At 37.3% G+C, this 144,179-nt stretch overlaps 5 protein-coding genes across 6 annotated transcripts; 2 read left to right on the forward strand and 3 right to left on the reverse strand.

Annotated features, from left to right (window-relative positions):
* Positions 1–6,768: 6,768 nt before the first annotated feature.
* Positions 6,769–35,112, reverse strand: tent4a (terminal nucleotidyltransferase 4A). 2 transcript variants are annotated; one of them, XM_034058439.3, is made up of 13 exons: positions 34,099–35,112; positions 19,579–19,702; positions 18,379–18,425; positions 17,171–17,291; positions 15,649–15,756; positions 14,531–14,659; positions 14,168–14,381; positions 13,799–13,925; positions 13,304–13,407; positions 12,903–13,087; positions 12,082–12,228; positions 9,909–10,070; positions 6,769–8,878 (listed from the first exon to the last, which is right to left on the reverse strand). In XM_034058439.3, exons 1-13 carry the CDS (start codon positions 34,827–34,829, stop codon positions 8,699–8,701), a joined length of 2,379 nt encoding a protein of 792 aa, XP_033914330.3. In that variant the 5' UTR covers positions 34,830–35,112; the 3' UTR covers positions 6,769–8,698. The 2 variants fall into 2 exon arrangements, with proteins under 2 accessions (XP_033914330.3, XP_033914331.3); XM_034058440.3 differs by lacking the exon at positions 12,082–12,228.
* Positions 35,113–40,650: 5,538 nt separating this feature from the next.
* On the reverse strand, positions 40,651–55,103 carry srd5a1 (steroid-5-alpha-reductase, alpha polypeptide 1 (3-oxo-5 alpha-steroid delta 4-dehydrogenase alpha 1)). Its single transcript, XM_059012812.1, has 5 exons — positions 54,163–55,103; positions 53,871–54,037; positions 49,070–49,171; positions 48,126–48,276; positions 40,651–40,747 (listed from the first exon to the last, which is right to left on the reverse strand). The coding sequence occupies exons 1-5, from the start codon at positions 54,471–54,473 to the stop codon at positions 40,681–40,683; spliced, it is 798 nt and encodes a 265-aa protein (XP_058868795.1). The 5' UTR covers positions 54,474–55,103; the 3' UTR covers positions 40,651–40,680.
* Positions 55,104–55,126: 23 nt separating this feature from the next.
* On the forward strand, positions 55,127–81,753 carry nsun2 (NOP2/Sun RNA methyltransferase 2). The gene is made up of 19 exons (XM_033993052.3): positions 55,127–55,495; positions 56,446–56,600; positions 57,257–57,361; positions 57,445–57,550; positions 57,844–57,915; positions 59,948–60,032; positions 60,920–61,112; positions 61,821–61,895; positions 62,244–62,374; positions 62,898–62,971; positions 63,183–63,313; positions 69,321–69,417; positions 72,353–72,501; positions 76,503–76,595; positions 76,944–77,079; positions 77,324–77,404; positions 77,713–77,851; positions 79,975–80,014; positions 81,062–81,753. The coding sequence occupies exons 1-19, from the start codon at positions 55,421–55,423 to the stop codon at positions 81,324–81,326; spliced, it is 2,202 nt and encodes a 733-aa protein (XP_033848943.3). The 5' UTR covers positions 55,127–55,420; the 3' UTR covers positions 81,327–81,753.
* A 14,961-nt stretch (positions 81,754–96,714) lies between these two features.
* LOC117435547 (ubiquitin-conjugating enzyme E2Q-like protein 1) lies at positions 96,715–110,202 on the reverse strand. Its single transcript, XM_034058824.3, has 3 exons — positions 109,797–110,202; positions 108,529–109,361; positions 96,715–100,125 (listed from the first exon to the last, which is right to left on the reverse strand). The coding sequence occupies exons 2-3, from the start codon at positions 109,225–109,227 to the stop codon at positions 99,994–99,996; spliced, it is 831 nt and encodes a 276-aa protein (XP_033914715.1). The 5' UTR covers positions 109,228–109,361; positions 109,797–110,202; the 3' UTR covers positions 96,715–99,993.
* A 5,174-nt stretch (positions 110,203–115,376) lies between these two features.
* med10 (mediator complex subunit 10) lies at positions 115,377–120,012 on the forward strand. The gene is made up of 4 exons (XM_034058937.3): positions 115,377–115,680; positions 116,083–116,166; positions 116,864–116,966; positions 119,596–120,012. Exons 1-4 carry the CDS (start codon positions 115,559–115,561, stop codon positions 119,689–119,691), a joined length of 405 nt encoding a protein of 134 aa, XP_033914828.1. The 5' UTR covers positions 115,377–115,558; the 3' UTR covers positions 119,692–120,012.
* Positions 120,013–144,179: the final 24,167 nt, after the last annotated feature.

Raw genomic sequence — 144,179 nt, forward strand, 5'->3', positions numbered from 1 at the left:
CCATTGGGGCTGGTAAGGGTTAGCTACCCTTGTCGGCAGTATCCAGCTCTGTGTTTACAGGATGCTGGAGACACCCGCCCAAGGCTTCTAAGAAATTAAAGAGAAAAATACCCCTAGAGTCTGCGAGAGCGGGGGCGGAAGATGACTCAACGTTGGACAACACGGTTAACGACTTAGGAACGGAAACGGATATGAGTATGGAGAGTACTTCACAAAAGACTAGTTCAAGATCTGCAGTTAACAAAGACATGGAACTCCAGGTTTGTGTCTGCGGCTGGAGCAAGGCGACAACGGTCAGGGGTTTGAAGATTCATCAAGGGAGAATGAAATGCTTGAGGGAGAAGGGACAAGGGCCTCGCATTGATCAGTACTTCTTACGAAGTCAGTCAAGTCAGTCGAATGAAATCCAGCGACAGGAAGCAAACCACAGTTCGCAGGATATCAGCACCCCTGTCATAGATGTGAGGAGGACTTGCATGGACACAGTTAGTGATGAACCTAATGATCCTTGTGAACCCGGTCAGACAAACCAGCATAAGAGAGAAAAGAACCTCAACGGGCACAAGCCTGGAGTTAAATGGCCAAGAGCTTGTGAGAAAACTGCATGGGACACAGTAAACACAGATCTCTGCGTTGCATTGGAAAGATTAAGTGGAACAGTTGAAAAGAAGCTGGATAAATTTGGGGACATCATCTACGCATATGGAAGTGAGAGGTTTGGAGTTGAAAAAAGGAAGGAAAAAGTACAAACTATTCCTGGAAAGTCTAGACGGCAGCAGGAGATTGAACGCTTAGTTAGAGAAAGGAGACAGCTGAGGAACCAATGGAGAAGAGCAGAACAAAGTCAGAAGGAGGGACTCAATCTCTTACAAAGGGTCATAAAAGATAAGCTTGCAACATTGCGCAGAGCTGAGCGCCTACGGAAACGCTACAAAAAGAAGGAGCGTGCGAGAGCTAACTTTTATAAAGACCCATTCAAATTTGTAAAGAAGTTATTCACCAGTGAGAAGAATGGCACACTAAAAGCATCTAAGGTTGTAGGGTTGGGTTCCGGGTTACAGTGGGATCCTTTAGCAGTGGTTATAGTAAATGAAGTTTAGTGCCACTGCTTAAAAAACAGACCTCGACATATATACTTCAGTGTGTTTCGTTACTGTGAATTTATCTCTTGGAATATTTTTCAGCCAAATTGTTCTTGTCTCTTCATGCACAGGAAATGAAGGAAAACGTACTATTGAATAGTACTGTGCTGAAGCTGAGCATAACGGCACACAGCAGTGATCACTGCAGTTTGCTTCTCATCGTTGATATTTAAATGCTTTCGCAGTTGTGCCTGAACTACAACTCATCCTTTTCCTCGGAGTAATTAAACAAACAAGTAAAAAAATATATTTTAAAATCCATTCAATACAGCAAATTAAAATATGTAAACAGGATTTCAAATAAACCGCTCGTTCCCTGGAAATTGAGATATCGGTATCCTGAAATGTGACATCACTTGGTGCAAGTAGCATATACAATGGTTAAATAATACTTTAGTGTGTGGTGTTTGCCTACGAGATGGACCATGACTGTTTTTGTAGAGTAGTTCAAAGTAACATTGCAGTTAAAATGTAAGGCTGTAGTTAATGCATACCCCATAAGTTAGCATTAAAGTACAATATTTATTGAAAGTACTCATGGCTTTAAGGTAATGTTGCATTTTACTCACATATCATTTATAAGCTAAGTATACTGCTGTGTATTACAGCCTAAATCATATACCAAAGGTCCCAAAAAGCGATGTTTGAGCAATACATTACAGTTTATAATCTACAAGTTTGAGGCATTGTGGTCCAAAAGGTTGAGAATGTATTCTCTTATAGTATGTGGTGCAAACTACGTAGCAGAAGTGTGAATTGTGTGGTTGTCAGATAAACCAAAATCAGAGTTTAGAAAACTGTGAAAGAAACACCAGAAAGTAGTTAACTCGTTAGCGACCACACTCTGGATCAATGCCTAATGTGAAAAAGACACACACATACAAGCAAAACTATAGACCAGGGTTGTGCAATTTTTGAAAACTTGTTGTCCAAGGGACAAAATGTTAGAAAAATCTACTTGCTTTAACAGTGAACACAATCAATCAATTAGTGATTAACAGGGGCGGATCTAGCCTTGTAGCTACACGGGTTCACTAAATACTTCAAGAAACACAAAAGGTTCCCTGTGACCCCACCTCATCTCAACAAATGTTCCTTTCAGTGCAGTTTCGAACACATTTGCTAGTAAATTTAAGTAACATAATGTGGCAGTGTGCCCCGCCCCTGTGCGTATGTTGTGTTATGTGTTGCGTGTGGTGTTAATGTTGGTGTATATATATATATATATATATATATATATATATATATATATATATATATATATATATATATTGGTGCATGTGATATAATGGGGCTGTGGCGCACAAGTAATTTAAAATATATATTTAAAATGTGTATTAATATGTGAGCACGGGGAGTGCACAGATTAGTTCACGTCAGATGTACCGAGATTCCAATTGCATGATTGATTAGCAATCGAGTCTGTAAGCTGCATAAAAGGTGCAGTGTTTCACTTACTCTGGGTTGTGTGTTTGTGAGTGGAGAACGGGTGTAGAGAGGAGGTAAAATAATAAATAACATAATAGTTGCTACTGGTGCTAAACCACCTCGGCACGGTACTTGTTTGTTTAGTGTTCGTCCACTGGGTTTGTCTATTTGTTTTGGCCACCGCGCCGTTTTGTTTGTTCTGTGTTTTGTTCAAACTTTTTATTTTGATTTCTTAAAAGTTGAGCGCTGTAGTGTCTCAGTTTCAACCCCAGTACTTCCTGTTGTGTGTTTCTGTTCCGGGTCTGATGTCACCGCTCAAGCCATCCTAGTCACACATACTAAGAGTATATCTGTCATACTTGGGAGTTATTCAAATATAAAAATAGCTTCTGTCTGTTTTTTCCACTCTCTCCATAAGCTGAATCCAACTCCTGATGTACAGGTGTTTTAGTTTGTTGCATCACAGATACGAAATCGTTGCTATTACTGCTGCTTTGTGGAATTCAGATTTTTCTTGACATTCTTTCAGTTTTGTAACTGCTGAACTCCAGATTTTTAAAGGACTTGTGTATAATCTGTCAAGTTTCTCTGCATTTTGTACTGTTTTTCTACAAAAATGAATGATATATTTACAGTAGGCTCCATCAAACAAAATCTGTTTTTCTTTTGTTTATTTCTATTATATACTTATTTTATTTTAGAATAATCTCGTATATAAGCATTTAATTTATATCATTCTAAACATATTTGTCAGTCTTCATGTTTTAATAGTTTCACAAATCAATGGATTGTGCATGTCCAATAAATAACTAATATTGCTTCTGTTCAAATCTAGTAAAAACATTTTTTTTTAATATAGTGTTTAAATCTAACAAAAAATATGTAAATATGGCAAATAGCAAACTAAGTTAGCAACACTAAAATCGAAAGAAAACAAAATCATTACATTTTTTGCCAGGGAAAGTTTGCCTTAAAATGCTTCTAAACAGTAAACTTCACGTTTTAAACATCCCAACAATGACACGCTTGACCACAAAGTTGACTCAGAAATAATTTTATAAATTACACAAAATGTTTTTTTCTAATCTGCTAATACCTTAGCGACTACAGTGTTTTTTTGTTGTTGTAACTTTCTGCATTTAAATGTCAGGTTCATGCATTAAGAAAGCAACATCACTTATTTGCTAATTTACAAAAAACATAAATAATACCTTAAATTTAAAAGATTAGTCTGTGCATTGCCAGAGGCTCTCTGGTAGCCATTTCTGGGTTTGTTTGTAACCAATAGAAGATCAGCTTTTCCCACAGCTAGCCAATCAGAAGTGACAGGGGTGAGACGTAAACACTTTTTAAAATGCTTGTGTGTAGGTGCTAGACTTCTGCAATTTAGTTTTCTGAAATTTGCGTGGCTCTCTAAAAATATACCTGGAGTGTCTTTCTAGCAACAGAACGAACATAAAAATAAATAAATAAAAACTACTTGTCCGACAGGAAAAGTATAACAGTAAAACTTGTTGTCCCTCACACAAATCTTGTTGTCCCGATGCGAATTGCACACCCCTGATAGACACACTTTAAACAAGAAATGAATTGTTATTTCTCAGTGTATTTTACTAGTGAAATGTACTGGTATAAAAAAAAACACTTTTCTGCATTTTCACGTCTGACTATTCACTATCCTTCATCAATGGCAGGTTTCAGTGGCTTAAAGCTCTGCTGATAATGACATCTGCGCTACTGGTGTTGCACTATCTGAGTCTCCTTCCTCAGAGGGTAACTCTTGATCAGCCATGTCGTCTGAGGCAACTATAGACAACAGATCTTCCTGCTGCCGCTCTGCTGCAATTTCTATAACAGTAAATGTATAGTACTAGTAACTAAGGAAGGCTTGAACAGCACAAGCAGCAATGCGGCTATGCAACCACTGTAATCTAGAATGGTACTTAGCCTTTGTTACTTTTAAGTATCTGCATCGTGCCTAGGCACTAGTACAGTACTGTGCATAAGAAACTTACACGGTATAGCCTTACAGTATACACTAGACAGTGCTTCCACTGTGTACAGTGCAAGCACTGTATAGTGTAAAGTGTACTGTGCACACTGTACAGTATGGTGCACAATGCATGGTATTGATGGTACGGTGTAATGGTACAGTATGGTCTACAATGCACGGTACATGTGGTACAGTGCAAACGGTACGGCAAGAACAGTACACCACCGTTGCGGTAACCTCGCTCACCAATAACGGTGGTAAGTCAGTGACCCACAGTTACCGAAGAAGCAATACACAGGGATGCCCACCTGTATAGCTTCTGGCTTAACACAACACAGCCCTAAGACTGGAGGAAGCCTGCTGTCACCGACAGCCTTCGCAGTGGTATTGCAAGCAGGGACCAAAGCGGCAGCAAGGCACTGCAGGAGAGACTGCAAACAATCAGACCCGAAGCAGAGCTGAGCCCAGCAATTGCTAGTGACTCAGAAAGAAGGTAACCTTGTTCGTTATACAAAAGTACATGCGGGAACGGGAGCAGGTCATGGACCTACAGTTACCCCAAAAGAAATTATAGGGATGCCCACCTATATAATGCTCTTGGCAAACCAGCAGCTCGAAAATTGGGGAAAGCCTCCTGCTAGAGCCCTAACAGTCTTCACACTAATCCCGCCATCAGAGCTTAATGTGGCAACGAGACACTGACGGAAAAACTGCAAGCAGCTTGACCTGAGCGTGTCTCGGTCTTTTGTATTTCTGTTGAAAAAAAACAAAAAAACAGAAACTACATAGAGAGAAAAAAAAATTCTCAAACTATAGAAAAGAAACAGTTGTCATTATTTTAATATAATTTTTATACCAAAAAACAAAATATTTATTTTAAAGCTTCACCAAGCTTAGCAGCTTAAGCGAGAATACAATAGCCAACTAAGGTGTTCGATCCCGGGGAAGGGGCGGCAAAGCCACCGGCTTCGTGTAGGTCCAAAGGCCGCTAGGGGACGGATGAAAAATCACGTCCGAGTGCACAAACGTGTAACTAGATATTATTAAACACGTAATTTAGTCGCATTAAATGTAAAACACAAGCAAAGTCAGATAAATCGGATACAATCAGATATAAGTGATACTTATCTGTGCCTAGATTTCTCTCAGGTTGGTGAAATGAAAAATGAGGATGATATTGTGCCAGCAGTCCTTTTTATTATTATTATGTGTTTATTTAGCAGACGCCTTTATCCAAGGCAACTTACAGAGACTAGGGTGTGTGAACTATGCATCAGCTGCAGAGTCACTTACAACTACGTCTCACCCGAAAGACGGAGCACAAGGAGGTTAAGTGACTTGCTCAGGGTCACACAATGAGTCAGTGGCTGAGGCGGGATTTGAACAGGGGACCTCCTGGTTACAAGCCCTTTTCTTTAACCACTGGACCACACAGCCTCCTACTGCCCTAGGAGGCAGGTGTAACTGCATCACAGGCAAATATTTAAAGATCTCTAAATCATTTTAAGATATCTAAAATCTATTTAGAGATATCTTCAAATAACTTCCTATTCATTTAGAGATATCTCTAAATCATTTGAAGATATCTTCAAATGAGCAGGAAGCTATTTAGAGATATCTGGAAATAATTGAGATATCTCTAAATGAACAGGACATTATTTTAAGATATCTTTAAATGATTTACAGATATCTTTAAATAAACAGGAAGTTATTTAGACATAACTTAAACCCTCATTTTAAGATCTCTAAATGACAGGTTGGCGTGCCATGCTAGCACAATCTATATGGTTTCCATAGTATTTAAAGATATCTGTAAATCAATTTGAGATATCTATTTCATTTTTAGATATCTCAAATTGATTTACAGATATCTTTAAAAATTAATTTTAGATATCTTCAAAACTCCACAATTAAAGATATCTGGAATTCAATTTGAGATATCTGGAAATGTTTTACAGATATCTAAATATTTCACGATATCTTAAAATGCAATTTGATATCTCTAATTGATAATTTTGCTTGCCATAATTTCCTACCTGAAGAGCACAGACAGCTTGACAATATTGTTTTTCAACAAGCCACTGCATGATCAAGCTCAGGATACCATATTCTTGAGGTGCTTAATATACAAGCCATACACTTAGCTCTTTTCCTTGTTGGCATTTTTTTTTCTTCTCGCATTAAAAATGACCTACACAAAAGTAATTGTTTTAAGAAGTTTATTAAAAATAATCAAAGAATAGAAAAACTTTACATAAAAATGTAGTCTTCAAAAAACAAAAACAAAACAAACTTTTAAACATGATACTTCCTTCTGTGTCGTGACCAGTTAAGATATAACCACAGTGGCAGCCAGGCAAGAAATGTTTGGTTCATCATTCATGACGAATGGCGCATGATGTGAGAAATCTAGCACAAAAATGTCTGCCAGATTTAAAAGGTAGTAACAGCAAAAGCCAATTTGAGTATTGTCTGCATAAATACAAAAGCACTGTTTTGTACAGTACTTCTACATGTTTACATAAACCTGGATAAATCCATATACTGTAGAATGGAACATGATGGTATTTCCTGTAATGCACTTGGTCTAATTATTAGTCTTTTTTTCAGATTTAAATGACTGTCGACAACTGTAAATTGCTAATCTACACTGGAATCTAGTAACAAAAGTGAAAACTACTATCGAAATAATTGCATGTAACGGGCAAAACGGCAGTTGGCTTTCTTGCTGCTAAAGATATGCCAATCTAATTTGTTATGCCTTTAAAACAGCAGCATATGAAACTCTGCTTAAGTCTTTCAAAACCAACATTCTGGAAGTTATGGAAAAGCCCCTTAAAGTACATTTTCAGCCACTGTTGGAAGATATATTGCCTAGTAGTGCTCATTGGAGATAGGTAACTGCAATTTAAAAACAAATAGCTCCTCTAAACTTACACAAAATAGGTATCATGGAAGATTGTGACTTATCCATTGGTACCACCATGGTGCTTTTAAAACTCATGGCTAGGCAGTCTAATCCTTAGTTCAAAATGGTAACAAGTGGTCACCATGAAAATTTAATTAAATTGGGGGGGGGGGAGGGGGGGGGGCGACGACGACTTGCATAGTATACCTGTATGCATCAGTAACTTCTACGTGCCAGCAATACAGTGTGTGCACTACATACTTGCTGCACCACGTTGCAATACTGTAAAAAATATAATACGTCTGGCAACGCATACAGGTACTGAAGTACTTGGTAAGGTTTGATTAGATTGTGTTGCTCTTAACAGAACAAATGCATACTGCTCTTCAGATTCCCCGAACGGAATCAAAATAATTCCTTTCTCCACATTCGGTTTACTGGGCACCACTTAAGCAAATGCTTTTATGGGTCCCTTGCATAAAAACAGGTTACATACATTAACACCGAATCTGTTCCTAATTTACTGTGCTTTCATTTGACTCCTCTCCCCCTCCCCCACACCCACCACCCTCTGTTCATTTAAAATGTTAAACCTGAAAAGAATGCAACCTGGGAAAGGTTTGTAAACTCAAAGCAATAATAAAAAAATAAAAATAAACATTTCAACATTAATATAACTTAAACATATGACATCCATAAAAATTAAATACAACTTTTTTTTCTTCTAAAAACAGTTATTGCACAAATGATAAACAATTTGTTCCATATGTACATAGTAAAAAAAGTCTGCAATGAGTATGAAAAAAAGAAAAGGGCAGCTTTGCCAGGATGATCTGGGACAGGTCATCTTCGAAAGACAAAAGGGCAGAAGTCATTAACTTTCCATTTATTTGACAGTAGTGCTTAAAACAGAAGCGCTGTTGCTTCCTCATGCTCCTGTAGGTCATCAACATGAGCTGTGTCCATCACTGAATGGAAAAAACATGGTTTAAAAAAATAAATATGAACATCCAAAAACAAGTCTTCACAGATACTCAGCACTGAATAATACCATCTGCAAGATGGTTTCTTGACCACCATACAGGAAACATGCAAAGAATCAGCCGCGGATATACAGGCATACCCACTGGCCGAATTAGAGAATGCTGGTCTTGTTCCTCGGTCTGGCGTTTATAAAAATGATTATAGGTCAGTGAACTCCAGCTTCAAGACATGGAAGCAATCTTCTCATCTGCTAAGGCTGATAGGTAAGCTTTCTCTCGTGTGCTTCCTCCTTCGCCAGGTGTTACGGTTGTATTGGTTCTGCCCCCGGGTATTAACAGGCTGCTTCATGGCCCCCATCATGGGGTTGTGGGCAGTCCCTGGGATACTGACTTCTTTTATGGAATATTTTGGCCCGTTGTGCATCTGCAGAAAGGTGGGTGTGGGGGGTGGAATGGGACAAAAAACTCAATTTAATTTGGCCATGATGACGTCTCTAAATCACAGCACAGTGTAATATAACCTGATCAGTAGAAATATCTCAAATTGTGTAACCAATATAAAATTTATAAGAATGTTATATATACACACTCTGATTTGTCTGTAAAAATGTAAATACCAGCTTTGATGATGCTTTACAAATTTGAGACAAACATCTTAATCTTATGTGAACCTCTGTGAAACTTAAAAGATAACATTTATGGATTAGAAACTAAAACAGACAAACAATGACCATTTAGATAGAAACCATAAAATCACCACAACACAGTAATTCAACCATTAGATTTAAAATGACATGAAGTTCAGCAATCCAGAAAATCCTGAACTAAAAGCATTCTGGGACTTAACATGGATGCCGAAGTTCACTATCTATCAAATCAACCAATCTTTTTTTATTTATATTGCGCCTTTCACTATTAAATTGCCACAAAGCGCTTTATTTAGATAAAAAACATTGATAAATATTTTAAAAAGTAGCAATAAGCAATTGAACAATAACATAATAAAAGTAGCAACAAGAAAAAAAGTGAATAAAATAAATAAAAACAGAGAAAACAAGAAATACAATTAAAATGTACAAGCCAGATGGGACAAATATGTTTAATTTTAAAAGCAAGAAACAGTTGGTTCTTGCCTTACAGATCCTGGCAGTTCATTCCATAGTTTATGGGCTTTATAGTTGAATGCTCTACCATCTGTGTTCTATAAATCAATGCTAGTCTACGCACTGATTATTAATTAACACAGGCGAAAATTGCAAACTCAGAAGTTAACAAACAGCATCTTAAAAGATGAAGTGCCACATTTAGATGCACAGTTGTCAAATGTGTCCCCATATAGTGTACTGTACATATATCTATGGTAAGTGCAAGAATGAACAGGACTGTGGGGCAAAGCCGAAAACATGACAAAAGTTGAAAACAGAAGTAGCTTTTTTTTTTTAAAAGAGACCTACCTTGTGATGCAGGTGGGGACTTGGCAGAGGGCTGGGTGGGGCAGGAGGAGCAGCCGGAGGGGGCATATGAAAGACCACATTCAAAGGAGGTGCCCCTTCTATACAAACATGTCTGCCAGGCAGTGACTTAACAGCAAGGGCACCTGGCATGGACAGTCTAGCCTGAAAAGGGCAAATGCATCACTCATTTATATTTACAACAAACAATGCACACTAACCTGCAAACTAGTACAAGATTCTGAAAGCACATGGTGTTTATATTAAGAAATAATAAATACAACTGCATTTCTCTTCTACTAGAACATTTTAAAATGTAATTGCACCACAAGCAGCTTCACAGGCAGTTTTTATATTCAAGCATCACATCCAGTCAAAAGTAAAACACAAGAATTATGAGACAGACTATAGCTGGTGCCTACTGTTTTGGTGTTAACAGGGTGCATAAAGACATTTTTATTTTATTGTGTTTCATGTTCCCATGTGTTGCTACAACTTTTTAAGTAAGGTGTGTGTGTGTTTTTTTTTTTTTTTTTTTTTTTTTTACATTTTGATCACTTTTTTAAAACTTTTATATTGCATTCCCTGCATCTAGATGGCTTCCCATGTACCCGCATGGACCTCTCAGAACTACATTTGCCATCACCCTGCTGCTCACTGGCAAATCCATTTAGGTTACATATGTGAGCAGTAGGATGATGGGAAATGTAGTTCTGAGGTCCATGCAGGTACATGGGGAGCCATCTTGGAGGCAGGGAATGCAATTTAAAAAGTTTAAAAAAATGGTCAAATATAAAAAAATATATATCAACACACACACACCTTATGTAAACAGTTGGAGCAACACATGGGAACACGTAACACAATAAAATAAAAAGGTCCTTGTGTGTCTGTTTTTGACTTTCTAAATATATGAATTAAATATCCTGATGGCATTTGATAGCCAGAATAGCAAAAATGATAGTTATAAACAGTTCTACCTAGAACCGCCACGTGGGTCACTGTGACCCATGCATTACAATACATGTCTTTTTTTTTTAATATATAACGTAAGATATTCTATTATTTTTGTAGATGCAGCAAACACGCCTCCTCCTCCTAGCACACTTTTTTATTTTTATTTCAAGCCTTTCCTTTGTTTGTAGACCGACTACAAGACAGAGATTACTACGATTGTGGATTTGTCAAGATGACAACTCAGTGAAAGCCTAGTTGCTTATTTTTCAATGTACCTGGGAGACGACAATCCTTCGTTTTGTTCCACAAATGCAACTGGGAATATATCAGAAGGAAATATTTAATCTTGAAAGTATTCACTTTGTTTGGAATACGGCAAGCTGCACTCAGATGCATACAGCAAACTGAAATGACAGGTAGGATTACAACTTGTGCCTAATATGAAATGTATGTTATAAATTCTTTTTTTATATTACTTTTAGAAAAAAAAAAACATTTTGGTTTTACAGGTTTGTATGTACCAGTTTACACAATAGTGTTCAATGGAACTGCATCTGTGTTTACAACACAGCTCCTGGATGCAGGCAGTCAGCTGGCAGATGCGTACACTCCTCCATAGAGTACAATGCAGCCGTCATACCGGAAGTATTGTTATATTTTCTTTTTATGTAGTATTAGAAGCAATGATTTCAGTTTTATAGTTGTGTGTACATATACCCGTTTACCCCTGTACACGGGTATATGTATATATATATATATATATATATATATATATATATATATATATATATATATATATATATATATATATATATATATATATATATATATATATATATATATATATATATATATATATACACACATACACGTTTCTATTGAAATGTGTATTTTATTATATTTTTTCACTGTTTGTAGTCGTGCTATATATGCACTCATTTTAAAAATAAAGCCTTCTGTTTAATTTTCCATTTAAATATGGTATTTCTCTGATGCAAACGTTAGATATGTTCGACAGTATGTCTTTCATTTTCAAAACGAAGCAGTTTTAAAAAATGTATGGGTCAAAGTGACCCACGTGGCGGTTCGAAAAACCAGCGGTTCTAGTGTTAATAAAATGGACTGAGGAAGACGGTAAAAATGGTAAAGGGCTAAAGTGTGACGGGCAAATTGTTTTCTTACTAAACATCAGTTCTGCTTTTAGAGGAGTAGCATTTACCTGGGAGCTGGAAGACATTATCAATGCCCCAGGCAGATTTGGCTTTCCAATTGGCATTTGCAGTGCAGGCGCTAGCGAGGCCAACGGTAGTGCTTGGATTGGAAATGGGTGAATGTTCGTGGCTGGACAAGGAGTTGAATCACAGTCCTTTTAAAAAGATACAATTATGTTTAATTTTTGCACTGTGACTTGTGCCACATCCTAAATAAGGGAATTTAAGTTAATATTTAGGTATATATTTCAGCCCAATACAATTCACCAAGCAGGTCAGCAAAATAATTTTCAAATGAACACCATTATAAACCCACCTTTGTTGTTTAATATTTCTCAGGGTTACTCTGAAATATTTTAAAATTTCACTTTACTTGCAAAACACTCTGCTTGTCAGTTTTACTTTTGTTGACGTGATGGATTTTCAGCGCTAATGTAAGAGAACATGATATTCATGTGTAACAAAGTCACTTGACTACTTTGTATTGCTGTTGTGGACATTTAACCCTAACAAGAGTTGGTAGGTGGAGGCAGCAAATGATGGGCTATTTCTAGATTAACCATAGGCCAACACCTATACATGTTATTGCATTACCTGCTTAAATCTTTCAGCACCAAGTATCTACATAAAGATTACCCTAGGATATTTAGCTGAATAGTTCCAGTGTCTTGCACTAAACAAAACAAAACAAAAAATACAAAGCATCCCCAGAGTCTAAATTTCAGAAGATGTCATTGCAGTTTTTTTTTTTTTTTTTTTTAAACCAATTTGTAAGATGCTCAACAGAAAAGGTTATTAAGCTATTTTTACATCCATGCATTTTACTTACAATGTCACTTCCAGAGAGCGACGAGACAGAGGACGCCGATGAGCCAGAGGAGTGCTGCTGGGGGCTGGACATGGACATCGGGGAATCCATGCTGCGTGGCGACACAGAATCACGGTTCTGGAGTTGCTCACTCACAAGATTCAGGCTGCTGTGCTCCATCTGCTCAGATGTCTTTATACCTGGATCTGTGCATACATTTGTAGTACGATAAGCCATGTTAGTATATACATTCCTGGCAGAGGTCAATATACAGCAAGTACTACAGAACATAAAAAAAAACAAGGTTTCAAAATCACACAACCTTTAGTCCAGCTAATGTAGCTAAGCTCACAATTGAGGAGGAATAATATGGAAATTAAAAGTGCATACTTTTCCAGAATACTAGAACTGTTTTTGCTTACCACAAGTATCCAACCGTGGGCTGCTTCTCCCTCCCCACTTCTTTATGATCCATTCCCTGTAATCTATAACCTCTTGGGTCACTTTAATTATTCGACCTAAAGTGCTGCAAGAAAACAGAAACTTTTAAAATATCCAAAACTAAATAAATAAATAAAATAATAATCACTGATATGTTTATGGAAACGAAGTTTTAGACATGGAGCAACAAGCATGTAACATATGGAAACATGAGCTTTTTTTGATCCCTAAACTTACTTCTAATGCAGTTTAATTCCAACTGAATTGTAAGGAACATTTCTCTATAAATTTTAGTTGTCCAGGCAAGTGTCACTGCTAAGAAGTTTTGCCTTAGAAGCCCTTCAAATGGTATTTAGGCATTGAAATAAATAAATAAATAAATAAATAAATAAATAAAAATAAAATAGAAGGCACTAATATTAAAATACAAACTTTACTACTGCATGGGGAACATTCAGGGAAAAGCTATAGTTTACCTCTCAGAGTCTTTGTTGGGGTAAGACCTTGCAAGTGGCGATACAGCATGACCAAGCACAATGTAAGCATAGTCAAACACCTGTTTCACTTGCATGGCACCATAGGAACTCCTGCCCACATCATTTCCTGAAAGATAAAAATCAAATCAGCAGATACAAAAATAGGATTTTGCTGATGCTAGCCAAGGACTGTAAACACCACACGTGGCAATAAAACAATATTGACCCCACCAAAGATTTAATAAAATTGGCTTCCAATATATTTTGATCAACTATAATTAAAACAGCACAATTCTAAGTGCTCTTTATTGGGCAAAACGTGACCACATCAGATTGTGGCATATTAAATGGACACTCAATGGTTTTTACCTGGCAAGAAAGGGTCTTCAATGCACAACATTGACGGTCTGTAACCGTTTACCATGACTTTCATGATTTCTTCTTTGGCAACATAAGCACCTCCATTTTTAATCCGAATACCGGTTTTCAAATAGTTGAAATGCCTTCCATAAAGCTCAAAGAATTCAATCAGAAGTATGCCAAGATTGACATTGGGTCCTCTGGCATCAATTCTTGGGTGCAACTGTCAAAATACAAGGAAACAATTGTTGGGAACCAACAAACATGCCGATTAAAATGTTGAATGGGGATCCCGTAGAGGGACAGAATAAGTCATCTACTAAAACCTGGAAAATCTTGGAAGACAGTGAAACCAATTTGACAGAACCTTACCTGCAGGAAGCTGATGACCATTAAAATGAGGCTGTAAGAGCTAATCCCGCCCGTAAAAACCTCGTTCAAATCCCTCTGAAGGAGGAACTGCTTTAATACAAATATCAAGTAAGGCAGGATGGTATATTTCTGAGAAGATAAAAAACAAAAAGAAACAGTCAGGCAAACATTGAACTACACACATATTGTATGTCAGTGACCAGCATAATATTAAGAAAATGTTTTATTGACTACTAAACTGCACAAATAACCAGTTTAATAACTCATGAAACAATTTATTAATGTAAAAATTCCAAGTGGCATAGAGTAAGGAGAATGGCACTTTACAGAATATAGTTTAACATCATGAATTTTTTTTTGTTTTAAGTTGTGGTTATAAAGAGGATACATATACAGTATGAAGAACTGCGATAAGTTTCTGTAATGCAACGCAACTGAAATTGAGAGAATTGTAGAATAAAACTGTACCAAATATGAAGATAATATCAGAAAGGGTGCAATCTCAAGCATGAGTACTTAAGAGTAATAGGAACCATAACATTTTGCCCTAGTAGTTTCCACATCAAAAACATGTTGGTATTTCAAATGATTTGTGGAGGTACAGTATGGGCTGCTGAAGAATCCCCTTAGAAATTCACTCCAAGGGCCAGCCCTTGACAGGCTGCTATAATGCATCTGCCAGGCGTCAATTGTATTTCTTTCAGGGAAGTTCCCGGCATTTTAAAAAACACAGGAATCAGCGCCATTATATATTTCTTTCAGATGTGGCCAATAGTTAAGTTAGGCAGACTTTAACCATGTCTGAAAAGCTAGACAAGGACATCCAGCGATTAGTCATGCAGGGTTTCCAACTCAAAGTTAATAAAATATGTAGACAAATACTGCTAACAAGAGTAGTTAAAATCTTGTAAGTAAACATTGAGTACTTTGTGAACCAATTTTAATTTATACGTATAACACAATCTAAAATTCTCAGATTAGCAGAAGAGTTGCAAGTTCTTGCATTAGAACCAATAGAAAACCAATTAAAAACAATACTAACCAATACCACAGAGGTATTCACACCACTGTATAAAATACTGTGTGCAGTCTAGCTCAAAAACATTTCAGTACATTACCTGAATGTAGCCCTTGATAAACTGAGCTGCCTTCACGCCAGTTTCTACGTTGAAACTGATGTCTACTTTCACTTCAGTCTCTTGGTCAGTGAGTTTGATTATTGGTACCTGGGAAGTGAGGCAAATAAAGTTAGGTATGCTGGAGGATATGTTCATTGTCGAATTAGGCAGTTATTTAAATTTAAGGCCAAGGATGTTCTGGTAGAGTGTTCAGCAATTGGAAAATGTTCAACAATCTTTCAGTCCAATTGAAACATTTAGGCAAATGGTGCTTTGAGGGAGAAACAATCAAATCAATGACAAATATTCATCGATGACAAACCCTGATTAAATCAAAACCACTGCAAAACAACGCGACATTTGTTTGCTTTACATAATTAAACGCAAACAAAAACAAAGCATCCTGAGTAGCATTATCGAAGATGTGTGTCGTATTAGATCAAATGGTTTGTAAAGCTGAAGTAAAATGTAAATGTGAAAAAGATTGTATCTTGGATTTACAGAGGTTAAAAACAAATGTAGCACAGAAACATTTAATGTTCACAGGACACCAAATGTAATAGAACTTTAAGAATCATACAATACAACTATGGTCTGAATTATTGTGAATTCAGTGAAAGGGTTCATTTTTACTGGACAACAGTGGCAAAGCAAATAAAAAGAATGCAGCCGAGTACCAAACATTACGACACCCACGAGTGTGCAAGCCCTAAAAAAATCACAGAACACCTGTGTACCGAGTATGAGGCCTGGTACCAAAAGGTCACATGATATGGTGAGCTTAGGTCAAAGTGAAAGAGGTCAATACAGTTTAAATGGTTTCTAAGACAAGCTTCCCTAAAGGGGATGCTTAAATAGAGTCATGCAGAATATCCTTATATTTCCTTTTCCCATCACATGACTATTTTTTGTCTTTCACCACCCAATAATGGAAAAAAGTGGAGGGCCTGTAGTAGCCTAGTTCATGGAGGCTGTGTGGTCCAGTGGTTAAAGAAAATGGCTTGTAACCAGGAGGTCCCAGGTTCAAATCCCACCTCAGCCACTGACTCATTGTGTGACCCTGAGCAAGTCACTTAACCTCCTTGTGCTCAGTCTTTCGGGTGAGATGTAATTGTAAGTGACTCTGCAGCTGATGCATTGTTCACACACCCTAGTCTCTGTAAGTCGCCTTAGATAAAGATGTCTGCTAAAAAAACAAATAATAATAATAATAATAATAATAATAATAATAATAATAATGCTATGTTTTGGCAACAGATCTCGGGCACAATATTTTGTTTAATTTGCTGAAACTTTCAAATATTCAATTATGCCCCAAGATTCACCAAATGCCTCCTGTGATCCACATACAGTCCACTACTGACCTGGAGGATTTTGACCCAAAATGAGTTTAACCATCTTGTATCTTTAGGTAACTTTAAACACAGCACGCAAGATCGCTAAACTTCATGGAAGTTTAGTTCTATTTAGATTTCCAGTAAAATTCCCTTTCCAGATTTTCACACATCTTTTTTTGGCTTACCGTAGCTTTGTCAAGGACTTTAATTGAGTAAGGCTCAGCCACATTGTGTTTCCGTAGTGCTTGTTCCAATAGCTGCAAAGGGGGTCGCTCCCATTTCCCAAAGACAACCAAATCAATATCACTGCAAGACAAACCACAAGTTAATACACTTCTAATGCTTATCCATTTATGTATATCAATATTTTTATTATCCAACACATTATTTTGTTACTTTAGACTGTTTGAAGATGCTGACTTACTGAATTTCAATTTTTGTTTAACCAAATGGGCCTATTAACCCTGAGTGGCCTTGGAGGTAAACATTCAGTCTAACATTGAAAAAGGTTCTAAATGGGGGCTCCCAAGTGGCGCATCTGGTAAAAGGCACTCCGAGTAGAGTGCAGGATGCGCCCTATAGCCTGGAGGTCGCCGGTTCGAGACCAGGCTATTCTATTGCCAACCCTAGACGGGAGCTCCCAGTGGGCGGCACACAATTGGCAGAACACCGCCCAGTGGGGGTTCTTAGGTCAGCCAGGGTGTCCTTGGCTTACCGCGCACCAGCAACCCCTGTACTCTGGCCGGGCGCCTGCGAGCTTGCCTGTAAGCTGCCCAGAGCTGTGTTGTCCTCCGACGCTGTAGCTCTGAGGTGGCTGCACGGTGAGTCTGCAGCGTGAAAAAAAAAAAAAGCGCTCGGCTGATGGCACACGCTCCTGAGTCAGCACGGGGATGGTAGCGGTGAGCTGAGCCTAAAAATAATTGGATATGCCAAACTGGGAGAAACTAATAATTGGTGATTACAAAATTTTAAAAAAAGAAAAAAAAAAAAAAAAAAAGAAAAAAGGTTCCAAATTGAAGAGTTCCCATTTACTACGTTTTGCTTCTTCAAACAGAACATGAAGGAAAACAAGAATAAAAGCGAAGACGCTTATTTCTCCTAATCTACAGTACATCACAGTAGAGCTGCATGTTGTAGGTGGAATTAGTGTCTATCTATACAGAAATACATGTTGAAAAGTATTGCACTGCCCATGACTATTAACAAGAGTAACTTCCAAAACTTTGAACTGAATGGTACAGTACATTGTAGATAAGTGTGCAATAAACACTACAGCGTAGTTTCTACCAACTCCCACTCTAATACATAACTACAGTAGATACATTTTACCATGCATCACTAATATAATCAAAACCAACATAAAAAGAAAATGTACTTTTAATGTGGAACTCACCTTGTTGGGAGATAAAGTCCTGTACTAAAGCTGCCAAAAATCTGAACCTGAAAAATAAGGTTTGATGTATTAAATGTTATTAAATTGAATGATTGACATTATTATTATTATTATTTATTTCTTAGCAGACGCCCTTATCCAGGGCGACTTACAATATATCACATTATACATTATTTCACATTATACAGATATCACATTATTTTACATACAATTACCCATTTATACAGTTGGGTTTTTACTGGAGCAATCTAGGTAAAGTACCTTGCTCAAGGGTACAACAGCAGTGTCCCCCACTGGGGATTGAACCCACAACCCTCCGGTCCAGAGTCCAGAGCCCTAACCACTACTCCACACTGCTGCCCCTTATTACCTTATTACATAAATTCATTAAAGAAAAAAAAAAGCTCAAAATCACAATTTTATTTTTTATATTTCTCATAACATCTTTTACAAATAAAATGTTCACAAATATTTAACCCTAGAATTGCCATGCATTGGATACCTGTATTATTTTCTACATCTTGTACTTGATAACAAAAAGCCAACCCGCACATTGTGCTACTGCAGAAGGATATGAGCATTTGTGTGTCTTTCTATATTGAGAGGTTGCTGTCCCAATTTAACAAAGTCGACCACATTGGTTTGGTCATTTTAGAACATGACAAAGTACAAAGGAGTGGGATTGTTCTGAAAGGATAAACCAGAGCTGTGGAAAACCACTTCAGTAGTTTAAAGCTCATTTAAAATGTTAAATGGTTAAAACACAACACTAAAATATGCTATTGCATTTTAAACAAAGTAAACCTATTCGTAGCGATGAATATTGCTTATTAAACACAGTAGACAGTAGTACTGTGCAACACGCTATTTTATCACTGTTAATTAGTGCAAGTCAAAGAGGAACAGTTATTAAAAAAAAATGCACACAAAAAAATTCAAAAAGTGCATATAGAAAGTATATTTAAGTAACTACATTATTTTCCTGTTCTATAAACTTCCAACTGTGTCATCCTAGAAACACCAGACACAAAATACAAGCTGTATATTTGGGTTTATTGTATAACCTGTTCTCTTAAGTGATGTTCATGGAGATTATAAAGCAGATTAGTACTCAAAATGCAGATTCCCAGTTATTGCTGTGATGTATTGTTTCAGACTACTGAACCAGTGCTGTGTCTGTGTGCAGGGTTTAGTACTTACATCGGCTGTAGGCCACAGGTCTTTTATAACCGTTTCTATCCTCCTCACCACATCTTCACGCATAGCTGCTTCTTGAGGGCGTGGAGACATGAAGTCATAGAAGTCAATGATCTCTTCATGGAGGCTGGAATAACATGAAACACTGTTAATGCCCTGAAAACTTTCAAATAAAACCAAAATGATAAAGTCAAATTTTTTTCCTGAAATGACATACAGGATTTTTCACCAACATTGATAACGTTTTCCCTGATAATAATCCAAATCGATTAATTTAACTATAAAGCTTGGTCCTTTCTGTTGACACTTAGCAAGCGTTCCTTGGAGCCATGATTTTGAGACAGCCAGTTCCGTTGATTCAATTTGCTCCTATCCCCGAGGACATGAGTCGTCTTGTTTTAATAGTAGCGATTAAGTCTAATGTTTGATATTGCAAGTTCAAGGCTTGATGAAATTTCCTTGCATTAGACCCATCACAATTTTTCTTTCATGATTTGTCTTCAATAGATTTGTTTTAATTTGATCATTAATCTTACGCACAGGTAGCAGTATAGTAGTGCCACAAGTAAACATTCTTCTCATTCAAATCATACTACAGTATGCAGTCAGACTACAGCACTTCTTTGAATTACACAGAATTTTCTATTCATCTTTTGAAATACATCAGCTTATTTTGAAGGCTTGGTACTGTACCTCTGGGTTGTCAGTATTGCATGACTACGATCTGACCTTTGAAGAATACTAACTTCCATCTACAGTCACTTTAGCAAATTACAGTAAGACTTGCTCTCACTTTGTTATGCCTCACTTTTTTCCTAGTTAATTGGCCAAGTTTATATAGCATAAAAAAGGCTAAAAATATTTTTGTTATTCAAATCTTCCTTGCCTACAAGACATAGGATTTAAAACATGTGCAAACAATAGTGTGTAACTGTAGGAACATACAGTACAGTAATCTTGTCCTAATGTATTTGTTTTCTTGTAACAGTTTTTAGAAAGCCACTAGAATAGTCAGAAATATCTGAATTAAACAAGCGCTGTGTTCAGGTCTAACAGCACGTTACTTTTAAACAAAAAGGATGGGATTTGCCCCGTGAAGGAAGATGTATTTTCTTACTAACTTTACTGTAATTATTTGTTTAATTCTAGTAGGGTTGTATTCGAAGGTTTGTTCACTAGCCAGGAATTCAAAAGGTAGTTTTAAACCTTTTCGCTGTTAACAGAAACTGTTTGACAATGTCTGAATACTATAAGTCACACATTAAACATGCAAAAATTGATCTTTTGATTTGTCTAATGCATATTGCGTAAACAAAAGTTGTTGTATTAAAATCCAACCAAATCGTTACATGTCACAACTCTATATGATGCCGCTGCCATGTATGGAGCAGGATATAGTATCCAAATAAATGGAGGGGGGGGGGGGGGGGGGAGGGTTACATATAGCGGTTGTACTGCTTCACTAAAATAGGTACAAAATACCTAGTGTACAAGACAGTGTAAGAGAAGTGCTATGGTAGAATACGTTTGAAACATAATTTGTATTGTAACACTTAATGTATTTGCTTACGATTGTAAGTCGCCCTGGATAAGAGCGTCTGCTAAGAAATAAATAATAATAATAACAATAACAACAACAACAACAACAAGAAGACAGTGTAAGAGAAGTGCTATGGTAGAATACGTTTGAAACATACAAAATATACGTCAACACTAAATTGTGTGTGTGTGTGTGTGTGTATATATATATATATATACACACACACACACACACACACACACACACAGTGCTTGCCTCCGTCTCCTCGTTACTTCTCCCGACCCCGTAAAAGCGCATCCTATCCTGTCACACCGATTCCCAGACCTGCTCTCTTATTTGTACACTGAGGTTATGGGGCGGGCCGGTGAGGTAAGTAACTGATCTTGAAACAGTGGTGGTCAGCTAGCGAGAGGTCCCTACATAATCACGTCACGTAGCCTGAAACGTGTCGTGAGAAAGGAAAGCCCAATCAAAAATGAGGGGGAAACTGCTCCTGGTGGTGATGCCTTAGCTAGCAGCGCTGTCTGCGCTGCTAATTCCGCCAGTTCAACATCACCACCGGCACGTCCTCCACTTAGCTAGTAGCCCTACTAGTGAGTCAGACTCGGCGGGACAGGGGGACGGGGTCTGGGAGGAGTAGTGATGGGCAGTTTGATTATTTTTAGTGACTCGATTCATTTGATTCAAAAGAACGAGTCGTTCACGAACTGCACATCACAAAAGCTAGGGAGAATCTATATTTGGTTGTCTGGGTTCATAAACATTAAATTAAATATAGTGTGACAAAAAAATAATAATATGTATTTAGAATACTGGAGATAACATAACAGTTTGAACCATTAGCATTGTTTAGCCATCAGTATCAATCTAATTTAAATTTAATCTTTTTAAAAAAAAAAATAGTCAATTGCATTTCTTAGGTGTTTTTTTCTCTACATTTGGAGTCACTCATTGTTTTTTACAACAACAAAAAAAGAGAGGCTCGAACGAGTGGTATTTGTGGAACTAATCCGTGGTATTTATTCAGCACATAGCAAAATGCTGTTTGCCCAATTCCTCTTCCTTCCAGTAAACCTTTGGGATTAGTCATGTAATCAATCACACGTTGAAGCACACCCAGTGGCGACGCGTAGGGGGGGCACGCCTGGTCACGTGCCCCCCGAGATTTCCAGACTTCTGCCAGGTTTTATTATTAATATATATATACATATATAATATTTTTTTGTTTTGTTTTAATGTTTTTCGTAAGTGGGTAGAGAATGTGTGAGTGCGCAGTAGTTTATTTCAGACTTTCAAACCTTATTAACATAACCACACCGTTATATTTGTTCTCGCGAGAACGAGTGTCTGACCGTTCACCGTTATACTTGTTCTCGTGAGAGACACTTTTTCAGTCAGCGCGGCATTCGAAAATATGTTAAAATAGCAAAAAGACAGCTAAGTTTGGAGTTTTTTTACAACAAAAAATCTAAACCACCAACGCCAGAGAAATCAACAGAAACTGAACCTGACTCTTCTGTAGTTCAGAATGTTAGCAGCAACGAGAGTGACGATACAATTTCAAACGCTCTGGTTAGTGCGGGTGCAGCAACTGTCGAGTCTGTCGATAAAAGAGACCCTTGCCTTGGACCGGATGCAGCTTTGGAATATATCGAAGAAGGCCCGTATCAGCCAGTAATTGATTTTCCAGCCAGTGCCTGTGGGATCAAAACCAGAAAATTCAGGCAAGTGTGGTACAATGAGTATAAATGGCTTGAATACAGTGTACGTGATGACAGAGCTTTCTGCTTTTGCTGTCGAGCATTTGGCAATGGGCCAAACGGTGACCTGGCATTTCGAGTTACTGGTTTTAAAACATGGAAGAAAGCAAATGAAAGATTTCGGGAACATTCAAAGTGTGAAGCTCATCTAGAGGCCGTTGCTAAATGGAAGGGTAGGCTGCAGTCCTGTAAAACAGGGAGTGTTGTGTCCCAGCTTGATAGTCAAAAGAAAAAAAGAGTGGCGGACAACAGAGCATATTTAGAAACTGTAATAGAGAGTACTTTATTTTGCGCTCGCCAGGGTATACCTTTGAGGGGACACGAAGAGGGAATGGATTCCACAAATCAAGGCAATTTGCGGGAATTGATGAAACTGCGTAGTACAGACAACGAACTGATTCAACGATTTATGGTTAACCGAGAGAAATACTGCACAGACCTTCACAGCTCGTGTCACAATGAAATAATCGAAATCATGGCTTCACAAGTAACAGATTCAATCGTAAATGAAGTAAAAAAAGCTGAAGTGTTTTCCATCATTGCAGACGAAACAATGGACCTGTCAAGACACGAGCAAGTTGCTCTCATAGTGCGCTACGTAAACCAGTCATTTGAAATACAGGAGCGGTTTATTGGCTTCTACAGGACGCTGCAGACGGACGGGGCTTCACTTGCCACACTGATCAAGAGTACATTATCAGCCTTGGGACTTGATATTTCAGCTCTAAGAGGTCAATGTTATGATGGAGCCGCCAACATGAGAGGACCCTACAAAGGTGTGGCCACACGGATACTTAGCGAAAATCCTCTAGCTTACTATGTTCACTGTTATGCTCATATATTAAATCTGTGCGTAGTGGACATGGTTTCCTGCATTCCAGTTGTCCGAAATGCTTTCGGAATTCTCCAGGCTCTACGAAATTTCATTGAAGTAAGCTCAAAGAGACATGCTGTGTTTGAAAAAATTACGTCACAAAAAACGTATTCTGCGGGGCCAGCTACTCTTAAATCACTCAGCGACACTCGTTGGAACTGTCGAGTCGAGGCTATCAGAGCTGTATTGGAAAATGTTGATGAAATGGTTCAAGCTCTGAACGAAATTGCACATGGGGGTTCAAAAGCTGGAACTGAAGCTTATGCACTTCTCAGAAATGTGCAAGACTTCAATTTTCTGTACTGCATGTTTTTTATGCGGAGAGTGCTAATGCAAACAAACCACCTGTCCAAATTTCTTCAATCAAAAGACTTTACATATCAAACAGCAATGGCGATGGCTAAATCCACAGTGTCTGTACTAAAGGAAATGAGAAGTGATGATTTTGCATCCCAAACCTTTAATCACGTCAATGAACAGTGCCAGAAAAATGGTTATTCTGGCCCTTGTGTGTCACGCAAACCGGTTATTCCCACAAAACTGGGAGGAGGGGTAAAGTCCTCTTTTGAAAAGCCTGAGGACTACTACAGGACTGAAATACTGTACAGCACTCTGGATACCCTTATTGAGGAAGTAGAAGACCGCTTTTCCGAGAATGACCTGTTTATTTTCAAGTCCCTTGCAGACGTTCTCTCTTCTGAGAGCCCATCAGATGAAAGTGTTGGCGCTGTTTCCACCACTTACAGTATTGATCAAGAAGATCTGAACTCTGAAATCAATTTGTTTTCCCGGATGTTTAAAGATGGCATTGCTGACAAGAGTAATGAGGAAGAGGAGCGCACCCAGCTGGAAAAAAGACTGCGATTCTTTCGTGAAATGGCACTGCGTGACACCCTTCCAAATCTGTCCAAACTCTACGTGCTTTACTTAACTATCCCAGTGACTACAGCATCGGCTGAGAGAAGCTTTTCTTCTTTGCGGCAACTGAAAACTTACCTGAGGACGACAATGACAGATGCTCGTGTTTCTAACCTGGCAATACTACAGATTGAAAAAGGAGGACACGCTGTTAACATACTGGACGTTGTAACAAGGTTTGCAAGCAGAAAGGACCGACGCCTACAATTCTTTTGACAAGGTAAGGTTTTTAAAGCATGTACATTTGTTATTGAATTTGTTATTGTCATTTACATGTGTTATTTTTTAGCTAATGGTTATTTGTCACAATAATAGGATTAGGTCATATGTTTGTTAAAGCATTTCGTATTGGGAGCCGCAAGGTGGCGTGGCTATGTTTATTATGAATGGAAAGTTAGCACGCCACAACCCAGGAAGTCGCTCTGTTTTCTTTCTGATTTAAGAACACCCGCTAGTCGTCTCATTACTGTGGTGCAGTCGTCGCTGTGTTATTTTTTGGAAAACTTGCTATGTGGTTAACAAATACCCGAGAGATTTGGGGTAATTAAAACTACTTTGTCTACTGACCCTGAACATTGCATACCACCAGGAACTTTAAATTGTGCCCCCCCACTATCAACAGTTACGCGTCGCCACTGAGCACACCCATAACCGCAACATGTACATTTTATATAAACAAAGTTCAAACGTGTATATATTTAGTATTTTTTTGTGTTTAACACAGTAAAATAACATTTAGAAAATGTAATGTGCGTGTAAAATATAATAGACGTTTAAGAAAATTAGAATGTGCAATATCCTCCTAAAAGGTTGTTGTAACGTAGCTGATACTACGTTTCAACTTGTGGACTAAGGTGAATCGCCGTCATTATTCAATTATCAAATATTTAACCGTAGTTGTAAATTGTCATGTACAAAATACATTCATTCCTCAAGGTCAAATATGTAATCGCAAGTTATATAATTAAGCCTTGGGTACAATAACGTTACAATACCAGTAGATGTTTGTATTTATTTTGGAAATGAGGTGTATATCTCATTATTATTATTATTATTATTATTATTATTATTATTATTATTATTATTATTAATATTTAGTAATTTGGCTGACTTTACTCAAGGTGACAAGTATTAATCATAATTTGTGCAAAATAGGTAACTATAGATATGATTAATTTTGTATGTGTATAAAAAATAACAAACACACATAGGATACAACTAGTAGTGGTTCATTTTATATTTGATTTGTTTGGCAGACTTACACAAGGTTACGTACATAGTAGACTAAGAAGAACGGTAAGAATAAAAAATAAAAATTATGGTGCACAAACTTGTAATCTGAGATTCTGACAGCGTGAAGCACTCTAGAAAGTACACACAGTCTGGATCATAGATATATAGCTATGGTGTGGAGGATGTAACTGACACCATTCTGGCTCACACAGAGTTCTTATCATGCACTAAGTAAGCGGGAATTTGGATCCAACATGGCACAGACGGTCTTCAGTTTCATAACACTCAACGAGCTGAGAGACAACCCAGTTTCCTTGTTACAACGAACAAATCAGCCAGACTTGAGAGGTAAGGAATCATTTCATTACTTTTGATAGGCTGGTAACTCGACTCCTGTGCGCCACGCAGCTTGTTCATTGGGTGAATCAAAAGAACCGATTCAATGGGGACTTTGATCCGATTCCCATCATTCACCTTAGTGAGTCGTTCAAAAAGAACGATTCGTTCACGAACTACACATCACTAGGGAGGACAGTGCATCCACCGACGAAGTGCCCGGAGCAGGTGCAGTTTGGACGGAGGCTCAGTTCAAGTAAAAGCAAACGTATAACCCCTGGCTTGTCATGCAAAATTCAAAGCTGGGCTGTACAACATGCAAAAAGGTAGGGAGCTTGGGTCAGGAAAACTGGTGGGATGAAACTAGCAAAAGAGTGGGTGGAATGTACAGTAACGTCCTCTGCCTCCGACGTAAAAAAAAAAAAAAAAAACCAAAGAGCCCTCAGAAAAAAGGTTTTTGAACATGCCCGAACCAAGGCCCATTTAGTGGCAGCAAGCATTGTAGCCAAGGCTAAAGATGACACCTTAAGACAGGGTATAGTTACATTGTCTGGCTACATTGTGTTTGTCACTTTTTTTCTCATGCGTTCCGGTACCTCAGAGCCCCCCCCCCCCTCCACACACACACACAGCTCTACTATTGTGGGTTTGTCATAATAAATTGCACATACAGCAATCTACCCATTAAAAAAAACAATAGGAATTGCATCCCATTGCACTGAAGCAGGGCTCCAGTATACAAGCTTGGGGTTTCTCACAAAGCGAAAGCAGAGTCACTCATTCAAAACCAAAACAGCATTTGCTCCAGTGCAAAGTTTGCACCACTTGAAATAAAAGAATTAGCATACCAATACATATTACAAGTAACAAGCCATATTTTCCCTGCCAAAAGGAATAAACAGCTAATGCTTAACAGTATATTTTGACTCCCATTCCAGCCGACAGTTACAAAATCTGCACATCATTATTTTGTCACCGTCAGCTGCATACATCCCCTCATGCGCAAATTCTTTGCAGCGTTGTTTAATTGTCATGCAAAGTTGTTTATGCATTTTAGAAGCAAACGTCTCTTCCATCACAATTCCAAATTATACATTTGTGCAAGTGCTAGACAGAGCTTCCATTTCCCATCAGACTGTGTCTATGGTAACGGCTGAGCCTTGACAACTACGACTGCAAGTATTTTTACTATCTCTCTTTTATAGAAAAGTATCATAAAACACTGTACAGTACACAGCAGAAAAAAAGAACCACAATACATTTGTATAGCATGTCACACATACGACTGCCAAACTCAGTCCATTTAAATACAGATTTATAAACAATACAAAAGCAGCCATTTTAAAAAGTTACATTAAAACCCAGATAAGAAAACCATTTTATAAAAACGGCATTTTTATAAATTTATTTGAAAACTGTGACAGTCCCAGCTTCCCAGACAAATGAAGGCAGAGCATACCATAATTTAGATGCTCTACAAGAAAAAGCCCTACCAGCAGCCTGTATCCTGTGATCTCAGTGTGGTTTGGAAGATACAGGGTCAGCAACTCCTGCAAATAACTAGGTGCTAATCCATTCAGGGCCTTGTAAGTTAAGAGCAAAATCTTAAAATCAATTCTGTACTGCACAGGGATCCAATGTAAGCTCCCAATTAAAAAATGCCATTCTATGGTTGCTTTATAATGATTTTTCGTTTTATATGTTGCATTTTGTTTTATTTTGTGGTATTTCATATTCGCAAAAAAACACAGGCTCTAATTATCCAGGCAAATCTACATTTTATTTATATATATATATATTTTTTTTTTTTAATTTGAAGACAACCAGTGATCTGCCTTGTACTTGTCTGAGTGAGAAAAATCCCTTAAAATCAAACCCTGAACAACTGTAACTGAATATTCAAGATCAAATCCAGCAGATATTTTAAGTTAGACCAAGCATAGATAATGTACTAAACCCACATGGCATCTATTTCCATTTCAAGCTAAACCAATACACACTGTAACTTCACTGTATATATTTAGGTATAAAACAGGCATAGTAAGAATGTAGGCAATGGATCATCTTCATGCAACTGATCACAACAATTAACTGCAATGTCGGGCACATTATTTAAGTTCCAAAGCATTCTGCAGTAACAGCATGCAATGTTTTCTTTTATTTCATCGCTTTGAACAGACTAGAGCGACACGAGGAATATCAATGTTCCATAATCAATCTTTTCAGTGCAGGATGCTGCAGGGGTTTCGAACCACATGCAGTTAAAAATTCTTATTACTTATAAGGCCTTACATGGTCTTTGACCTTATCTTCAAGATCTGCTGACCCCATATTTCCCTGGTCGTTCCGAGATCGGAAAATGCTAAATCATCTGACAGTCCCTATATTATATATGATATACTGTACATTATATCAATCTGTAAGCATGAACATTCAGTATTTTAATGCAATTTAAACCATTTTCAAAATGGTATATAAAAACACTCACGTGTACATTATTATACATGACATTTCTTTTGACGACACCGTATTTGTCAGGTTGATGTGAATTGCTAGGTTTTCAGGAACGTACAGACTGTCCGCATTAATATACCAAAAATGTTTTTATTCACCGATATGTAAAATACATACTTATGTATTTTTTCTGCACACACTTCCCCCGCCTGTTACCAGGGGAAGTCAAGAAGCAATTGGCGCAGCGCACAAAATCGATGCTGATAAAAGACAGACAGGCACCGCTGGGCATTTTTACAGTGAGATACCGCTAGACCAGACCCGGGCACACGAGCAGTATGCAATACACAACCGATTTCTTACAATATTGTAGAAAAATGTAATGGTACAATACAGTAGTTTTCAGTACCGCACTGCAGGCAATTAAATTTCATGGTGGGCCAAATGACCTGCAGGTAGACTCGGAGCGGAGCACTTATATCCCCAATCCAACCCCCACTTCCCTGCCACCACCGCAAAAATGAGCTCTACAAATGTGATGCTGGGTGGCATGGCACAGAGAACACACACTGAACAATTTCAATGTATTTCGACCTGTCATTCATATCATAGTCCAGGGCACACGGCACATTTTAATAACCTATGTATGGCTGCTGCTGTATTTTTGGTGCGTGTACATTAAGATGTGCCTGCAGGCACCCTGGACTATATGAGCTGCATAACTGCATTCCCGACGGCAATGCTGCATCAATAATCTTTACCTGCATATATGACCCAATGTATCAATATCTGTTCCATGATGGGAAAAAAGGCAGGTTAAATTGTTTCACCAGCTGATCAATAAAACAATTTTTAAAAAAAAGCTGCGGCCGGTTGACAACAAATCAAAAAGGAATAAAGTAACAATTGTGACAGTCTGTCCTTATAAACTCCAAATACATATCAGTGACCTTCCTACAGATGTCAGGGCTGCCCAGTCCCTGACCACCTTCCAGCGCCTCCTCAAGACTCACCTCTTCAGACAGCACCTGTAGAACTCTTCCCTCTGGACACTTTCACTCTTCCTTAATGTGCTTTACTTGCACTTATCTGCTCCCTATTTTACTGCATTTAATCCTGTACTTTACAGAGTACTGTACTGTAATATGCCACTAGTGTTATTCAATCTGTAGTATTTTGCATTTAATCGTATCCTGTTGTAACTATCACTGACACTTATCTGCTCTGACATTGATTCGTATTTTGTAATATACTTGTAGTTACTAGAACTGAAGTCATTGTATTTTATCTTGCTCTTAATTGTTTTAATACTTGTACTGTGATTCTTGAAATGTTTTTTTTGTTTACGACTAAGTTGCCCTCGATAAGGGCGTCTGCTAATAAATAATAATAATAATAATAATAATAATAATAATAATTATTATTCCGATATGTTGAAAGTGAAACTTAACTCAAAATGTCAGCTGTTCGGCCGGTGCCCCCCACATTTGTCAAGTGGTTTTGAGTGACATATTGTGCGATTTGGTATTTCAACAAAATAATTTATTTTGTGTTCCTGTGTATCAGGGTTCCCAATACCATAGCGAGGCATAAATGAAACGCAATGAACAAAATGCAATCAAGAATTAAAAATAAATGTGTGCTACTTTTTAAAATTGGTTTCAATGTTATTCTTTGGTCCTGTGTATGAGGATTCCAATACCATAGTGAGGCATACATGTAACACAATGAACCATTTAAAATAAAACCATGTGCTACTTTTGTATTGACTATGTTTTTGTGCATTCCTGGGTCCTAGTACCACAGCGAAACTTAAATGTAATACAATGTCGTTGTGTGCAAAACCTGATATACAAATGTATTGTTTATCCCACAATCAGCAAGCACTTTGGAATCAATACTGCAAAACACTTAATTATCAGCTTAGTGGCAAGAAATATATTGTAACGGCCGGCTATGTGTGCGGGTTCTGGCGGTCAATGAAGACCCATTGACCCTTCGATAGCCATTCGCATTCAGATACACACACTGCTAGGGAGAGAGATTAACAAGTTGTGTAACCAATTAAGTACTCCCTCAGAAATCTGTATCGCCTGGTGCATTGCGCATGCGTAAAATGAGATCGTCCCACAGGAACGTCTGATTTTTGTTCGTATCTGAGGTAATATACGAGTGATGTGCACACGCTGCAGTTGTTGGCTGCATTTTGCAATAATTTACTAACTTTTTCAACAGGACGGCATGATTTCTTTGTGATGTGTATAATCAGTGACATTTCTAGGCGCCCCACTTCCTGAAATGCACAGGGGATACCAAATACAGCCTTAGACTAAGATTGTCAGCTGTCTAATTTGGTGGTATCCCCTGTGTTTTTCACTGTCAATACCAATCTTGTGTGCTTACTGTCTATAAAAGATATAAACGAATATCTGTAAACAATAACGTTATATGTAATACATTATGCATTTAATATCATTTACACGACTCGTGTTTATTCCAGACATAACAGCACAAGCCACAGAGCAAAAACATTCATGAAAAATTTCGTGATCATTTACTTTCAACTTTCAAGTTTTGAAATCCAAAAATATTAAAAATAGGCTACTGTGAAATCGGCACGCTTGTTTATAAACAGGTAGGTCGCATAGTTAATACATTAAGCATCAATTATTTAAAGATTGTTTTAGCTGCGCATGTCAAAGACGTTTTTAATGAAAACAAACTATAACTGATTATACACATCACAAAGAAATCATGCCGTCCTGTCGAAAAAGTTAGTAAATGATTGCAAAATGCAGCCAACAACTGCAGCGCGTGCACATCACTCGTATATTACCTCAGACACGAGCAAAAATCAGACGTGCCTGTGGGACGATCTCATTTTACGCATGCGCAATGCACCAGGTGATACAGATTTCTGAGGGAGTACGTAATTGGTTACAACCACCTGCGAAACAGACTCACATCACACACCCACTCCCATTGGAAGCATTACGTGTACCGTATACAGTTTGTTGTGTTTGCCCGCCGCTACTATATATGAAGATCACATGGAGAATCCCCCATGACAGCCCCCTTGCGGCAATATTACAATGAAGTTCCGCCCTTGATACAGCCCTGCCAAGGAGGCCTCCGCGGGCCAGTCAGTACCTGACCGTGGGCCGGATTTGGCCTGCGGGCCGCCGATTGCCGACCCCTGCTAGGCTACGTACTCCAATATAATTTACATATGGCCAAAAGTTTTGCATCACCTAGAACGTTTGGATGGAGACAATTTAAAAATAAATAACTATATTAACATAATTTCGATATTTTATTTATCATGCAATCAAAGAAACTACAAGATGATATCGCAAAAGTGTACCGGAAACTACAATAGTAGTACAGTATTTCATGTTAGATTTCGAAATGTAACATTTTTCAATTTTTGAAAAAACTACAATGCGATTTGATTCAGTAGGTTTCTTTACTATTTAGCAAAAACAGTTAATTTAGGGTGTGATTCAAAACTTTTGGCCATAGCTAGAATGCCCCATATATAATCTACTAAATAAAGACACTGGTTTGTTTATCAGTTGTTTTTCTGTCATCTATACTATATGCAGGTGTATGAAATGAGTGACCAAAGAAACATACAATACGTTGCTGAAAGCAAGTAGCCTACTGTACTACTTCTAGCCTACTGTACTATATCCTTTTACAGACAGTTATTTAGTAAAAATAGTAGTTAACTACTGAAATGATAAAAAGGCAAAAAGTGATAACAGTATCAAACTGGCTACAGGAAGGATGCTGATCAGGTGTGATGCATAACATACTGACCTGCCTATCCTTGTATGAAATATGGAAGGAATCAAACATTTCTGTGTGCTTGGACACCTCCGTTGACAAGTTTCATTCAAGATTGTTCCTGTCAACCACATGTTGTCACCAGTTGGCTGTGCTGAGTTAATCCACCGACGGTACCACGAGGCAGCCAGAAAAAAAGAAATCGTTCTGGATTTGATTTGATCTTCACAGCGGGACTTGCGGTACCGTCCTGCGATGATCTGTCCAACACCATATAAAGCATTGGCAGCGATACAGGCGACAAAATGCCTCGCGTGCCGTGCAGCGCCTGTAGGTTCTGGGTTTACGAGGGTCAAAACAGAGGAGTGCGATTAACGCGATAAAAAAAAAAATCTCTAAAGAAATTAACGCGTTAAATCGCCGACAGCCCTAATACATACATACTAATTATGTTAACTGCATTTAAATGAGTTAAATGAGGCCGTATAGGATTCAGGTATATAATAATAATAATAATAATAATAATAATAATAATAATAATAATAATAATAAATCATGATTTGCAAACGCATCAGGTACACTACAAGTGTTTGTAAATTTTGTTCAAACATTCTCACGGTTTGGAAGAATCAAATCACTGTCTACCCACTTATTTTCCAGACTTGCTTGCTTCAGGATAAAGTCCCACCACCAGACCAAGTCATTTTGTGAAAAAATAAAGTGTGTGGATTGTGTGGGAGGGAGGAGAGGGGAAGAAGGGGGGGGGGGGAGGAGAGGGGAAGAAGGGGGGGGGGGGAGGGGAAGGGGGGGGGGGGAGGGGAAGGGAGGGGGGGGGGAGGGGAAGGGAGGGGGGGGGGAGGGGAAGGGAGGGGGGGGGGAGGGGAAGGGGGGGAGGGGGAGGGGGGAGGAGGGAAGGGGGAGGGAGAGGGAAGGGGGAGGGAGAGGGAGAGGGGGGAGGGAGAGGGAAGGAGGGGAGAGGGGGAGGCTGTAATGGGGGGGAGAGAGGGGGAGGCTGTAATGGGGAGGAGAGAGGGGGAGGCTGTAATGGGGGGGGAGAGAGGGGGAGGCTGTAATGGGGGGAGAGAGGGGGGGGGAGAGAGGGGGGGAGAGAGGGGGGGGGGAGGGGGGGGGGGAGAGAGGGGGGGGGGGAGGGGGGGGGGGAGAGGGGGAGGGAACTGTGAAACGTCCCTCGGGTAATTAATAATCCTTGCATGACGCATCAAAATCAAAGTACACATGTCATTGCAACTTTAATAACTCCAATACAACTAAATAATTTCAAGAGCTGTAACAAATACACCCCTTCTCTTCCTGCCTGAATATGTTGTTGTAAAACTAAATTAAACTGCCCAAACAAGGGTTTTTGATGACCTAAAGTTTACTGAAAATTGATTATACCAACACTGAACTTATATTAACAAGTTTCATTACATTTTTCAATCAACGTCTGCATTGTTTTACCAAGATTTAAAAATTGTTAATACGTAACAAACGCTAAACAACTATTAAATTGTTGCAAATAGACTCCACGGAATTGATACAGAATGTCAACTTACAACACGCAGTGTTTGATTACATATGTTATAAACTTGTATAACCAAGTATTTAGAGCATCTTACCCATTAATGCCTGGGCTATATTTCCTTTTCTTCCAGGGGGTCCCAGAGCAAAGCTGATAATTGCCGTTACTCCAGCTGGAAAGCAGATAGTTTATCCCGTAGGTGCTCGCTTTATTTTCACTTTTTCTCCGGCCTGGGTGATGGTTGTTTATACTAGTCGTAGTAGTGCCTTGATAATTATGGCGATTGTGGTTTTGCTGTTGGTGCTGGTGCTGCTGCTGCTGGTGGCTGTGATTATTCACATTGTACAAATTCTCGCTGAAATTGAAAAATAAGTTGCTACCAGCATACTTATTTATATTACCATTACTAGTCCTTGCCAAAGAAAATGTGGACGAAGGGCTTTCCGTGCCAGACTCCACTGAGGAGGACGTAGATGAAGAAGATAGAGAGGGGGTCTTTTGCAACCTTTTCCCCTCTCCTACCCTTGCCGTGCTGATGTACTGGGTAGAAGGGGGACAGTTCACGTTGCTGTTTGAAACAGTGGAAGAAATAGTAACATCATTGCTGGCAGCACGACTCTGATGGCTGCTGCAGCAGCTTTTAGGAGCCGCAGTTGTTCCATTTTTAAAAAAACTGGAGTCCAAAGCCGGCGAGTTGACAGCGATATTGTGGTGATAGTGATGGCTTGAATTGGTCCGGACTCCCTGAGAGGTCTCCCATATATGCATCCACAAGGCATTAGCAGGTCCTTTCTGTTCAGGCTGAATCCAAGCTACCCTCGGATCCATTCAACTTCTGTAATCTAACAAACCTTTCTTGAATCCCGTTTTCTGTTAAAATGCACGCGTTTAGTCCTTTAAACGGCGACAGTAAACCCGATTTTTTTCTTTTTAAAACCAACAAAGTAAGCTACACAAGCCCGAACGAAACAAGAACCGCTAATTTCTAAATGCTAGAAACTGGTATACACTATACCGATCCAATATGGCGTAGTTTTTTTAAAAATCCAAACCCAAACTGCGCATGCATCGTGGGTTTTAAACTATCACCAGAGAAGCCTCCCCCTGACAGAATACACATGCGCACACATAGTCCATTATGTATACCAACCAGGGATTGTTTAGTAGTGTGCACGAGCTTTCTGTTGCAATGTGCCGTGGTATATATGCCCGTTGGGAAATTCACAATTTGAGTCGTACAAAAGCGTTTTTGGTAACCTATTATTCACAGTCAAATTTATTCTAGTCTCCTCAAATTCATCTTTTCTACTCTGGAACACCAAGTTTACAAACTATTGTAGTTTAAACTTTTAAAAAAGTACACACACATATGTTTTTTAAATAGGCCTACTCAACTGTAAGAACAAAAATAAATAACTGTTATTCCTGTAATTCTTTTCTTTTTTCTTTTTTTTTTTTTACTTAATCTGTTTAAATATGTTTATTTTATATAAAACAAGATGATTAGCTAATGATACATGGACGATTAAATTGGCTCATGTTTACCAAAAGCATGAATTCAGGAAAAAGACTTGAGTGGGTTTGTTTCTTAAAAACAAACCAATGAAAATTAGCTGAATGTCCCTAATTGCACTGTTGACCCCCATTGATCAAGCTGTCAACCTAACACCCCTTGACTCAGTCTTGTTTGATGTCTGGCAATTGCTGAGCTAATTAAGACACTGGCTGCTGAGAAAAACATTGATGGCAACATGTAGTGCAGTGGCACAAACATTGCTAAAATATCTGTCAGTCGTAATAATCTAAGAGTAGTAGCCATGTTCCTATAAAGTTTGAAGGTTAACGTGTTTAAGGTTTTAGGCTAACTTTGCTCTGTAACAATAAATGCTAAGTACCTATATTTGCCAAATACATTTACCATTTTCCATAATCATACATTTAAAGAACAATATCTATTGTTTTACTGTAATGTTAGATCACAACAATACAAATAAATACAAAAATATTTACTAATTATAGGTAGCAAAATCTGTTTATCAGCCTATGTATGTGCCCATTTTGGAGTGACAGACATTTGATTTGGAGAATTGGATATTCAAGTCTTGTATTTAGCTACTAAACAGGAATAGTGTTTTTATAGACCACCTGCAAAGCTCCCATTGTTAGAAAGCAAAAAATTACATGACCAGATGCCCTATTTCACAGACAGATTTAGATTGATTTTAGACAGAAGGGACTGATAAATAATGCCAGATTCCAGAATAGGTTCCGGATTGCAGAGGTATCACATCATTCTATTCAATAGGGATTTGGTCGGGACCCAAACATAATGCCGAGTTAGACAGAGTCCCGGTGTGTAGAAGGGCTGGATTAGACATGTTTTACTGTCATTTTGCCTTGTGGCCTATAGGCCACTGAAGGAAAAGTTGAGACCACCAAACTCACTTTTTCTCAGCTATCCAATCCACTGGTTCCTAGCAAGGTAATATGAACAGGGCATTCATGTGACATGTAAGGTTTGACTTGCACTGTTGAAGCGCTTTCTGATTTCCATGTTATGCATTACATTTGTGTTTTTTTTTTAATCTAACAAAAAAAGGAACTCTTTGTTTTCGTTTTTTATTTTTGATCACGTGATTTCTCTTTTTCTGAGCCGACTCCGTTGAATTAAACTCTTGGAAAAATGTAACCTGATTGAGACAATGATTCTGTTTCATTGATAATGTAAAAAATAGGCAGCTCCTTAATTTTAATTCAAACCGAACGCCAACAGCAAGTGAAGTTAAATTGATTGAATTAAATCGTAATTAAGAAAATAATCGGTAAGGGTTTGGGAGTAGATGTGTCCAACAGCAGGCTAAATAATATTGCTGAAGTAGATTTCAGTTTCCACAATTCAGAGTATGTGGCAAGTACTGTGTAAGTACATTGTTAAAAAGCGTATTCCTGAAGATTTATTATTATCAAACTGAACTAGAAAGTCATCCATGTTCAAACTTTAAAATGGAAAGTGGCTTTAAGATAAACATGAGGGGTTTAAACAATGCTATTCCACAACTTCAGTATACAAGGTCCTCTTAAACCCATCTGGTTATGATCATTTAAACACTGGAATATCCATAGCATACAATAATGGTATGAAAACCCTACTGCTCTGTAAGGGGTAAAGATTTTAAGTGATATTCTAGGCAACTTTACCTGGAAAGCATACTGAATTCAGTCCTTTGATTTGTATATGTAAAATACTAGTAGTGTTTTTTGGTGAAGATTCAAAGTAGACAATGACTGATGTCCAAATCCGTCTTTTTGACCACTTCCATTTACAAAACAAGTCTCCTAAAAACAACTATGAACAAATTCAACATTAAATGATTATGGAAGTGAGTTCCTTTGTATGAAAGCCCTAAGGACTGTAGGACATAATCTATGTTGCTAAGAAAACAAGTAATACAGCACAGCCAGCACTACTTTCTAAGAGGTGTTTTCCTGGCTCAGAAAAGGAAAGTGGATCACTGGAGCTTCCCTTTTATCTGAATGTCAATTAAGGGATTTCTTTGGCAATTGTACAAAAAAACGCTGGCGACTACACTTGGATAGCCTTATGCCACACACAGTGATGATTACTTACTGTACGGCTACTATGATGGTTCTGCGCTATGGTACAAGGGATGAGTCTTTTAATACACCCATTTGTGTAATATACATTAAAGCTCTCTGTGCTTCATGCTTTGCATTGCTGGCAATATCATTATACAGTGTATATATATATATATATATATATATATATATATATATATATATATATATATATATATATATATATATAATTTATACACTGAGTGTACAAAACATTAGGAACACCTTCCTAATATTGAGTTGAACAGCCTCAATTTGTCGGGGCATGGACTCTACAAGGTGTCGAAAGCGTTCCACAGGGATGCTGGCCCATGTTGACTCCAATGCTTCCCTCAGTTGTGTCAAGTTGGCTGGTAGTGGATCTCTACTCCGAATAGCTCGTTCCATCTCATCCCACAGATGCTCAATTGGATTGAGATCTGGTGACTGGGCAGGCCACTGCAGTAAGCTGAATTCACTGTCATGTTCATGGAACCATTCCTGGACAATCCTAGCCTTGTGGCATGGGGCATTATCCTGAGGAAAAAATCCATTAGCAGATGGATACACTGCTGCCATGAAGGGATGCACCTGATTGGCAATGATGTTCACATATCCTGTGGCATTCAAAAGTTGCTCCACTTTTATCAAGGGGCCCAATGTGTGCCACGAAAACACACCCCACACCGTCACACCACCACCACCAGCCAGCAATGTTGACACGCGGCATGATGGATGCATGTACTCATGTGGTTTTCTCCATACCCTAGTCCTCCCATCAGCGTGAAACAGCAGGAACCAGGATTCATTAGACCAGTCAATGTTTTTTTTCCAATCCTCCAGTGTCCAGTGTTTTTGTTCCTTAGCCCACTGCAACCGCAGTTTCTTGTGTTTTGCTGAAAGAAGTGGAACTCTGTTAGGTCGTCGGCTGCCATACCCCATTCGTGTCAGGGTACGACGAGTTGTGCATTCTTTTATGGGTCTTTCGGCACCAATGTTGTACTGGACTGTCAGTTGACTAACTGTAGCCCGTCTGTTGCTCTGCACAATTCGTGTCAGCCTCCTTTGGCCTCTTTCATCAATGAGCTGTTTTCGACCACTGGCCTGCCGTTGGCTGGATGTCCTTTGGGTAGTGGACCATCCTTGATACACAAGGGAAACTGTTGAGCGTGAAAAACCCAGCAGCGTTGCAGTTCTTGACACACTCAAACCGGCGCACCTGGCACCTACTACTATACCCCGTTCAAAGGCATTTACATTTTTTGTCTTGCCCATTTACCCTCTGAATGGCACACATACACAATGCATGTCTCAATTGTGTCAAGGCTTAAAAATCCTTCTTTAACATGTCTCCCCTTCATCTACATTGATTGAAGTGCATTTAACAGGTTACATCAATAAGAGATCACAGCTTTCACCTGGATTCACCTCGTCAGTCTATTTCATGGAAAGAGCAGGTGTTCCTAATGTTTTGTACACTCAGTGTATAGATATATACAGTATATATTATAAATATAAAACTGACAGGAATCTTTTTTTTTATTTTTTAGAAAAACAACCAACAGTTTGTTTCTACTTCTTTTTTTGGGTCTGCCTCGTGATTCTGTTGGTACAGCGCTTAATTAGCAGAAATTAAATCTGTCTGTCTCCATCTGTAAACTCATTAATGATTATTTTGTTAATGGAATATTTGTATGCAGAAATACATATATTCTTCGACATTAATGATTATTTTGTTAATTGACAATTTATATGCAGGAATAAATAAATTATTCAATGATATAGGTGCATTTACCAATATGCTTTGGTAAATCATAAGATAACCTGTAAATGTTAGATAAGCAATCTATTTCTTCATAATTTCAGACATTTACCACCTTATTTGGTATATGTTGAGATTTACCAGTAAAATTTAAGATCGATAAGATTCATACCGTAACACATAAAATAAGACCTTACCTGCTGTTATGTGTGTGTTTTTTTTTTTTTTTTTACAGAAATATCCCTATTAAATCTTTGTTTTTTATAACCTTGGTGTTTTTATAACCTGAACAGAGGCAGTATTTAGATCTGCCACTGTTTATACTAACTGAATACACACCATGGATGTTTTCTTTGTTTTACTCATAAGATATATATAGCCTTCAAAAACTCAATCAATACCATGAAAAGCATAATCATGATGACCTTCAGTGTTTAATTCCATTAACAACCAGTAACTTGTCTTAATATTGTGCAGCTTCCGAACTCTGTGTACCATTAACAAATTCCAGTTTCTTTTTCACTTTTCAGGGTGTACATACTGTAAAATAATGTTAATGAGTAGTGGGGATAGAGCAGAGGTAATGCCCCACTTACATTTTGAGATCGACTGTCATCCAATTGGGACAAAACTTGGGACTGTCTCCATGAGGTGTTGTGTGTCCCTGCAAAAATATTATATTCTGCTATTCCTAATATTGTATCTATATTAAATTCTGACTGATGCAGTAGTGTCAAAAACAATTAAAACATAATGTTTTCTACAGAAATACATAGAATGAAATTAGCAGCCTGTGATTATAAGATTTTATATAGTTAGGAGCCAAGCTAAATCAATACTACATTAAATGTCAGATTGCTGAAGTGCTGGATGACCCTGAACTGTGTAACCAGATTTTGTTCTAGGAAAACCATATGAATGAACAGGTCCCGGATGTTTTCTATACAATGCAGGAGGCATATCGGAAACCTAAGATAAAACAGTATTATGCATTGGGAATGCGCTCGGCAGGCAGGGTATACAGTATCAGCAGAACAAGTTGTGCATGCTTCATATAACGCACTATGGTTCCTACACCTTTCTTCAGTTAAGTCCATTAAATAAGTCCATTGAACTGATGGATGGTTCAATTGGGAGTTTGATAACTGAATCCCAGATCAAGTCCACCTCTTTCAGCACCAATTCTTAATTTTAACCAGAGAGATGAATGGCATAAATGCTTCATTAGAAAAGTTTGGAACTTGTAATGAGTCGGTTTCAGCAGCGTTGTAGTTTAATGAAAAAGTATTTTGTTTATTACTGTCAATACAAAAATGGTATCAAAGCTTTTCTTGATTTGGGGTAGTCTTCAAATTTTTCAATGTACCATCTGGAAAACAATAAAAAACAGAGGTAGATCATCAGCATTGTTTAACAAATCAAGCAAGACACACATCCCCCCCAAAAGATGTATGGTATTAATTCACATAGGAAAGTTTTACAAGTTCTATAAGCAATCTTCGAACACAGGGATTTGTATAGCACTTTTATAAACATAGTTGGCAATATTCCATATGCTGACACTTCTTGGCTCTAGTAAGTTAGGTGTGAATTTCATGTAATTTACAGAAATAACACATTTTTATAGATCTCCTAAAATAGACGGCAGATTTCCTGCTACATTAATTGTACCCTACTTTCATGAAAACCTGCCAGGCAGTGTGAAAGGAAAGGAGAGAGATCTCAACAACACATACCAGATGGCACTGCTTAATGTTAACACTCACAATCCGTACTGAAAAGCAGATGTTTACACAACAGTTCAGAGTGATTGATTAGCGGGCAGGTTACATTTTTATTTAACTGTTGCAAATATGACCAAATATGGCAATTCGGTGGTATTCGTACATTTGTCCCAAATGCCACTGTTTTAGTGTTTCTAAAATATCTAAAATCCAAAGCAAAAGCAGAAATTTAATTTCTGTTAAAAGGAATATAGTAAACTAGAATTGTGTATTCCAAGACCCAATATATATATATATATATATATATATATATATATATATATACACACACAGTGCTCCCTCGTTATAACGCGGGTCTCGGGGGACACACAATATGAGCGTTGTAATGGAAGAGTGATAAACGGGGGGGGGGGGGGGGCGCTGCGGGACACATAACAACACACATCTGACTAAAATACAAAATAAAATAACTCCCTCTCTATAATGCACATACAGTGAAGCAAAAACGTAATGTAAATGCATAAAGCACCATGTAAACAACGCTATATTTTTAACAAAAAAAAAAGTAACATTCCCACTGAGGTATGACACAGGCCCAGTTTTTGGGATGGAACCGCCTAACAGTCTTGTGTTTTGATTGGTCCATGTCTGTCACATGAATATGTTGACACATGAGTGGGAAAGCTTGCAGGCATTTTTAACATTGCGATCAGAGAGAGAGAGAGAGAGAGAGAGAGAGAGAGAGAGAGAGAGAGAGAGAGAGAGAGAGAGAGAGAGAGAGAGAGAGAGAGAGAGCTTTCCACAACCTTTCAATTAAAATATAATGTAGTATTTTGCTGTACTAATATAACAAACTATGGATGATTACTTTATATGAATTATGTTATACATGAATGTAAGAATTGGCTTTCTGTAGTGGTGTACTTTATTCTTTCAAATAGCATATATCTATAATCGTTTGCGTGATATATTTTAATATCAAATATATATCTTCCACACTATTACAGTTTTGTTACAGGATACATTAGTTTATCTCTAATGTAATCACAGTTTTACATATAGACTGCCCCTGTTTTCATTTACGTCCCAAATTCTGGGCCGCTTTGGTTTGCAGATAACGTCAATCAATCAATCAATCAATCAATCAATCAATCAATCTTTATTTTATATAGTGCCTTTCATAGTGGACCACCATGAATAACTACTAACAATGATAAACGTTTTTATTAAAGCAAACATAAAAAAACATCCAAAGGGATTCAGTATAACTTTTCGTCCCAAATTCTGGGCCGCTTTGGTTTTTAGATAACGTCCCAAATTCTGGGCCACTATAGCTTTCAGATAACGTCCCAAATTCCGGGCCGCTCTGATAACGTCCCAATTTCTGGGCCGCTCTGGTTTTTAGATAATGTCCCAAATTCTGGGCCGCTTTGCATTTTCGAATTCAGCCCAGTTTTTGGGACTCAGCTGACAGCCGAGTTTCTAAGTCATGCATGCACAGTTTACCATAAACTGGATCGTGAATTCATTTAAGAGTAACCCTTAGTACATGAATGAAAGTTAATGTATCTTTTACTCTCCCCAGAAAACTTTTTTTTTTTTAAATTTTTTTAGGAAGAAACAGAAATAAAATGTAAATATTAAAAAAAAAACTGTATTTCTTATTACAATGAAGAAACTACATTGCACTGAAATAGATACATGAAAATTAATTATAGCAGTCGTTTTCCTTTATTAACGGCTAATATTAAAATACATTTTTGAGAAGGAACATGGAATTCCAAAAAAAGGACATCTCATTTGCTTATGTAATGTCTATCAATATATTGTAGCATTTCAGGTTCTATTTGGGACAGAAATGAGACTGCAACCGTGAGTAGACGAAGGCCGTTTATTTTGACAATAATTAAATAATCAAAAAATAAAATCATAAAGTGAGGGAAAGGGGACTGGGAGTCAAAAGTGAAAATAAATTATTGTAGTAGTTTTTCTTTTACCCTACCCTTCCCAGTCTTTTCCCTGCAATCCTTAAATGCCCTCGCCTCCCGCCCCCTCTTTTGCGGCAAACCTGCATTCCAATTCCCCTTCAGACACATCCACATGCAACCCCTGAACGCATACACCCACCATGCAACCCCTGCACGCATACACCCACCATGCAACCCCTGTACGCATACACCACCATGCAACCCCTAAATACACACATCACCATGCAGCCCTTGCAGGCACACACCACCATGCAACCCCTGCACACACACACCCCCATGCAACCACTGCACACACACACACCACCATGCAACCCCTGCACGCACACACCACCAACCATGCAACTCCTGCATGCATACACCACCATGCAACCCCTGCACGCATACACCCACCATGCAACCCTTGCACACACACCTAGCTATACATTCCTTGAACAAAACTGATCACTTTACACTCACTGTAAAGAAGATGTAACCACTACACTACACACTGCTTGTTTCATAAAATACATTCTGCCTGGAGAAGCACATAACAAATGCAGAGTTAGCAAGAAACAATAGGGAGATTCATTAGGTTTTTGAATTAAAAAGGGCACAATATAAATCTGGTGATATGGAGCAATGAATCTGGTAGCAGGGGTCTCCAATCCTGGTCGTGGAGGGCTTTTGTTCCAACTGTACCCTAAATTACTTAATTAAGTAACAAACATGTGCACTAGAAATTGCTACAGAGCACCTGTAGTACATGCAGATAATAAATCCAGAAGCACCTGTCCTTAGGTGGCACAAATCACACTATCGCCTTGTGCTTAAAACCATCACTTTGAGTGTATATTTCTGGAACAGAAGCACCTAGAACCACCATTCAAATGGTTCTACACTCAGGGGACCAGCCTGAAAGTAACATGCCCAGTTTCGTGGCGATTCTTTTAAAAAAAATATTTTCAGTTGTTTAGCCCCATTCATGTCTAAGGCAGTGTTAAAAAACACATTTTCAGTCATATCTCTTGAACCAGAGCACCTACAACCACCGTTCAAAGGGTTCTAGACTCAGGGGACCAGCCTGAATGTAACACGTTTCGTAGCAATTCTTTGCAAAACGGTGGTTCACCAAAAAACTCGAGTCATGACAAAAAAATGTACCAAGAATGGAAAATCAGGAGCCCAAATAACCTCATTTGAAAAAGCTATTACAAGAGTCAGTGGGCAAGTTTAACTCTAGCCAGTATATCTATGGCTAGAACAGGAGTCAATTAATTTCGCCCTGCTTGAAATTTTCCTGATATTGCTTCAAATTTGCAGATACCGGCATGCTTTATTATTAATCTTGGAATCAGTGTGTCATGTTTGAACTGGGCAGACACATGGCAAGTGACATTTAATAGAGAAAAGTGTAAGGTACTGCACGCAGGCAATAAAAATATGCATTATAAATATCATATGGGAGATAATGAAATTGAAGAAGGAATCTATGAAAAAGACAGAGGAGTTTATGTTGACTCAGAAATGTCTTCATCTAGACAATGTGGGGAAGCTATAAAAAAGGCCAACAAGATGCTTGGATATATTGTGAAAAGTGTTGAATTTAAATCAAGGGAAGTAATGTTAAAACTTTCCAATGCATTAGTAAGACCTCATCTAGAATATTACAAAAAGGATATTGCTGCTCTAGAAAGAGTGCAAAGAACAGCGACCATAATTATCCCGGGTTTCAAAGGCATGTTGTATGCAGACAGGCTAAAATAATTGAATCTATTCAGTCTTGAACAAAGAAGACTATGCGGTGATCTGATTCAAGCATTCAAAATTCTAAAAGGTATTGACACTGTTGACCCAGGGGACTTTTTTGACCTGAAAAAAAAACAAGGACCAGGGCTCACAAATGGAGATTAGATAAAGGGACATTCAGAACAGAAAATAGGAGGCACAGTAATGTTGTTGAAGCTGACACCCTGGGATCCTTCAAGAAGCTGCTTGAGATTCTGGGATCAATAAGTTACTAACAACCAAACAAGCAAGATGGGCCGAATGGCCTCCTCTCATTTGTAAAGTTTATTATGTTCTTATGTTCTTATGTGATCATCACCCAGCTCAATATAACTTGTGCAACTCTACAGCGGTCTGCAACACAAAGATGACAGCTGCTCCTACGGCAGCTGACCCAAGCACTGAAAGTCGTGATTGTTCAAAGTTATCACAACTTTGTGTGGTCCAGTGGTTAAAGAAACAGGCTTGTAACCAGGAGGTCCCCGGTTCAAATCCCACCTCAGCCACTGACTCACTGCGTGACCCTGAGCAAGTCACTTAACCTCCTTATGCTCCGTCTTTCGGGTGAGACGTAATTGTAAGTGACTCTGCAGCTGATGCATAGTTCACACACCCTAGTCCCTGTAAGTCGCCTTGGATATTGAAAACCCCTGATCTAATACAACAGGAGTATTTCTTAATGTTACTCATCACTGTCCCACACCTTGCTGGAAATAAAAGTGGGTGTGTACTAAAAAGTTGATTGGCATTTGTTGTACAATATATCTGAGCCCTTTTTCGTTCTGGTGTGACCGCTCCATAAACGATTTATGGTTATCAGTATCGTTCCAGGTGTGAACGGGGCTTACCCTGCAGGAAGTTTTTTGCAGACAAGGCGATACCTGACTTGTATCACAGCACCATGGATACAGTAAGAACAAGCTTAATAAAGGCTGACTATTTCAGTTTCACCACGGACATGTGGAGATCACGAGCACTAGATATTACAGTTCATTTTATTAATAAGGACTGGGAACTTAAGTCTCACTGTCTGGGGGTATTTTCTTTTTCAGAAGAACATACTGGGGTGCACATTGCCCAGGGTGTACTAGATTTCCTTGAAGAATGGGACTTAAACATAGAAAATGTAAAAGTAGGAACCACCGACAATGCATCCAATAATAAACAGACCTTTGAAATTCTGGGATTTAAACGACTTGGATGTTTTGTGCACAACCTTGACCTTTCTGTCAATAAGACACTAAAAATCGACAGCGTTCAATGAGCAGTCAGGCACTGTCACACTGCTGTAGATGCTTTCAGCAGAAGTTGCAAACGAAAGCTTGAACTAAATCAAAGGCAAACTGAACTGAATCTACCTCAGCACAAGCTGATTCATGTAAGTTGGATATTCCTTTTTTGAATATATAACGTGCTGGAAATGCAACATATAATTAAAGCTTGCTCTGAAACTTAACATATTGATATTTTAAACTTTTTAAATTAATTTATAGCTGCAAATGTTTAAATGAAAAGACATTTCCAAAATAAAAAAAAAAAGTAATGTAAAGTGTATTTCACAAAACGCCATTGATTTTACTTGTTCTGTAACGATAAATGTTTATTGGCAACACATTGTTTACATTTTATACCGTTTATTTATTGAAAAAGGCAAACATAGCTGTCCCATTTAAAATAAATAATAATCTGCAAGAGCTGTTATGTACTTGGGTAAATTAACTCATTTATTATTTATTTTTCTTAAACTCTAGCCTTAGGATTTTTTTTGTTCGTTCTAAATGAGTACATAAGGCCCTTTTTATTTTATCTTGTTATATGTTCACATTTCCCATCATCCTCCTGCTCACGGTAAATCCATCTCAGTTACATATGTGAGCAGGAGGATGATGAGAAATGTAGTTCTGAGAGGTCCATGCAGGTACATGTGAAGCCATCTTGAGGCAGGGAATGCAATTTAAAAGAATTGTTGCCATACAGTGATCACGGATGTAAGTAAAAGAGATTTACTACCATCTTCTGTTATTTTATACATTGACTGCTGAGCTGGTAACTCTATCGGTTATTTTATAGATTGACCGATGAGCTGGTAAATCTACACATATACTGGTTAATCTATAGATTTACCGATTTTAAACATAAACCGTAACAGATATATAAATAGATATATATTCTGTATCCCCCATCCACTTATTTAAACCATTTTATTTTCGTACTACCTTTTTATATAGTAGGAAACTGCTACATTTTCAGAAACAGGAAATTAAAACCAAATCTCCTATTGGAGAAGCTGCAGAATTTTAGCAGGTATCACCTCATAACAGATAACTTTTATAGAAGAAACCCTACACTTTGTTACGTTTCAAAGTGAAAATTTAAGCCAGAGTAGAGAGTGTGATCATTTTTGGATGGAAGGATGGCCATATCCTACAGTAGGCCAAGTGCTGTTGGGGGGTTCTATAAAATAATTGTTACACTAACAATTTCCTATTTTACAGATGTTACCGCATGCAATTTCAGAAGAAAATATATCAGCAGAAATCATATTTAGTCTCATAAAAGCAGTTACCCTATGGCATCTAAAAGTCAACATTCATTTTGTGGCAATCATGTGTGAAGGTCTCATAAATTGTTCACTACAGGTGGAAACAGCCTATGGTGCAAAAGCAAAATGTAAATGTATTTGTGATATTTTAAACTGGGCAATCCGGACTGGTTTTACAGAATTTAGCACTAATCTTGGACTTTATTTTACCTTAGGTAGTCATGGTACATGTTAGTGCTTGGGATCTGTAAAACCAGTCATGTAATAACCAAGCCATTTCAGATATTGGGTCATATTCCTAACAACAAGAGTGTATTTCCCATACCATAATTAGTACATATATAGCACTTGTCTTGTCTTTTCTGTTCTTTTATATTAACTGAAAATGTTATATTAATATTTTATAGTTTATTTCATTTTGATGCTTGAAACTAGACCCCCATTACAGGTCCAAAGGACTCAGTAAGTGAAGACAAATGTAAAGTACTGTTCTGCCACAAAAAATGTTTGTGTCACTTGACAATGTGTCCCCTCTATATGGTTTCTTTCCAATTTAGTGTAGATAGAAAAGATAACAGAACTAACATAAAACAGGGACACTGCGATGAGAAGGACTTAATAGAGCTCAATACATGTGCTAACAAAGTGCAAATCTAAAGGTCAAAAATGTATTAAGGTTTTACAGCTATTTTAACAAAAACAAATTAGGACATACAACTAAACAAATACCTGTGATGCTGGATGGCCCGAGAGGACAGCACCAGGAATGTAAAGATAGCAAAGGCTGCACCTTGCAGTGACCAAGTAGCTATTGCAAATCCAGTCCACTCTATTATTTCACCAAAAAAGTTGGCACCGGATATGTATTCAAACATTCCCCCTGAAAATAAATAAATAAATAAATAAATAAATAAACAAGGTTCCAAAACAACAGGGTACATTTTTGAAACGTAACTAATTTCTATTTTACTTATAAAAACATAGTAGTTAATAGCAACGTCAGGTGGATGGATAACCTCACTGCTGGGCTGCTTTTTATTGTCCCTGTCCGACATTCTCCAGCAATGACTAAGTGGGTCCAAGTACCTTCACTGCCCATTTCTAAAGTCAGTTAATGATGGTCAAATTCCCAACTTTTGCTGGAATTTTCTACAGGACTTTAAGATTTCTGATTGAAATTGTAAATAAAAAAAATAAAAAAAAGGTTTTGGTTCATTTACATAACAGTGCTTCCCCAGTGGTAAAATGTTAACATTTTAAATAATAAAAAGTGAAAATGTTAGGATTTTTTAAGAAAGTTTAGAAGATGCACAAAGTCTTGAAACAGAAGAAAACAGTAACATGAACCTGAGGATTATGATTTAAAAAGTACCAAATAAATCCTGTGCAATTATTAACTGCTAACACTGAATACAACGAAAAAAATGCTAATAGATTAATAGATTCCTATTTATTATAAAAGTCACTATGCTATAAGGATAGCAGCACCATAAGTAAAATATCATTGTTCTGTTAGTAAGTTTATTACAAAGTGTCAAAATAGTCCATTATAACATCGGTTTGTATCACAAGAGACTGCAGCTCTGTAGAAGTCAGTGTCTGAGATAACAGTAACCTAAATTTACTTCTTGTCTGTTTTCTGTTTTAAAGCAGTACATTTTCTGGTTACTTACCCTTTGGTATCTTGTAACCTGTCTCTCCAGGCTTTCGTAGGTTTCTAAGTATATGATCAGAGTGTACGTTTATCAATATCCCAGTCAGCCATAGAGAAAAACCTACAGGTGTATGAACACATAACAGTAAATGTATAGTATTCACAATATAGCTGTGCTTAATCTGAATAAATGGGAGGATGATATGCCAGTACAAGATGTATACAATGAACAGTTTACTTGCACTACCAAGGGAATTGTGTATTGTATCATCTGCAAAAAGTGCAATTTGCTATATATCACAGAGACTAAAAGACATTTAGCAGATCACTTTGTAGAACACCTAAGAAGCATTAAGATCAAATTCATCTTGTCACCTGTAGCTGTGGGCATTCTATTGATGATGTCACTGTCTGTGGAATTTACAAATGCTATGGAACACCCGCAACCAGAAAGCAGAAAGAACACAAGCTGCTTTTAAAACTCTGCACCTTGGAACCCAACAGGGTGGGCAGTATTGGGCAACACCACCCTGGAGAGTCTTATTGCTCTTAGAAAACTGGACAATCTGTTACGAAAATAAGACTGAAACAAGTTTTGTGGTTTAAATTTGGTGGCTCAAGGATATCTGTCCAGGTGAAAAGGCACTTATGCCGGTATTTTTTTTTCCTGGTCATCTGTTGAAAGTTAATGTAACCCACCCGACCCCCCCGCCAAGGGTACTAGCCAATGGGATGCCATTTTCTAATTGAAATTATTATTATTTATTTATTTATTTTTTTTATAAATTTAGTCGTTGCCAATTATTTTTTATTATTTTTTCCCCAATTTGGAAATGGCCAAATATTTTTAGGCTCAGCTCACCGCTACCACCCCTGTGCTGACTCGGGAGGGCGAAGACGAACACATACTGTCCTCCGAAGCGTGTGCCGTCAGCCGACCGCTTTTTTTCACACTGCGGACTCACCATGCAGCCACCCAAGAGCTACAGCGTCGGAGGACAATGCAGCTCTCGGGCAGCTTACAGGCAGGCCAGCAGGCGCCAGGCCAGACTACAGGGGTCGCTGGTGCGCGGTGAGCCGAGGACACCCTGGCCGACCTAACCCTCCCTCCCCCCAGGCAGCGCTCGGCCAATTGAGCGCCGCCCCCTGGAAGCTCCCATCCTCGGTCGACAAAGGAATAGCCTGGACTCGAACTTGCGACGTCCAGACTATAGAGCGCATCCTGCACTCCACGTGGAGCGCCTTTTATTGGATGCGCCTCTCGGGAACCCCTGAAATTAATTCTTAAAGAAAAAAACATCCCACTGGACTCTATGGCATTTTAGCTGATTAAAACGTCCAAAATACTTTTGTATTTATGTTGTACTTTGTGTGCACTTTTACTATTACTTAGAAGTTGTTTTTTTTTGTTATATATACGACATTGGCATATCCCAATTACCAATAGTTCTATAAGTACTGATTTCTTCCACCTCAACTCAAAAGCTACTTGTATTTCCCTAGACCCCATTCACACCACTGAGCTGGCCCAGGGCCGCCACATATTTAGGTCTGCAACCCCGTTCACATTTGCAGTTTAAGGCGCCTTTGCGTATTCACATATGTGACTGAAAATGGGTCTAAAATGTGGCTATTTGCTTGTTGGGAAGTATATATATATATATATATATATATATATATATATATATATATATATATATATATATATATATAATTAAGTAATACCCCAAACATAAAAGACAAAGACGATTGAATGCTTGTTACTACTCTGATTTGGTTTGCTAAATTACACATTATTTGTATAATTATTATTTATTACTATTTGTCAGGCATATACGGAAATAATGTGACACTATAAATATTTATATTTGTATGGAACGATAGCCTGCACTCAGAATGAAACAGCTACTGGGATATACAGTTCGTTTATTTATAGCAGAAGTTTCTTATTAATATTTTTTTTCAATGCAGAACAGTAGCAATTACGTTATATATTTAAAAAAAACGACATATATTATTAACTATCTTGACAATGTTATGGTGTATCAATTTGATTGTCTCTTGTAAGGCAGACATTTGCAAATCCTGATTACCCATAATTCTACAGTTACACACACACTAATATATATATATATATATATATATATATATATATATATATATATATATATATATATATATATATATATGTTTATTTCTCAGCAGACGCCCTTATCCACGGCGACTTACAAGATATCACATTATTTTCACATACAATTACCCATTTATACAGTTGGGTTTTTACTGGAGCAATCTAAGTAAAGTACCTTGCTCAAGGGTACAGCAGCAGTGTCCCCCACCTGGGATTGAACCCACAACCCTTTGGTCAAGAGTCTAGAGCCCTAGCCACTATATATATATATATATATATATATATATATATATATATATATATATATATGTACACACATACACACACACACACACATACATACATACATACACACAGACACACATAAGCCCCTTTCACACTGGTACTCCTACCCGGGTCACAATCCCGCAGGGTCACGTACCTGCGTCACTTCCGCAAGGAACATTTCTGTTTAGCCATACTTTTGTTGATTGAGACACACCATGAGCCAGATTGCAGCCAGGATGAAGAAACATTTGTTCTAATCAACTCTAATCATTATATATATATATATATACAGACGTGCTCAAATTTGTTGGTACCATTACATTGAAATAATGCTTCATTCCTCCTGAAAAGTGATGAAATTAAAAGCTATTTTATCATTTATACTTGCATGCCTTTGGTATGTCATAGAATAAAGCAAAGAAGCTGTGAAAAGAGATTAATTATTGCTTATTCTACAAAGATATTCTAAAATGGTCTGGACACATTTGTTGGTACCCCTTAGAAAAGATAATAAATAATTGGATTATAGTGATATTTCAAACTAATTAGTTTCTTTAATTAGTATCACACATGTCTCCAATCTTGTAATCAGTCATTCAGCCTATTTAAATGGAGAAAAGTAGTCACTGTGCTGTTTGGTATCATTGTGTGCACCACACTGAACATGGACCAGAGAAAGCAAAGGAGAGAGTTGTCTGAGGAGATCAGAAAGAAAATAAAATACAAGCATGGTAAAGGTAAAGGCTACAAGACCATCTCCAAGGAGCTTGATGTTCCTGTGACAACAGTTGCAAATATTATTAAGAAGTTTAAGGTCCATGGAACTGTAGCCAACCTCCCTGGGCGCGGCCGCAAGAGGAAAATCGACCCCAGATTGAACAGAAGGATAGTGCGAATGGTAGAAAAAGAGCCAAGGATAACTGCCAAAGAGATACAAGCTGAACTCCAAGGTGAAGGTACGTCAGTTTCTGATCGCACCATCCATTGCTTTTTGAGCGAAAGTGGGCTCCATGGAAGAAGACCCAGGAGGACTCCACTTTTGAAAGAAAAACATAAAAAAGCCAGACTGGAATTTGCTAAAATGCATATTGACAAGCTACAATCCTTCTGGGAGAATGTCCTTTGGACAGATGAGTCAAAACTGGAGCTTTTTGTAAGTCACATCAGCTCTATGTTCACAGACGAAAAAATAAAGCTTTCAAAGAAAAGAACACCATACCTACAGTGAAACATGGAGGAGGCTCGGTTATGTTTTGGGGCTGCTTTGCTGCGCCTGGCACAGGGTGCCTTGAATCTGTGCAGGGCACAATGAAATCTCAAGACTATCAAGGCATTCTGGAGCGAAACGTACTGCCCAGTGTCAGAAAGCTCTGTCTCAGTCGCAGGTCATGGGTCCTCCAACAGGATAATGACCCAAAACACACAGCTAAAAGCACCCAAGAATGGATAAGAACAAAACATTGGACTATTCTGAAGTGGCCTTCTATGAGTCCTGATCTGAATCCTATCGAACATCTATGGAAAGAGCTGAAACTTGCAGTCTGGAGAAGGCACCAATCAAACCTGAGACAGCTGGAGCAGTTTGCTCAGGAAGAGTGGGCCAAACTACCTGTTAACAGGTGCAGAAGTCTCATTGAGAGCTACAGAAAACGTTTGATTGCAGTGATCGCCTCTAAAGGTTGTGCAACAAAATATTAGGTTAGCGGTCCCATCATTTTTGTCCATGCCATTTTCATTTGTTTTATTATTTACAATATTATGTTGAATAAAAAATCAAAAGCAAAGTCTGATTTCTATTAAATATGGAATAAACAATGGTGGAAGCCAATTACTTTTGTCAGTTTCAAGTTATTTCAGAGAAAATTGTGCATTCTTCGTTTTTTGTGGACAAATTTGAGCACATCTGTATATATACACTGTATATATTGTGTGTGTGTATATATACACACACACACACACACACACACACACACACACACACACACACACAGATTATGTCACCCTGTCTCTATTTACCCCATATTCTGATAACATCAATCTCTGCTAAAAGATGTCCTTGGCAAGTTTCATCATAATTGGGCCAGGAAAGATACAAGCAGTGGATAATAACACATGTATTATTATTATTTATTTCTTAGCAGATGCCCTTATCCAGGGCGACTTACAATTGTTACAAGATATCACAATATCACATTATTTTATACACATTATTTTTTTACATACAATTACCCATTTATGCAGTTGGGTTTTTACTGGAGCAATCTAGGTAAAGTACCTTGCTCAAGGGTACAGCAGCAGTGTCCCCCACCAGGGACTGAACCCACAGGTCAGGAGTCCAGAGCCCTAACCACTACTCCACACTGCTGTATTAAGACTTTGTTATAACTTCTAGAATCTCATGCAGTAAACTTTCACAGCCTACCTGTAATGAAGCAGGGACGTCTAATCCAGTCTGAAGGGTACACAGCAAAGTGGCTTAGGTATCTTCCCTGCATATATCCATTATATACACAAAACATAAAAGCAATGGCAAAAGATACAAATGGTGTTGGTTTCCCTCCTCGAATTAGGAAAGGGTAAACTAGTGTCCTGCAATTAATAAGAAGAAAAAAGTGAATTAATTAATTAGTCTTTTCGTTTTGGTTGATATACTGGAGTCATAATAGTATTGTAATAGTGTCACTCAAAGTCGGGTAACTTAAGTGTACTCTTACCTTTGTATGTAATGACAGAGAAACATCCCGATGAGCACTTGGTTGGCCAGGTAAGAGTTTCTGTCAGCAGCGGTGAAGACGACCACATAAAGCGGAACTAACAGAGAAGGCAACTCTTGCAGAAACCACGCTAATTTGACACTGACAGGGAACCCAAACTTACTTGAAGCGTACCTACCATAAGGTACATTAATAAAAAGCAAAAACAGAAATGATAAAAGCCCCATTAACACCATTACATAAGCCATCCATTCTAGTTGGTAAGGCTCCCCGGTTTCTGAGCTGAGGAGGTAGAACAAGCTGTCCCACATGTGTATTTTTATTTGTCAATAATATTAGGAACGGTAACAGAGAGTTTATGGACGTTGTTTTGAGGGTTGCAAACTTGCATATACAAACAGAGACGCAAGAAAGCACACTGCAGACTTCAAAACCCGGCACAAAGTAATATAATAACAATAATAACTACACCGTACTCTTGTTTTCGTAACCAGTATGATCTCAGACGTAGGCTGATGGTTGTTTACCAATCAGTTTACACTAGGGAGAAGCTACGTGCTTCTGTACTAGACCAATCAAATGTTTTCAGTTATAAAAAGCAGGCTGAACGCACCCGTAGTGTTGAAGGAGCTATACAACAAACAGACACCCAAAATAGCAATAAGAATATAATAATAAACTGCTGATCGCTATATGAATTAAATCATGTAAACAATACCCAACAAAATGAAAGGGTTCAATAATAATACGATAATTTATTAATAGCTAACTATATTAACTGTCACCCGCTACTTAACATTTCAGCACAAAACGCAGTATTATTTCTGTGTTGTAGTTATACTTTATTGAAGTCGGTAGGGTCAACTGACTATTGTTATAAAATAAACGGTTCCCTAAATCTCAGACACTACAACAAAAACCCCAACACAAACGGAAGGTTCAGTAATATGCTTCCACGGTGAACTATTTTGCTGTCTTTCTATATGCCTGAAGGACACACTGCGAAGACAAAGAGCATTATCAGCATTACTGTATGCTTCTAAATTCTGATCGGGCATTACACAAGTTACTCTAGGGCCTTTCCCTAGCTGGCGTGCAACACACAACCTCACACACGAGTTTGTCTTCTGCAGCGTTGTAGTTGGACTGTTGGTTACTTTGCAGGCAGTGTTCTGCAGGGTAGTACAGTGCATTATACATTTTCCTCTTGCAAAATATTTGTAACAGGTTTATCTCCAGAGTCGTCTGCGTCTCAAAAATGGGCAAAAAGAATAAAAACAGAAAGAAAAAACAACAAGACAGGAACGGTGAACCCGGAGGAAGGAGTAATGCTGTACGTAAACAGAACTTTTTTTTTTTTTTCTTTAAATAACTTTCCTGTATTATTACGCTGTAGAATTTCAGTGTTTTGATTCTGTAAATCCTGGTTTCGGTGCAATTCAGTTTTTATTATTATTATTATTATTATTATTATTATTATTATTATTATTATTATTATTATATAAATATGAACAAAAACAACAAGATTTCAAATAATTTCAGTCGGCTGAAATTGTAGACAAAAACGTGATTTGTATGTGAAGTCGGCGGCTTAATTCGTGGCCAATGTTCCTAGTCTAGCGATTGTTTTAAATTCTGATGGTGTGTGTGTAATGCACGAGTAGCTAGTATAAGTATGATTGGTTTACCTTGGTGGAAATAAGTGGAAATAAATCTAGTTTCCACTACGTCTCGTCCCAGCCCTGACATTAATACCTCTCCCTGAGACTAAAGCAATTGTTAAAGAAATTGAGAGGGTTCAATGCAGAAACACCAGTAATGTTGGCATGTTCTGATTGGGGAAACACATAGATTTTCCAGGACGTTTATAGCAGCTTATAACTTAAAATAAATATTTAGAGTGAGACTTGAAATAAGTGTTGTATTGATTTTTTTTTGTCTCTTCTCTTCAAGCTACTATTCAGCGTTGGAATACAGTATAGACCCCCACATTGTCTCAATTATTTTCTCATTGGGATTAAACTAAAGTAAAATGGGCAACATCCCACTCATTTCAGACATACTGTACCTTGTTTTGTTGGCAGAAACCACTGTTTGGTGCCTGTGCTTTCTGTATTGCATGTATATATCTAGTTTAGGTTACTTGTGTAAAAATGATTGTCATGCTTTTGTTACGATTGGATATTGTTTACTTCATTTATTTATTTATTAAATTTGTTTCTCCCATTTTGTATATACATACAGTAAGCAAACTTACTTTCATTGCTTTATCCTTGTTTCTAGGGCTGGGGAGCTGGATATGCTGATATCAAGGAAAACAAACTTTTTGAACAGTATTATCAAAAGCTGAAAATTGTTCCAGAGGGAGAATGGGAGCAGTTTATGGAGGCAGTGAGGGAACCTCTGCCTGCCACGATTAGGATTACAGGTTATAAAAGGTAAAATACTGAAACTGTATGCATATATGTCTGGCCAGAGGATGGACACATACAGTACCGAACACACACAAAGTGAAATCGCAAGCGTAAATTAATTTGCACAATTAAGAAAAGATCAGTAATGCCATTGTCTACATAAAATGGTGCCCAAAAGAACTGTCACTGTTAATTACAGTGTTCTCCTGAGTAGCTTGCAATCAGATTGGGTTTTGATTAAATGATTTAACACATTCAGAACTATTTTTGCATTGCTAGGTCGAGTTGGAAGAAGTTATGTGAATATACAGTCTTAAAGTACAGAGCAAGAGAGTCAAAATATATCCCCCCAAAAAATAATTCTAGGAGCTGTGATAATGTCTTTTAAAGTTTAGTAAATATTTTAATACATAATAACAGCACATCCAGGCTACTAGATATTGTATTTAATATTTGAAATCATGTACTCTCAGTTCTTAGCTACTTTGCAAATATTTGCAACTTAATCTTTTTTTTTAATGTATTTTTTGTGTCGATGGTACATTGCCCTGTTTTATACTAAAGATATTGAACTGCTGTTTGTCTGCTGCAAAACATTCACACATCATTAGATATTGCTGACAAGCATTTCATAAAGGTTTTTTCTTATACTAATGTTACATATGTTTTTTTTAAATCAGCCATGCGAAACAGATTCTTCATTACCTAAAGGAAAAGTATTTCAAGGAAATACAAGATCTAGAGGTGGATGGCCAAAAGATAGAGGCTCCACAGCCACTAAGCTGGTAAGAACACTTAAACCCAACAATAATGTGCTTTGCATAGAAGTGAAAGTAATATATGTATGGTGTCTATTTTAAAAACACAGGTACCCAGATGAGCTGGCGTGGCACACCAACATGAGCGGGACAATTCTGCGGAAGTCACCCCTGCTAGAAAAGTTTCACCACTTTCTAGTTAGTGAAACTGAATCTGTAAGTGTGTTTTGCTGTGCTAAATGTTTTATTACTCTGTTGTGATAGAGAGACAGCTTCTCTAATATCTTTGGTTCCTCAAAAAACTGCATCATTGCTTGATTCACCATGTTTCCTTTTTATAATATTCTGGTTTTAGTATACTTCAACAGTACAACATTACTCAGCATGATATAATGTATCAAGACATTGTATCATGCTGGGCTGCAAGTGTACAGAATATGGTTAATTAATAAAACAAAAAAGTGTGTAGTGCTAGATTTTCCAGCAGTAAAACACTGTTACTTTCACAGGGCAACATAAGCCGACAAGAAGCTGTCAATATGATTCCTCCTCTGCTGCTTAAAATCGCGCCTCATCATAAGGTAGGTGGGGGATGGGTAAATATATGATTGCAGTCATTTTCTTGTGAAATAAATACATTTTACTAATGCGAGTACAATTTATAACAGGACTCATAAAATCAATTGCAATGCAACATCTTTTGTTAAGTGATAATTTTAAAGTAAGGTATTCAAAAAAAGTGCTGTGTACAATATGTGCTTCATCTGCATAGTGTTTTTTATATCCAGCTAGTCCTTCAAGCCTCCACAAGCCTGGGCTGTAATCTGGCCTAGGAGTGCATAGCAGGGTTTGAGGTGTGCTTGCAGAGCTATTAGTGGTAACTCTAATGGTGTATGCTAACATGAGGCCTGGCTGTAATTCGTACCAATTTACTTTGCCTCTCCTGAGCGCAAAACATATATATATATATATATATATATATATATATATATATATATATATATATATATATATATATATATATATACACACACACACACACACACACAGTCACCTCCAAAATTATTGGCACCCTTGATAAAGATGAGCAAAAAAGGCTGTATAAAATAAACACAGGTAATGAGCTATATTTTATGCTCAAATATATGGGAAAACCATATTATTTTATTCTAATACAATTGCTCAGAGAAAGTTTATTAACAAGTAATACCATTTTTTCTCAAAAAGGTAGTTGTCAGAATTATTGGTGGGGTATAAAAACACGCATATGAAATCCATTTGTCATCCTTCACCATGGGGAAAGGCAAAGAACTCACAAATGAAAAGAGACAAATGGTTGTTGACCTTCATAAATCAGGCAATGGGTACAAAACAATAGCTAAAAATGAAATATACCACTTACCACTATTAGGGCAATAATTAAGAAGTTCAAAACCACTGGAACAGTGGTAAACTTGCCTGGTAGAGGACGCAAGTGTATCTTGCCCCCACGCACAGTGAGGCAGATGGTTCAGGAGGCAAAGGGAAATACAAGGGCCACAGTTGGAGAATTAAAGAGCTTGGTTGAATCTTGGGGTCACCAAGTCTCCAAATCTACAACTAGACACCACCTCCATCCCAATAGGCTATTTGGAAGGGTTGCCAGAAAAAAGCCTTTATTGAGAGCAACCAACAAACGTAAGTGCCAGGAGTTTGCTAAACGGCATTGGCACTTCGATTGGAACCGGGTGCTATGGTCAGGTGACGAAAATAGAGCTCTTTGGCCACGCACACCAGTGTAAAATATGGTGGTGGATCTTTGATGTTATGGGGCTGTTTTGCTTCCACTGGTCCTGGGGCCCTTGTTAAGGTCAACGGCATCATGAACTCTACCCAGTACCAGGACATTTTAGCCAGTAACCTGGTTGCCTCTGCCAGGAGGCTGAAACTTCCAAAGTGGATCTTCCAGCAAGACAATGACCCCAAGCACACATCAAAATCCATAAAGAAATGGTTAATTGACCACAAAATCAACATTTTGCAATGGCCATCTCAGTCTCCGAACTTGAACCCGATTGAAAACTTGTGGTTTCAATTGAAGAGGGCAGTCCATAAGCGCAGACCGAAGGATATCAAGGATCTGGAAAGATTCTGTATGGAGGAATGGTCTAAGATCCCTCCCAATGTGTTCTCCAATCTCATTAAACATTATAGAAAAAGACTCAGTGCCGTTATCCTTGCAAAGGGAGGGTGCACAAAGTACTGAAAACAAGGGTGCCAATAATTGTGATTTTTTTTTTGGGGGAAAAAAATTTATAATTTGAGAAATGTGTAATTTTGATTGATTCTATTGAATCATTAATAAAGTCAAATATATTCCACATGTTGGAAAATTACAGTATAGCTCAGTAGTGGTATTATTTATTTTATACAGTCTTTTTTGCTCATCTTTATATCCATTGAAATTATAAAAAACCTTCCAAGTACCCAAGAAAAGTATTTTTGAAGTTTTAGTAGGAAGAATTCAGGCAACATTTTCTGTGTACTTGTAACAAGTATAATTTAGGTTTTGTTGCTGCCATAGGAACTATGTAAGTGCATTTATTTTAACAAGACTGAGTGTTCTCCAATTAGATTCTAGACATGTGTGCAGCTCCTGGCTCCAAGATGGCACAATTGATTGAAATGCTACACTCTAACATGGATGGTCCCATTCCAGGTAATCCTCAGCATTTCAGAAAATGCATCTGCATTATTTATTTATTTATTTATTTATTTATTTATTTATTTATTAGCCCACTGGAATCTAACGTAAAAAAACTAAATGACCATTAAGTCATTCAACACCAAATTGTCCAAGGAACCTCACCATCATGTAATCTTTTAACTTAACATATTGAAGTACCTGGAAATGTCTAGTCTAATAATGTGTCAATATTTCTTATTGGTTGCCATGGATGTTTGTGCAATGCAGGCAGATGTAGCAAAAAGTATCCTGTGGCGCTGACATTCCATACAATGGAGACTTAAGGTTGGTTTATAGTTCAGACTGCGACATCATTTCTGGTTGGAGTTGAGGGTCTCTGTGTGACAGGTCAGAATTACGTCATCCACACTATTGTGACGTGCATCTTTTTTGGAAAGTCTTACAGCCTTTTCTCATGCGTCTGCGATCTGAAATCGCATGGGGTCGAATGGTGATGAAAAATGTCAACATTAACTGCATGGTCGTAAGCTGGTAACCATTATGGAGCAAGACTTCAAGGAACTTTTAATAGAAGTTCGTAAACATCTACATTTATGTAACCTCTTGTATAGGGTAAAAACTCAGCACATCTCCTAAAATGTAAATCTTTCCAATTACGCAAATGCAGTCTGTATTTAAAGTATGAATAACAGCTATGCAGTAAAACTTTGTTTTTCTAACTGGAGAAAATGAATTAATTGTATCCTTTTGCAGTACATGCATCTGGACCTGTGGCTTGTATGCAGTATTTGTGTTATATCGGTGTGGAGAATGCCAAATGTGTTTAAAATGTAGTGATTCCAAATAGTGTTTGTTTTTCGTGGACCTTAGCCATAAATACTTGTATTTCAATTCCCCAGAGGGTTTTGTTATTGCCAACGATGTGGACAACAAGCGTTGCTACCTACTGGTTCACCAGGCAAAGAGATTAAACAGTCCTTGTATTGTGGTTGTAAACCACGATGCTACCAACATCCCAAGGCTTCAGATAGACTGTGATGGCAAAAAGGATATTCTTTTCTATGACAGGATTTTGTGTGACGTGCCTTGCAGGTAAAGTAACGTTCTTGAATTACTTGCAAATCTGTCCCTGTTTGTTTTGTAAAGTTGTCTGAAAAATTGCAACAGTGAGAATCCTGCAATGGCCAAAATGTTCACACTTGTGGAAGGGCTATAGCTCATGTTCATATTTACAATCTGCAGGGAGGCATTCTCACTGCAGAAGCTGATTACAGTGAAGGGATTTTGTAATGGCTATGCTAGTGATCTTACATGATTTATGCTTTACAACTGTTGCCCTGTGCAGCTTAATGTGAATTGGTTTGTTTATATTGCCTTTCTGTAACTTTTACTTGTCCCCTGTTTCCAGCTGTGCTTATGACAAAGTTAAAGTAAAACCCCAATGGTTTATTATTATTATTATTATTATTATTATTATTCCCTCGCCACCACATTCTTGATTTCTGTCTATTTGCACTGCAGTGATTAATGCTCTGCTTACAAGCTTCTAACCAGAAGTTTTTTTGCTTAACTCTAATCCAATACAAACATTAAACATTTAGGGCAGAAATGTCCCATTGCCATTGTTTGACAGGTTTTGCAAAATTATAGGGTATATTTAATCAGTCTTAACAGTATATACTGTCACTGTTTAAATAAAAAAAATGGTAATTGCTAAATATGTGGTTACTTAAACGGCTATGTCACTGTTTTAATATAAAATAAGAAAATATTTCATTTATACTGTATTTTTCCAAACAGTCGTGATGGGACTATGAGAAAGAACATTGACGTGTGGAAAAAATGGACAACAAGCAACAGTCTTCATTTACATGGGTAAGCACCAGGATTGTTTGGCATCTAATAAATCATGAGAAAAATCAGGTGGCATTTTTGAGGGTTGTTAATCCAACGCAAGCAGCTTTGAGAAAATTCAATGGAATCCGGAAGTTGGTTTGGCATCTGCTGGTCTGAGATGCCTAAGTAGGTAAAACATGTCCCTGAATACCCATTTGCATATATAAACTAGCTAAAATTGTATGATCTGATCTATACTTGCCAAAAACAAACTAGTCTTGTCTTTTCTCTCTCTCTCTCTCTCTCTCTCTCTCTCTCTCTCTCTCTCTCTCTCTCTCTCTCTCTCTCTCTCTCTCTCTCTCTCTCTCTCTCTCTCTCTATATATAGGCTGCAGATGAGAATTGCAGTCCATGGGGTTGAGCAGCTGGCAGTAGGTGGAAGGATGGTCTATTCTACATGCTCTCTGAACCCTATTGAGGATGAGGCTGTTATTGCATCACTGCTGGAGAAAAGTGAAGGTGAGTTATCGGTGTGTCTGTTAATCGTTGACTGTCATAATTGCTGAATTGTCGTATTAATCAAAATGCATGTCTTTGTGAAATTGTTTTGGTTTAGAATGTGCTCTCTGCTGTTAAAGACCTTGTTGATAGCCTAGTTTGTTTAAATTCCTCTTATGAAGCAAAACAAATGTAAAAAGTGAGGAGAGAAGCTATTTTCAAAGTGGGTTCATTACAACTACGGTACACCGTAGAGAAATAGTTGGGCCAATGTGTTGATAACTTCGCTCTGGGAATAGCCTACATCCTTGTCTCCATGATGTGGTGAGCTTGTAAACTGACTCAATACAGCTGTTTTTTCAAGCATCAAGTATAATCGCTACTTATAATGAATGTAATGATTAATAAATGTATGTATGTATTTATTTATTTATTAATTATTTTTTTACCTGTTTTGAATAACTAGAATTTGTTTTGGCAATGTCTTGAAATGTTATCTTGTATTCAGAAAGCACTTCTGAGAGAGACCTCTTGTTTGTTTCAGGTGCCTTGGAACTTGCTGATGTTGCCAATGAGGTGCCTAGATTGAAGTGGGTGCCTGGGGTTACATCCTGGAAGGTTTGTTTTTATTGTATTATAATGTACAAGTTTAGTTTTTTTATAATAATTTGGTTATTGTGAACTTACATTTTTCTTTATATACCAAACTGGGAACCCTCCATTTCATTGTCTCAATCTTAAGTGCAGAGTAATTACCAAATTATTGAGGGTTTTATTTTTACTATTTTCACTACTCTTTTTCTAACTTCTTTTTTTTTTTTTTTTGCAGCTCATGACTAAAACTGGTCAATGGTATACAAATTGGTCAGAAGTACCACAGAATAGACACACACAGATCCGTCCTACAATGTTCCCTCCAACTGATCCAGAAAAGCTCAAAGAAATGAAGCTGGAGAGATGGTATGTATATAAGCCATGAGTGTTTTAAGGCTGTATCAATTTCTAACTACTCTTGGTTTAGTCAGTCTGCAGTGTAAAACTTTTCAAGGTATTTATGCTATGCAAACACTAGAGGGCATTATTGCAACGTCATTGCCAGTGACATGGTATGCTACAAAGATCAGGATTGAAATTCGTGCCCCGAATAAAGTATTGGTAAATTGGTGTTTTAAAAAATATAAAAATAACTGAACTTTGGTCTCCTGACTCTGAGCAATGCGGTCAGACTCGGATGATTGCTTAACCCAGTGTTTCCCAAACTGTGTGTCTCAACACCCGGGTGTGTCGCAGTAGTGTCATACCGTACATTGAATTGGTTGTGATTATTTTGTTCAAACTCCTTGCTAATGACACGGCCCATTGGCTGCATTTAATGTTGGTGGGCGGTGTCATTAGCAACAAGTTTAATATACAGTAAGACATTTTAGCGACACACCTGAGCTTTAGTGGCGTAGCATTAAAAGAAAGATGTGTTAGTGCGGTGGATCGGAATAGCTTCATCAAGTACTTTATTAAGATGGAGGCCTTTGTTATGTGGAAGAGGAAACATGAGGATGTCGGTGTTCAGGCATCTACATCCAAATCATTGAGCAGATCACAAAAATATGACCCAGATTACAGTTCTTTTGGCATCACTGTCAATGTTAAAATGGAGAAGAAAGGTCACGATGTGTGATATGTTATTCTATTTTAGCGGTGGAAAGTATGGTGCCAAACAAATTAAAGCGCAATTTAGATTTATTATTTTCTACCATCTGGAGGAATCTTTTCAATAGAACCCTTTTTTTATATACATTGTTACCATACGTAACCTAGAGTAAACTAAAGGGAGTTTTTTGGACAATTTTTAATATTCATGATTGAACCTATAGTTATAATCCGGGATCCGTTTGCTGCGGAAAAACATGGATTTTCTGTGCAGGCAGAGCATTTTTAGTTTTACACTTGGGATGGGGCAAAAAACATGTAAGGCTTTTTTTGTTTGTTTGATAACCAAATCAATACAATAATCATATATAATATTCAACACCGACAATTTCGCTTTAAATTTACGTAAACATACTTGCTCAATAAAACTGCTTCTGTTGTACAGAGGTTGAGCGAGGTGCACTGTTATATTCATGTTAAAATGTAGCTGCAGTTTACGTCAGTATCCAGTGCATTGTTACTACCGAACAAGCTGTTAAATATGCCGAAAATGATTGGGGCAGCAGTGTGGAGTAGTGGTTAGGGCTCTGGACTCTTGACCGGAGGGTCGTGGGTTCAATCCCCAGGGGCGACACTGCTGCTGTACCCTTGAGCAAGGTACTTTACCTAGATTGCTCCAGTAAAAACCCAACTGTATAAATGGGTAATTGTATGTAAAAAATAACGTGATATCTTGTAACAATTGTAAGTCTGGATAAGGGCATCAGCTAAGAAATAAATAATAATGATTAAAAAAAAATCACCCCTAAAGAGCGGGTCAATGAGTTTGGCAATAGCCACCCAGATGACAAAGACTAACTCGGAGATAAACTAATATGAATACCATTTTTTGGTTTTTATTATTACTACACAGAAGTTTTTCTTATGTTTAAGGAAAAATGGTACTGTAAGTTTGTTTATATTGATTGATATTGCACTGGTGAGTTTGTAACTTCCTTAGAATTTAAAAGTGTACCAATAAATACTTCCTGTGTTAACTTTTCTACAGTAGTACTTTGTGTATCTTGTAATGTGACGGTGGGGTGGGGGAGCTCAATTTTAGTCTTGTTTTAATTGTGGAATAGCGTAGATGTGCAGAAAACTAGGATCCCTGGTTATAATACGCAACATAACCAACTTCACCACATGGTGAAATAGTAAACAACTAATAAAACTGTCAACAGGTTGCAGAGCAATACAAACATTACTGCAAACAGGTGGTATATTAAACTATAAACATGGTTTTGTACATGTCCATATACTAATGTCAAGGGTCTGTCTATATTTTACCTAGTTCATGTTTTTTATGCATGCTGTTTGATCTTATTTGTAACAGTGGCATACCCCACCTCAACACTGTCTCCATTTTCCTCAGGACCGCTGCTGGTTCTATAAATATATCTGCACTTGGCTGGTCAGACACCTGCCCAGGAATCTGAATTCATTAACTGGCAATCTCCATGCCTGTTATTATACAGATCTAAAAGCAAATGCATTTATGTAGTTATAATACAGATCTAGATGTTTTAAAGAAATATCAAGAAATGCATGTACAGTAGAACCTCAGAGTTCCGAACACCAAACTTATGAACTGACCGGTCTACCGAACACTCAGTCACTCAACCATGCGTACAATGAAACCAGATACATGGGTGAAAGTTTTCAGTCTAGAGGGAATTCCATCAAAGTGGCCTCTCCCAGGTCCATTCCTATGATTCGTGTAGAAGTGCAAAAAAAATGTGTGTGTGTGATTTCACGTACTTGATTTTTGTGACCTTTCAGAGTTTATACGTTTCTGAAACAAATTGAGAAAAAGAGCCTATCGGCGACCAACTGTGCACTAAAAAAACAATAGTTTTTAATATGGTTTAAAACGGTTCGAATTTTGACAAGGCAATCTAGGATAGATTCAAATGCAGTGTTGTCTTGAAAATGTATCCTTCATGACAAAAGTTTACTATTTATTGTTTTTAACTTTTTTTTTCCTCATCCGCAAAACTTTTGCTACAAAAGATTTTTCCTAAAATTCTTTGTTTTTGTGAAATTTCTTGATATTATAAATTTCCATTGGGGTATGTAAACTTTTGACTAAAACTGTGTGTATATATACGTTTTAGCTCAAAGAGCCAACATCCCAACGTTTCGTTATGTTTAACATACCTTTGTCAAGGGCAGTTAGTACTTCAGTTTGCCCCCCACTTTAACCTATGATTAGGGCTTCTGATTTTCGGTTCTAACCGATAAAACACCCCCGATACAAAAAAAAGAAATCGGTAGATAGACAATAAACACCGAAAAAACTGTGGAAATGGTTAATCAGTTCACGTTGACGTTACGCTTTTCCCATTACAAAATAAAACCTACTACAAAAATAATAAGTACATTTCCCAGTGCTGCTGGACAATGTCTCGCCTTCCTGACGTGTATATATCATTGATTTGTTGTGAATACTTTAAACCTGCCCTAACTACACAGCACATTCCTACATTTCTATTGGAAACTGCTTGCGAGATTTAAAACCAGATTACAATCAGGATGGCGGCTTGTTAGCTTGATTTTAAAGATGTATTACAGTTAAGATATGGAGGAATTAAAACAGAATTGTGGCGAAATGTACAAAAATGCCTACACACAAAACCCCCAGAAGAATGTGTCTGTGGCCATAGGGATTTTGTTGTGGAAGACAGCAAAGGAAAGAAGGTATTACTTAAGTGTGCAAGTACTGTGGAGTTACTACTACTGACGGGGAAAAAAAGCATTTTGGAAAGTAACCAAAAATACAAATTTCATACAGTGTATCAAAAATGAAAGCCCTGAAAAAAAACGATTTACATAAAACTCGAAAATAGCTAAAAATAAGCACCAGAAAATACAGTTAATAAAACCTGAAAAATAGAAGCCCTACCTATGATTTTGAAACCATTTTTTTTAAAATTAAAACTCTGAATTGTTGTACTTTTAGAATGAATCACTCACCTATAGGTACCAAAACTGACTCAGTGTTACTGAATAAGAAAGTTTAGTGGTCCAGAGCTTATCTATACTTGAAAAGTGAGTATAATTTAGATTTGTGTTATACAGTTAAATAAGCTAATGCAAAAGCTTTATTTTTGCAGTTGGCTATTAGTTATCAACATTGAAAATTGTCAAACTCTTTAAATTAGGTCTTTTGAAAATGATCAAAATGGTCCTTGAAGGTCCTTTTGAAAAGTCCTTGAAATTTGAATAGAAAACTTTATGAACCCTGTATTAACCACATCTGATTGAGTTAAGCAGAGATATTACATGTACAACCCCAGAGCTTCGGGGGGCCTAACTGGGTCCCCAGCCAAAAGATTAGTTTTGCCCCAGGAGTTTGTCAAAATGACCATTGGCCATTTTCACCCATGCAGATAGACACTCGTAAGCGGCATGCTGGTCATGGATAATACAAAATTACTGTACCAACAAATGTATCCAGAAAGGTGAGGCAGATCTCAAAGCAAGTACGAAAAATTTTACTTGGAAAGTTTTTAGAGGCTGAATTGCTGAGCAAACTGCATGAATGCATTTTCTTTAAAAACAAGCACTATTGTTAACCCAGGTTTTCCTAGACATTTAAATCTGTGTTTTGCTACAGTTATGATTTCAATGGTATCTTAAGTTTAGCCTTTTTCCGTTTTTATAGTACTGTTTAAAAAAACTAATTTTCAGAGCTTCTGACATTTCAGACTTACGAACCTCCATTCGCAAGTTGTTCGGAACTCCGAGGTTCTGCTGTATTAAAAAAATATATATATATATATCCCCTACTTTCTACATTTGATTATTACATTATATGTCTGTCCATAATACAGATTTAGAAGTAGAAAGAATGAATATGAATCGTATCATTTTGTTCTACTTCATGCATGACATTCGAGCTGTGTTTTATATGTATATGACCGTGTAATACTTTGTCTATTTTACTATCACACTAACAAAAGTTACTATTTTTTTCACAGATTATATTAAATAAAACCTAGAATAATATGGATAGGATATGAATATACAGTAGCTAATGCAGTTATTACATGGGAAGTACAGTGCCCTTCATAAGTATTGGGACAGTGAAGTCAAATTTGCTATTTGTGCTGTACACTCAAGCAATATGAAAATACGAGTAAAAGATTAACATGAGGCAAAAGTACAGATAGTCACCTTTTATTTCTGGTGGTTTCAAGACATACATGTTTTACCAACTAAGAACACTAAGCATACACAAATAAACATACACATCCATACAGTAGACTGTAAAATATCAAACTCGCACACAATTAGTTCTTTTAAGTTGTGTGAATAATTGTTCTAATAAATATGTTAAGGATCATGCTGATTTTCTCTTTCCTTCTGGCACTTGTTTTACACTTGTACTAAAATAATTGATCAGAACTATGTGAGTTGGGTACTTTAAAATGTTTTTGTAAAGTGACTCATCATACGGGACTAAAAACCACTTGTCCTCGGAGTTAGTCAAAAACAGAGGATGTCTAGTAACCTCCCAGACGTGGATTAGTTTTTACAAAGGAAAATTGGTAAATTCAAAATGGAATGCGATATTGTGGCCAGAGAAGACACTTTTGTGCATGATTTGTAAACAATGAACCAGGTGTAAATAACTAATTTCGTTGTACCTTCTTTTCCAAAGGCTAGAATAACCATTCTGTCCCTTGCGTGTTTCTACATACATCTTCAAATGCACCATTCAAAGGATCCATTGAAGAGTCAACAATTATGTTTTGTATTTTTGCCCGTCACCAGTTTGGTTATGCCCAATCGTTGCGTTTTACTGAACTGTAAAATCTCATGACAGATCATACCAATTTTAATATTATATTATGGTTTATTGTGAAGGCTGATATTGCTTTGAGGACCTGTGGCATAAAAAGAAATGGACGGTTCGCACGGGACTAAATTTCACAGATTTCACAAAAATTCAGAAACAGTCTGTTTATGTGGTTATTTTTAGTCCTGTGCGAATCGGGCTATTTCCTGTTTTATGTATCTAAACAGTGGCGGTATTGAATGATCTTGCCATCACCAAATAGCGTTTCAATTTATTCGAATGCTTTCCTACAAAAAAAAAAACTTGGCTGCTTTTTGTTCTGCATAAACGGCTGTGTTTTGCAATGATAGGGGTGTTCATGCTCTGTTAAGATTCCCTCCTGCATCAATAATGGGATAAACCTAATACTTCTGTCCCTTTTTGACATTTATTTAGTATTGCAGTGGGGTGTTCTTATATTTCTTTATTTGTTTACAGCATGCGGATACTTCCTCATCACCAGAACACGGGAGGTTTCTTTGTGGCTGTGCTTGTTAAGAAAGCCCCAATGCCTTGGAATAGATGTCATCCAAAGGTACAGTATGAATGGATAAATAAAACCTGTAGTGAGCTGGTTGGATATTTAATCCCCCCATAAAATCTAAACGAAAACGTTGTATTTGCCCTTAAAAGGCTACAGCGTTTTAAGGCAGCAGTGTGGAGTAGTGGTTAGGGCTCTGGACTCTTGACCAGAGGGTCGTGGGTTCAATCCCAGGTGGGGGACACTGCTGCTGTACCCTTGAGCAAGGTACTTTACCTAGTTGCTCCAGTAAAAACCCAGCTGTATAAATGGGTAATTGTATGTAAAAATAATGTGAGATCTTGTAACAATTGTAAGTCACCCTGGATAAGGGCGTCTGCTAAGAAATAAATAATAATAATAAAATAATAACATACAAGAGATGAAAGGCCAAAAAGGTCTCAAACTAGCCTCATTTTCATTATATTTAACTAAAACTGAAAGACTTGTTTGCTAGTACTAAAATATTACACTTTTTAAATGTTTATATTAAACAACTGTGTTTTGATGTCCCATGGTACAGTAGATGGAAATGAGGCAGGTGTGACAGTAAATTGGTCGGTTAGTTTCCACTGGCAGCAGAGAGAGGAAAATATATATATATTTGAACTGGGACTCTGTCAACCCCAGTGAGGATTGCTGGCTGGCAAAACCTGACTGTAATGAAGAAAATTCTCTGATGCGCATCCAATGCGAAGATTCTAGAGGCTGGTGTTAAGAATTCAACTACAGGGGGAAAAGCAGGCAGTAAATTGAATATTTCCCTGGTAGTATAGTTATGATGGGTAAAATAATTAATAAATGGGGAAATTGCACAAAAACACTTTGATCATCTTTTATCTTAACGTTTGGGTTGCCAAAGGACTGCTACCTTCTGGTCCTCAAGCCTCAACATTTGCAAGTGTCAAATTAGACTTCAGTTTGTTCATCTGAAGAAGAGCTGTGTAGATTATGACTAGTCAACAGTCAGTTAATCCCCTAACCTCAACTGATTGATTATCAGCTTTTATAGAACATATTCTGTAATAAACCTTCTAGTTCGCATTTGAGACACATTTAGTGCGTTTACACTTAAAACCCAGACCTGAGCTGTCCTTTTTAATTTTATAGTTAACATGGGCCCTTATTTGGCCACTAACAAACAAATATTCTGTTAAAGAATTTTTTTCTTTTATGAATAGATACAATTTGAGAGTCTAGAAAAAGCACGGACCATGCAGGGGTACGAATTTATCTGTATAAATCAATATAAACTTACTGGAATATGTTTCTGAAGTGCAGATATTGATCCAAAAATAGAAGGTTATTTGTACTCCCATTTATATAACATGTATATATAAAAAAAGTTTTCTAGTTACTAGCATTTGTAATATTCAACATAAATAGTTTTTAATAGCATAAATAATAATTACAAAACGCATCTTTTTTTTGTAAACACAGAAATACAAACTACACATGGCCCCTGTATATCTATGCATTACAGTAGATTTAATATATGCCAAAAAACTGAATATTTAACACAGGACAAGAGTTTTAATTTAATAAATAAACAGTATTTTACTAAGGACAGTTAAATGAAGAAAATGTGCAGTTATCTGTGAACAATCTGCAGTTTTTTTTCTGTTTCCTGCAAACTTGAAAGACGACTGTTTTGTTTCTAAAGCCCTGTTTTTTGTTTTTCTTTTAAATTACTGGATTCTGCCGTGTCAACGCCCCACTTTGAACTATCGCTGTGTGCATTGATGATTCAGATACAGACTTCGCCCTCGGATTGATTACGCTTTCTTGTTACACGACAATCCATATTTTTGACACTGCAAGAGCTTGTAACTCAGACATTTTTTTTTGTATTGAACATTTTAATGCTATAGTGCTTTGGATGTTAATTTATTATTTTGTGTTGTTTTTTCACACTGGACACTGCAATTTCTTACATTCCAGAGATTAAGCAAAGGACTTTATTTTAGTGGACTGAAAATGTAATGCATTTATATATTTAAATGTTGCGCCTTCTAGCGGTTTTCACTTACAGATGTGGTTTTTCATGGTATGCTTTTGCACTGCACACTGTAGCTTTAAAGTTTTAATGTTTTGTTTTCGTTTTGTGAAAATATTTGAAATGACAAAAGAGTGGACATACTGCAGCAACTTTGAATTGTATTTCACCAGTCAATAAATATGTTCACTGCACTTCTTGATTCTTTATCGTAATACCTTTAAATTTTAAGCATGCCTAATTGTAAACATAATCTACATACCTAATGTAAAAAATACTCCCTCTGCAAAAATGCCTGTAATTTCACCCCTTATGCCTTAATGACAACTTCACGACCCCTGGGCGGCAGAATCCGACAATAGGTGTAGTCAGTAAATAACAATTCATCCAAAGCTAAACGGTAACTATTTGTTAAAAGTTACACAGTAGTATGTTGATATCCGTGTTAGTAAGCCTGCAGTGAAAATGTGTGTTTGAATATAATACTCGTTTAACAGTATTGGAGGTGAAACACCAATCAAGAAATCTAGAAGGGTGCATTGTTTTGTAATTAAGATTTATTTTTAACTTAATAAGTTTGTCATGGATTGTTATTTAAGTATGCAGGATACATTTCAAGTAATTAATGCTATCAGCTAGCCCTGTAGAGAAGCACCAACACCTAAGCTCCTAAGACTCAAACCGTTTCCCCTTTGTCTGTCTTGGCAACACAGCCATAATGCAAATTTAATCAAATATCCACCCACACCTCCCAGCCCCCAGCCTGGGCTAGAAGCAGTAAATGTCAAGTGCTGTCCTTTTTGTGAAATCTGTCCATTTTACTATACTGCAGAAAGGATCCTGGTCAAACACTGAAATCCTAGGGAGCTGTAATAATCGGACAGTTTTTCATGCCATTGTTTTGCAGAAACCTATCTAGGTTCACATAGCTGTATTTTATATTTATGTATTTAGCTTGGGAATAAAGGGACCGAGCCAGCAGCTGAAGCTGAAAAGACCCCTGCTGAAACTGCTGATGAGGCAGGAGAAGCTGCGATGGAGGACAAACCAAAGGACCTTGAGGCCTCTAGGGAGAGCACTGTCAAGCAAGATGGAGTGTGTGGGTGAGAACTGCGTCACAGCTTGCATATGCAGTGCAAATTAAAATTGGTATGGGTATTGTCCATGAAGATTTACTGTATTCTGCGAAGCACATCTGGGAGAGGTGGGGCTGTAGCTGCTTCAGCTTCCTCCTGCAGCAACAGTCTATTTGGCTCAGTGCAGGGTCGCACATAGCATTTTACCCACTGTAGCAATTTATAAATAGTTCATTTGATTCTTTTGTAACGTTTACCCCTATTTTCTTAAACTGATAACACATTTTGCATATAAGTTAATCTGGTATATTTTTCTCAATATTTATGAATGGACTATGATGTTGGTCTGTTAAAAAAATAATATATTATAATAATTATAAGCCAGCATATTACATGTTTTAAACTAGAGTGCGAGAAGGATGGTAACAATCGGATCTAATACAAATGCCAAAAGTCCAGAGGTGCTGTATTTACACCAGCAGAATACAGTAAGCACAGTTTCATGCAACTGTTATGATGGTGACTATTCAAGAAATTTAGAATAAGAACAATGAAAAAACAAAAATACAGTTGAGTTTTGTGAGTTGCACATGTGCCATTAACAAAATGCCCTGAAAACTTTAAATAAAGAAATCAATTATAATTAAGGACTGAAACCCAGCAAAAAGGTCAATTATAAACAAAAGAAAAAACAGAAGTGAAAAGGTTACCATGTCAAGATGAAAAACCAATGTCTTTTGCCAGTCATATCGTAGGGTTGCCTAAGTAAACTTTTGAGTCAACACTAATAGGTTTTATTTTTGTCTGCTGCATCTTCTCTAGGAGCCACATTTCCCTGTATCCGAGATGTAATACTGGCAGGGCTTCCTTGCAGATTAGAAACTCTCAGTTGTCGTGAGAATGTGATGTAGCACACACATCACGCACGTTCCTCATACTATAAGAAGTGCGCGGCCAAAACATGCTTCAACTTAAAAGGGTGTGTAAATCTCCTTCTCATGCTAAAAAGTGCAGATTGTCTTTGTTCACAAGACTTCAGCAGTGAAAATCCTGTTTGTGACATAACCTTGTGTAACTTTCTACTGTAACAAGGCAGTGTCAAGCAACTCTTTATTAACAACTGAGATCTGCTGAAAGCAGCCTTGGCAAGCTCTTTGACCAAATAGGAAAAATCAGCTTTTTATTTTCATTTTTTTTTTGTCACCGTTTATTCAACATTTAAAATTATTACAGACATTTGGGTAGTATAAATGTTATGTAGTGGGAAATGTGGGTGTGGATAGCCTATTGTAGATTTACTACCCGTATTTAAAAAAAATGTACTGTACTAAACATTTTGACTGGATAATTTTTATATCATTTAGCTAAAGTGCTGGTATTTTAGCTCCATAAGGATCACAATTGCTGAAGCTACACTTTTGTAAGAAAACTTATATACGTATTAAATATGTGCGTATATATACAGTGGTTTGTATTCACCCCCTAACAATAATGTCACTTTGTTGAATTACAAATAATGTACGCACAGTTTTTCAAACAAACTTTCTTTTTTATTCAATGCTGTAGTGGTTAAATTGAACACTGTTATATGCTGAGGAGCTTAAATGTCAGCAAAACTTGCAAAGAAAATGTACAAAACGAAATTTACTGGTTGCATAAGTATTCAGCCATTTAAGTCAATACTTGGTAGAAGCACCTTTTTGGATAGGTCTCTACTAGCTTTGCACAGTAGGATGGTGACATTTTTGCCCATTCTTCATGAGAAAATTGCTCCAGTTCTGATAAGTTTGTTGGGTCGTCGATGGACTTCAATCTTCAAGTCTCGCCATAAATTTTTGATTGGATTCAAGTCAGGACTTTGACTGGGCCACTCAAGAACATTAATTCTCTTTTTGTTCATCCACTTCAGTGTGGTTTTGGCTTTGTGCTTCGGGTCATTATCCTGCTGAAATGTGAATTCCCTCCCCTGTTTGAGTCTTGGCTGACTCAAACAGATTTTCCTCAAGGATTCACCTGTACTTTGCACCATATATTCTCCCCTCTATCTTGGCAAGCTTCCCAGTCCCTGCTGAAGAGAAGCATTCCCATAACATGATGCTGCCACCACCATGCTTGACAGTTGGGATGGTGTTGACTAGGTGATGTGCAATGTGGGGCTTGCGCCAGACGTAACGCTTGGAATTTAGACCGGAAATTTAAATTTTTATCTCATCTGACCACAAAACTTTTTTGCACATCTCTGCAGTATCATCTACATGCTTTTTCGCAAACTCCATACATGCTTTAAGATGAGGCTTTTTGAGTAATGGCTTCTTTCTTGCCACCCATACAGACCAGCTTTGTGTAGGGACCGGCTTATTGTTGATGTGTGAACACTGACTCCCATCTCAGACACAGAACTTTGCAGATCTCTCAAGGTCATTGTTGGCTTCAGACTGACATCCCGAACCAGTTTCCTGCTTGCCTGGATGCTCAGTTTGGGAGGGCGACCTGATCTGGGTAGTGTCTAGGTGGTATGATGCATCTTCCACTTTTTAATGATGGACTTCACTGTGCTGAGAGGGATAATCAGCGCCTTTGAAATTTTCTTCTACCCTTCTCCTGCTTTGTACCACGTTATCCCTGACTTGTTTCGAAAGCTCCTTGATCTTCATGGTTGCTTTGTTGGATCACTATGTGAGTTGCATCTTGAAAGTCTTTATATACCTCATGGAAATTATCTACAAGTTAAACCACTTTGAGTACACACAGGCTGAAACCATTTCACTAATTTTGTGATTTTTCAAACAAATAATTTGCACCTGAGCTGATTTAGGGCTGCAGTAACAAAGGGGTTGAATACTTCTGCAAATGAATTTAATCTGTTTTTCTCTGTAAATCTTACCATTTATAGTGTATATGCATTTTTTAACTTTATCAATGTGGAGTAGTTTGTGTAGATTCTACATGTAAAGTCTAATTTGAGAGCGTCGTGGAGTACGCTCAGGTGCCAACAAAATGTGAAAACTTTGCAGGGGGTGTGAATACTTCTGCAAACCACTGTACATGCAGTCAGGAAATGTTTAGCAAATAATACATGTATAGTACGTAGAGCTTTCTTATGGAATGTTTGTTTTATTTTTTATTTTTTTCTTTGTGTGTGGGTTTTGTTTCACATGCTTTTTTTTTTTTTAATTACAAACAAGGCAGGCTGCACTTGCGGTTCCTCAAACTGGTTTAAGAAAGCTGCACGATATCAGTAGTCATGCAAGGCCAAATATTATAATTCGTTTTGTGGCATTTGGAAGGAATATTTCTCTCCCTAAAATAAAACTACATGGCAACCCAAATTACCCAAAAGATACTACCAAAATATCTCAGATCCGCACTTCACCAACTAGCATGGAGCATGCCAGCAATAGCATGCTGTTTCCCATATTACAACTGTACACAATTAAAGGTGCAGTCACCAATTCCATACACAACACTTGCAAAATTTCTCAAATACACTGTAAATATGCCAAGTTCTTTGCAGTCATTATTCAGCAGAATGAGGCAACAAACAAGTGAGTACAAACATTAAGTTATTTTTTTAGTATCACCTTTAGCGTCTTGGCAATTTTTGATGTATTTTAAGCAGTTGAATGTGGTAGCAACCAGCTGGCTTCTAAAGTGGCACACAACAATTTGATTTGGAGCCATTGGCTCCTAATGCAAAAAGTTTGGCTTGTAGTGCAAAAGCAGTTTTGTAAAGTCTGGTGGACTTGAAGGCAAACACAAGGACTCGGTATGCTATGCACATCTAGTGTAAGTGGTACTCGTATACTATTTTACTACTACTACTGAATGCACCTATAAAATACATACTCTTACTTCAGTAGCTTCAGCTTACAGATGTGTTTTATATAAGATTATATTTTAAAATTTATTTAAATTGTTGTTTTGTTTCCTGCGTAATAGATTGCATTTTAAGTTTTGTGTACAAACCTATTGATGTGTTGCATCCACAAACATCCCAGCTGACATGATGAAACACTTTCTATTTCTAGCCCTCCTCCGTCAAAGAAGATGAAGCTGTTTGGCTTCAAAAAAAATCCCTTTGTGTTCCTGTCTGAGGATGATCCTGTGTTCCCTCCAATCCAGTAAGAACTATTCAATGTAGTACAGAGAAAGGCCAGATAGGACACGTTTAAATGCAAAACCTGATTTATTATGATAATACATGGTGATGTTTTGCTTTGTCCTTTTTGTATTTGATTTTTAAGGAACAAGGCATTCCATTCGGCCTTTTTGTCTGTTGAATATTTTAAGCATTCTTACATCAATTATCCAACTCCCAACTCTGAGCCCACATTGCCTTTAGCCGTGGACTTAAACTTAAGGGAGACACTGTTTTTCCCCATTGTCCCGTATGTTCCAAATAAACTAGTGAAAGTTAGCGTTCTCCAAAATACTTTCCTCAGCATTGAACTGTGAGTCTGTAATTGCAGGAAGTTTTACAACCTCGCACCCAACTTTCCCAAGCTGAATGTGCTAACTAGAACTCACGACGGGAAGAAACTAAACCTGTACATCGTGTCCAAGGAGCTCCGAAACGTGCTGCTGAATAACAGCGAGCGCATGAAGGTGAGGCCGCCACCACACTTGATGCCTGAAACCTTTTAATTCAAGTTTTACAGAATGGTTATCATTTAAACAATGTTGTGCTGTTTTAAATTATGATGAAGTGGCAACTCATTTTCTTTTTCAGTACTTTAGTTTGGACTGCATTCAAGTTTTTGTTTTGATAGGGACAGTGGGGAGAGAAGGGGGGGATGTTGCTATTTTTTTTTATTTATTTTTTTAACTTATGTTTGTTTTTTCTTGATAGGTTATTAACACAGGTGTTAAAGTTTGGTCCCGTAATAATGATGGGGAACAGTCTGGATGTGCCTACAGGCTTGCACAGGAGGTACCCTTCCGTTTTCTTTAATTGCCTTCCCTGCTTGTTTTGAGCTTTTTTTCTGTAATACACATTTGATTCCTAATAATACTCAATGTTATCAAATATTTCTCATCGGATAGATAGATAGATAGATAGGTAGGTAGGTAGATAGATAGATAGATATTGGATAATTTGCACCAAATTGCTGTTTGTATTGCATTTCAATGATATGTAGTTCACATGTCAACTAATTTCAAGCTTTTAGTTTCCTTTTATTTAACCCTTTCTAGTTTGTTACAATTTCTAACACGCTGATTTAATTTTTTTCCTACCAGGGCATTTATTCTCTTTACCCATATATTAATGCCAGGATCATTACTGTAAGTGTAGAAGATATCAAGGTGCTTCTGACGCAAGAGAACCCCTTCCTCAGCAAACTGGGAGCACAGTCACACGCGCAGGCTAAGCAGTTGGGTGAGTTTAGATTTTACCCCTTAGGGATGGGACGGTATACAATTTGCTCGGTATGGTAACCGATGAAATACTAATGTAAATCATTTAAATTACTGTAATTCACACAAATAAAACAAACCAATCACACTTCATGGAATTATTTAAACATTCAGTATTTTGTATTTTACTACCCAATTTTTTATTTTTTTTTATATATATATAAAAGAACACCCAAAAGTTGTATACTAAACTACAACAGTATTAAGATCTATTATTTGCTCAAAATGACATGGTGCAGCAGTTTGTTAGAACATTAACGTATAAAATGAAGTAAATAAATACTTTGTTCAGCTGATGGTAAATGGAATTAGGAAATGATAGGTCTTATTGCTTAAAACACAAACATGTATCAATACAGGTTTTTGTTTAAGAGCAGAGATGAGTTGTTTAATTTTTGCACCAGATAAATAAAATATGTATAGCAACACCATTAAAAATGTATTTTTAATACTAAAACGTGTTCTTGGATTTCTAGCTACACGTCATATGACGTTGCACAAGTACTCTTCCAATACTGCTTGACTAATGATTATTACACATGTGGAGTTTGTACAAAAAATAACATTTCTTGACTTACCTAAGAAAATATGAATAGTGTAAAAAACTTGTTTAAACAAAACTACTTTGATAATAAGTTGGCTATCCTGCTGCAGTTGTTTTTGCTAATTTTAATTGAGACATTGGTCATGTTCTTACAGCACAGCCTTGTCAACACTATATTAAATACATGTCAGTTATTTAAAACAAACATAATGTACTAAATCTGTGATCATTGATGTATAATGTTACAATAAAGTTAATGGTAATCAAGTACATCAAACTGAGTATGTATAGGTTGATTGTCCAGACAAATGTAAATACAGGCCGTTGAAAATGTGTGCTGCGCTGCAAGGTTTGGAGAAGGCGTTGCTCTAGAAACTGTGTGCGACGTGGGAAAGACACACCAGCCAAGAGCATCCAGCTCAGAACGCAGCCATTGAAACGTGTATTCTGTGTCGACGGTTTCCTTCAAAACCTTTATCAAAATACAGTATCAGTTCACAAAAAGATCTTCATCAGACTCTTTCCTGGGGCTGCAAGTATCGCTTGATTTAGAAGAAGCATGTTTGCAGTTGAAAAATGTATTAACTGTTGTATAAAGTAACTACGATAATTGCGGTGTAGAATAAAAAGAACGGTATCAATACCGTAATGTACCTAAACCGGTATACCGACCCATACCTACTACCTATTACCCTAATAGTCGTGGGTTGAAACAAGCCACTTTTGAAGGTTGGTTTACAGACCCTGCATTCGTAATGGGCATTTAACCCTTTGCGGTCCATTGTCAGACCTGGTCCGACATTGCAATTATTCCTATCAGGTCCATTGTCGGACCCTGTCCGACATCATTATAGAAACGCAAAAAACGGGTTTCTAGTCGTTTTTTGTCCGGAAAAAGCCAAGAAAACCATTCAATGGCCGAGTGGGAGCGACAGGAGCCGAGACAAGTCGAAAAAAAAAAAGGCGTATCTCATGATTTAGTCATACATGGCTCTAGTATCAGATAACGGGGCGGTCATAAGTAAACAAGCTGGCTGATAGTGCGTCAGCGCACAGAGAACACGGACATTTGCAGAGCTTTTTTGAGATGTTATAGTAATAAAATAATGGCTTGGATCGCATTATTGAGGAGTTTGGTGATAAAACGAGTGATCAGGAGATGATTGATCGGTATGTACGACTATTATTATTATTATTATTATTGTTATTATTATTATTTATTATTTATTTCTTACATAGGTGAAAGCTATAGCGAACGAAAGGGTGGGGCAGGGCTGGAGATGCCTAGTGAGTGCTTTGTTGATATGCAGTGCCTTTTAAACCCGTTTGACTGTGGGGAAAAAAATACTTTTAAACAGCGCGTCTAAAATTAACTGCGCGTGTGAAAATAAATTGGACCTGACGTGCCTGACACGCACTTAATAAATGGACTGCAAAGAGTTAAGTGTTATTTGCTTATTGTTTGACAAAATCTAAAATAATGTGACAAAGTCAAAAAATAAAATTGTTGATGCATTTCTTTTGTTTTATTTCACTTCCAGATATAGGAAGCATTGTAATGAGATATGAGCCTGACCCAGAGTAAGTCTTTTGAATATTTGCTATCCCCCAGTGGGATGCATATTAGTTTTACGTGCATTTAGAAAGATGCTTATCTAATTGTGAAGAAATGTTTTACTATTTTGAATTTGTTTTGCTCACCGCAGTTTATTAAAGTTTAATAAGGCGACATTGCAAAACTGGTCTGTTCAGAAGTGTGTGGCAAAATGATTGGACAGTTAGTTGTGTGCACCTAATGTTGTTTTTTCAGAGCCATATTTAATGTAACAAATTTAAAAACCAAGTACAACACAGCAAAACGCAAATACACAATATTATACAGCTGAAAACGGACCCTTCAGATTGCCCATGCGGGGAGCCACTACCGGACACCCTCACTTCTTATCCATTCTTGATAAGTATTCAGTATTAATATGCTGCTTCCCAAATGTATACAAACAAGAAAGTTTGCAGTTTTTATTTTTCATGTGTGAAAGCCAGCAAAAGGGAGAGCGATCAGTTTATAGAATATTTTCCCTCAATAATATCATCTGAAGCATTCAACAGCCCATTTTAATGGCTAAATAATATCCACCTACTGTATACTGCTGCTGTGCACATCTGGAAATATTTGGTACAAGTTATTCTGCAAGTTACTGGCACCTTATTAGTTGACGCGTTGTCTTCGTAAATGTTTTCCTAATTATTTTTACCCTGTGCTTTGGCATGTGGCTCTGAATAGGCTCTGAATTCTGTAAATTCAGAGCCTAAAAATAACATCTTGATGTCAAAGCTGATAAGTTGTTGGCTCCAGCATAAATTATTTCTATTTGTGTTTGGATCATGAGACTGGGGCTGGTTTATCTAGATTATGATGCCCTGTGGTAATATGGACTGGAATCAAAAGGCAATCCATCATTTTAAGATGACTCAAGCCATTTTATTGACCTTGACATTCGCAGCATTTTTGGAAACCTCTCCACGAATTAGCAATTCTAACTGCCACGTATTGCCATGGTCTGTCATCCTTGCACAATTATTTGATTTTAAAGGTAAAAACAAAACGTTTGACTTTTCTTTATCTCGTAGGAATCAAGATGCCCCACAGTGTCCCATTGAGCTGTGCGGATGGAGGGGAAAGATTTCCATCCGAGCCTTTGTTCCGAGAAATGACCGCTTTCACTACCTCAGAATGCTGGGGGTCGAGGTCTTCCAGGAGAAGAGACGGTATGACCATTTCGAAGCCAAGGCTGAGGGGCAGGAGGGAGGTTGTGCCCCAGATTCCATGTCCATGGAAACGGACTTGAAAACCGAGAGCACTGATAAGAGCCCCTATTCTGCTGAAACTAAATAGGGAAAATAAATAATTTGCAGTGCCATTTTATATTCTGTACACTGGTGTCATCAAGGTGCAGTTGCAAGACAGTAAAAAAGCAGAGAAAGGAAAAGCTATTTTTGTTAATATCTGTGTGGTTTTGTACTGTATTGTTCGCATACTTCCAATCTTATGTTTTGAACAAAGGAGTTAGCCCGAAGAATTTGACGATCTGCCTTCATAGCATACAAAAAGCAGAAGTCCAGGCACCTTCAATTCAGAGAATAATTTTAGACCAAAAGTGACAACTTGAGTGGTCATAATGACTCTTGATGTTTGTTTTATTATAAATTGTTTATTTCAATTTTATTTCTCCACATGCAACAACTTCTAAAGGCAAATTGAAAGCTTAATAAAATTATATCAGTAACTTGCAGTTTGACAAATAAAGTACAGGATGAGTTTACGCTTCATCTAAGACTGATTTTCTTTTGGTGCATGTAGATTTATGTACTTGTGTTGGAGGATTTGCAACTTTGGGGCACACATGATAAACATTTGCAAAATCTTTTTTGTAAATGTAACTTAACATAATACATGGACTCTTCAGCCTAAAAAGTAAGCATTTCGGGAACCATAGAGCGGAGAAATGTTATGATTTCTTATGGACCAAGCAAATCCCAGTCGTGCCAGCTGTAATGGCACCACTTGACAGGAAATGTGCTTTAAATAGTAGCATCCTGAATGCATGAAGGAGTGTTTCACCTTTTTCTGTGCCTTTGGCGATAGATGTTGTTTTTCTAATGTACCAGATTACAAATGGAGAGGTTTGAAACTTTCACAGTAGAAGCATGCATTTCAAAATACAGTTCAAAATACACCACCCTACTTGCAAAAAATCTCATATCTGCCTCTGTAGTGGTCATTCAAAGCAATGCCATTAATTTCTCTCTTTATTTCGGCAGATTATTTAAAGAATGCATGTCCGATTTATTGAATGTCCTTGAAACATAAATAAGGGCTTATTTACTGTACTGTGCCAATGGCAAAATCTGAGTGGGAACACAAAATGAGCTTCAGATTTTAGTTTACTGCAATTAAGATGATTAAATTAAACAATGACACTCTATTAATGTGTCTGAATGACTTTAATAAACCAGTTTTATTCCGAGCTTTAAATATCTACAGTTTATTCTGGGTTTTTTTTCCCCCCCACAATTAATGTTTTTGTTTTTTTAACCACTTAACATCTGAAAACTTAATGATTTGCTTTACTCATAATTTAGAATAGAGGAGATACAGGAGGCGATTTAATTATTTTTCAAGTGGCAAAGTGCCAGGATGTGACGGGTATATCACAGATTTTAGTTCATTTGGGGCAGTGGGAGAGTAAGACTTCTCCTTTGGCACATTGACCATGAATAATATTGTGTGCTAGAACCCTGAACTGCTCTGGAGAAATTGAAAAAAGTTTGTATTCAAGAGTGTGTTGGATAAAGGGGGAGTTTGGCAACTAAAACTGGTTTTGGTAGAAAATGTTTGATATACTCCAGTTTAAAGAAAGTAGGTTCTATTTAGGTAAATAGTTTCTGTATTTTAAAAAGGTCTTTGTGAATGTGAAAACATTTTTAGTTTAGTGTACAACTAAAAACAGGAATTACTTAAGAGGTAAACATCCTTCAAGAATAAGACCCGTAGCATTTACAGATTTAATACCATTGATTTGTGCATGACATGACTTCCTTTTTGATTTAATGTTCTGCTTTTGAATGTGATTTTAATCCAAATGCGTGTAATAAGTGATACCTTTTAATCTCCCTGGTTTCAACCACCAGGGTGGCCTCAGGCTGCCCAGTCTCCATCGCGTGGCCCGCAAGCTTTTGCTCTGGGCACACGAGAATCTATTCTAACTACAGGCAGTGCATCTGCCCAGGGTGACAAACTGGGTGGCGGACCTGCTCTCAAGGAGAGTTCCCAGTGCCTCTGTGGAGGCTTCACCCCGAGATGGTGAGCCTAATTTGGGTGAGGTTCGGGAGAGCAGAGGTAGATATCTTTGCCTCTCAGGAATCAATCCATTGTCCCCTGTGATTCTCCATAATAGGAGGCTGGGACCCGCTGGCAGTAGATGCCTTGGCACGCCAGTGGCCGAGGCAACTGTTATATGCCTTCCCACCGCTCGCCCTGCTCTCGCTGTGTCAGAAAAAAAGCAGGCAAGAACGGGCCAAGGTTCTCCTAGTATCCCCTTATTGGCCCAGGAGACATTAAAAATAAGGAGCTGCTCTTTTTTTTTTTTTTTACATTATCAATTAAACAGAATCATAGTCTCATTCAAGTTACGGGAGAAAAAAACAAAAGTGATCTTGGTTCATAATCAACGCTTTTCCACGAGTTTAATTAAGAAGTGGAGTCGGCTCAGTTACTTTAAAGGGACATCGTGTGACCAAAAATGAAAACGAAGAGCCCTGTCCGTGCCATACAAAACTCGCTTGAGTTGTTGCATCACCACCTTTACTGAATGCCAAAAGGAGCATCTGCTGAGTGCTGAGGCGTGCTTTTAAAGAGGTTACCGTGTTTCTCCTCAAGTCTGATCCAGGAGGATATTCAGATTAAAATTTGTTGTGATTTGTTTCATAATGAGGTTGCTTGCCTTTACAGACTAAGTGATTTGTTGCAGATGAGACACAGGTATACCACTGTTTTCGGTGAAAGCAAACTCTTCTTCCTAGTCTGTCTTAAGCCTCATACTTTATTTTATTACTTGTGGATGGTTTGCTCGATACCATTGTCTCCACGAAACGAACGAGCACTTAATTCAAAATTATGACATTCACTTTCAACTGCACATCCGGCTTTCACTCGAGGTGATCGAAATACACATGCACCAGCGCGCTGTGGTGAATGTCATCAAGTGAAGAAATGTCCTTGCAGTGAAAATGCAGGCTCAAAGAAACAAAATAATAATAAACAAATGAATAATGAGAACAAAAATAATAAACTTTTTCTCCTTTCTCCTTTTTCTTTTGTTTATTATTCTTCAGTTCATTTGAGCTGCAAAGTGTGCGTCACCCAGCATTTCACCAGGAGCTGCGATTTGGCCACCTCTGCATTATACCCTGGAAATGACACAGTGACTTACATTATTCATATAATTTACAATCAAGCACATTTATGTAGAACTTGTAGAACATATCAAAGTAAACGGGAAGAAAAGAAGGCACTGGAGCTGTAACTTTTGCTCCATGTTTGCAAACACTTTGAGTCAGATGCTTTTATTATGGCTTTCAGACATTTATGATCATTCTTAACTGGTATGTTACCTCTTGTTGGTGAAATCTTGACCCATTACATATTTCCTTTAGCTCAGACAGATTGGATACAAAATGCTTGGCTACAGCTTTTTTGCAGATTCAGAAACTCCAGAGTTGACTTAGCTGTGTGCTTTGGATCATTGTCGTATTAGAAGCCTATTATTATTGAACATTTTGATACATGGCTGCATTCATTCAATCATTAATCACATGAATGTCTCCAGTCCCCAAACTGTTAAAACCCCCATATTATGATCAAACCACCTCCATATTTAACTGTAAAAAAAGTTTTCTTCATTGAAGGCTTTTTTTCTCCAAACATACCATGGTCCATTTTTTGGGGAAAAGTTATATTTTCCCTTCAGATTCCTGTTATTATTTGGCATAATTTTCTTCAAAAGTGGTTTGCAGGGAGGTCTACTCTTCTGTGTTCAGGTGTCTTTGTACAATTCTTTAGTGCACTGTTATGCCTGATGCTTCTAAATTTTTAGTCCATGGCTGTTAATGTTGGATTTGCTTTTAGCTGCTTGGATGATTCTCCTACCTGCTGTACCCGTAATTCTTTGGACATCCACTTCTTTCAAGTGTTTCCGTTGAATTTGTTTTGTGGTACTTCTTGATAATTGCTCTGTTTGTAGATTTTGGTATTCCATATTTCTTTGATACTGTTTCTGTAGCCATTTCCATTGTTTTTGCTTGCTATGAGTGCTTTTCTCAAAACGTGAATCCAACTCCATTGTCTTGACCATCACCTGCTTTGTTGCAAAAACGTTTTTATTTAATTAGATATTGTAAGTATTTCCACTTTTCTGGCTATTAACTTAATAATTAAGCGATAGTGCCCTTCGCTAAAGGCTGTACCATGTGGTAGTTGACCGTGAGCCGAATGCGAGGGCGCTAACGATAGAGCCTTCATCAAGAGGGCTCTATTACTATAAGAAAATATTTTTTCTCATTCTTTTCTTAAAAAAAAAAAAAAAGAAAAAACACTTTAAAACCTACATTTGCCTTGAACTTGTAATGATTTGTTGAGTAAGAGATTGAGAAAAAATTTAGGAAAATAGTCCCAAAAATGTTCATAAAGGAACACATACATAATTAGAGAAAAAATATATTTTTACTTGTCAGAGATGCTTATAGTTAGGGCTTCTATTTTTCGTTTTTTATTGATTTCATTTTTCGGTGCTTATTTTTAGTTATTTTTGAGTTTTATGTAAATCTTTCTTTAGGGTCTTTCAATTTTTATATACTGTATGGAATTGTTTTCGGTTACTTTCCAAAATGCTTGGGCATTTTCTTCTGTCACAGCGTTTTTTCTGTCACAATATAACTCTACAGTACTTGCACACTTAAGTTGTACCTTCTTTCCTTTGCTGTCTTCCACAACTAAATCATTATGGTCACAGGCACATTCTTCTGGGGTTTTTGTGTGTCAAGGCATTTTACATTTTGCAATTCTGTTTTATTCTATCTAACTGTAATATAGCTTTAAATCACGTGAACAAGCCTTCTGATTGTAATCTCGTTTCCAATAGAAATGTAGGAATTTGCTGCCTCTCAGTAGTTGGGGTAGGTTTAAAGTATTCAGAACGAATCAATGATAGATACAAGTCAGGAAGGAGGGACATTGCCCAGCAGCACTAGGAAATGTAGCTTTTTTGTAGTAGTAGTAGTAGTAGTTTTTTTTTTTTTAATGGAAAGTGAATTGAGTAACCATTTGTAATGTTTTTTCCGGTGTTTATTGGCTATACACCGATTTCATTTTTATTTTGTATTGTGGGTGTTTTATCTGTTTTTATCGGTTAAAACCAAAAATCAGAAGCCCTGCTTATAGTTTATCTGGACAGTGTCAGATATCTGAACGGAGCAGTATTACTGAATTGTCCGTGTCTCAGTTTGTTGTTGAAATATGCTGTCTGAGCTCCAGTCGAGCTGACAGGCTATGATTGCATTTGCAGTTGTGAGTACAGGACTGGTTGCTTTCAACGATGCCAAGTATTGATTGGGCCAATTGTGTTTGTTTAGTATTTGCTGTTCAATAGATGTGAACTAAGCTTTTAATACAGCAAGTCAAAATGAAAAAGCCGGTACTAGCACAGATTTAAATTTGATTCACAGGTGATGCGATGACTTTGCAGCGGGCATCTAGGCTAAATTCTGCTAATGGCCGCTATAGCTGGAAGGCGATTGGCTGATGATACTGAATAGTTTTCTATTGCCTATGGAGCTGTTCTTCGGTTCAGGTACCTCGTACACAAAAGCAAACATGGTTTGTGAACTGTTTGTAAAGCATGTAAAAAAGTACAGTTAACTTTTTATTTTTTAATTAGGATTTGAGTGCAGGTTTGTGCATGTATAAGTTTCACTATTTAAGTTACCGTTAGGTCATAAAATATATTAGAAAAAAAAAGTCTTTAGTAATTCAAAATAACTAGTACTTGCATGTGTTAATGCTGACCATGCTGTTTGTTCACTTGTTCACAGTTGTTCATAAAGTTTATTTTAAGCCTCCTTCCTTTTTTTTTTTTTTTTTTTTAGAAGAAAGCACAGTGTATGTTGTTATTATGATTGATATGCTAAAATTAAGTGGCTGAAAGTAATCAGTCTGCATCCACCTGTTTGATTTCAACTCGTCATTCAAACCGGAGACTAGTTGCTTTTGCAGTTAGTACTGTATTGCCGCAGACAGCAAACGCACCATTATTGATTTGTTTTAAAAACTTTATTTGCTTTACTAAATTTAAATAGAATGAACGTATATGACACCGAGGAAGCAGACTTGGTCTGCATTGACAGACAACATTCAGAGGGTGTGTAGAAGAACAATGATTTTCTTTCATCTAGCAGAAAAAAGATAAAATGCATAAATGAATACTGTATTTATGTATTTTCTGGTGGATTGATTTGGAGTAGTGATTAAAGATAGTTTGAAAGATAAACTATCTTTAATCATTCGAGATCCTTTACCAGAGATTAGGGACCTCCTATTGACAAATCATGTTAAAGGAAATACCTCATCCATTTTCTAATAATACTGTAGACAAAACGCTGTGGCTGTGCCATTGTTATGGATTGGTCTCGCTAGCAGCAACCTCAGCCCTGCAGGGCATTGAGCTTCTGCATGCACAGTGCAGAGAAGCTATGCTAGGCGGACTGCTTGTGATCGCCCCAGGGTGGCATGCGCGGGAGCTGGAGCCTGCAGTGGCTACAAGAGACTGCCTCAATGGATGGACATTGGTGCAACTTTGTACCATTGGTGACCCCTCACCAGTGTGGCTGAGGGATTCAGGGGACAGAGAGGTGCACCTAGAGTTATGTCCACTGTGTCTACGGAAGAAAAGAATTGCCGTCTGGACCTGAGTCGTCTCATCTTTTCTATTCCTTCTTCTTTCCGAATGGCTGGTACGCTATCTTGAATTTGAAGGTTTGTTATTTTCTCATTGTATATAATACAATAATACTAAGAATAGCTTACCAACCAACTCATTTACACACCTGAGCTTTGCTGTACATTAAAGGTGATCCTGCATGGCCTGCACACTGGTTTTCCATCTTCAACTTCTAAGCCATGTTAATTTTTTTCATAACCAAAAAAACCCAGATTGATGATTTTATCTGCTTTGCGGGATGGAGGGGTCTGTTTCGGTGTTTGCGCAGCATTCACTGCCATCCGACATTTTCTTTTGTTTGATTAATTAATTTTAAACATAAGTATTTCTCTTGAAGCTTGTTTAATTGGCAACAGCTCTCATTGTTTATTGATTTTTTATGATCGAGTTAAAAAGTAGCAAGCACCAATTAGGAGCAAGTAGGGACAGAAACACATTAACTACTTCTGCATACCACGGTAAACCGTGAACTCCATAACCCCGGTATGGAAAAATGGTCACGGTATCTAAACCGTGGCAATTTATACCACGTTAAGCAGTGAAGCCGGTATACTGTGACATCCCTTTGTTCTATGGCTCTGACTCTTACTTTTATAATGACACTTTAACTGACCTAGCATGGGTTACACATGGATATGGTAGGCAAGTAGAAAAAAAAAAGAAAGGTGAGTAAACAAAAATTGGCAACTAAAATGGGAATCATTGCAGACCTTTCAAAAAGCACCTTTATTTGCAATAAAAACTAGAACCAACCAGTCTTAAACACTGCTTTAACAAGTCAGTAGTTCAGTAATGTGTGAATGAACAATCTGTGTTTCTCTGGTGCTTTTGATCATGTATCGCAGTATGCATTTCCATAAAGTGTAGCACAGCAGGGAGGGGGTTAAAAAACCTCCCTGCCAAACGTGTATTTGTTAATTGTTTTATTTAATTATTAATTGTTTTCGCAGTTGGTATGACCATTGTAAATTAGAGCCAGCTGCTCATACTTGTTACTGTGGGGCATATAAGCCTCACAGTTTGTTAATTCAGGGCTGCTGAGTAGGCGGGAGCAGAGGGTTGTGTGTGCTGGTTCCGAGCAGTCACTGTAGTGAGTACTTGTGAGTAGTTAAACCGTGTGTTTTATTTTTGTGTTGTGGGACAATGGCTTAGCTGTCCCACTTTATAGTCAGGGTTATTCCCGGAAGTTTAGTTAGCGCTTCGAAGGAGCTAGGTGTTTATTTTGTTTTTGTTCATTTTGTTTTATTAAAAAGTGTGCGTCAGCGCTTAACCCTCTATTTCTGTGTGCTGGGTCTCATTTTTAAAGTGCAAACGAACAGCAGCTTTTTCACACAAGATGTAACATAATGTACTCATCAAAACGCAACAAAACATTTTTGCACTTTAACAAAAGTTTTTATTATCATTCACCATTCTTTCAACTGAGACTTTGGTAGGTCTGCAGCATGGTATGCTGTGTATTAGTAAAATATAAGTCAAATTATATATATATATATATATTATATATATATATATATATATATATATATATATATATATATATATATATATATATATACACACACACTGTAAATGTAAAGCAAAATTAAATCAACTATGCCACCATATTTCCACCTATCTGATATGTACATGGCACTACCCTTATAAAAGATTTAGATGGTAATTGAGAGTTTTCCCATGCTTTTCCTGTGGTTGTACTGACCATTTATCATAGTTTACCATGGTTTGCTAAGTTTGTTGCTTTCTATACTCATTTATGCTTTATCATGCCTTCACTGTGGTGTATTACACTTTGCTTAGCTTTTACTTTGTGGTTAACTTTTATAAGAGTAAGCGACTATTGGTATCCAATTGCACCAAAAGCATGTAAGCTAACGCAAAACCTCCTCCCCACCATCTGCAACTACATGCATGATCCAGACCTCCCTCTGCTGATGATGTCCTTGGATGGTAATAGGGAGCTTTTTGAAATGGCTTAACACAAATGGTGCAAACATCTACTATCTACTTCTAATCTTATGAGATGGTTTCTACTTTTGCAATTTCTGTAGCAATGTTGGAAAAAGCTTATTTTGCTTCATTCTACAAATCTTTTTTTTTTTCCAGTCGTGATAGAAAAAAAACAAGGACCCGACTCACTAAGGATTTTCCCATGTGCACCATTTTAATTTATAATAGGAATGTTACTAACAAACTAGAAAATAACCTGTGTTGAGAGTTCCTGCTTACTGCATTATTTTGTTTCTTCTTAGATCTATACCTTTACCAGTTATTTAATTTACAATAAGACTGTTGCACTGGGGCAAAAGCTTAGTGAATGCAGCTTATAGTTTGCTACTCTGTTAAAGCACTTATCTATTTATATAGAGAGAGACTCTGGAGATGTGCAAGTTAGAGATATCACTACCAGGGGATATTTCACTTGATTTCTTCTGTCCTCTATTAAAATATCTCACAATAACACTCTGCTTCCCAGAAGAACTGTGCTGTAAAATATTGATAGTTTACTACAATGAGCTAGATGAGAATCTAATTGGTTGTGCCTGGTTAGTACATGGATGGAGGACCTCCACGGAAAATCAGAAGGTGCTGCAGAAAGTGGTGTTGGTTGGTGGCACAGTAGGGGATACTCCTTCCTCTGAGTCAGTGCTTCAGCATGATTTTAGGAGGCACTGTGCAGTAAGAGGTGGTTCCATGTGGATGAGATGGTAAAGGTCCCGTCTTCTCCGTGGACATTTTGAAGAAAAGGTTGCGAAACTCAAGATGAATGGATGAATTCTAACATTGGTCAATAAAATTCTGGCCTGGATAATTTAAAAAAACAAAGCTTCAGTTCCCCTCACACAGCCCTATTTTCAACTGTGCTCTATTGATAAGGCCTGACTTACTGTATTTAGAAAGGTCAACAAATGATTAGTTCAGTCAGTCTTTCTGTGATTACACCAGATTCATATTCCATTTATTTTCATATTGAACATGCCTTAAACTGTCATATTTTAATTACATGAACAGACATTTTGAACACAGCTTGTAGGAGAATACATAAAATCCATCCTGTTGTCCTTTATGTCAGTGGTGTTGAGAAACATAATTATCTTGAAGGATACTATGATTCAAGAAGCACAGCAAAGTATGGTAAAGCATGAACTTGTATAACAATTGTATACTCATGGAAAAAGCATGGGAAAGTGTAAAAGTACTATAAAAAATGACTCTATGCATATCTTAATGGCCAAAACAGTATTGGTCAGTATCCCTTTTTATCTCTGACATGTGCAGTGGGATTACTGAACATGATGCAGATGGGGCTTCATCTAAAGTCTTAACAGATTAAACCTCTTTACTGCACTTAAGATAATGGGTGCTCTTTTCTGTTGTTATTAAATGACTGGATAATTACTAGCCCAAAAAGTTAGCAATATCGTTAGTGACGACCAAAAAAGGTTAAACCCCAGGCAATCACAGGGGTATTATTAACCTTGTACCAAAGTAGTGCTGAACAGAAATGGGTTGAGGACCATCACTAAGGATACTGGTATAGAGGAAATGGATGGCTGCAGGGTGATCAATATTATTTTATAATAATATATTTGCATACAATGAGAAAAAGACCCTAGCCTGTTTACTAATAGTGACAATTAAGTGTACAGTATCATTTTATGATTTTGACACATTTTATAGAAAACTTATGAAGGTTATGAAGATGGCTAACAGTGGAATTTCACTTCCAGATCGCACTACAAGAAATTCCTTGAAGATTGTTGCTAAATAAATTGGATTACCGTGTTCTAGCCTGTCATCACCTAAACTGTCCTATGTATACTTGTGTATAAATATTCAGATTTAAAGGGATACTATACATTACATGTACAAAATCAACTGTATAATAATATGTGATGACAGGATGTGTGTGTGCTTGTAATTTACGTATCTATACAATTGCATTTCATGTATATGTGGATATGCAATGTGTTGGATTTATGGCTTCTTTGGAGAATAACCCTATTTTACCTCTCCTAAGCTGCTACTGATGGATATCAAGATATTTATGTAACATTGCTTATTACATTATATAAAAAACATCTGTTGTGTTTGATTCCAAAAGGATAAAAGTTTATATCTAAATGGTTTCCCTTTGATTATGCTATTTACTGTTTTGTGGCTGTAGACACATGTATGACATATGGGTGTATATTTTCCGTAATGCTTTATCGCAGATACACAAAGTATTTTAAAGAATGTATTTACGCCACGCTTAAACCTGCAGAAAACTGGAGCTGATGGGATTTTTACTGTCAGAGGTCTTTAGATTTTTGTGTGTTTTTTAAAGTTGCGTCAACTGTCACTGTAATTGCTTTTTAAAATTTATATTTCCCATGATAAATTGTGCTGTTTGCAATCATTCTGAGTGGTATTTACCTCTTAAAGACCCCAAACCTGAATAAGATATATCAAAGCTGCTCGTAGAGCCTGTCACGCATCATGGCTCACCCCTGAGAGTACAAAAGCACTGCACTCACAGACCTCAACACCATTTTTTCCTTTCAAGAACTGACTTGACAGGAGAGCTGGTTCAGATAAGTACCTGTTACCTTTCTGCTATATATTTAGCATTTATTGTGTTTTTACACAAATTATATGTGATATTAAAAATAATTGCTGTATTAGTTTGACTAATTACAAGTATTTGTGAACTACAGCCTGTTGTTAGTTACGTCCCACTGTGGTTTGAGTCGCTCCTTCCCAGGGATCAAGCAACATAAGACGACTGACTTTGTGCTCTCCTCCCAGGAGATATTTATTTGTCATTTTGGCTTTGGCTAAAATTACGAGATGTTTTGTAATGTTGCAGAGGCTTTAATGGACCGATCCTTGACCTCAGACAGGTCAGCCTGTATCTGAGCCGAATGAGGTTCAAAATATTTTAACGATGCAACAGCTGTTGCAGTCAATCAGGCCAGGAGACTGGTTCACCACGGTGGACCTCAAAAGATGCATATTTCCACATCCCCATAAAACCGGCACACAGGAAGTACCTGCGGTTCACCTTTCAGGGAACAGTGTACAAGTTCTGTGACTTGCCATTTAGCCTCTCCTTAGCTCCTCATGCCCTCTGGAAGCTATACTGGTCTCACTGAGACTCTGGACGACTGGCTCATTGTGTTCAGTCTCCAGCACAGGCAGAGGTCCACAGAGAACTTGTCATTGGCCACTTTCTAAAGTTGGGTCTTACATGAAATCACGCCTTCCCAGGCAGCCTCATGGCGCAACAGAGCGCTCATGGTAGTGACGTTCCAGAAACTTCTGGGCTTGTTGACAGCAGCTTCCCAGACCCTTTCATTGGGTCTCTTGCACATGCGCCCTCTGCAGGCCTGGTTCAACAGTAGGGTCTTTCAGCCTGCATTGAATCGCGACTGCCTATTGACAGTGTCTCACCACTATCTAAAGGCACTCTCTTGGTGGAAAAAGCAATAGTATTTATATCATATCTTTTAAACTTCACAGCAGACATAGCTTTAGTAACCAAAAAAAAAAATCATATTGGGCTGACGTTTTTCTGCATTTATTTCTGAGATCTGACCAATGAGCTTGTCTTTAAAACTGTAAACTGTTTCCTAATTTAATCAGGGTTATCTAATAATGACAAAGCGAGTTGAAATATTGTGTTCGCTAGCTTTACATACAAGCTATACACATGTAAAATTTAGAAAGCAAATTTATTGCAGAAACCAAAACTAAACTGCAATTTTTAAGATTTGCTGCAATAGTGACTATTTATCGGTAATTTCATAGCAAAATATTACTGAAAAATAAACAAACAGAAAAGGAAACGTCATGCTGACATTCTCTTTTGCTAGTACGTGATTGTCACATCTAATCTCTCATCTCTCTAGCCAATCGGTGGCTCATTGCTATGATTTTACCATGGTAAGTGTGTGTGTGTGAGAGGACATTAAATGCTACTAGAGTGTATATTACATTTCTTTTGTAATTAAACCATATTTTTGTCATTAATAACTGCTTATGTCTATGAATGAGTGTGAATTTGGGTGAAAATGAGGATATAAGATAATTCGAGCGTATTGTCAAGACCGACATGCCGAGACAGAGATCAAGACCAAGACCTCAAAATGTGATCTCGAGTCCAAGTCCAGGTGTCGAGACTCCATCTTTGGTTATTGACACCCTACAAATGCCAGAGCAGAGTCCACACGTTCCCAGTACGGATACAAGTGGGGTGTCTTTCAGACCTGGTGCCTGCCTCATGGGTTTGACCCCACTACCTGTCCCATGGCAGTTATACTGCAGTTTTCGCAGGATCGTTTTGATGAAGGGAAATCCCTCTCTGTGTTAAAGGTCTGTCTGAATTTAAGACACACTTTTAAAACAATTTTTTTTCTTCTCAAAAACAGCCTGCATCTTAAATTCGAGTACAGTATAGTAAGGCTGAGTGGTCCAGTGGTTAAAGAAAGGGGCTTGTAACCAGGAGGTCCCTGGTTCAAATCCCATCTCAGCCACTGACTCATTGTGTGACCCTGAGCAGGTCACTTAACCTCCTTGTGCTCCGTCTTTCGGGTGAGACATAATTGTAAGTGACTCTGCAGCTGATGCATAGTTCACACACCCTAGTCTCTGTAAGTCGCCTTGGATAAAGGCATCTGCTAAATAAACAAATAATAAAAATAATAATAATAATGATGCATGTATTAACAAAGACATCACTACCCTAATACACAAGCAGCAACATGACTTATTGCCGAGAAAACACAAACCAAAACGTTACTGCCCAATCTCGAATCATCCATGACAGACAGGCAGCCATTCAAAGCGTCATTAGCTTCCTGAGAAAGCTTTTACAATTTCAGCTTTTCTAACAAACAGTACCAGCCTGGACAGATCGGAAATGCTGATTATACTCCCATATTTTTTGACATGCCAAGCGATACCACAGTTCACAAATTGGGAGAAAAATAGGTGTGAGTAATCGCAACTAGAAATGAGAAGCAGCACATAACTGTATTGCTCTGTGTGATAGCAGACGGCCGCAAACTGTCTCCATACGTGTAATTGAGGTTGTATCTTTGAAAATGCATACAATGCGAATTTGGGCTGCGTCCTAAATTCGAATCTGTGCTTTTGTGCCCTCAGGGCAGGCCATGACTGCGTCACAGTCTTTAAGAGGTAAATACCCATACGGTAATAGTTTACTCAGGGAAACTAAAACGTCACCATATATAGACAGAGACAGAGAGAGTAGGTGGGGCTAGTTCAAAGGTATTTGATTTGATTGGAATAAGGAATGCTATTTAAAACGAATGGTGAAATACACTACAATATAGGTAGCAGAGCACACTTACTAATAAAATAATAATCTTGTTTATCTGAGATGTTCATATTGACATGTCTGTTGTTGCTTTATTAGAAAAAAAACATGAAATTACATTTGAAAGCGATGTTTTCCTAAATATATTGGTGAGTGCTGCTAAATTCTTCTTTTCATTAAATTAGACAAATCAGAATTCAGCTCCACTCCTTCCAACATTTGACAGATGAAAATAGGTACACCAGTCTAGTATTAAGCGAGCAATCCGTTCATGGCAAGGTGTTAAGTGAGCAAGCACTTCATAGTGTGGTTAGTGAACGAGCAAAGTGAGAGAGACGCTTCCAGCCTCACTCCCAAATTATATTATGCTAAAGAGCCTTTCCTGTTTCCTTAACCCTCTGCTCAGTTAGGTAATTTTTACATTAGGAAAATCTGACTACAGTCAGCACTCGGATATCCGTTATCCAGATACACGTCAGTCGCATTTTACCACCCTTGTATTAAGAATAAAATTAATCCCCATTTTCTATATACAGTTTGAAACAAACGAATGCACTTACCCGTCACACGCGATTTCCAACTCCATCACCAGTTTTCTGATACAAAGCTCATCTCTTTAATGTTACAATTTAACTGAATATCCGTCACAGCCCACTTAAAAAAAAAAGAAAAAACCTCTCTAATGCCAAATCAGTCTGTCTTATATTGTGCAGTTACACAGTGCTTCTTCCAGTTTCACCTGGCAAAAATGCAGCCAAAACAAAGCGAATGAGACAACCTAGGGTAATGTAACAGTTAATCATTAAACAGTTTTTGATACTGTGATGCATTTGTTGCTTTTATGCATTTTTCATTTGCAAGTGAACTGTGACATTAGGGCCTTATCGAGCACTATATTCTGCAATTTTGAATAGTGACATTGGATACTGTTTTAATTGTGGAAACTTTTTTTTTTTTTTTTTACATTTTACGCAGTTCTGTGCATGGGTAGCATTTTGATTTCATTTTGCTGTTGGGTCGTTAATGTGGAATTTTTCATCCTGCTACAATACGTACCGGATTTAAAAGTATGTACTGTATTACAGTTAACGTGTCACCGCTTTAGTTTTGGCAACTGATATTTTTAGAATCATATCATTCTGAATTAAAACACTACAAGGCAGCCGGCATTGTACCAAACAAATCAGTACAGTTGGAGGGTATGCAGTTCTACCATAGGGAAAAGGTAAATACTGTTGGCAATACTGTGTTTTATTTTGAAAATGTAGGTAACTTTTTCTATCTTTTTTTTTTCACCACTTTTAAACTCTGCTGCAAACCTGGCCTGGTTCCATGAAGTTCATCGAGAGACAGAACCGAATCACTAATAACCCCCAAAACAGAAATAAATGTGTACTTTTTACCAGTCATGTATATGCCTATGACTTTATTGCACAACCCTGTTTCATTTCAGCATGTTCTTAACCTAATTTTTTCCATGAACACTACAGTCAGGTACAGGTACATATAATTCCCCTCTTTACTATCAGTTGACGTGTCAAAAAGTTCATTTTGGCAAACCACAAATAAATTAAAACACAAAAGGTCATAAAATACAACATGACAGAACACAGCTCAGGACAATAAAACAAAAATAATAATAATAATAATAAAATAAAAAAGCAACTGCTGATTTTTCTTTAAACAAGAAAACGAATAATCACTGATCACCTGCAGATACAAGATAACAAAATCATCTCACTTGTTTGGACAATTAATTTTTTTTTTCTTTTCTGCAAACTATCATTCTAAAGTCTATCACAAATGGTATGTTCCTAATTCAGCAAGCACCCAATTTTTATATTTTGACTTATTATAATTAAATGCATTATAATATTCCATAACACAGGTTCTTAAAATCACACAGAACCATTCTGAAATGCCTGGCTGTACAAAACATAAAAATAAAAAAAAACCATGATCAGTGATTTCAGCAGAATGTGCATTTAGATACCAGATGATGATGCCAAACACTTGATTAATATATTTTTTTAGCTACCAAAACTCTGTCCATGAACAAATTGGTGTAACAGACTCTAGTTATTATAGGCTGACAAATGTATTCATGCTTACACAATCTTTTAGTAACCTCCTGTAAATTGGCTAAAGAACTACACTAGACTGAAGAAACAATGGTTCAAGACCAACTTAGGCATACGTCAAATGTGCAGTCTCCCCACTGTAACATCAAGTGAAGGGGCCATGGATGGTCAGCTAACTGGTAATGCCTTGAGACAATGGAACCCTCTGCCACACAAACAAGTGTTTGATCTATTAGCCTGCATACTTTGGAACTGCGAGTACAGCTTTTTCTTGTGACAACCACAAAACGTCTGACCTTCGAATTGAATGGAATTTCATTCCATTTGATGTTTATTTTAATGACTCTTGCAGCCCCACGTGAATAAGAGTGTCCTGCTGCTCTTTCATGAGAGATCACCCATCACTGGTATGAAGCAAGGCAGAGAGGTGGCTCTGTCTGTTTGATATAAACTATGCAATTACTATGTAATCTCTCTCTGTATTCGTGGCATACTAAGCCAACATTCTGCAACTTAATGAAGGCAACTACAGGCATTATAATAAATAAACAGGAGGTCTGGGTGAGTGGGAAGTCATATAGAGTAGAGCACAGTACAGTACTGCAATGCAAGCATTCGGTATTAATTGAGGCAGCAGTGCTTTCCTTGTTTGAGTTTCTCCTAAATTACTTTAAGGGTTGGACATTCCCTCCCTATTTGGTACTGCCAGTGCATACATACAATGGTTGATGCTTCATGTTTTGTCTGATTAGATAATCAAATGGATTAACAAATAAAATTCCTCAGTTATTTGAATAGTAATTACTCATGACAGGAATTGAATCCTAATTGTTACCAATATGGCATGCTTAATGTTGTATACAGTTATATCAGTTAGGTAGTTTGTTGACAGATGTTATGGAAGTCAATTGTTAAGACAGCTGTGGTTAGTTGTAGGTGTAATTTAAACTACACCTAAAATGTCATTCTGCAAAGATGCATGTGATGGAAACATATAGCTGTAGTCAAATATCATTCAACTACTTGTAAACAAAAAATATCCTTTGATAGCATTAACTGAGTTCTAAATGTAGATCTCCTCTCATTTCAATATCAGTAGGTGACTGGCTGCTGCCAGTGCCATTCATGGCCTACAATCCAATCTTGAACTAATTGCCAGACATCAGTCCCTTCTTTGATTTAGAAAATTTGGAAAGACCAATTTCTGCCAGCCTACAGTCTGAACTGGTGCTGACAGAATACCAGTTCAAAATGGTTTGATCTTGGTTTGCTACTGATGGACATTAGGCAGGAAATATTTCAAATCTCTTTCAACTCATAATAAATGCCTGAGCAATTCAATGAACCGTTTCTTCAACCAAAGGAAATGTTCTAGGCACACTTCTGGAGCCTTGAAAACCTTCAGCCATGGGCCTGCTTGGGCTTTACCTGTATTGTAGGAAACCCAGGTACTTATTTTTATAGTTTTCATATTAAAAGGCAAATACAGTGGCTTCAACGTTTGTGCGACAGTATGTTGTGTACACTGGAAACATGCAGTATTGCAGCCTTAGGTGACAGTAGCATCTTAGTCATTGTCATGGTTTCTCCTTCTGTCTTGAATTCAAGTTAATTGTGTGGATTAGCAGCGGTTTATGGAATGCATATCCTCCTCAGAGCAATTCAGTTTCATAATTTTACACAACAATGGTCACTGCAGATAAACCAATGCAAAATACTTCTTACTAACTTTTTTTTAAATGAATACAGGCATCCAAAGCTGGCCTTTATCAATCTCTGACCTGAGTCTTCAAACTTCACCCACAACATTTCTGTTGTCATTGGTTTTAATTTATACCATTTTAATGTTGCTTGTTATGCCCTCACTCAGGTCACTTATAATCAATGCAGACATCTGGTATCCAAAGCATCAGCAAATTACATTACTTGTCTTTCCCAAAATACATGATAGGATCAATAAAGAACCATGATAATCTGTCATTGATTTTTATCTTTACAGTACCTCCACAAAAGCAACATTTTTTTTGTCATAGGAAATCAATGGCCATCTACACAACACAGTGAGATCTAAATTTAGCCACACAAGATAGAGCGAGCGAGAGAGAGAAAGAGAGAGAGACATACATACAGAGAGAGCACAGCTCCACATAAATTACAATCTTCAAGTTGCAGTGACCTGTGAAAAATAGCACAGCAAAAAGTGAACCTCAGATGCACTGCCTATCTATCAAATATTAACAGCTTCATTTGCATTTAAATGACAGGAGCAGTGGTGGATGGAAATGTTGATGCCAGTCAGTGTGGTACGTTGCTGGCATTGAGGGAGAGCGAGCGCACACAAGATGATGTGGGTCAGGTAGAAGGAATGGGAACAAACTTGACATTAGCAGGGCTATCGGTTCCGATGAGCCATATCCAGTTCTGAAACACAATCCACTAGGCGAGATTTAGCTGTAAACACATCTGCTCATGAATAAGTTAAATGTCACCATGTGCCCCAAGGCACCTAGATGAAAGTACTAAAAGTAGAAAGGATGGGAGATGTGCAGCATTGAGGACGATGGTAGGTTTCTGAGTCTTGTGAAAGGTAAAAAGACTGCCGCATCAGCCATCAGACACAGGAGGAGACACCCAGCCGTACTTCTCGTGGGTTTTCACCAAGCTCTTAAAGGTGGCCTCTGCATCTTTACGGCTGAAAGATTTCTTGGACTTACCAGCTTTCCTGCAGATCCGGCCCTGTACCAAAAGATAGGGAAAACAATTGCAATTATTAAGAAAAAGTATTGTCTTCTACCATTTTAAGGATTGGGTTTGGAGTATGTATGATTACTAAAACTAAAGTCTTACACCAGCTTGTATTTCTTAGCCTGAACCCGGTGGGGGTGGCTCTTCATGTTTTCTTATGCATCAGACTGTTGTATCTGAATGTTATTGGCACACATTGATGACTGGAATGGCATGCTGTAAATTCATAAGAGAAATTTATATATTTTGAAATTTTGGGCTTCACGGTAAGACTGCTAGACTGTTCAAATGATCTTTCTTGACCAGCTAAGCCAGGTAAAGTGCATATTTACAATGGTAATATTTTCTCAGATAACTGACAGAAATACCTTAATTTAAATGGCTTTGTGCTATGTCTTTCATTTTCCTTCTGATTTCATGTAGAGCTAGAGAGAATGCAGCTGACTTGTGACGTGCTCATAATAACTCTTAAGCATTCTCCATATTAACTGCTGAATACTACCAATACCATTCACCCTCGCACAAAAAAACAGTTGCTGCATTTTGCCTCATTTATATCTAAGCTGTTTCCAAGAGTTTTCCAGTATGTCAACCACTAGAATGGCTGTTTTATGTATATCAGCTATTCTATCACTAGTAATTCATTAGGCCATGCTAGGTTTCAACAAACATGTCTCTGATGGAATACGGAAAAAGTTGCAACAGTTTTTTATTTTTATTTTATAGAAGATGATACTTAAGTGAGAACTACAGGTTTGCAGCCTTTAATATTTTTTCACTGTGCTGAGGCACTGCTGGTAATTGCAATAATTCAGTAAATGTTGTCCTTTTACATTCATTTTACTTGCATGATCAGTTTTATTTTAAATAAGTAAATGCTGAGGACAAGTAACTAAAGGAATCTTGTGAACACATTACAAATTAAAAATACTGGTAAAACAGACAAGATGAGGAGGTTAAGATGAAGATCTTTGGGTACTTTGTTTGTTTCTTTTCCAGACTTTTTTCAGATTTTCCAAATTCAGCGCTATAGATTCCTGGTACCTTTTCACTTTTTATGATGAAAACCTGATCAACAAGATAGGAAGTGATTTGCTACCAGGGAACAACATAAACTTCCAATCTAGTTTGTTATTTTTAAAATAAATGTTAAATCTGCATTATATTTAAAGTAAAATATGACAAATCACACCAAATAAATCAACCAACTACCCTTACGGATTTGATGACATTCCTGTGATTCTGTATACACTAATGGTATTTTTTAACCTAATAATGAATACAATTTACTGATTGTTGCATCCAGATAGTTACTTCAAGACGTCACATGAACGAAAGTAGAGACAAAAACATGCAAGTCATTTGAAAAGCAGCAATTGGTAATAGGGAAACATAATCCCTGTTCAACACTTCTCAATCCAACATCAAGACACCAGACGTACTGTACAGACAGAGACTGACTGCAGTCGGTGTCACCTAATCAGGATACTGATAATTGGGATATAACTCCGGGTGATGGTTCTTCCGAATGCTATTTATGCCGTTTAATTGGGATGCAGTATTTGTAGTAGAGTGCAGTGAGTATGTGATTACGCTGTGACTTGTGTACATTGCGTAAACCATGTTGAACTGAAGAAGGAGGAGTCTCATGTGGTTTCTCAGGCTGCTCTTAATTTTGTTTAGGAATAAAAAAAACAACAACATTGACTCATATTTTAAATTATGTATTTAACATTTAATTATAATATGATGTGATTTCATATTATAATTAAATGTTAAATACATAATTTTCATTAAAAATTTAAAAAGTGTGACTAAGTTTGTCTCACCTGCCTCTCGTTTAATTGGGACAGCTGCTTATTCGGGATAAAGCGGCTCAGACCGTATTATTAATCAGGAAAAGCAATTGGCTTTGTGGCAAATTTCAGGGACTATTATTATTATTATTATTATTATTATTATTATTAATTAGTCATTTAGCAGACGCTTTTATCCAAACGTGACTTAGAGACGAGGGGTGAATTATGCATAAACAACTGCGCAGAGTCACTTATGGTTTTACGTCTCATCCGAAGGACGGAGCACAAAGAGGTTAAGTGACTTGCTCAGGGTCACACACAGTTAGTCAGTGGCTGAGTGGCGATTAGAACCGGGGATCACCTGGTATCCAGCCCTTTTCTTTAACTATTGGACCACAATAAAACTAAAACTAAATGTTCACAGGAATAAAGCATGAAGTATACCTAGTAATAGCCGGATTTTTGAAATCGTAGATCTGTGTATTTGCCGATTTTGCTGGTACTAATTTGACACGTACACTGTTTTAAGAAAGATTACTGCAACTTTGCTGTGTTGAAGGCTACTGTAAAAAAAAAAAAAAAGTGAAATATCTCTTAAGAAATGTGTTTACAATTTGTGCAAGGCCTGGTTTTGTGTAAAAAAAAAAACACTAAAAAACCCCACACATTTAGAGTTTTCTATAACATATATTATAAGAAAATAGCTGCGTTAAAGAAGTTACATTTCAAATGTTTGGGTTTTTTTTATTTTATTTTATGCAGCATTAGTTTTTGTTGCTAATGAAAAACATTTCCTCACTATTCCATGAGTAATGCAGTTTTCTCTGAATTCTTTATGTGGTCTGGTAGCCTTCAGGCTTCAGTATCCTAGCGGTGTCATGGGTATTTCCAAAAGTCTAAATACTACCTCAATACTAAAACACAATTTTTACTTACATGGACGGGTTCTTCAGTTTAAGTACCTCGTACACAAAAGCGAACATGGCTTGTGAACTGTTTATCTACCTCTTAAAAAATGTAAAACATGTAAAAGAATAAAAGTACTGGTAACTTTGGATTTTTAATTAGGATTTGAGTTTAGATTTGTGTATTTGTGTAAGTTTAGTATTTAAAATCACCAAGTAGAAAAAAACATAAATTACATAACTGAATACTGTATTTACGTATTTTCTGGTGGATTGATTTGGAACAGTGATTAAACCTAATTTGAACGATAACATTCAATGTCCTGTTTTCTAATAATATATTGTTACTGCAGTAAATTAATACACATTTTCATTCAGCCTATTTCATAGACTAGGCTATGCAGAGAGTGTTCAATATACAGTCAACCCTGCTTAATATCACTTTCAAGGGACTGGGCAAAAATTGCAGAGTTGACTTTATCAGGAGTTCACTGGCAAAATAAGCATTTCAGGCTACCAATAGTAAAAATAAATAAATACATAAAACACCATCACAAATATAATTACCATGCTGTTTTTTTTATTATTATAAAGTTATAATAGTGTTATTTATTTAAATGTATTATCATCCGCAATTGCTCTGCACAAAACCATGTAAGCTGTTTTTTTTTTTTTGTTAAAAGCAAAAAGCGAGATGAGTTTTTATTGTTTCATAATACCACACAAAAAGACAGAAGTATGACTGAGTCCAAATGTTATTTTAGCCCTTACCGCTCACAATCCTGCATCAAGTTTTGCCACAGCATTTCCAGGACCCACTGATTTAGAAGTTGTTTCAAAACTGGGATAGGATTTGATGCAAAAACTACCAATGTTGATCTTTTGAGTCTTTGTAAAAACACATTCAAGTTTTCAACAGCACACACATAAAATAATGAAAACTCAGAAAATACATTTATAAATGAATAAATATAGAAATCAATTAGCAGTCTCCCATTTTTAAGTACGTGTATGTGATCAGCCACTGTACAACTGAAACAGCCGTATAGCCAATAGGAATCCATTACATTTTTGTGAACCATTTCAGAATGTTCAATTTCAAACTAAATGGCTGCACAACTAAAATATCATCATCTTTCCCCCTATTAAAATGGCAAATGTGGGAAGAGGCAGGCAGATACAAAGCCGGAAGTATGACGTAATCCTCGCTGTGTTATTTGCAGTCTAACAAGTCACTCTGATTAAGTTTTCTGAATTTTTTCCACCTTTATTCCCCAGTTGATTAATTACCAAGATAAGTGAATACAAATATCCAAACAATGACAGTAATGGTTAGCTGGTTGTTTGTTGTAAACACTAGAGGGTGTTCTGTAGCATTTTAAAATCCATATGGCTTTTATAACCTTTGCTGCTGCAGGTAGTAGCAGTCGAATGGTTGTTTAGTTCACAGAAAGAGTGAGCCGAAACCTCCAAGAAGGGAGGAAAGCTTGTGTGCCTGCAACAATCTGGTTACTGATGATGCATATTTTCAAATAATTGTGTGGCACTGCAAGTTTAAAGTCATTCTGGAACAGTGGCCAGATGGCTGCCCCGAGTCGAGCCTGCAGACAATTGGTGCAGGATGCAAGTAGGACGTGTTCTATGGTTACATCACCCCTTAGTGTACTGAAATTATGGAAACAAGCCCTTTGACACAAGACACAAGCTAAAGGAGGTGTAACACCACTTTCAGAATTCATGTAATGACGTTGAGAAAGAATGCTAAGTGGTTTATCACGGGCTGACAACAGGCTGTTTTTTTATGCTGTAAAGCTGTCAAACTGTATAGCCTTGTAGTGTAATGTAGCAAGAGAATGGAAAGAATGCGAATGATAGATTTACAGGGTTAAATTTGGTGGGGGTCTATCAGTGCATTTACATGGCACTTCAAATCCTGTTCAAATCCGATTACAAAGTAATCAGATTCGGAAATCCTGCCATGTAAACTCTGCAATCAGATTTGGGAATCAGGCTTCTCTCCGTAATTCGATTCCGGGTAATCGGATTTGCGGATGTGGGGTACCTGATTCAAATCCGATCTCGCTGCCTTGTAAACGCGGTGATCGGATTACAATATTACTTCGGCAGTGTGCATGTGTACTAAAAATTAGAGAGCAATCCTGCGCATGAGCGGCTGTGTGTGTTTCAGTTGAGCATGATGGGTCTCTGACACACAGGTGTATATCCTTTGGGCTCATAAATGGTTTTACCATTTCGCAGAGCTTTTCAAATGACACTTGTGTCATACAGAAATTCTCTCTCCAATCTGCATCTATACATTTCGTAAGTACAGTTATGTACCACCAATCCCTACCTCTTTCTTTGACCCATACAATACGACTGGGCTCACTGAAAGCAACAGCTATACATAACAAAATTGGGGTGTAATTGTCAGTATGGCTCTGTCTGTCTTGCTCTAGAGCTAAACGTCGACAACGGAAAAGCATGAGCATTCCAAGGTTCGCATTAATGTTTAATTGCATCAACATCATCAATGTTGAAATGCACATTAGGAAAAATGTGTAATCGATCTGCATCTTGACTGGAAAGAAGTTCTGAAATAAAATAGAGAGGAGAAGCGCTGTCGCCTCAGAGGCTTATCTGTGGAGGCTTGACTGGTAACTCTGCGCCTGCAGGTTCTGAAAACGTCATCGGTAGCACTCAAGGTCGGCCAGGGTGCCCTTGGCTCACCGCGCACCAGCAACCCCTGTAGTCTGGCCTGGTGCTCTGCAGGCTTGCCTGTAAGCTGCCCAGAGCTGCGTTGTCCTCTGAAGCTGTAGCTCTGAGGTGGCTGCTCGGTGAGTCTGCAGTATGAAAAAAAGCAGTCGGCTGACGGCACACGCTTCGGAGGACAGCGTGTGTTCGTCTTTGCTACTCCTGAGTCAGCGCGGGGGTGGTAGCGGTGAGCAGAGCCTAAAAATAACTGGATATGCCAATACATAAAAAATAAATAAAAAAATAAAGGCCAAGTAACACTAAAATGTAAATAACCATATAAAACTGGAAGACAATACACCAGCAATATTTGTTTGAACACCTAATTCATCAAACTGTATATTTTGCCCACCCGGCTTAATTTATTCCTCTAACTTGTGTATATCCAGTTCAGAAAGATTTGTGAGTGAACTTTAGTGGCACCATAATTCTATCTTGAAGTTCTTTGGACAGAATATCATAGAGAGACATCCCCTTAAATCTAAGGCAATACTAGTGGACCAGTAAATCTTCATGTTATGAAGTCAAATGTATTATTATTCCTTTCAGCACTGCTCTCCAACTGAAATAGAATTCTAAATGGCAGCTGTTAAACTTTAAATTAATATTTTATTGAAATTCACTCAGGTACTGTTTTCCATTAAGCCAAGGTGCCTTCCAGTTATACTCTTTCATGCAACTCCCTCCCCACATTTGAAACTATTACATGCTGTTTGCATTTAAAAAATAATGTGTACAGTATATCAAGGAACAACAATGCTTATGGAATCAAGCCCACAAGTCTTGGAAATTGGGCAATTTAAAAGGTTTATTGCAATAAACCTGTGGGGCAGCAGTGTGGAGTAGTGGTTAGGGCTCTGGACTCTTGATTAGAGGGTCATGGGTTCAAATCCCGGTGGGGACACTGCTGCTGTACCCTTGAGCAAGGTACTTTACCTAGATTGCTCCAGTAAAAACCCAACTGTATAAATGGGTAATTGTATGTAAAAATAATGTGATATCTTGTAACAATTGTAAGTCGCCCTGGATAAGGGTGTCAGCTAAGAAATAAATAATAATAAATCACTGCCTTAAAAGCACACTGCAAGTAAATGGTACTGATTAGAGAATGCTGCTTAGCAGAGTGCATATATTATTAAAACATCGTTCTCACCTATCATCTATCTAAAAAGTGAAAAGGTCTCTGAGAGATATTACTAATGCTTGTTCACAAAGCTCCAAATCACAATCTAGTTCCAAGCCATCTGATTAACACTTTCATTCCTGAGGTGTGTTCTCTGCCTGCTAACATAATCAGATTGGAAAACTAGATTTTTTTGTTCATTGTAGGTTAAATTAGCAGGATGTATTGTTTTTTTTTTTTGGTTGTTTAGAAAAAAAAACATGTTTGAATGCTGTCTGATTGTAAAAAAAAATGACAACAGTTTTTGTTCAGGTCCACTAGAGAGAGCAGTGATGCTTGATGATACCATCTGGGCAAGGCATGTTCATGTGACATCTTTGTGCATAACAGGTATCATGTATCATGGTAGGTTTCACTGAGGGAAAACATGTAACATGCACTTAAAGGTTAAAATACATTAATGGCACAAAAATCAACTGAAAAATAGGCTTTGTAAGGAGGGACATAGTACAAAAAACTGTGTTAATATAAACAATATAGTTTAGAATAGCGGGTGGCCTATTTAAATACAGTTGCCTGACGTTTTTTTTTTCTTTTTTTCTGAAATAAACTGGAACTCTGCTGGTTTGAGCCAGAGTTTTGGTGCGCATGAATATTTATGAGTTCCCTTTAAATCGTGTATAGATCACTGCTTTTTACTTACTTCAACTAGGAAAACATGGTAATTGCAATTTGAGATTCTTAAGGTTCATGGGAGAAAAAGAGGTACCGCTGTATTACGCCATCTGTTTTTTTTTTTTTTTTTTCTTCCTGAGGTGATTTATAAACCCACTTATTAACATTACTGCATTAAATAAAAAATAAAAATAAAAAAAATACAGGGAAATGAAGTCTGTGAAAAATCAGGACTATGAATGTTAGACAGGCGGTATTAAGATCCGCCACTGTTTAGATCATTAAAATGCACCCAAACATGGCTGAAAATCACACTTATTAATGAGTTAATCATTTGAGGGTACGTGTGCTTCTCAACAGATCACTCATTTTAATTGTAATTACAAATGTCCCCCCTTCTCTATCTGAACAGCACCTTTTATTTAATTAACAGCCGTCACTTTCCTCTTATGGAAGGATTATTTTGGATTATTTTGGACGTACTAAATAATTTGAATATCAAATAATACCTATGTTCATAAAATAGGTCGTATTAATAAAACACACACAACACTATATATAGATAGATAGATAGATAGATAGATAGATAGATAGATAGATAGATACTAAGATAGATAGATAGATAGATAGATAGATAGATAGATAGATAGATAGATAGATAGATAGATATAGAAGGAGGCTGTGTGGTCCAGTGGTTAAAGAAAAGGGCTTGTAACCAGGAGGTCCCCAGTTCAAATCCTACCTCTGACTCATTGCGTGACCCTGAGCAAGTCACTTAACCTCCTTGTGCTCCGTCTTTCGGGTGAGACACAGTTGTAAGTGACTCTGCAGCTGATGCATACTTCACACACCCTAGTCTCTGTAAATCGCCTTGGATAAAGGCGTCTGCTAAATAAACAAATTATATATAACGAGTACGAAGTACTCAGCATTGCTGACACCATATTGCAGCTTTGCAATTAAGGTTATTGTACTGTAATCATATGTTCTTTCATTGAGAATGTCAGATTAGTGAACCAATCATTCTGTAGTTATAATTTACATTCAATCCACAGTTTTTTGGTTAACTTGAACCTTTTACAGGGGACGGGAGGGTGAGGGCTAAAGTCATAGTGTAAAGAAGACGTGTGACCCTTACCTGTCCTTTTACCAGACTCGCAGAAAATTGCCTCATTACTGCTTCCACCGTGTATGCGCTAGACCAGCCGCGGGGTGTCAGCAATTCCATGCAGATAGCCCCTCCGTCCAGTACGTAGCCATTCTCTAGCCGAGGGGTCAACACCCGCATGAAGGGCGGAGAGAAAGGGAAATTGTCGGGGAATGAAATATTGAGCAAGATGTACTCAGTGTTGGTATCCTTCATGTCCTGCCATAGAGCAGAGTCTCTGTCCACTTGATGCAACTTGACATTCCATTCGAAAAGGTTGTCGTCGGCCAGCTCCACCGTTATAAAATTGTCAGCAAGCCTTTTAATTTCCTGCAGTTCCTTCATCAACCTCCTAGTCCTGACCTGGCTGCAGTGCGGCCTGTGCGGTACCAGTGGTTGCAATGGGGTGGCGGGAGCTTTGCTTGCTGCCACTTGCTGTTTTTCCTTGATGTCCTTGCTCGTCTGCTTCTCTTTGCCAGGCGGCTTGTCCTTATTTGACTGCTCAGATTTCTTCGTTTTAGTATCAGGGGGATTGAGAATGCTGTTGCTATCACTGCTCGTGTTGCAGTGCTTAGTGTTGTTTTTCTGGTTGCTTTTGCTGCCTTTGAACGAGCCCTGGTGATGCTTAGGATCCTCGGTGTCTCGGTCGTGAAGTCGAATCAGACCTATTTTTCTTAAAAGAGTAGCCATTACTCCAGCCGTTCCTTCTGCTTGCACCAAATGGCTACAGTGTTTTACTTGAGGTAAAAACAACACACTGTACCTTTGTAACTACCACAGATTCTGATGGCGACGACTGGGCGATTTCATTCAGTCTTCGGAACCTGCAGCACCATCATTAAAACAAAAAGAACAGCAAAATTCAAAACGAAGCCAGCAATTCCATCATTCAAATAAGTAACCACTAAACCAAAGATATACTCAAATTATTTGCATATTTATATGCACAATAAATTGATATGTTGTTCAAGATACCGCTATTTCCTTGAAATGTCCTGCTCTTCGTTGCAGCAACTGTGACAGGTTGTTTTTGTAAGTGGCTGCAGTTTTGCTGCTGTGGCTGCAGATTCTGCCCACTCCAATTTTTTTTTTTTTACAGAGATTTTTTTTTTTTTTTTTTAATAAAATAAAATAAAATATACGCTCCCTTTATCGTATCTTGGCTCTCTTTTAATCAAAGGTCAAAGCAATATAATTTCAAATTTATTTGAGCTCTGCGTCCAATATTTTGTTAATAAAAATAAAATGTAAACCCTTACCCTTTTTTTAAATATAATTTTAGACCGTGGCAGTTTTGTTGAATTCCTGTTGTAATGATGCAAAAAATATGAAATTGGTGCCGAAAAAAATGCCTTTCCCTAATCCAGAGTCTCTTGCAGATCTGACATTGCAGAGGTAAACCTTCGATGTACTGCAGTTGCAAAAGCACCCGCAGTTAATGCTGCTCAAACCGAACCAATCTGCTCTAATCGCTCGCTGAAGAACTGCACAAATACAAAACCACGTCTGATACGTAAAACGTCAATGGTTACTGCTGCTCTACCTGGCTGGAATGAATAAGCAGGGCTCTGACTAATCCGGTTTAAAAGTGTGCACTAGCTATGAGGGGTCCGCTGTTTTGTTGAATGAGTCGTTTGCAAAAACGTTTAAACCCATAGGTCTACCTCCTCAATGCCCCCGAGCTCTCGGTCATCCAATGAGAAACGCGGACTTTACAATGGAGATAATTAAAATGAGGTTACCCCTCTGAGCTGGGCCGCTGTCGCTGTCCAACCTATTCAGGAGTGGCGACTGTTAAATCAACGTTTCATGGTGCAATGAAATTCTGAAATTAATTCCAACTAATATGGCAATTCATTTCCTCAATTTATGTGCTCCAGTGCCCAGACAGTTACCCTATTAATATTGCACAACTATTCCGAAATAACCAGGATTAAACAAATATCCCGTGCTGTTTTTAAATGTATTTGTATTTGTTATTATTGTTTTTACTTTTTGGGGGACTGCATTATTACACTTTCTAAATGTACCAGATCTTTTGATACATTTAGGACTACAGTTTTCAGCACTACCATTTCATGGTTTAGAATAAATTAAAAAACAACGCCATACAAAATAAAATGCAACAAAACAAGTCAATACAGTTTAAGGGTTATTATCAATATGATGGCAGCAGTTCGTAGATTACATATTTTTATCAGCTTTTACAAGATATGTTTTGTAGCAGAAACGGGTTTGTCTAATTAGACAATACAAGTCAGCTGTAGTTGTTTGGCTTTATGTTGGTATTGGTGGAGTTCAGTAATTGTATTCGAGGCAATTATTACAGAACACTTGTTCACATTTCAGGAAATCCCTTGTGCTTTCCTCTGGTTATTCTGTGACAATTCCATTCAGTGACACAAAATATATATTTCTTTGTTTAATTAAAGGGCGAGTTTAACTATACACTTACCACTGAAAAAGCAAATTTTTAAGAGGTAAACATGAATATAAATATCAAGAAACATTACAGTATAAAGTATATAAATACTAAAATAATTTTGAATCTATTATGTTGAATACACTTGATTTACAGTGAGTAGCTGCGTTACAAAAAAAGGGAGATGTCAAAGGCCACTACATAAAAGGCTAACTTGGAGTGCCAACAGCCAAATTAGCCTTTTACGTTAGTCCTTATTATGTTTTGATTAAACTAACCATGAAATGTATGTTTTCCCTGGAAAGTATTTAAATAAGACATTATTAAATTATTGGACACTTTTTTTTTAAATTTAGGTGACATGTTGCCCAAACAATAACTATAACTCCATTTGAATAACCTAAAAAAAACTTTGCTAATTAATGTCTTTAACTAGCTGCAACATAACAAGATAACCAGTGCTCTCTAAATATATCCCTAATCCATTTAGTTTCCTATTCTTGTCCCTCTGCAATCTAAGTGGTTTAAGCAAGTTAAAGAAAAACACAGTTATTGTGCCAGTCAGTTTATTTGACGTACTCAAGTTTCATGATTAGCCTCAAACTCAGCGTCATATAATCTAGTATTCATTTCGTGTATAACTGCATCTAAAAATGTGACCTACTTTCAATAACTTAATAAAAGCGTTCTTGTGCTTTTTTAGTTCCATCTTTTAAGTAAATATGAAACCGAATAAACTGCAATTCTGGTTGAATTTGGAAATGTGATACATGTGGTGTAGTTCAGTTTCAACTACATGAGCAGCGGTTGACGTTACTAATGAGAAATGGGCTTTGGTACTGTCAAATGCAATGTAATAAAATACTCTAGTTGAAATAAAAAGCTTTTTCTTTTAAATGTTTTGTGTACAACAAAAAAGGCAAATATTAGTACATGCCATTGCAAGATTTCTCTTGTTGGAAGACAAGGAATAAGCACAGTAATATATAGCAGCAGTGTTTCAAATGTTCAGTGAAGATCAAATACATATGCTTATTACAATGCACAATGTAGGTGGCTATTCCAGAAATAATAATAATTATTATTATTTATTTCTTAGCAGACGCCCTTACCCAGGGCGACTTACAATTGTTACAAGATATCGCATTATACATTATTTCACATTAAAAAAATATATAATTACTAGCCGTATTATAAATAAGGGAAGATGTTTGCTGTTAATGGGAACCTTTTTGACGTTTGTTTATCCAAACTGTTCCGTGCTGTGTTATTGCAGGATAACAGGATTTGGAATCTCAAAGAATGCAAGAGGTTACAGAATGCCATACTATGAAGTGGTTATTAAGGGACTTTTTAGTATATGAGGACACAACAGTCTTCTGAGTGGATAAAAGGAATGCACTATAGATGCAATATTATATATTATTATTATTATTATTATTTATTTCTTAGCAGACGCCCTTATCCAGGGCGACTTACAATTGTTACAACATATCACATTATACATTATTTCACATTATACAGATATCACATTATTTTTACATACAATTACCCATTTATACAGTTGGGTTTTTACTGGAGCAATCTAGGTAAAGTACCTTGCTCAAGGGTACAACAGCAGTGTCCCCCACTGGGGATTGAACCCACAACCCTCCGGTCAAGAGTCCACAGCCCTAACCACTACTCCACACTGCAACAAGTGCTTTCGTCTTTTTTTCAAATCCTGTTTTTAAGTTCAGTGCTAATTCCAGTCTGAGTCTGACTTTAACCAAATCAGTCATTTGGCTCAGAGACAACTGTCTCCCTGGCAAGTGTCTAATTCACGACATTTTATCCACATCTCTTAGTAAGCTCAATTCCTGTTGCTTGTTAATATTATTATTATTATTATTATTTATTTCTTAGCAGACGCCCTTATCCAGGGCGACTTACAATTGTTACAAGATATCACATTATTTTTACATACAATTACCCATTTATACAGTTGGGTTTTTACTGGCGCAATCTAGGTAAAGTACCTTGCTCAAGGGTACAGCAGCAGTGTCCCCTATCAGGGATTGAACCCACGACCCTCCAGTCAAGAGTCCAAAGCCCTAACCACTACTCCACACTGCTGCCCTAATATGTTAATAGGTTGGCTAAGTTAGCAAAGGTAACCCTCTAAAAATTGTGGCTGGAATGTTTAAAGCAACTTGTGAGTCTTGTAATTCAAACATTAAAAACAAACTATCTCTGGTACAATCCTGAGGCTCTTGGCTACTACAGTTATACAAGACTCAGTATGCAGCTTGGCTCAATTAGTATGAAGCTATAGATGAGGTATTCATTGCAAAGGGATCTACTTGCAGTGTTTGCAGTATGTGAAGAAAAGGGAATATTTTATTTAGCAGTTTGCTATGTTGACGTTTGTTTTTAACAACAGTTAAGACTCGTTTCCAAGGCACCTTTAAAAGATCCTTTCCTCTGTCTTACCGAGGCAGAGAAATTGAAGGGTGCCATCTGTAGCTCAAATAATGCCAATTTGGCCAACATATGCAGTGTTCAAGGAAATCTGCTAGTTTTTCACAGATGCACAACTCCATGCATAGGAAGCTTATTACAGGAATAACGTCTTTCATGGCAGTGTTATTAGTAAATTTAGTGGTCTTTAAAACAGCTTAAGCAAAACAACCTGATTTCTTCTATATTTTTTTAGAAAAACAGCAACAAATCATGGTTATGTTCAATTAGCAGCAGTGTGGAGTAGTGGTTAGGGCTCTGGACTCTTGACTGGAGGGTTGTGGGTTCAATCCCCGGTTGGTGACCCTGCTGCTGTACCCTTGAGCAAGGTACTTTACCTAGATTGCTCCAGTAAAAATCCAACTGTATAAATGGGTAATTGTATGTAAAAAAAATAAAATAATGTAATATCTTGTAACAATTGTAAGTCGCCCTGGATAAGGGCGTCTGCTAAGAAATAAATAATAATTATACTATAATTCTTAATATAATTTGTTTATATTATAGCCTGTTGTGGACACACTTCACCGCTTCCTTCTATTTATAAACTTATACAGTAGATATCACTTCTGGTTATAATGAATATAGGTGTTGAGTTCCAGTTTTATTTTAAATGCATTTTTAAAGAGAAAGCAGATATTATGGGGAAAAGGGTGTGCTAAAACAAATAGCTCCTATGTTTTGTATAATAGCTAAACTGTATCCCTTGCGTTACAAAGGTACTTTGATTAGTTGGGCAAAAATGCCCTCAGCCTGAAGTGTTACAATACTGGGTTAATATTAGGTACACAATATTGTATTTTATAGGCCATTTTTTAGCTCCGGGCTTTATATTTGCAAGGTTATATAACACACCGTGCTTGACTGTGTTTATGACCTCTGACGTAATATGGCTGCCTTACTGAGGTCATGTGACCTGTGTTTCTGCTGGTTCGAGACTTCAAGTTTAGAGTTAACAGACGTCTTGGGAAAACTGGGATTGTCCCAGTTTTCAGCCTTAATTTTTTGTGTCATTCAGAAACTGTAAAATTGTTAAATCGTCCCGGTTTTCCTATTTTGTATTCACGTTTTTTATAAGTACAAAACTGTAATACCGTGCCTAGCAAGTTGAAAGCCCAGTAATTTATTATGTACAAATAAAATACAGAAACGTATGGAGTACGTTGTTTAATAATTCTGATTATATGTATAATAATTACAATTCATATATATATATATATATATATATATATATATATATATATATATATATATATATATATATATAATCTTGGAGTGCCAACAGCCAAGTTAGCCTTTTATGTTAGTCCCTAAGTTTTGATTAATACAGCCATTTGTATAACTGATTTTATATGATAAAGAAAGAAGTCCAGTTTTTTCACTCTGGAAACCTGGTAACCGTATTCATATTTTGAGCTTTTTTTTCATATTTATTTGGTGCACAGCTCTGTTTTACGACCACTAGCACATCTATGGCTGTATTATTACAGTCCACACGCTAAATTTAGAATAAAGGTACTCGTTTATCTATTTAAACTAACAATTTGGCTGTCACGTGTTGTAACTCAAAAACAGACAATTATGCATAGTTACTACTACTTTACAACCACTGCCGTATGATTTTTTTTTGTCATTATTTTAACTGCATGTCCCCAAAACATTAAACTATTAGCGATTTTATCTCCCCTTTTATCTCCCACCGACTTTTTTTTTCTAGTTTATATTATTTTCTCGATTAGCATCCCACAATGCTTGTACTGGAATTACTGTATTTTTTTTATACTGTTTGATTTGATGATGATACATAATCATGTTAACAGGAAGATCGTGACTAGAACACCTCTGGTGATCTCCCTTTATTTTGTCGCACAAAGGAAATCCCGATAGAATTTTCAACAATTGCTTTGGTTTGGGGCAGCTTGTTGCCGTGCACAACGTGATTTTCTTGCATTTGATTGGTTAAAGCACTGCCGAAAAGCTGTGTATTCAAACTCTATATAGAAAATGGCGTAGTGAGTAGAGCGGTTTCGTTATTTTTAATTCAGTTATCCATATTAATAGTTTTCTGTTTAAAACGGTTGCAAGTTACGAGAATTTAAGATGGCGGAAAAATTTGATAATCTGGAGGAGCATCTGGAGAAATTCGTGGAAAACATCCGACAACTAGGGATCATTGTGAGCGACTTCCAGCCCAGCAGCCAGGCAGGACTCAACCAAAAACTGTAAAGCAGTATTTTTTATTTTATTTTTAATGGAAAATAATTGGTATCGACCAGTCAAATATGTTTATTTTAAAATGGATGTAATATGTGTAATTATTTTATATATCAGATTAAGTGCTTTTGTGTTTTGGTATGCTACTGATATTCATCTTCGTCGAATTGTGAAATGCTACGACCAAACTGCTGATATTATGCTCTCCCGTAAAACAAATTAAGCCCAGAACCTTTTGTTTTTTGCTTAACGTGTCTAAATGTCATAAATATATTTAAATATTCCTGTTTATTTTCGCTTTATAACACCCACAGCGACCTCGGTGTTTAGTTCTTCTAAATGGTTAAATGTTTGTGGGCCAAAATAGCACTGTAGCTTATATTGTTTTTCTTTCTTTTTTTTTTTTTAAGGAATTTTATGATCACCGGATTACAAGACGTTGACAAATGTCGGCAACAGCTGCATGACATAAATGTACCACTGGAAGTATTTGAGTAAGTTAAATTTTGGCATTGTTTTGAGGGTGAGTGTTAGTGGTAAAGTACTGAAGAAAGGGCTTGATTTTGCAATTCTGGGGAGGATATCCCGGTAATTATGTTGAAAGTATTACTCCCCATATGTCCAAGCAATACACTGCATTGTGCAATGTTGAAAAGTGTTTGCTGGTTTTGTCTTAATCTGTTCTGTCAAACTGGTTAGAGAGAGTGTTTTCCCTGACATGAGTTGTGCTGGCTGGCCTTAATGCCATCTGTAGTGCTTCCCTAACATAGCCCATCTTAAGCTTGGTCTGGTTTTCCTCATTGAAGACTCACTACACAGTATATTTATCCCTGTACTCCACATGTCAATAATACTATGTAGCCCATATGCAGTCAAAAGGAATGCTTTCTAAAGCTGAGGGAACAGATACATTCATAAACAGTGGCTTGAAACCTGGTTCCAGGAGATTGGGAGACCTGCTTTGAGGCAACTTTGATGTATCAAACCCCAAGTGTTCCCTGGTGTGCCATGCAGTGGCCTGAAACCTAGCCTCCTGAAACCATGTTCCAAGCCACAAAGTGGCTTCATGTTCCCTCAACTTTAGAAATATCTACAATTTCAGACTCTAAAAGTAGTTCAAAATAAATTTGAAATTGTAATTGTGTTAATGTTTTTGATGTGTTGCTTACATTTTTGTATTCATATTTTTAGATACATTGATCAGGGTCGAAATCCACAGCTGTACACTAAAGAGTGTTTGGAGAGAGCCTTGGCAAAGAATGAACAGGTCAAAGGAAAGATTGATACCATGAAGGTAGTGTGCATAGATAGATCTCTATACTTAAAATACATGGTCCAATTAAATGGATTCTGAGATACCCTGATACGGTATATATTGGAAGCAATCTAGGTCTAATACACATTTATTGGCTTTATTAACATAATTACTGGTCCCTGTTTATTGTGCTGAGAATATTTTTCTGCTGTTCACTTTATTTGTTATGGTAATTCAGGATATGCAGATATTTTAAATAAAATTATAGATAAACTCTGCATTCTGGTACCTTGCTGTAGGTCATATGTTTCTGTTTGTACTACAACACATAAAATGATTAGGTACTATACTATAGCATTGTCTTTACAATAGCTGCATATTCAAAGCTGAAGAATATGCTGACACCCAAACCATTTCTCATAAATATATCATTTATTTAAACTGAACATGTTACAGTTAGGAGATGGAATTTCAAGTAATTTAGTGCTCGAGTACTCAAACCTAATGCCAGACAAAAATATTCTATGCACCACAAAGTGTTAACATTACCATGTTAACACTAGAACCGCCGCTTCCAGTCATTATTACAGTACATTTTAAACTACATCAATGCTAAAATGAAAGACAACTATCCGATACAACTCAAAAGTTTTATCAAGCACATCGTATCAAACATCGTATTTAAACGAACAATTAAACATAAAAAGGTTTATTTTCTAACTTGCCACATATAAAGCACTACTTCAGAAAATGAAAAAAATATTATAAAATAAACCTTTTAAAAGAAACTAGTGTGCAGACAGTTATATGTACATACAAAACTGTAAAAATGAAAGTTGTTTTTAATTTAAAAAGAAAGTAACATGTTAGCTCATGCGTGTGTCATTCGAATCCAGGTTGAATGCAGTTTTCTGATCAAATGTTTCTGCTGAAGCACTATTATTTTCCTTGGTGCATTCCTTGTACAAAATGAAGGAATTGATGGCTGCCAGGACCAGTAGGTCTTTGTGTGTAATATATATATATATATATATATATATATATATATATATAATATATAATATATATATATATATATAATATATGACTATTGTAGGTTATATTCAAAATAAAAACATGTATTAGTCAGTCAAAATTACAGCTTTGTTGCTAGGTGGGTGGGCTTATAACTTTCTAATTTTTGTGATCCTCCCTTTCAAACACCGTCAGGGTATTTATTTAGGAAAAGTCATAAACGGACAACCACATAACTTTCAGACACACAGAGTAATTTAAACTTGAAAACCTCAACTTGTCAAAAATGACTTCCATGGCTAGTATTAAGGTGGTATACGCGAATAAAATATTGTAACGACCCCTGGTCTTGAGGCTCAAAGCAGGAGACGGAGACGGGAATCAGGGGCTAACAAAACTACTTTATTAATTAAACAGGGTCCGTGTTTGGGTCAGGACCACACCACAAAAACCAATAAATCCTGTCTCTTGACATGGTCCGTAGCCAACTGCGGCTCACACACACACACCCACGCTACCGAACTAGTGGTATGGTCCCACCCCAGAACAATAAAGATAGCGTGAATGCACAGGACCAGATGAAACAAAAGTCTGCCAACCTGAACTGACTGGGTCGCTACAATATATTGAACTTGCATTCATGAAGAGATATTATTTAATTTTTTTTGAGTACTCAAGTAATAAATTAGACTAATTATAATTATTTCGAGTAATCTAACCCACCCCTAATTACAGTATTAGAAGCTTTAGCCAACATGTATTAGAAGTCTGGTTGTGACTGGGAGGCATGGCATCAAAGGTACCCTTCATTTTGACCTAAGATGGCTGCCATATTGGGGTTATGTGACTTTTAAAACTGCCGCCACGGTGTAAAAGCTTCCTGTATTCAACACCATTTGAGATAACGTCACGTGTTGGTTTGATCTTGACTTTCACTTTTCAGTTTCAATTTACACTCGACAGGTCAGCTTCTGAGATGGTCAGGTGCATTATATACTCTGTAATTTCTTAACAGATGTTTACACATTTAAAGGTGACAGCCATAATTGTAACCTTTGTCCATATTAGACATTTACTGTACAGCTCCCGAGTGGCGCATCCGGTAAAGGCACTCTGCGTGGAGTGCAGGATGCGCCCTGTAGCCTGGACGTTGCCGGTTCGAGTTGAGACTATTCCACTGCCGACCGTGGACGAGAGTTTTCAGGGGGCGGCTCACAATTGGCCGAGCACCGCCTGGGGGGAGGAGGGCTTAGGTCGGCCAGGGTGACCTTGGCTCACCGTGCACCAGCGACCCCTGTGGTCTGGCACGGGCATCTGCGGGCTTCCCTTTAAGTTGCCCAGAGCTGCGTTGTCCTCTGACGCTGTAGCTCTGAGGTGGCTGCATGGCGGGCCTGCAGAGTGAAAAGAAGAGGACGGCTGACGGCACATGTTTCGGAGGATGCGTGTGTCCGTCTTCATCTCTCCCGAGTCAGCATGGGTGTGGCAGCGGTGAGCTGAGCCTAAAAATAATTGGCTATTCCAAATTGGGGAGAGAATAATAAAAACTAAATTTAAAAAAAATATATATATACATTTACTGTACAACTATGCTGCATGCCAAGACATTTCTATTATAAACAATACAGGGATGTTATAATATTGCTTTCCCTTTCAGAAATTTAAAAGCCTCCTCATCTTGGAACTGAGTAAAGTCTTTCCAGAGGAGATGATCAAGTATAAAGCCATTCACGGTGACGATCCACCCTCATAATCTTCATCATTTCAGAAGTCTTGGAACTGTCAAACTCCTTTTTTTATTTTTATTTTTTTTATATTATATATAAAACCAAATGGACCTTAACTTAAAAATGTCCAGCAACTATGGAATTTCTCCGATCTTTACATGGAAGTTTAGTTTTGTGGTCCATCTGGAATATTGAAAAGTTGCACTGCTTTATTGTAAGACCTATCGGAACTCAATACATTGCAGCAATCCTGCAAAAGAGAATAATGCAACTTCAAATAATGTAACTGTTTTGTACTGTTTTGCCACTACAGACATTTGTAATAAACAATTGTTTTGTTATTGTAAGGTGCGTGAATGATTTCTGTATTTACAAGTATAGACATGGTGTTGTCTGTTTTGAAACCGGTAGGACTTGGTGAATGGTTAGCACATTTGTAAATGTTGCAGACATACTCTATAAACTTAGTCAGCTTATAAAATGTAATGATGAGCTAATTTGCTAAATTTCTTGGTCTCTTAGTTTTGTTAATGTTAAAGCAATTACTTTTGGATTCTCACCAATGATTGAGAACTGTAGCAGGTCATTAAACATGTATTTTAGGTGGATGGCTGGGTTTTAAATCCAAGAGTGTAGTAGTTATCCCCTATTGAAGGGTCTTTTGTGCAAATGTTGCAAAACTGATGTAACTGTTTATAGACATGCCTTTGCAGATCTTCAGAACTGTTTAGCATTATTCTAAGTTCGTTGAGTTATTTAAGTCTTCACTGGTATCACTCTCCCAACTCTAATGAAACTAGACAACTATTTTTCTGATTTCTCATGATGACCTATTTCATATCTTGGCACTCCTTTGTACTGCAAGACATTTTTATTTCTGAAAATATTATTAGACGTCCGTGTCCCCCGTCCTGCCCATATAGTCAAACCATGTACATTAAAATTGATTTCTTCAATTATTTAGCTTTGCATCTAGTTAGCTTCATTAAAATCTAAATAATGGTGCAGAAGACTGTGTAAATGCATAAATTAGGGTGTGGTTCAAATTTTTAATCTCAGTTAATCACATGTTTAATTGATACAATTACTTCATCCATCTCATTCAGATTTGTTTTGTTACTGATATTATTATTATTATTATTATTAATAACATCCAAAAAAACAGCATGTGAGAAACAAACTTTTCTTATGTCTGGATTCATTTTGATGGTCCCTCTATGGTTTTATATTTGTTTGACAGAATTATACAGAAAAACTCCAGCCTTTGCTGTTAAATTGTTTGAACCAACTGCTCAATCACAATGGAATCAGTTTATTACACACCTTACTGTGTTTCAAATTAAACTGTTTTCTTACCGGTTTCCTTTAAAAGGGTATTAAGTTATAAAAAGTAATTGAACATCTAAATAAAGTAAAGCATTCACTGAGTAATGGTTATGTTCCTTAATTGCAAACAAGATATTTTAAAATAAATGTGGCAATTAAAATAAGATTAAAGTCGGCAGCTATCCACTTTGCAACAGCATTGTTTATACAGGGTGTCCCACTGAAAGTAGCCCTCGTAAGTAGTACAAGTATTACAACGTACAAGTAAATAAATAATCACATGGTGGAGCAGCACAGACGTGTACAAGAATCCTCATTATTACAAACTCAGTTTATAGAAGAATGCCACTCCCAACGTGAACATGGCTTGAATGCCAACATCTTAACTTTCAAGTGGAACATCCTGTATCGTACTGACATGATGTAGTTTGAGTCACAGGCTTGCAGAGATCCTGAATTTAAAGAAAGTCGAAACCAAAGGGTTTTATTTGTTCTTTTGTTGCTGCCTGTAGCAGAATAACTGGTAGAAAGTGTAGTTTGAGAAGTGAAGGCTTGTTTACAGCACGGACGTGGTATAGGAGACTGCATGATACTTACTGTAACTAACAGATACAAGTAACAGTTTCTATCCAATGAACTGTCAGAAAGATTTTCTAAAAACAAACTTACTATTCATAAGTCCTTCACTTTTAGTGCTTTGCTCCATAATGCAGTTCCATGACCAACTTTCTATTGACTACTGCACTTATTGCGTTGCATGCACTCGAGTATATTAAAATAGTGTCGCAGGGAATGAATTACAGTATGCTGAGAGGGTCAAGACAAGAGGGTGATTAACACACAGTAACAAAATGAATCAACAAAAAAAAATGAATGCGTTAATCCAATTGACAGCCCTAGTATAAATATAAGGCTTCATTTACCGTATATATTATGCAGTTCACTTCAGCTTGTCATTATACACAAACATTGAAGTCAGTGTTCAATTAAAAAAAGTCCTTGACTTTTGTTATTCCTTTGTATGTTTCACAATGAATGAAAAAACATACAGATCATCCACAAAACTACTATTGTGTACCAACAAACACAGAAGGTTTACATTTATGTAAGTTGCAGTACAGTATTGAAATGTTCTGACATACAAAGTACTATGTTCAATGGCAAAAACTTTGTTAAAGTAACATTAAGGTTTGGTTGCAAAAGTCCAAAAGATTAGGAAATTGCAAGTTAAGGTAGCCATGCAACCTTAACTGCACCCTTCTGTGTATGTTTCTCATCACAGTTGACATAATGTATGACATCAGCAATGACACCATTAAGCACATGACAAATTCTCCCCGAAGACTGGCCTTACGGACATAACACTGTGAAATCATAGTCCTTGTGATTGGTAACATGTTCAGTAACTGCATTAGCATTCCCACAATGTTTGCTGTTAGGGTAGCAGTGTGGATTAGTGGTTAGGGCTCTGGACTCTTGACCAGAGAGTCGTGGGTTCAATCCCTGGTGGGGGACACTGCTGCTGTACCCTTGAGAAAGGTACTTTTCCTAGATTGCTCCAGTAAAAACCCAACTGTATAAATGGGTAATTGTATGTAAAAATAATCTGATATCTTGTAACAATTGTAAGTCGCCCTGGATAAGGGTGTCTTCTAATAAATAAATAATAAAAATATGTGCTTTAACAAACTACAGAATTCCTTGTACTCGGAAATGTGTAATTCATGTTGAGGTATGTAGTGAAGAGTATTAGATTTTTGGAAAGGAGTAACTGAAAACAAATGGGACATGCAATATGTGAAACCCTACATGTATGTTAACACTTTCCATTACAGTTAGTACTGTATGGTATACTTTTGATACATGCTGTGGTACACGAAGCAGTGTTTTATGTCTCTTGTAAGCATAACATCCACGCATTACAATCCACCTCTTGTTTATGTACTTCATTGAGCACTGTTACATTTTCACAATGCTGAACTGCAGAAATCTGCAATTGTACTTAAACATGTCATAATTGACTTCCAGCATAACAGTATGTTAGCAAGCATTCGGTCAACTGTAAAGTTTGAAAGAAGAATGGTTAATCACAGTGCAAACATATAGATGCTGCAGAAAATGCAGAGACTCCTTTTGCCACGTGAAACAGTGCAGTTAATACAAGAAAGCCAATGTTGCAGATTCCAGATACAGAAAATATGGTTTGTATGAATATTGCTGATAGTGTTTGGAGAAATATGACTTGTTTAACATTAGTTCCAGTAATACATAGAAGGTCCCTAATTAATTATATAGCACGACTGTATTCTGAGTTTATTGGTTTTACTTAGAACATTAGTAAAATAATTAGCTTGACAGCAAACATTGTGGGAATGCTAATGCAGTTACTGAACATGTTACCAATCACAAGGACTATGATTTCCCAGTGTTATGTCCGTATGGCCAGTCTTCGGGGAGAATTTGTCATGTGCTTAGTGATGTCGTTGCCGATGTCATTGATGCTGTCATATGTGATGTCAAGTGTGACGGAAACGTACACATAAGGGTGCAGAGTTAAGGTTGTGTGGCTACTTTAGCTTGCAATTTCCTCACCTTTTGGACTTTTGAAACCAAACCTTAACGTTACTTTAACAAAGTTTTTGCCATTGAATTTCCATTGTTTTGCAGAAGGCATGCTGGAAAATCAAACAACCACATCTGCCACATAATGCAGTGGTGGAAACACAACTTAAAAGCCAGATTTATTGAAGCCAAATCAAATGTGATAAATGTTAATCCCTGCCTGAGGCTGGTGAGGTGGGGACAGCAATGACTGTACCTGAGGCTGGAGAGGTGGGGACAGATTTGAACAGTAGTGCTGAGGGCAGTTATTCTTCATGTTGTATGGCTTTGTCCACTCTCTCTAGAAAGATAAGGTAAGAATCATGCAGGTTTTTAAGCAGTCTGATGTGTTGTGTGCATTGCGTATCATTACATTGAAACCATTGCTCATCTTTTTGCACCCAGGCAACATAGTGACCATGTCTGTTGGTTTTCCCTTTGTGGAACACAATTGCCAGTTTAAAATGTTTTCCTATCAATTACAACTGTCATGCTTGAAATTGGCACGTGCTGTATTAATTGCAATATCATATCATTTTAAAAAACTAATAAACAATATGGGGGATAATTCCATGTTTGAATTTTAAAATGGCGCTATATAAATCTGGTGATGGAACAGTATTTATTTATTTTTTTCTAACTCAGCAGAAGTAACATTCCAAATAAGTAATTTTTGGTAGTAAGATACGTATAAAATGCATTCATGTCTTTACAAAGTCAATTTCATTTCGGAATACTCTTTTAAAAACTGTAAACAGGAGCTTGTTATCATTTATGCCTTGTTGTTAACCAACCTTATTTGTTATTGTGAAACTTTGCTAAAAGAGAGAAATCTGTACTGTAACAGTGTCGTTGCTTGCAATTGCTGTACTAGCTACATGCCAGAGGTTGCGTCCATACCAGTTTAATTTAATCTTAACTGTATAATATGTAACAATATATACAAGGTCACTTTCATTTTTTACGTTTTATTATTTAAAAGCACAGACAAGTTAACAGTTATAATACCGACAGCAACATAGATTTGTTTGTGGAATGAACGGTGTCATTGCACTCCAGACTGTACCATAACAACAAAAGTGAGAGGGGGAAAGTGAAAATCGTATTTCTTAAATTAAAAAAATATATATTATTAGTTTCCCTAGTGTTGAAAGCACAAACACAAAAAACACTGATTACCAATTTTAATTATTATTATTTATTTCTTAGCTGACGCCCTTATCCAGGGCGACTTACAGTTGTTACAAGATATCACATTATTTTTACATACAATTACCCATTTATACAGTTGGGTTTTTACTGGAGCAATCTAGGTAAAGTACCTTGCTCAAGGGTACAACAGCAGTGTCCCCACTGGGGATTGAACCCATGACCCTCCAGTCAAGAGTCCAGAGCCCAGAGCCCTAACCACTACTCCACACTGCTGCCATCCAGATAGAAACACAGATGTGACCTGTGCTGAACTATATATTCCTTGTCTCCCTATTCAGTGCAATGGAACGGTCGCAAGTAACTGCCTAACAGCGACGTCAGACATCTATACCCTCGGGACTATGTGTATGCTCAGCGTGGTTTCTTAATTTGCTATTCTTTTGAGATACTGGTGAATAAAAACGCGTCTTAATAATTTCTTTAAAAAAAAGAAAAGAAAAAGAAAAACAGCTGTTTTTTTTACGTCACTCTATCTCAAAAAGTATTCAACCAAGTGCTACACCGTTCACAGGGTTTGTTGAGCCTGCCAATCTGACCACACACAAAAATGTTCATGCATAGTGGTGGGGTTTTACCCCCCTTTTGTGCTGGTTGTAAAATCGACTTTAAACAGAACCGTCATTCAAACCTTAACTATCGCCCAGACATAATTTCAGTTCCACAACAAAAGAGGCATATTTGATGTATCAACATCACCTTCTGTGTTCTAATGCTGTTTTGGCCAGGTTATTGGTGAGATCCCAATAAGTCAACCCTGCATACAGATTTGCTCATAAGGTTTTGACACTAATTGATACAATTTTATTTTATTTTGTGTAAACACATGTAAATTGCATTTGCCATAACGCTAATAGTTAATGAATATTAATGTTTGTGAAGCGTAAGAAACATCCTACACCGGTTGTCTATGGACATGTGTAATATTTCCATTTCTTATGACCTTGGGCTTCTCAGACCCTATAAATAAATCAACTGACACCCATAACCGCTATAGATAGATCTTTTCAGTCCAATAACAATTTTGGTTTAATGCATGAGGGGCTGGGCTGAACATGTGCACCTGCAAGTGCAGTGATTATGTCATTCCTGGCAATCTGATGACCTTGATGCATCTATCCCCAGTGAGTGACTGGGAAATTACCTCTTTATCTAGCTGTCTTCAGGCATGGAAGAAATTATCACAGTTTAACAAATAGAAAAGTCTCCAGCATTTCTCTTCCAACTCCTAGAATGGACTTTCTTCAGAGAATGATCCTCTAAATATAATAGATTTCTGTAGGTAAGAAAGGTTTTTGAAGTATAGGTTATTGGATTTATAGCAATAATACAGTACTTCATACATTCAGAAGTTTCTTATCCTCTTGAGTCTATTTGATTGCCATCTGAAGTACCGCTATGTATGTTTGTAATACATAGAGTCGCAGACATAAGTATTGGCACCCTAAACTTCTTATACCACAATTCAAGGTAACAGATTAAGGACAAGCATTTAGTAAACTGGAATCACTTTTTATAAAACAAAAAGCAGAATACACAATTTTGAGTAATTTAACAAATAATCTTTATAATTTTTTTTTTAAAAAAGCATTGGCATCCCTGCTTTAGTATTTTGTGTGCCCTCTTTGCTTTTATTACAGCTTTCAGACGTTTATGATAATTATTAACAGTATGTTACATCATGTTGATGAAATCTGGGCCCATTCTGTCTTGCATATTTCCTTCAATTCAGAGATTTGATACACAATACCTGGCTAGTTTTTTTTCAGATCAGTCCAAGGCATTTCAATTGGATTGATAGCTGGGCAGCAATGTGGAGTAGTGGTTAGGGCTCTGGACTCCTGACCAGAGGGTTGTGGGTTCAATCCCAGGTGGGGGACACTGCTGCTGTACCCTTGAGCAAGGTACTTTAACTAGATTGCTCCAGTAAAACCAAACTGTATAAATGGGTAATTGTATGTAAAAATAATGTGTAAAAAAATAATGTAATTGTATGTAAAAATAATGTGATATCTTGTAACAACTGTAAGTTGCCCTGGATAAGGGCATCTGCTAAGAAATAGATAATAGTTTCAGAACTTATATCTTCATTTTCTTCTAGAATTCCAGAGTTGACTTAACTGTATGCTTTGGGTCGTTGTCGTGTTGGAAGGTAAACTGTCTGCCAAGCAGTCTACGAGCAGATGGTATTCGTAGAATGTTTTGATACATTAATTCAATCTTCAATCACATGAATGTCTCCAGTCCCTGAACTACTAAAACACCCCCCTATCATGATCAAACCACTTTCATGTTTAACTGAATTTTGTTGAAGAATGCTTCAGATTCCTGTTCATATTTCTTTTAAAGTGGTTTCAGCGAGGTCTACGTGCATACAACTCATCTGTGTTCAGCTGCCTTTGTACAGTTCTTTCATGAGCTATTATGCCTGATGCTTCTACATTTTTAAGTCCTTGGCTGTTAATCTTGGATTTCTTTTTTTTTTGATCGGGCGATTCTCCTACCTGCTGTACCCATTATTTTCTTAGGACACCACTTCTTTCAGTTGAATTTGTTCTGTAGTACTTCTTAATTATTGTTGATTGTGGATTTTGATATTCCATATTTCTTTGATACTGTTCTGTAGCCATTTCTTTTGTTGTAGTCTGCTACGAGTGCTTTTCTCAAATGTGAATCCAACTCCTTTGTCTTGACCATCATCTGTTGTGTTGCCAAAACATTCTTCTTCAACAGATGTTGGAAATAATTGCCTCGTTTTCTGGCTATTGACTTAGTAATGCAGCTTAATTACTGTATAATGGTTTTCAATCAATGAATATATTTTTAAATTAGTGCTATTACATTTCTACAGACTTTTAATGTAAAGGTGCCAATACTTTTTGTCAGGAACAAATATTTGAAATTGCTTAAGTGCTTTTTTTTTTTTTTTTAAATAGTTTCATATGGCTAATGTTCACTAAATGCTTGTATTTAATGTGCTTTCTTGAATGATCTTATATTAAGTGTAGGGAGCCAATACTTTGGTCTGCGACTGTACCTGTACATAAACCAGTGCTGGTAGATAATAAATAAAACAAAAAATGATACATGGTTACCCTTAATAAAAGGCCAGTGTCAAAATGTCCATTGAAAGAAAGGTGTTCAGTGATTGCTATTGTTAAAGGCATAGATTAATGTATCTGTTGACAGAAAGATTATTAGACTTTTACCCACTATGGGTATCCTGGGAAATTGACTGAAAAGCTGTTCTTAGAATCTATTTCTTTCTTAAAACCATATTCCATCTACAATGTTAATAATATATGTTACTAGATAAAGGCAGGACATAGAGTTTTGCACTTTTTGTTGTTACAGCAGAGCTGTCCAACGGATCGCCCTCGAGCTAGTAAATGGCTCGCTGAGCTACCATATGCAACTCTTTTGATTTGAAAGTGCTGTATGTCTGGCAAGGCTCTTTATGGTTTGAAAAGAGTACCGATAAATTGGTAGTCTTTGGTAGAAGCAGATAGTCAAAATGCAAATAAATTGATTTTGAGTTTAAACGTGACGTGGTAAATGCACACAAACTACTGAAACTGTTGCAGTATATTATACTACATACCAGTATATCAAGTAGTAAAGTCATCACTCCTTATATATATATATATATATATATATATATATATATATATATATATATATATATATATATATATATATATAATATATTATGTGTGTATATATATAAATTTGCTTTATAAAACAATGTTTGTTTGTTACCAGGTTAATTTGTTCTCCTCATTATACTGGTCATAGTTATTGGTAGCAGTTTTCTTGTTGCCCACAAGCAATTATCAAAAAGCAGATTGCTGAAGTAAAGAAGATAATGGCTTTCAAAGTCATAAAAATTCAATTCAGTGCAGAAAAAACAATACTTAATAATCTTAAAAAAGTTAATAATCCAATTTCTATTGCCTAATTATTTTAATTAATTAATTGTTTTTTTTGCTGACTGGCACAGTAGCCATTAAACACGTTATATAAATTAATGCAGTAGATTTGAATCCTCCTTTATTGGCTTTGCCTTTATTACCACAGTGGCCTTCACAGCAAAACTGAACTAACGAGATTGTCAGATAAATATAATTGTTTACTCATATTTGTATACTATTTCAAAACAAACCATTTTAAAATCTAAAACTATGCATGTATCTGCACATTTGAAAACATTTAAGTGAAATAATGATTTTCTTAATATTAAACAAATTGGAATTGAATCTAAACCCCCATCAGTCATGGAATAAGTGTATGCTGTCTATTACATTGAAACATTTTGGAAACAGAATTACCTGGTGAATCACACTGTTCCAAAGTAATGATCTAAATTCAACGGTTTAATGCAGGTTAATTGGGGGCTTGTTTGTTATTCAACCACCCTCATTCATGGAATAACTACAGAATGTTCATGGTGTATCCTCCATGTGTTTTTAGATTCTTATCAGAATTTCTTAGTTAATTCATTACTTTTGTTTTATTTTATTAAAACTGTTTAATCCAGTTTAAAAGATCTTGCTTGATAAATAGTACAGCTATGGCTAAAAGTTTTGCTTCACCCGATAGAATTAACTAATTTTGCTTCATAGTCGAATGAAACCTGCTGAATTATGTTACGTTAACATACTGAATTACATACAGCTTTGTAGTTTTCCGTATACTTAACAAAAAACTGACAAAAATTAAAACATTTGACATTTAGAAATCTATACTGTACTACAATTCCGGTAGATTTTTGCAAAATCATTTTGTAGTTTCTTTGATTACGTTATGTTAAACATTATTTTCATACAGTTTTTTTGGTTGTTAATTATGTCTCTTGTACATGTTTATGAATTATTAGCCTCTGGGAAGTATTATGAAAACTTTAGTAATGAACTAATGAGCTCAGTGTATTGGACCCAATCTTTTCTTCCTTACCTAACATCTGTACCTTTTTACCTGCATAATTCATGAGACAGATCTGAAGGGACTACAAACCCTGAAGGAAAATCCAGTTCTATGAATTTAGAATAGGAGTTTCCTCATTAATCACCAAGAGGCTTTACTGTTATCATTATATATTATTTGTTGCATGTATGATTAAATCACAGCCTAGACACGATCTCACGTAGACTCCACAAGTTCCTGGAAGGTGTCTGAGGGATGTTAATCCATTCAGTCATTAAAATGTCATGGAATTGGTGCAGGGGGGTATGCAGAGGACTGTGACAATGAATGCCTCGTTCTTCCCAAACGCTCAATTGGTAGACATCCAGGGATTGCTGTGGCCTTAAGAAGCCTAAAGCCTCCATCATGCTCCTCAAACCATTTGCAAACTATTTTGGCACGATAGACTTGACAACATTACTTAAGTAAACTGCAACATTTGCTTAGCCTTGCAGAGTAATCAAGGGATCCAGGAGTGGAAAACATGCTCCACACAAAGACGATATCATTCAGTAGGGTAGATTGGTTCTTAATGTTTTTCTCATTTCCTTTTTAATTTCTTTAAAAGGTATTTAATACATCACCAATCCTATGGTGACTTGGTTTAACCTAACATCCATCAAGCTGCAAAATAATCAAATAAATGATATACAAAAATAATTGTGTGTAAATATTCGATATTTTTAGATAGAAAAAACAACAATTAAACACTACCTACAACTTAGAAATATTTCCACACTTAATATTGTAATATATACCAGTAATAGGTAAAAACTGTACACTTATGGTAATGCAGTCTGTTCTGTCAGTGGTGTCTGTGTTTATACTCTGTATACTCTTTTTTTCTATTAATGCTGTATCTATTGGTGAGTATGCCTCCTAAGAATTTCATTTTTACTCTGACTGACAAACAGGACAGGACAAAAAAGCTGTGCTTAAACGCAAGGAGCAGCGAAATATATGACAAATTGTGAGAGGGTGAAGATCACAAGGTAATCTGGTGTTCAAAATTAAGTGGAAAAACGAACAATGTATTTTGTGATGGCTTCTTAAAGAGCTCAGTAGTGGAATAAATCATTCCTGAGGGAAGGGATTAGACATTTGTAGGGAATTTCCAAAACCCCAAGGGTGTCTGAGTTGGAGCTTATTCCTTTTTTAGGGTATTAACACAGGGTTGCCCTTTAAGCAGAATTCACTTTGTAAAGAAATACATGGGTGTATGGCGTGTGTTTGGGAACAGAGTTACATTTTGGAAAAGCTGAAAAGCTGTGCTTAAGCTCCAGACTAAAGGATGCCAAAATTGTTCAAAAGCAGGAAAGGTAAAAAAAAAAAAAAAAAAAAAAAAAAAAAAAAATTAATGGTAACAAAATATTATGTCAGTGTTTGTCAGTCGGAAAAACAGCCACGTCTCCTGCACTGTCTGCCTACCTGTTTTAAATCACTAATCACTTTTATCACAATGGGAGGCTTACTGTACTTGACTAGTGCTGCTCAAGTGAGAAATTGCACTTGATCAATATACACAGGTGCGTTAGGACTAAATGTCAGATAGCCTCATGAAGAGCAAACCACTGTGCAACAATGCTCTGGTGACCATAAACTGTGTGTAGTCCATGACAATAATGCACGGTGTGACATGGCATGTCCTGGTGAAGGCTGCCTTGGACTGCAAACGGTTACATTTTCTGTATTGTTTATGGTTTGAGAAGTGGGCACGGGATGTCAAATCACCTTTGGTATTTTAAGTCCCCAGAGTAAATAGAAAAGGGTCACAAGAAAGTTTTTGTTTTCTTTTTAAGTTCCAATCAATATATTGAATCCTTATTGATTAAAGCACACATATTGTATTCATGTTCAGATAATTGTACTGCACCTCCTTACATAGAGCAAAGGGTCAGTGCTCAATGTGTTTGAAACATGCAAGGGAACATTTTCTAGATATTTAGATGAACAATTTAATAAATCTCAAATTATTTTAATGGTCATCTAAAACACTACTAGTCTATTCTCAGCCTTATTGGTTATAAACTTCTGTAGTCTACAAATATATGAAGAAATAGTTTACTTTCTGTCCTGAAGTGCTTAAATATTAAAACATTTTTTTTATAATTGCTAGTCATATGAACCAGTAGAGCCTTACACAAAAGCACATGCTTTCCCACAAATTTAGAAACACAATGGTATGGGGATGTCGCTAAAGTAGAAGGCCTTTGCATATAAACTGCATGTGAATCCCAAGATAAAGAAATACGCTGTATAATTTGTATCAACAGGGAAGAAATTATAACAACAGATGTGACCAGCATTACCTAATTTCTGGAAAAGGAGTATGACCATCATCTGAATGTTTTTTTGTTCGGTGTAATCTTGATAATCGTGATTCTGAAACATTACCACTATGGTTATCTCATTAATACATACCAGTCATTTTAAAATAATTTATTTTGGGGCAATACATTTCCCACTTCTAGCTGTTTGTCGTTCCTAGAAAATTGATAACATTGTGGGGTAACACTGCTCTTGTGAGAAGACCAGCTCATCATAGGCGGCGCGTGAGTCTTTCATTTGGGGAGGCTATTCCACAATTTTCCCCCTGCATTTATTGAACCCAATGATGTACAGTAAGATACACACACATTATATATACATATGCAATTAAGACTTGCATTATTTTTTTTATTACTCTGTTACTAGTGAGTTTGAATACTAATTTTCATTCATTGTGTTGAGTTTGAAAAATAGTCGGACTGACGGACACAAATAAAAGCTGTAAACCGGATTCATTCTCCTGCATCTTTTTGAGAACTTGTACTGTATAATAATTTATAGCACAAAACAGACCTCGAAACCACTCAGGGATGCTACATATATATTTGACATTGTTTTTTTTCCAACATAAGCTGGCCAAATGAATGAAGTTTAACATAGCACTAGCTTGTACTTTAAAACATGTTATGCCTATTTAAGCAAATTAGAAAAACAGTAAGGAGAACAAGCTGCACTGGTTTTTAAAACCTTTAAGTCCGTTAACCTGTTCTGCAGTACCTACACCAATTTCAAACACCATTTCCATCACTTCAAACCAATTTAAATCAATTATTAATACTGACTATTAAGCTTCTAAACATGCACTTACTATCATACTTATAATCAAGGGGCATTCAATGTATGTTATAAGGTATATTTGCAAAAAAACTCCACTCTTACCATAAACTTTCGAATATCTATATGGGGCTCAGATCGGCGGGAAGGATGGACGTTAAACCAGCCAAGTATTCTCCTCGAATGACAGTGAAATGCAACTAAATCCTGTATTTTGGACCTTGGTGATACTGCAACAGGACCATCATAGCCTTGTTTACCTGTGTATCTTTGGTAAGCAAAACCATTCATTTTCATCAGAATATTAATATACAGTAAGCAGGCAGATGCGGTTTTCTGCTTTCCATGCAGACACTTTTTCAGAAGTTCAAAAGGCCCCGCTTTCACTGAAAATGGAGTAAAGGACTGGAAAAATCTAAAGAAAAAACTTCAGAAATATTCATAATCTGGAACCACAAACAGTGTTCTGAAAGCTGGCATTTGTTCAAACAGTCGAAGGAAGTATATTCTGACTGTAGCGTCACAGTTATCAAATTCTCACAAAACGGTGGTGCGTGAAAACACACAGTATGCTATGAAAATATTTTGCCACAAGTTCTGTACAATCAGATTTGGATCAAGCTGTTTGTATAGATAACATCAATTAAAATAAATATAGAAATTGTCAAGAGGATGTTCCAGGCAAGGGAAAGAGCGAAAAGGGTTTTCGTCAGCTGCCTTCTGCAGCAGTATGGGGGGCTCAGTTCAGTGGGAAGAATTGACGTTAAACCAGCCAAGCATTGTCTCCTCCAATGACATTGAAATGCAACTAAATCCTGTATCTGTACTACAGTGTTGATTTTGATATCCCAGCTGCCCTAGCGGTCTGGCGGTTGCACAGTAGGAAAATTAGAAATATGTTTGTTTGCGGGAAAAAATCAATCTTCTTCTTTCACAAATATTTTTTGTGTTGGTCAGAACAATTTCTTGTGAGGGTTTGGGCAATTTATTTAGGGGAGGCTTAGCCTCCCCAAGCCTCTTATACACACCGCTTATGCAGCTCATGAAAATCATTTGCATATAATTCAAATAGCTGTTGGTTATCTATTCAGGGATCCCAAGATATTTAATAAGTAACCTGACAAGTAAAACCATATCCCACGACCCAAAAGGCAAAAATCAATGCAAATAGGGATTTTATATTGAATTTGAGGAAATATCAATACAATTAATTAGTAATTTACTTTGATCTTTTTATTTAACCTTGTTATTAAACATTGTATAGTGCTACTTTCTGCACTCCAATGTATTAATTTAATAATACATTTTGGTCACACTGATAAAGTTCTTTAAATAATATTTGAACATGCAGTGCATTTCAAATAAAATCAATTCAACTCAATAATTAACTGCATTGTGATGACAAACCACAAGATTAATTCAGAACAAGATCACAGTGTTCTTTCTTTAGTAAATTATGAACAAGTCCACTGACGTCAAGATATGTGGCACCTTTGTCTGTGTTATGCTGGAGGAAACTCACATTATTTTTATGGATACATACACAGACATGTGTCACAGAATCTATTTCCAATATTTGACAATTAAATGATTTTTAGGAGCAATGGCTATTTTTCATTGCTCATTCCATTGGGACATTTCAATGTGGCCATATTAAGCGAAGGGTGACATTATCAGGAGTGATATTATGCAAGTTTGACTATAAATGGAAACAATTTGGGGACTTCCTGAAGCCAAGTGCGTGAACAAGACATGATGTCCATATAAAGGTGTCAAATCATGTGATTTGGTTAGTTAATAAGCAGGAATTGGAACTAAAGTGTAAGAGGGTCTGAGTCAGGCAGGAATTAGAGCAGTTAATGTGCTTCTAAAATAGATGTCCTCATGCAGCAATTATTAACTGTATGTTTCAAAATAAAAAATCCAGTTAGCCATGTCAGAACACACAATATTAGACCTACATAGCTACTGCTAGGGCACTAAATGTAACAAAAGTATGTAATTAGCTTGTGAATTTTAAATTATTTGTCTGAATGACATAAACAGTTCCTTTTCAAATGGGAAATATTAAACATTACAAATGGTTGATGTCTCTTTAAGAGCACCCGAACCTGACAACTATACCAACGCTGCTCGTCAGAGCCTATGACACTGCTGAGGGCCCGCACCCGAGCCTATAAGAAGCCGAGTCACAGGACAAAAGACGCAATTTTTTCCTTCAAGAAACCCCTAGCCTGTACTCTCAACTTCAGATAAGTGAAATATACTTTCTCTTTATCTTTTTCAATAATATTTAGATATATTCAACATCTTTGATACATTGTTGACTGAATCACTGAAAAGAATTGTAAACATGTTTCAAATGCTGCTCCGCGGAAGCTGGCAGTTCAATTAGTTGCTTCACTTTAGTCGGCTGTAGTGTTTTGTCTTGTGTTTTTCGCTCTTTGACCATTAAGCAGTACTGTTATATATCTTATATTCTCTTTCTTGTTTCAAATATATATTATTACTGCTACTGTGTTTGACCAAATTCTATTATAATATTCGGTTTGTATTTTGTGCTGTTTTTTTCTTTTGTTACAGCTCCATGTGTTTTAGCACACTTGCTGCTACTGCGCAGGACCATACTACTGCTGCAGCTTGCAAGAGTAGTTTGATGCCACAGTAGTGTTGATATAATTGCTTCGCTACTGTGAAGGCTTGAATAAGTAGACTACCTTCAACCTCGGTCTGTCCTGGTTGTTTGGTCTAGTCAGTGGCTCGTTGAGTGCTACTAGTGATTCGATCTCCTGAGTTCAGGTGTAGATCATCACTTGGTTCTGCCTCAGGCTTGCACTGAGCATTCCAATAGCCTCTCAGATATTGCCACTACTGGTTCGATTTCCCGATTTTCAGAGGTGATCACCACCTGGTTCGGTCCTGTGCTTGCACTGTGATGTTCCATCTCGGCACCGAGCGTCGGCACCAAAAAAATAAATAAATAATGGGGGAAAAAAATCAATCAACTCCACAGCCATGCCATTCCATCAGTGCACTATTTGCAAGGCTAAGCTGCCTAGCGCAGATGGTCATGACAAGTGTGCTACTTGTCTAGGCCCACAGCATTCCAAGGCAGCTCTAGAGGATGGGGCAGACTGCCATTATTGGGCGAAATTCAAAAAACACACTCTAGAGAGTCGAGCTTGCCGTTCAAGGGACCGCTCCCTTACCCAGGCACAGAGCTCCTCAGTGTCCCAGAGGGAACCTGCTTCGCCTCACAGCAGGCACTAAAACAAGTGAGAGACCCAGATCTCCTTCAACCTCCTCTTCCTCCTCCTATTCACCACCTAGGAGTGCTAAGAGGAGAAAACTTTGCTCTTGCAGCCCTGATCAGATCAGAAAGATCTGGGACAGTCTCGCATCAACAGGTGATCCTAACAGAGCTGATGCAAGGAAGGTTGGCTTTGCCACCCCAAGCGCAGTCAGTCCCTCCATTCCAAGTTCCCCCTCTCCCACCACCAGAGATGCTGTATGACTTAGGCCACACTCTCTCCATTGATGCCTCCGAAAGGGTAGATTGACCCTTATATCTGGAGGAAGGGGAATCTGATATAGCTCTGCTGCAGCAACCATTGCTGTCAGCCAAGCTCATACTGCTGATGCAGAGAGCACCGGCAGCCCTGCAGGTCCCATGGCCGGCAGCTCCAACTGAGAGGCACTCTATGAAAAGCAGTATTCCGCTCTTCATGTGACTCCCCCAGCTCATCCAGACTTCCTGTTTGAGCTGCAGTCCTCCTTGGACCACCCAGCGACATCTGCAGCCATCCCACATGTAGCGGACGCGCTTTATAATGTTTTTGATGTGGACAAACTGGGGCTGAACCACTTTCCACCAGTGGAGGCCTCTATTGCAGCGTTGGTACAGACTGCCAACCTGTGCCTGCTGTCCAAGGACGCTGTGTGCTCAAACAAGCAATGCCGGGTTACTGAGATGATTCAAGCCGCTGCTGTTGTGGCTCAGGAGGTAGCATCTCTATTGGAGAAGCAGCCTTTTTGCTAGCAATCACCTCCGCTAAGCGGGTGAGTGAATTGCAAGCTTTTTCTATATCGAAGGCTTGCTTAATTTTTTCTGAGGGTAGGACGAAGGTTTCCCTTCATACCAAGCATGCCTTTCTGCCGAAAACCATTCAGCATTCGATGTCAACCAATTAGTGGAACTGGAGGCTTTCCATCCCCCTCCTTTTCCTTCTGATGAAGAGTGAAAGCTCCATACGCTTTGCCCAGTTCAAGCTTTACCCTATTATGTTGACAGGACGCAGAGTTGGCGGAAAGCAGAATAATTTTTTGTCTACTACGGGGCTAAGTCGTAAAGACAGGTAGTTAAAAAACAGCGGTTGTTTGATACAGTCAGGACTGCTTACGACATAGCCAACCTGTGTCCCACAGAGAAGATCACAGCCCAGGCGACTTCATGGGCCTTGTTCCAGGGACACATCTGTCAGAGACATTTGCAACATGGTGTGTGGGCCTCCCCCCACACCTTCACCAGGTTCTACCGACTAAATGTTGTGGACCCGCAAAATCCTGTTTTCGGCACAAAAGTGTTGACGGCGGCTTCCCAGTCCGCCCCTACAGCACAGTCATGAGGTGAGTTACTTCCATACTGCATATCATGCTGGGGTAATTATTTTACCTTGTGGCTCTTAGAGTCCTGTGACTGTCCTCTGCGAAAGCGATGGTATTCTGACCCATTTGTAATGGTTAATATTTCCCATTTGAAAGGGAACGTTTATCATAACCCTGGTTCCCTGAAATAGAAATATTAACCATTACATTCCAGGTTGCTGCGGCTTAGTCGCAACGACATATAAAAAAAATGGTGTCTTTTGTCCCTCAGCAATGTTACAGGCTCTAACGAGCAGGGTTGGTATAGCTGTCAGGTTCGGGTGTTCTTAAAGAGTCATCACCCATGTGTAACATTTTTATTTGTTCCAATTAAAGTTAGCAATGACTTAGCAAGAAATTATATTGGTACAGTGTGACAGGACAGAGTCACTGGCAATGGTGTTTAAACCAGGAAGGGAGACTCAGATCCAGAAGGTACAGTGAAGCGCTAATGGGCACTTTTAATTAATAATAATTATAATAATGCTACACAAAAGACAGGAACAAAACAAACGGCACAAGGGCCAAAACAAAAGGGTATACAACACACTTACAGTACTACAGGACGAGACACGGACGTAAATACACAAACCAGATGGGACAGCACGCACCATGAAAACCTTCACCTCTCATCAACATCAAATCCAACATTAACTAACTGAACACCCGTCATCACCTTATTTATACACCTATGGCTGGAGCCTTAATGAATTTAATTCAGTTATACTCAATTCGCGACTCCAGCCACATTCTCACATTTTTACAGGAAGGATTTTAACTCCCTCCCTGCCACCTGCTATTCCACAAACAAACACATATCCTTGTGCTTCGAAGCCCTGCCACACTGCGACATACAGGTATAGATTTATTTTCTTCTTAGCTTATAGGGGCACACATGCATAATGCAGAGAGTCTTCAGTTCTTAGTGGTACTGTTAAACTCCCTTAGCTGCATTACATTATGTGTTTTTGTTTTCCAAATGACATCCACTCTTGGGTATTAGTTTCTCAATTAGTTTCTCAAGGGCTTCTCAAGGGAGGCTGTGTGGTCCAGTGGTTAAAGAAAAGGGCTTGTAACCAGGAGGTCCCCGGTTCAAATCCCACCTCAGCCACGGACTCATTGTGTGACCCTGAGCAAGTCACTTAACCTCCTTGTGCTCCGTCTTTAGGGTGAGACGTAATTGTAAGTGACTGCAGCTGATGCATAGTTCACACACCCTAGTCTCTGTAAGTCGCCTTGGATAAAGGCGTCTGCTAAATAAATAAATAATAATAATAATCTTATGGGAAACCTTATTGACAAACAATGCACTTCTTAGTGATCCCTAGAGGCCTGAAGACATCACTGACATGCATCAAATCTGTTTCCAGTGAGCAGGGCTGGATCTGAAGTTTGAGGCCATCAATTTGCACTTATCGTGTTATTTCAAGTAACAGTCATCGGAAAGAATATCAAAGGAATTGCTGTGCTAAACATGTCACTTTAAAGCAGCACTCTGCAATCAGGGTGACCAAAAGGTTGATGCATCAGAGAAAAAGAAAAAAAGAATCACAATGTTGTTTTTTGTCAGTGTTTGCATTTTATTTTCTTTATTCTCAGGCGTTGTGTTGACATGGGTACCGACACACACTCAATGATAATTCTCTGTAACACCACCACGATGGTGCTGCTACTGTTTTTGGTTGTTTTTTTTACCATTCACTTGAATTACCAGCCTTCCCGATGGTTACCTTGGTTACATATTCCCATTTCTCAATTCTGTCATCTTTCTGTGATTTCCTCTGTAGAATACATGTCTTCTTGTTTATTCCTAATGTGAATTGCATCAAGGCATACATATATTCTACTAATACCGTCACATTTTATTGTTTATGTTTAAGATAAACTGTTTATTTTCTCTATTGTAAGACTGAAAAAAACACACTATTCTTTGTTGTAGAGCAATAAATAAATCAAATATATTGCGATTGTAGATCTATCAGATTTTATAAAAAGAGCTAAGATAAGATTTACTGTAATAATGCATTGTCTGAGAGGAGAAAACAGGTTGAAATCTGAGATGTTACTGGATCTCTCTTAGTCTGAATTAAACCGAAGTCTGCAGAGAACTGGGGTATCATCTGAAAGGATGTCAAACACTGTATTCAGGTAATGAGCACACCGTATTAACCTGAAAACTTTTGATGTGTGGTCTGATCACTTTAAAAGGAACACCACCATCCTAATAAAGTCAACATATTCTTTTTTTTAATTTACCTCAAAAATGCAAAAACAAGTGCAGTTAGTTTGATGATTATACAATTTTTTTAAAAGGAAATCTTAAAATTGATTAAATGGGCTCATCAAATTGGGACAGTGTCTGTTTGGAGACTATGGACACAGGATAAGATATTAGCCTTAAAATTGTATCAGCACCTTAAGCGTAAGCTTCTGATTTTACAACATGAAAGATGAACATAAAAATAGATAACAAGATAACAGAGAAATGTAGTATGGCTTAAATACCTCCTACCAGTACAAATCCGATTAATTTGCTTTCTTTTTCTTTTGTTGTTGTGCTATTGCTAAATGTTTCAACTTGTTATGGGACATGAAAGCTGTGTCTTTAACAGTTTCTTCAGAATTCAGTACTGTTTTAATTTCAGTCTTGTACATGTGGCTGTCAACCCCCTTGCCTTCTGCCACCCTGGTTGCCATGGTTACCTTCTGGTAACAATGGGTTGAGCAAGGGAAATCAGAAAAGGCGTGAGCTTGAGTTGTATAACTGATGATAAATATTCATGTCAGAACTGGAAAGTAAGGCCAGCCCAGCTGCTGTTTTTTTGTTATTCATAGTCCGTCCGTAACCCAAATGAACCCTCTTGCAGCATATTGGCTGGCCACATTGTTTTAACCTCTGGACATATCAATGATATAGATCTTTTTCACAGTTCCATTTTATTTAACTTTTACAAACCATTCACTCTGATATGACATACCCCTTCTATCAGTTTATCTCGTTCGCATTACAGTGAACTACTATTAAATAACTTAATTAATGACTACTATTTTGCTATATATATATATTTTATTAAGTTAATTGTATGTGTTTTATCGAATCTATTTGCATTTTAAACTTTATCACATAAAGTGATACAGTTTGCAAACTACATATTAAAGGTGAAGTGTTCCAGTTTTAAATATAGTTAAAACATATACAGTTGTTTCCTCTTCAGTCTGTATTGAAACTAGTATAACGGTTATCTAAGGGGTATGTCATATCAGATTGAATGATTTGTAAATGTGAAATGAAATGGAAATGTGAAAAAGATCTATATCATTGGTATGTCCAGATGTCAATGTGGTCAGCCAATATATTGACCCAATATTAGGGTGCAGTTAGATTTAGCCAGAGGAGTTTCCATAACCATGAAACAAAGTTGCAAAATGAAATAGATTAGGAGTTATTAGCAGGTGTCGAAGCTGTGGCAGTGGATTTGTAAGTATGGAAAATGGTGTTTCCTGTAAAATATTATCAATATAGAAAAAAGGCAATCCATATTTATTACTGAGCTTCAGGATGGAAACCTAAAATATCTGCAAGTAGCATTAGCAAGCCTTATTTACTATCAAGAGCAATGTTCTTGCGAGCAGGCCTCGACAACAAAAACAACCTTCAGTAATGTAGGCTAAGGAGACACCAAGGAACGAGTAATATGTAACAAGCTTTAGGCTGTTTTGCCTTGCTCTTTGACTGTACTTGTTTGAGAATGTCAGAAATGTTGATGAATGGAGGGTCTCCATGGTGACTGGGTACCTCATCTTTTAGTGATGCACAAAACAATGACTTATACTATGAGACAAACTGAAGTCACAATGACAGCGTGAAGGGTTAGGAAAACTATGGAATCTGTTTGTTAAAAGATTATGACTGTAAAAGCCTTGAAAAGAAATAATGTAGGGATAAGAAGGCTTCTATCAAGAAGAACATATTTTTATTGTATATATTGTACTGTATAACAAATAGACCCCCTCATAATGCTGCTGTAAAATTGTGTTTAGTTGCCGTAAAGTCTGATTTTACCGGCCTCTAAAAATACGGCGTATGTAAAGAATAGTGTTCACCTGGTGTTCTGCACATGCTATCAAATTAGCACTTTGTCATCATTAATCCATTAAAATTATATTGAAATGCATTCAAATAAAGAAAAGAGCATGGAATTGGACGGGATCTGGATACTAAGTGGGCACAAACATTATAATGTGATGTAAGGATTTTGCCTTGCACTTGGGCAATTGCTGACCCTCCAAAAACTTTACACCTTTTCTTACAAGGTGCAAACCATTGTAGAAGTGAGTAACTAAGAGCTGTATAAAAGCACACACCTGCAGAGACCTGTCATTGGCTTCAGTATGGCTGCTGTAGTACACTTCTTGATGCAGCGACACTTGGCTCTTGTTGAGAGGCAGGAACACGTTCGGAGGTGAAGGGCAAGACAGAGAAGACCCTGCATATTCTATCCCAGGGTCACTTTGTTTGGGATGCCGGAGGATATGGTGCTAAAGCGTTATCGTCTCACTCCGCAGGTCATCCTAGACCTAATAGCTGAATTGAAGGATGAGCTAGACCCCAGCGTCAATGGGACCACTATCTCTGCGCATGTGAAAGTGCTGTGTTCTCTGTACTAATTAGCCTCTGGTTCCTTTCAGTTCAAAGCTGGAATGTCTGGAGGGATAGCCCAATCCACCTTTTCCAGAGTGTTAGGCACAATTCTGGATGTCATGATGAAAAGGGCAGGCCAATACATATAATTTCCTAAGGATACTATCATAACTGATGTTGGCTGAGGCTTTTCCAAACAACTCTGTTTCGTTTTGTTATCTTTTGTAAACATTATTGAGGCAATATGGTTAACTAGAAAAAGAATGGCAGGTATATAAGGTATTGGGGCAGAAACAAAAGGAATGGTCTTGGTACTTTTTAGAGTCACATCCATGCTTTAAATATAACAAAGCAGATAACACATTAATAAACAAATGTGTTGACTGTTTTACACATAGTAAAGAAACAATTATGTGTAAAAGAGTTTATTTAAGTTACATTTCAGTTTTCACTTGTGTGTGCATCTAAAAAAAAGCATAAGTAAACCACAGTAATGATATTACTTTAGGAAAATGTGTCTTTCGTCACTTTGCTTATTATGTAGGAACCACAATGCAAGGAATTAAAAAAAAAAAACCCAAAAACATGTCTTCTTTTATACTGCTTCCGCCTGAAATTCACTCATTGTTTTCTGGAATATTATTTATTTATTATCATTTATTTATTAGCAGATGCCCTTATCCACGGTGACTTAAGGTCTCCACACACCAGACGATGTGATTTTTTAATTGCCGACGAGACACTTTTGCAGCGACATGAACATACACACCAGAAGTGACTCAGTGGCGATGCGACAGGTTTGAAAACTGCCAGATCTATACAAGTGTTAAAAATTGCAATTGACAAAACTATGATAAAGACTGGTACATATTCGTCAACATGATGTAGTAATTATGAGTGTCTTCTCTGATGGTATTTCAACACATATGGCAACAAATCATACATACCAGGCTTATCCAGTTCTTTCGAAATGGACTTGCATATATTGTCTTTCAAATCTGTATCCTTATAATAGTGATGACCTTTGTCATAAAGTTCTGGGTATTTTTCAACTGCATTATTGTTACCTCCATCATTTTGGATACTGCTTCACCCTGCTGGACCATGTGTATTGAAGCTGTTCTCTGATTGCTCAATGCCCTAGTTGACACGTGTCAAATTGCAAAAAATAGGATTCAATCCTATTTATTTCTCGCCGCTCCCGCATCGCCTGTCACGTCTCCTGTGGTGTGAAAGATGCTTATCAAAAGTAAAGGGTCTATTCATTTTGTCGCATCGCTGAACAGCTACATTTGCCACATCGCGTCTGGTGTGTAGCAGCCTTTACAGTTGTTATAAAATATCACAATACAAAGTATCACATTACAAAATAACACATTACAAGCACATTCAAATAGGCTGTGTGGTCCAGTGGTTAAAGAAAAGGGCTTGTAACCAGGAGGTCCCCGGTTCAAATCCCATCTCGACCACTGACTCATTGTGTGACCCTGAGCAAGTCACTTAACCTCCTTGTGCTCCGTCTTTCAGGTGAGTGTAATTGTAAGTGACTCTGCAGCTGATGCATAGTTCACACACCCTAGTCTCTGTAAGTCACCTTGGATAAAGGCGTCTGCTAAATAAACAAATAATAATAAAGAGTACAATAAATAATTATGTTTAAAAGCAAATTCGATTAAGCAGTTAAACCTACAGTAAAGGTATTTGCTTATAAGAGTCAATTCCAGTAAGAGCGAGTAGTAAGTACAATAACTGGATAAGAATGATTTCAAATAGTTCATGGTAATTAATCTACACATACGCATAACAGAGAAACACACATAATATATTATTGTAAGATAAGTAATAAGTAAAACAATATATAAATAAAATAAATAACAGGGATCTGTGTTATAATCCAAGGCTATCATTGTAGCATGGCCAGGTCCTGTTGTAGGTGAGTACCCACGATCTGGAAAGTATGGGGATGATTTCAGAGAATACTATGGAGATTAAAATGGCCAAGTGTGTCAAAGTGGTTCGTAGTGCGCA

The sequence above is a fragment of the Acipenser ruthenus genome, chromosome 3 (assembly GCF_902713425.1).
Source record: "Acipenser ruthenus chromosome 3, fAciRut3.2 maternal haplotype, whole genome shotgun sequence".
Classification (NCBI taxonomy): domain Eukaryota; kingdom Metazoa; phylum Chordata; class Actinopteri; order Acipenseriformes; family Acipenseridae; genus Acipenser; species Acipenser ruthenus.

What these genes read in the sequence shown, in the direction of transcription:
- LOC117435547 (XM_034058824.3), bottom strand. Translation starts at nt 109,227, where the DNA reads ATGGCTACTCTTTTAAGAAAAATAGGTCTGATTCGACTTCACGACCGA. An exon ending in CGAGTCTGGTAAAAGGACAG is followed by an intron (nt 100,126 to 108,528) that starts GTAAGGGTCACA and finishes CTTTTGGTACAG; the next exon opens with GGCCGGATCTGCAGGAAAGC.
- med10 (XM_034058937.3), top strand. Translation starts at nt 115,559, where the DNA reads ATGGCGGAAAAATTTGATAATCTGGAGGAGCATCTGGAGAAATTCGTG. An exon ending in GTACCACTGGAAGTATTTGA is followed by an intron (nt 116,167 to 116,863) that starts GTAAGTTAAATT and finishes TCATATTTTTAG; the next exon opens with ATACATTGATCAGGGTCGAA. An exon ending in GAAAGATTGATACCATGAAG is followed by an intron (nt 116,967 to 119,595) that starts GTAGTGTGCATA and finishes TTTCCCTTTCAG; the next exon opens with AAATTTAAAAGCCTCCTCAT.
- srd5a1 (XM_059012812.1), bottom strand. Translation starts at nt 54,473, where the DNA reads ATGTGGGACAGCTTGTTCTACCTCCTCAGCTCAGAAACCGGGGAGCCT. An exon ending in AGGTTACAAGATACCAAAGG is followed by an intron (nt 48,277 to 49,069) that starts GTAAGTAACCAG and finishes ATTTATTTTCAG; the next exon opens with GGGGAATGTTTGAATACATA. An exon ending in CGGGCCATCCAGCATCACAG is followed by an intron (nt 40,748 to 48,125) that starts GTATTTGTTTAG and finishes ATTGTTTTCCAG; the next exon opens with ATGGTACATTGAAAAATTTG.
- nsun2 (XM_033993052.3), top strand. Translation starts at nt 55,421, where the DNA reads ATGGGCAAAAAGAATAAAAACAGAAAGAAAAAACAACAAGACAGGAAC. An exon ending in AGGATTACAGGTTATAAAAG is followed by an intron (nt 56,601 to 57,256) that starts GTAAAATACTGA and finishes TTTTTAAATCAG; the next exon opens with CCATGCGAAACAGATTCTTC. An exon ending in GGAATAGATGTCATCCAAAG is followed by an intron (nt 69,418 to 72,352) that starts GTACAGTATGAA and finishes TTATGTATTTAG; the next exon opens with CTTGGGAATAAAGGGACCGA.
- tent4a (XM_034058439.3), bottom strand. Translation starts at nt 34,829, where the DNA reads ATGGATCCGAGGGTAGCTTGGATTCAGCCTGAACAGAAAGGACCTGCT. An exon ending in TGAAGACCCTTTCTTGCCAG is followed by an intron (nt 13,926 to 14,167) that starts GTAAAAACCATT and finishes TTTATCTTTCAG; the next exon opens with GAAATGATGTGGGCAGGAGT. An exon ending in CGCTCTCTGGAAGTGACATT is followed by an intron (nt 12,229 to 12,902) that starts GTAAGTAAAATG and finishes TCTTTTTAAAAG; the next exon opens with GACTGTGATTCAACTCCTTG.